Source organism: Vulpes vulpes, chromosome 13 (assembly GCF_048418805.1).
Source record: "Vulpes vulpes isolate BD-2025 chromosome 13, VulVul3, whole genome shotgun sequence".
Classification (NCBI taxonomy): domain Eukaryota; kingdom Metazoa; phylum Chordata; class Mammalia; order Carnivora; family Canidae; genus Vulpes; species Vulpes vulpes.
This window is the reverse complement of record NC_132792.1, coordinates 101,961,663-102,085,940: the sequence shown is the minus strand read 5'-3', so window position 1 is coordinate 102,085,940 and position 124,278 is coordinate 101,961,663. Positions and strand designations below refer to the sequence as shown.

Here is a 124,278-nt window from a genome sequence, read left to right as displayed (position 1 = left end):
GCTAGCTAGGTTTCCAGGAGCCAAAATTTAAATGTGAGTCTGACTAATGATTCCATCCTGAACATTTCTCTTCGAATGGCTCTCAATATCAGTAATGCAATGGAAAAAAAAAAGTTTTTTACTTCTTAGTTCTAAAAGAAAATTATGCTTCCTGTGAATCTAAGTTGCTCATTGAAATGTAAATTTTAATCGTCAGCTGGTAAATTTCTGTGGGTAGGAGGATGACAAAACATAGTCTTTCTTACTTCAGAGGAATTCTCTCTGCACCAGAATCTATGGGTTAAGTAGATGAATTGTTTCCATTTGGAATTGCACTAGTTATGCGTATATTGATAATAATCAAGTTTGCATCTCCAGATTGGATGTCTCTTGAATTCCACATCCACATTCCTTACTAATTATTTCCAGTTCTGACTCACAGAAATATCAAACTCTGTATCATCAAAAGCAAATTATTTAGTGCCTTCACAAACGAGCACTTTGCTGCTCTCCTTATCTTTGTTACTACCGGTATCGTCCACTCTTTGTCCAAATATCTATCAAACTGCAATTATCTGGGCATATGAAGAATAGAAAATTAATGCACGCCCAGAGGAAACAGATTTATAAATCAAGTAATTACAACACTTGGGTCAGATTACAGATAACAGAGGCACATGTCAAAGCCTGTATGCACACAGAAGACCTGGAAGTGCTATTCCCTACAGTTAGGGAAGACTCCATGAGCAAGGTGGAAAGAGGTACTCTAGTTAGGGTGGAAATAAGGATTCCCAAAACAACCAAAAGCAAAACAAAACAAACAAAAAACAAGAATGACTGGAGTTCCCAAAAACACAATTTGAAAACCACTGTTACAGAGGATGGATTGGAAGGCTTGTAGAGCTGGAAGACCAATGAAGGTGGTCCACATGAGAGATGAGGAATCAAATACAGTAATTAACCTGAAGACTGATGGATGTGAGTATGAGGCAGAGACACTGTCTAGGATGACTCCCTGGTTTCTTTCTTGAGTAAGTGGGAGGATCATGAAACCATTGACTACAAGGAAGAGAAAAGCAAAGTGGTTTTTGTTATGGAAAGACAATGGCTTTGGTTTGAGACATTTTAAACTTTAAGTATCTGTGGGAATTCCAAGGAGGTATGTCCTGTCTCAAAGTTGGAAAGGACATAATTAATGCTCCCCACCTCCACCTCCCACCTTTTATTACTTAATATCCAGGTTATCCATCCCTAAATATTGGGTGTTCATTTAGGGCAGGGGCCACTTTTTAAATTAGCTTTCTATCTAAGTAACTAGTGGTGCAAATATTTTTTTTTTATCTGTACAAATATTCAAAACTTCTTGTCTTTCTTCTGCTCATCCAGGACCGCTTAAGCATTTCCCCCTTAACACCTCTTTCTTGCCTCCTTTCCAGTACCCTTTCACCCTCTACACTCTAGGATTTGTTGTGAAAATCAAGCCAACCAGCAACATGCTAGTGAGGATTACTATTGAGTGAAGTAAGATGAATGTGAGAAAGAAGGTTGTGAATTATGTCTCAAGAAATGTGTTATAAAAAAAGAAAGAAAAAAAGAAGAGCTCAAAGAATGAGGAGGTAGTTTATTTTAATTTATGGTGATAGTTGTTGAGAAGTAGAAAAAAAGAAAAAGTTATATTCAAATTTTCAGAGAGCAGCTAGAAACTGAACATAGAACATTGAGAAGGAAGAGAAAAATTTTAAAGATGGTTGCAGCATAATAAGAATACCTATTGAGAAGGCTAGAGAAGTTCTTGAGCAGGTTTGTGTCTGACCATGTTCCCATTTGGCTGAGGCTGGACCTGATGTGGGTGGCTAGGAGTGCTGGTACAGTCACTGGCCAGACAAATGTTGGGGGGATGATGGCATTTGTTTTTGGTTTTGCTCTTCAGTTTTATTGAGGTATAACTGGCAAATAAAATTTATATATACAATGTGATTTACTATACATATACTTTAATTACCAGAATCAGGTTAATTGACAAATCCATCAATTTTTAGAGGCACCTTGTTTGGTTTTATAGGTATGGTAAGAATACTTTAAGGTCTACCTGCTTAGCAAATTGCAAATACACAATACAGTGTTATTAACTATCATCACTAGGCTGTACATTAGATCTCCAAGCCTTATTCATTTCATAACTGAAGGCTTGTACCCTTTGACTGGCATCTCCATCTCTCCCCTACCTCGTAGCCCCTGATAGTCACACTTTAATCATCATCAGGATAGTTATCTATATCTATAGCTCTATCTACCTATCTATCTATTCATCTAGCTATCTCTATATCTACCCAATATTTACTAGTTGGCTTCCCCAAAACTGATTAGATGAAAAACTCAACCATAGTTAAATACATTAATTCCTGCTGTTACTGTCTCTGGAGCAAGCTCCATAGAGTTGTTTATATGGAATGCAGCTTTGTTGCAAACCAATGCTTGTAGTTAAGAATCCCAGGACTTGTTATTTTTTATTTGACCCTCATGTTTCTGACCACTATGTTCATTAATGTTTTTCATATGCTTTCTGCAACTGGAAATTACATAAATCTCTCATGCCTACATTATCAGTTGTGTTGAAGGATAATAGCCTCTATATAGAATGACTTCTCAGATGCCTGAGTGTAAATTTAAGGTTTGCTTATAGCTGATATTTTACATATGTTTATCTCAAAGTAACATCATAATTTTTTAATAATTAGTCAATGGATTACAGGTCATTTGATAGCATATTATATTTGTTCAACCAATATTTACCAAGGGCCCACATTGTGACAGGCACAGCTGTAGCAACTGAAAGTGGAGAGCACTATAAAACCTCATGAAAATGCCATTCTAATAGACAGAAATAGACCAAGAAAGCAAAATAAGTAAAATATGAGAGACAGATGGTAGGACGGAGTGGTTTGTGGGAGACCAAAGCTCCCACCTAGACCAGCCAGATAAATTAAAAAGGTATCTGTTTTGAGATATCAGAAAGTTGCAGAATCAACAAGAGCAACAGAAGCTGATTACCAGGGAATGAGGAGTTTATCTTCCATAAGAAAACTTAGCTTTTTCCCCAGGGAGCATTTGAAGCTACTGGACACTAGCTAGCTGCTAAGAACCCAGGCTTTGTCAAAGCAGAAGGCCACTGCATGGGAAGAGAGAAATGGGGAGCTTTTAGCAACTGGGTAGGGCTAGAGTGACAGAGACACTCAAGGGATTGCACATACCTCTGATTTTCCCTTGGGGACATTTGCTGAGTTCTAAACCTACATGGGACAGGAAGCTAACAAAAGCAAAATGCTCTGATAAACCAAAAGTCGTTTCCACCATCTCACAGTGCAGGAGACAAAACCTGCCAGGGGAAGGAGCCACAGTGAACTTACCAGGCTCTTAGTTAAAATACATAGAAAATAATCAGAGGTTTGAATTCCAGTAATGTGAACTGGGAAGGCCTCAAGGAGAAGGGAGCATGAGAGTCAGAAGCTGAAGGAGGTGAGAGAGGGAATAATGTGGCCATCTGAGGGAGGAGTGTTGTGTGTGGAATGTGTAAGGTCCTGTGGACCACTGGCCAAACTCTGGATTTGATCTAAACAAGATGAGAAGCCTCTGAGGAATTTTTTTTTTAATCTTTTACCTTTGCAATCATTGTGGAGGAGTCTGGGTAGAGAAATGTCATGATCTGACCTATTTATCCCCAGTGACAGTCTGGCTGCTGGATTGAAAGCAGACTGAAGTGAGGCATCCTGGAAGCAGAAAGACCAATTAGGTGATTTTTTTTTCCAGTAACCTGGGTGGGAGACAACAGTGATCTGGATGTGGATGGACATGGTGGGAAAAGGGGGATTCTAAGTATGTTTTAAAGGTAGATTTCATAGGATTTATGGAAGGAATGGATTTCGAGTAGAAGAGAAAAAGAGGAAGTCTGTAAGAAGTTTTGATGGAAACAAGTGGAAGGATGCAGTTGCCATTTATTGAAAGAGAAGGGACTGAGCGGTGGGCATCGTCAATGGGGGAGAAGAGGGACTTAGAATTGGAAAGATTAACTTTGCAGTGCCTCTGGACATTTAGGCTAAAATGTCACATGGACAGCTGGAGCTGGGAGTTTCAGGGAAAGGTGGGGTAGAGAGATTTCAGTTTGCCAGTCAGCATGGAGATGGTGTTCCCAGTCAGCAACCTTGGTGAGATCAATGAGGAAGTGAGCAGGGATGGAACCAGAAGGTCAGATCACCGAGTCCTGGGGCACTTGATCATTAGAGATCATGGAGGGGAGGAAGAATCAATCAGTGAGGCACAGAAGGGAAAAGAGAAACAAGTGAACAATGTGTTTCAAAGACAGTGTGCAAACTCTCCGCAATTAAGACAATAATGTGAAGCTGAAAAGTCTCTTAGAGCAACATGAAGTTTCTGCAACTCTTTGTCAAAACACTTTTAGTGAAACAATAGGTGAGAAAATCTGATTAGAAAGAGTGCAAGAGAGAACGAGGAAAGAAATTGAAGACAGTGAACATAAAACATCTTTTCCTAGAGTTCTTTTCTGTAAAAGAAGAGCTGAGAAATGGGGCATGTTAGCTGGATGGAGAGATAGGACTTTGGAAGGTAGGGATTTCTGGTATTTTGGTTGTTGTTGCTGCTGTTTTTGTTTTTATTTTTGTTTAGTTTAGTTTATATAGTGATGGATTAAATTGGTGATGTTGGAGACAAGGAGCAGAACTACGCCAACAAAGCCCTTGAGTAGGTGGGAGGTGATGGGAATGAATGCACAGAGGGGGAAGGTGACCTTAGCTGTGAACAGAGCTAGTTCATCCATAGCACAGAAGAAAAGGCCACGTGGATGGTACAGATGCAGGCAGGTGGTGGGTGTGGGGCAGCTCGCAGAAGTTCTTGACAGTTCCTTTTTTCTCTGTGACATGGAAAACTAAGTCAGAATAAAAAGTGAGAATCGAGGGGGTATCTAGGAGGTTGGAGTAGAGAAAAGGAGGTTTTGAAAAAAAATTGCCAAGGAAAATGGGGGAGTGGGTGGACAAGGCAGGTAGGGTAAGGCTGTGGGCAATATTAACTGCAGCTTAAGACACTGATCACGACCTTAACGTGAAACTCTTGAATTGTGTATGAGTTCATCTTCAGCCACATTCGGTGGTGAGTATGAAGTCGCTGGGAAGCTGGAGAGTTCAATTTAATTGGGTAGTAACTTTGATAAGGGACAATCAGCTTCTGACTTTGTCAGTTCAACAGGTAAAAAGGAATATTTTATGATTTTAACATGGATTCCCTAATTTTTAAAAATATACTTTGCAGGCTTTGAGATTCTCCTATTGTAAAATGCCTGGCCATATCTGCCCATTGTTTTTCTATTGAGGTTTCTGTCATGTTCCCATCGATGTGTGGGAGTTCCTTGCATGTTCTAGACATCACTCCCTTGTTGGTTTTAATCATAATTAATATCTTTCCCATTCTGTCATCGGGAACTTAACTTTATTCATGGTGTCCTTTGTTGAATAGAAAGCCTGACTTTATTGTAATTGAATATATCTTATTTTATTACTATTCTCATATGATACATGTTTTTGGAGTATCATTTCAAAAATCTTTCTCTACCTCTGCATCACATAGATATTCTCCTATATCCATTTTCCATGGATTTTGTGTCTTTGTCACCACAGGAAAGTTTAACCCACCTGGAGGCCACTTTGTATGTGGTATTTAGTAGGGAATCAATTATGTTTTTCTCCAATAACAATTCAGTTTTCCTAATGTCACCACTAAATAATCTCTCCTCTTCTCAATAGTATGTGCTGTCCCCATTTTATCAGATATTAAGTTCCCGGTTATACATTGGTCTCTTTCTGAGTTCTAAGTTAAAATTCATTAGCTTATTTGTTCTTGTGCAAAACAAAACAAAACAACAAAAAACTAGAAATTCTTGATAAGTCCATCTCACATGTTAACAAATATTCTAATACATGTCCATAATATATGAGATCAGATTAGGAACTCTCACCTTGCTAAATTTGATCCAAGACATCATTTTTATAGGCCAATAAATATTAAAAATAGAGAAGGAAAAAACAAAGAACTATTGATCAAAAAAGTGCTCAGGCATTACTCATTTATTCATTCATTTACTCGCTCATTCAAAAATCATTAGGTGTCTATGGGTCAGGATTCATGATGGATAGAGCTGGAGACGGAAGGTTGAGTGAGAAAAAGCAAGTCACTGAAATCATGAAACCGTGGAGTCTTTGATGAGAAACAAACATTAGTCAAATAATGATTCAAACAAACTTAATGTTGTAATTGTGACAAGTACTCTAAATGAGAGTTGCTGTTTAGTGAGGAAGGCTTGACTTCATACAGAGAGTTTGACCTTGTAGAAGAGAGGTAAAATAAAAGGTAATATTTGTAGGATGGACAGGAGGTAACCAGCCTAGAGAGATGGAAGAAAGTTCCAGGTAGAGGAAAGAGCATGTACAAAGCACCTGTGATAGAAAGGGCCTGAGTGCAAAGGTCTGAAAAATGCAGATATGTTTGTGTGTCGATATTTAGGAGTCAGAGCAGAAGGAGCTAGCCAACGAGAGTGTATAAGCAAAGCCAGCAAGGGAAGAGGAAACAGGACACACTGTCAAAGAAGCCAAGAGCAAGTATGCTCCGGGCTAGACTATCTCACAAAGCAGTGCATCTCTTGTCTTTAGGTCCTTTGAGGAAGAGGGTAACAGTTCATAATCCATGAACAGATTTAATACATGATGTTTATATTGGTGATTTTTTCATCTTTGTAGAGTGCTGTATATATATCTTTTTGTACTTAACTTGAGACTAACCTTCTCTTTTCTTTTTACAAAAGAGTCAGCAGGATGTTTATCTCAGATGGTACTTTTTATCCTACTGGGTTATTTTATTTTTCCCTACGTATTTCCCTTGAGCATGGCCCCTGTCTTGCTCACCAGAGCATTCCCAATGCCAAGAACGATGCCTGAGACATAGTAGGTTGTCAATAAATACTTGTCAAATGAGTTAGTAGGGCAAACAAATGAAAGTTTTGCAGTTTTACTGCAAAATTACTTTTGTAATTTTGTTCATAGCACTTCTGGGGGCCATATACAAGTGGCATGTAGTAAAGGTGGAGCAGGTGTCGTGAACCATCTCTGGTCATGTTCAACACAACTGCCTCAAAATTCTTTCACTGCCTTGTTTTTATGGAGGGTCTATTAAGTCAAAAGTACTGTAATAAGAATTGATTTATAATTTATTTCACACTCTAATTAGTTCAAAAATATACTTTGAAATGGCATGGAAATTGAGTTTGATTAGTACACCATGCTTTATTCAGGCCAGTTTTAAAAAGAGAACTTCAAAGAAATATGGGCAGCATTGACAAAATGAAAATTTGATTTACTGGACAAAAAACAACATTTTAAAAACATTTCTCCCATTACATAAAAGGATTCTTTTTAGGAAAAAAATGGTCTAAATTTTCAGAAAGTACACAGCAGCACATTGTGGCATCTCATCTTGGTATTGCATACCTGATCCATTTGGAGCAAAGTCTGGGGGTCATGTTGAGGGGATGGTGGTTGAAGAGTTTGAGTCGGTGAGTGACTTGACCCTGGGGGTTAGCCCTAGATCTGGATCTGAGGTGGGTCCTGGAAGAACAGGAACCAGGGAACTGCGGTAGAGATGAGGTTGGGTGGGGGTACAAGGGGGTTGTAGAGGTAAAGTAGCCCAGGAGGGATACCAAACTAACACTTAGGGAATGCTTAGCACATGCCAGATTTTATTCTAGAGGTCTTTCTTTCTTCCTTTAAAAAAAGTATTTTATTTATTTATTTGAGGCAGAGAGAGAGAGAGAGGGAGCATGAGCAGAGGGGAAGGACAGAGGGAGAAGCAGAGTCCCCACATCAGGATCCCTGCTCAGACTCAATCCCAGGACCCCAGGATCATGACCGGAGCTGAAGGCAAATGCTTAACTGACTGAGCCAGCCCAGCACACTCTGCATGCCTTTCAAGTCCTTTAATTTTGCAACAACTCTGGGAGGTAAATGCTCTAATTTGTACTCATTTTACTGTGGTTATCAGTTGTTTCCCTCTGTACCCACACCTCTAAAGTAACTAGAAATGTCCTTTATTCTTTTTTCTTTTCTTTTCTCAGGAAGTCTGTGATTCCTTTACTCTTTGGGTTCCATTCTGGGCCCTACACCACCCCCAGATAGATTTGCCCTGAGGGTCACCTATGCATGTGGACCCTCCTCCCCAGCTTCCAGTAGCGGGAAGACTGGCAGAAATCATACTACTCAGGAAGAGCTATCTCTATGTTACTCACTTCAGTGAGTAACTGAGATGTTTTGTCACCATTAATGTGCGTACTTGCTGGTTTCTGAAATTAGAAAACTATGAAGCTGGGTGCCCTGGATGTGCCCCCAGGGACCTGGGGTTGCTGTTTGTTCTTCTCTCAAAGGACTACTCTGATTCTGACTTTCCATGTAGAATCTATCAGCATCCATTTCCAGCTAAGCTTTTCAAGAAAGCAGCCACAAGAGGTCTAAGTAGTTTAATTTTACAAGGGGACGCTATAGATAGCAGCCGGTATTACTTTAATGATCTCATCTCTCTGCGACTCCCTTTAGGTTATTTCTGACTTTTGGTCTGGTGCACGCTTTGCTGCTGCACTTTGGGAATCCAGTTCAAGATAGCAGAGTTATCTTCTCAGCCAAAAGACATTCTTTTTCTTTAAAAACATAAAAGATTATTTATTTATTTATTTGAGAAAGAGAGAGACTGTGAGCATAAGCAGCAAGCAGCAGGGAAGAGTAGAGAAAGAAGCTGGGAGCTCAAAGATATGGGGCTGGATCCCAGGACCCTGAGATCATGACTTGAGCAGAAAGCAGAGGCTTAACCAACTGAGCCACTCGGGAACCCTCCAAAAGACCAAAAGACATTCTTAAAAAAAATTCCTCTACACCCATTTCATGGTCTCTTCAAATTTATACCTGTTATTTCAAAATTGTATTATAGAGGAATCCATTTCAGTGACCATATAATCTAATCGAAATCCTTAAATAAATTGGGCCACTCGTTTAAAAAAAAGGTCACAATACACTCCCACCCCCCCCCCCATCACCATTTTAATACCTTCGATTAGGCGCTTGGTGTGAAAGATGAAAATAAGTATCTAAGATGAATTCTTTTCAGATTGCTCTTCCACCCTTTTCTGGAATGAGGAAAAACACAAGCTACCCTCAAGGCATTAGGGGTTGAAAGGTAGGGAAGAGTTTGGAAATGTTCTATTGTCAAGTACTATGATGATAGACTGAGTAGATTTCTAGAACCTGAAACTAGCTTGCTTCTCTATCCTTTGGAAAGCTTCATGATGTCACTAATAGGATGACGTGTGTTTATGAAATCATTGCCGGTCAAACACGAGGGTTAAAAAACATGGAAACAGAAGCGCGTCAACTATAGACTCATGCCGATGACCCAGGCCTATTTTATTAGCCAAAGTTCAATGATATATTTTGTGGCTATGGAAATAACAGAATAGCTCACTATGTGTCATTCATTAATAGAAAAGAGCATGGGACTAATACATAGAATGTAAGCCATGTAGTGCTTGACGTTACTTTTGAGTTTGGCTGTATGTCAGTATTATAATAGTTTTGACTCTGTGAATAATGGTATAGGATGGTACCTGTTTTCAGGAATGGAAATGGTGTGAGTGACATGGTAGGCTTTTCAAACAGGTTTCTCCAAACATCCGAGGGGAGAGGAACCAAATGAAATGGAACCGACAGGTTTCTCCTTTGTGGTCAGGCTTTTCCTGGTTTAAGCCAGTAGTTGAAAAGAGGTGCAGGAAGGTGAGTCACGAGGCCCTGTCATTGTTTTCTGGAGGGCACAAGCATATTGCTTTCATATTTTAGTCATCTAGGCTAAGGACTGCAGAAATTTAAGTAAACCGCAAACCAAACATAAATTGTGTCCCATTCTATTTCTTTTCTCACTGCAAATTCTGGTTTTGGTGGTAGGAAAGGAAGAGTGAAATCTCCAGTAGGTGTTTAGGAGACAGGTACAAGGTCAGGGGGTGGCTTTACCTTGGGACAAGGGAAGGTTTTGGAGTAGAGCCATAGCGCACATTTAGTCAACATCTAGGATCTGGAGGGATGCGTTTTCTGTAGTAGCTTACCCTTGATTTTGTTAATTTTTTTTTTGTAGCCTGGAATCCCTTAGGTAATTAATTAACGTCTTTAACTCATGGTAATTTTCTTGCATCTCTGCTCTATGGGCCATGCAATTTCTAAAACCAAAGAGAGGCGTGCCACGGAAGAAAGCCCTCTCTTCTGAACCGCACCTTGGACGTCTGCGGGACGGGGCTGCCGCTGAGGTCCCCGCTGAGCTCCAGCCGGGAGGCCCCGCGGCCCCGAGCTCGCAGCCGCGGGGCCGAGAGGGCAGCGCGCGGGGCGGGGCGGGGCCGGGAGCGCCCGGGGAGTGAGTCTTGCCACCGTCAGGGCTCCGGCTGGGCAGGGCCGGCGGCCGATCTCCCAGGCGGACACCGGGGCGGGGGAGGGGGTGATGGGGCATATAGGTGGCGACCGCGGCTGAGAACCCTAGCGCGGGTGACTGGGCGGCGGCGACGGCGGTTCCCACCTGCTGCGCTCCTCCAGAAATGAAGACTTGAGAAAAGAGCGAGGAGGGGCCGATCCGTGTCCTTCGGCCGCGCCTGGAGCCCCACCCCCGGCCAGAGGAAAAGCCCCTTGGCTGCGCGGCGGGCGCCTCCGAGAAACCCTCGCAGCCCTCCGCGCTCCGGCCTCGCCGAGCCCGCCCAGCCCGCCCAGCCCGCCGCGGGCGCGTCCGCAGGGGGAGCTCGCCGGGCCCCGCAGGGGGAGCTCGCCGGGCCCCGCAGGGCCCCATGGCGCCAGCCCGCGCCACCCGCTCCGCCAGCGGAGCCCTCCGCGCGCAACTGCTGCTGACCCTCGCGGTGAGTGGCCGCGGCCGCCTGGGGGGCGCGGGGGCGCGGGGGCGCGGGGGCGCGGGGGCGGGCGCGGGGGCGCGGCCGGGGTTCCGGGGCCGCCGCCGGGCTGCTCCCGGGGCGCAGCGGAAACGGGGGCAGGTTGCCAGCACGAGGCGGGCGGCCTGGGCGCCGCGATCCCGGAGGCGGGGAGGAGGGTGTCGGCCGCAGATGTAATCGGCGCGGGCGGCGGGAGACGCAGACGCCAGCCGCAAACGCCCATCCCAGACCGTGGCCTCTGGGTAGGAGCGGGCCGCGCGGCTCGTGGGGCGCCTGCCGTCGGGGGGAGGCGCGGGCGCTCCTGCCCGGGGGAGGCCGGCGCGGAGGCCCCGGCGGGAAGCGCTCGCCTGGGTCCGAGGGAGGGCGGGGGGCGCCCTTCCAGGGGCCGCTCGCAGTGGGGGTGCGCGCGCAGGAGACGGTGCAGGGGCGGGCCCTGGGTGACCCTTCCTGTGGTCCCGTTGTTTGTCGGCCTGTGCGGATGCCTTCATCTTGACCTTTTTTTTTTTTTTTTTAAAAAGATTTTGTTTATTTATTCATGAGAGACACAGAGAGAGAGAGGCAGAGACACAGGCAGAGGGAGAAGCAGGCTCCATGCAGGGAGCCCGACGTGGGACTCGATCCTGGGACCCCAGGATCAGGCTCTGGGCTGAAGGCAGCGCGAAACCGCTGAGCCACCCCGGCTGCCCCACCTTCATCTTTTAGGGAAATGTTCGTCCGGATGTCTTGTGCACAGAGGCATCGAGAGTCTCTTCCTAGGCCCTCTGGCTCTGACTTCTTTCCCATGTTAAGGAACACTGTAGCAGTGACTCCACGCACCCAATCTTCGGAGCGAGAAGGGGTGGTTTTATTTGGGGAGGGACAGTCCCCCTCACTGGCAGAAGAGACTGGGATCTCAGGGCCGGGCCAGGGCAGGGGGAGTGAGGGGGAGGCAGAAGGTAGGGGAATTCAAAGCCGATGGACAGCCCCTGGGAGAGTTTGGGATCAGAGGTTTCCCAGACTGGATTTCCTGAGTCCCCTAGGAAGAGAAAAATTAAATAGACCAGGTGCCAAAGAGTGCTCAACCCGGTGTGACCTTTCCTGTTGAGCCCCAAGTTCTCTGAAGGAGGGGCACCCGGGTGACTCAGGTCCTGATCCCTGGGTCCTGGAGTCAAGTCCCACATCAGGTTCCATGCAGGGAGCTTGCTTCTCCCTCTGCCCTCTGCCTATGTCTCTGTGTCTCTCATGAATAAATAAATAAAATCTTAAAAAAAAAAAAAAAAGTTCCCTGAAGGACAAGGGGACACACCTGAAGAACAGACAGCAGGAAGATTCCTTCTGGGAGTGCTGGAACAGGGGGGAGGAAATACTCACTTCACTTCTCAACTGCTCTTAGTTGACGGTGAATTCTTTAAATTTTTAAGCCCCGAAATTGTCGTTGTTACTATCATTAACGTCTTTCTCTAGGAATCCTATGGACTCAAACCCTTTGTTAAGTTCCCAGGGCACATTGGTATCACAGAAAGCGCCAGGTGCATAGCAATTAATATTTTACCGTTCAGAAAACTAAGAATGGAATAAATAACGGTTGCAAAATATGTAGTCAATGACAAAGAAACAACTTTGGTTAGATCCCTAATAAAATTGCCACTTCTTTTTAAACCACTGGCCATCATTCTTTGAAGGAAAAGGAGTAATTAAGCTTGGACAATAATACGTATGGGCAATAAATAGCATTGCTTCACATATGCTTACGCACAAAACTTTCTCTGTGTGATCTCAGATCCTTTTGAGAAGAAAAACAATAAAGTATATAAATGAAAGGGGATTCTTTCCTCATTCCTTGGTTTATTCCTAATCTATTCCCAATCCTCATTCCTTGGCTTTTCTTAGCTTCAAAGCTGGTTTAGCCAGAAGTGGGATAGATAGAAAAAAGCGCTGGCTCTGGGTACACCCCTTATCCTGCTACATTCTAGCTGGAAGGTGTGGTGTGAGTTCTTCAGGTTGTTCTGGTGTTCGTGTGCATATCTGGGCAAAGTCCTGCCAGCCTCAGACGGTTCTTGTGGTTGGGAGCCTCAAGTATGATAGATGTGTAAAGAGCATTTGAGTAGAAGATATTATTAAATAAGAGTGAACAATTCCTATTCACTGGAGAAACACCCTTTACATTTCCTTCTCTCCGTGTACCCAATTAATCCTTCGCTATTCCACGAATGGGCTTCTCCTGCTTCCTGATATCGTTTTTACCTCACACATGTCTTAACCATTTGAACTCTGGTTTCTACCTAAACACCGAATTAGGCTGCTCGCTTTCTAAGGTCATAGGGATCTCCCTTGCTAATTATAAACCATTCCTTATAGGATTCCACCGTGTAGATTGTGCCTTTATTGAAACTCACTCCCTTTTTTCTTTTGACCTTTCTGTTTCTGACTACTCAGAATGAGAATCTCTATTCTAGGTCCTGTCCTTGAATAGGACTTAGTATAAGTAGTATAAGTAGTATAGGTGCCTTATACTAATAGGACTTAGTATAAGTAGTATAGGTGCCTCCTTATACTGAATTTGTTAGTTGGGATGTCTTCCTCGAACAGTAAGTCTATGTCTACCTAATATGATGTGTGACACAGCAGTTATTATCTTCTCAAACAATGCTGCTTTTCTTGAGTCCTGTATTTCAGTGAATGACACTACCATACACCTTGTTGCTCAGGTAGGAAGTTTGGAAGCTGTTTGTTTTTCCTTCTTCACTGCTCCCCTCCCCCAATCCATCATTAAGTCCCATTAAATCTACATTCAGAGTTACCTTGCGGATATCTCTGCTTCTGTACATCACCTCTGCTATTACTTTTTGCTATTACAAATAATGTCACAGTGAATAAAGTTGTGTGTTGAACCCATACCTCATGCAGAGCACCACAGAAGAAGTCCAAACAGATGAAAGATTTGTATGTAACATATGATACCATACAGATAATAGGAGACATGGTGAATTCCTATTTAAGTTGGAGTCAAGAAGGCCTATCTATGGTTCACATGGCTTAGATTTCAAAAGCCATTTATTAATATCGAGAAAAGCAATTATATTGTTATAATAATTAATGTAAATATATTATTAATAATATAAATCAATTATATTAAGACATATATACACTTGTCCATGGCAAAAAAAACCCAAACCAAACCAAAGTATTAAAAGCAAAGTCAAAGGTAACTCAAATTGGAAAAAGAAATGCAGATCATATTTTAAAAGGCTTATCTACAAGTATATAAAGAGCTCTCATAAATTAAATAGTCCAGCATGAGCATGGATGTGAGAAGGTGCCATAAAGTAATAAAAATGGCCCATAAAAGAAGATCTGTGTCATTTCTGGGCTTCACGTATTCCATTTCTATGTTTGGAACATATAAGCTCTTGGCATGGCTAATATATAGCCCCTCTTCTGGTGACCTCCTCTGGCTCTTAGATGAGGCCAGTTCCCCTGCTATCCTATAGCATCCTGTATCTCTCTCTTAGAGCATTTATCCTCCTTTATTGAAATTACAACTATATCTTATCCTTGAACTCAATGTTTCATGAAGATTGGGTTTATTGCTCTGTGTCTGGTACATAGTAGACATTCAGTAATGTTAGTAAATATTAGTTAAATGCATAAATGAATGGATGTCCGGGATACTGTTCTCTAAAGTATTGACATAATCTGACATTTCTCACCTTCTCTGTCTGCTCTTTTTTTTTTTTTTTTTTTTTGCTCTTTTTATCTTAGTCTAAGTCACCATTCTCCCTCTCTTAGATTTCTTTTTTTCTTTTTTCAAGATTTATTTATTTATTTATTTATTTATTTATTTATTTATTTATTTATGATAGACAGAGAGAGAGAGAGAGAGAGAGAGAGAGAGAGGGAGAGACACAGGCAGAGGGAGAAGCAGGCTCCATGCCGGGAGCCCGATGCGGCATTTGATCCCGGGTCTCCAGGATCGCGCCCTGGGCCAAAGGCAGTTGCCAAACCGCTGCGCCACCCAGGGATCTCCCCTGTCTTAGATTTCTGTTGGAACCTCCCAACTGGTCTTCTTGCTTCTACTCTTGCTTCTCTGTAGTCCATTCTCATGGGGCCACCAGAATGAGTCTTTGTAAATGCTCACCACATTATGCCACTCCATAGCTTCTAAACCTATGGCTGCTTCTCTTTGCACTCAGAATAAAATCTGCACTCCCATTATGGCCTTTTAGATCCCACATAATATGTCCATGATTGTCCCTTTAATATCATCTTGTATCACTCTTCCCTCACTGTGCATTCCTTCCATGACTGCCTTTTTGTTCTTTTAACACACCAGGTAAAATCCTCTTCTGGGGTCTTTGTTCTGGTTTTTCTTCCACCTGGAAGACTTTTCCCTATTTAGTGAACTGGTTTGCTTCCTTATTTCATTCAGGCTTCTGGTTTTCCCTTTATCACCTTTTCTCCCTGCTTTAATGTTTATCTTTTGGCATTATATGACCTTTGTGTATTTATTTTTTTGTCTGTCAGTCAACATAAGGTAGTCTCTGTGAGGTCAAGGACTTTGCTTTGTTCACTGCTGAGCATTGCCTTGCGCCTAGTAAGCAACCAGTAAATGGGGGTTGAATGAATAAGTAGATACATGCTTTCAACCACCTTGTATGGACTCTTCACACATCTCGTTTTATTCCTGTTCTAAGATGATACAGCCAACAAACAAACACTCTTCTCAACTTTTAATTTCCAATTAGGCTCTTCACTGTGTCCATCCATTAATTTCCAAATGACATGTAATCACTTCCTATATAATTTAACTTGGATAATTAAATGTATATTGGCATGTGTCATGGAAATAAAATGTGTCTTAGACGTAAATATTTTAATCCAAATTCTAATTTGTGTTTATAGACTTTGTAAATACAGTGTCAGTGCTAGTCAGCTATCTTGCTTTTGGCCAAAAGCCTTTGCAAAACTATAGAATTGTGAGTCTTTCAGAAGTGTGCATTATACAGTTTTAGAACAGAATTAAATTTCAGTGTGTTCAAATACATATTGTATTGGAATTGGTTGCCATAAATCACTAACTCATTTAAAAAATTTTAAGTGGAATGTTTTATAAAATGACCTTACTGATCATTTATGAGAAGATGTGCCTCCAAAATAAATTCATATTTCAAAGTTATATGCTTGTTTGTATGGGGTCATAGATAAATAATCTCCAAGTTGCTCTGTGATAATGAGTTCATGCTTCTCTGTAAAGCATTGGGTTTTGTTTAAGATATTATTGATTTGGTACCATAGCTCATAGGCAATTGACAATTGAAACACTTTGCTGACTCTGGAAATTTGTTTTTGTTTCTCCTTCCTATTCGCATACCTGTGCTGCCTTCCTGAATTGTTACTGTTCTCTGACACAGGGTGTCATTCGTTCCTGGATATACTCACTAAATTAGTCAGTGAATTTACTATTAATTCTTTTTTACAGAATAAGAAACAAAACCCAAGAGGGTAAGGAATTCCTGGATTTTTTTTTTTAAAGATTTATTTATTTATTCATGAGAGACACACACAGAGAGAGGCAGACACAGGCAGAGGGAGAAGCAGGCTCCTCACAGCGAGCCCGATGTGGGACTCGATCCCAGGACCCCGGGATCACGCCCTGGGCCGAAGGCAGATGCTCAACCACGGAGCCACGGAGGAGTCCCGGAATCCTGGATTTTACATGCTTTGTGAAGGAGGGAGCCATGACCCGGAATCATGCCCTGAGCCAAAGGCAGATGCTCAACCGCTGAGCCACTGAGGCATCCCTTGGTCTATTGTTTTATTCTTTGTTTCCATACAATTTTGTCCTGATTTCTACTACAGTGTTATGTTTTGTTTTTTTAAAGTATTTTATTTATTTATTCATGAGAGACACACAGAGAGGCAGAGACATAGGCAGAGGGAGAAGCAGGCTCCATGCAGGGAGCCTGATGTGGGACTCGATCTGAGATCCCGGAATCATGCCCTGAGCCCAAGGCTCTCGCTCAACCGCTGAGCCACCCAGGCGTTCCCAGTGTTATGTTTTTAAATTTTATTTTTCTCATTGTATAAACTAATTTATAATTACACCAATTTCTAATTTATGTAAACTATATGCACACTAAAAGGATATTTTTTAAATGCATAATATTGATTTGATATTTTAGATCTTAACATTTACCTGTGATGCCTGCAAAAAAGTCATACTACATGTCCCCTCCAAACTAGATGCTGAGAAATTTGTCGGTAGAGGTAAGAAACAGATTAAATGTGTAATAAATCTTACTTGATATGATATTGTAAAATTAATGTAATTTTTAGAAGGATAACTATTGGAATTCATAGTTAAAACTAACATAATACATTATCATTTGTAATACATTTGGTGTCATTTCAATAAAAGGAATATTCCTTTTTTTGAAAAACATGATTATATGAAGTAGATAAAAAGATTTAGTTTGAGTAATAAATAATTATTAATATTTATACTAGATGCAAAGTACGGTATACGTGATAACATTCTTCTATGAAGCTGGGAAATAGTATTGAAACTATTTCTTGAGTTTAAAAGTGTTGTTTTTGGATTTAATCATAAAACATTTTGGCTTCTCACCGATATGTATTTCCACATATAGCTTTATATCATTTTTTTGTGTGTGTGTGCAGAAGAGAGAGAAAGGGAGAGAGAGAGAAAGAGTGCATGCACAAGTGCAGGGGAGGGACAGAGGCAGAGGGAGAGAGTATCCTAGGCAGAGGGCCTTGACACAGGGCTGGACCCTACGACCCTGAGATCATGACCTGAGCTGAAGTCGAGTCCCACATTTAACCAACTGAGCCACCCAGACACCCCTTATCAATTAGTTTTTTCACAAAACTCAAAATGTACAAGGAAAGGGCAGACCAGTGAGAACACAGAATATAATGACTAACAGTAGTTACAAAGAGTTAGCTTAAAAACTACTGATTAAGTCTCTAGATTCCCTTTAAGTTCTCACATGTGTTACTCTATAGTTAATTTCAGTTAATAAAGAAAAACTTTTTTTGGTTTGGTATACATATTCAAAAACTGGACCTTACATGCCTTTATTTCAGGACAAATATCTTTTTTTTTTTTAAAGGGTGTAAAGTAGGTATTAGAAGTGATGTATGTGTTTATGCACAGTTTAATTAACCATATAGTTTCATATGTGCTTTTAAAAATGCAACTTTTACAAGAATCAGTGTAATGAATTTTAAGTTTTTGCCCCCCCCCCCAAAATGCATAGATCACTGTTAATACCATATATTGTTTTGTTTTTCCTTACAAATGATTGCTGTGTGTATTTTCTACAGTTAACCTGAAGGAGTGCTTTCAGTCTGCAAATCTGATTCATTCGAGTGATCCTGATTTCCAAATTTTAGAAGATGGTTCAGTCTATACAACAAATGCTGTTTTGTCTTCAGAGGAGAGAAGTTTTAGCATATTACTTTCCAACACTGAGAACCAAGAAGAAAAGAAAATACTTGTTCTTTTACAGCATCAAACTAAGGTATGCCACACTATAGGAATGAAGTATAATGAATTGTTTTCTGCAGCTGTAGCATTACCAGGGAAGATGTGGAATCAGAGAAGATGTGGGATAGCTCAGCTTGGTGAAGAATGGAAACCATCATGAACTTTAAAAGTGTTCAAATGATGGAAAGTCACCACATCAGTTATTCTAGGTTGTAATTCCTTTTCATTTGGGACATGAATGGAGAAATGGGGATGCTGCAGCATGAGAACTTGAGATCAGGTACAAAGACACATTGCTTGATCTTTCCTTTCAAAACACAAGTTTTGAAACTCTATCTCTAGAGGTCTTCTGTGTCTCGGACAGCATAATTTGTAGTCTTAAACAGTAAATGGCTGTGTTAGTTTGAGGTCAAGACCTCACACATGCTTCCTGTATTCTGGTACTAGAGATCCAGATGACTTCTGTTCAACCATTGGCCATTATTCACTGCAGCAGCTTGAGAGTTATCACCCTTTTTTTTCTCCTCATTCTGACACAGATCTCTCTTTTGGCCTGTGGCTCTTCCTAGCTGCTGGTGAGTGGAAGGTGCATATGCTGGATTTAGAAGGTCATTCAACTGTATATTCCTTTCTCTTGCATCTCTCTCCTCCCATGGTTTTGCATGTATGCAGTATGGCAGCAGTAACATTGGTTTTGTTTTGTTTTGTTTTTAAAATTTGCTTCTAGGCTTCCAATTCCATCTCTTTTTCTTCCATATTTGTACCAAGTTATTTTCTCAAGAGGATTGATGTAATAACAGTTAAGACAGTTATTATTTTTTTGTTACCTTTTTGCAGTGTTGATATTTAGTTTGGTTTTCAAGCACGACCATGGTCTTACACCTTCCCAGTTAATCCTCATGAGAGATGTGTCAGAATTCCAACGTTTGTGAATAAAGTAATCATTGACTTTATTTTTTTTTCCTGTGTTCTAAATTGAGGTACTAAAGAAAAGACATTCTAAAGAAAAAGTTCTAAGACGTGCCAAGAGAAGATGGGCTCCTATTCCTTGTTCAATGCAAGAGAATTCTTTGGGTCCTTTCCCACTTTTTCTTCAACAGGTACAATTTACTATACTTTCACTGTGAAAGTCAATGATTTCCTTTTTTTTTAAATTTGGACAATGAATATGCAGTTATTTTAAAAACAGTTGCATATGAATACATCAGTATGTGTATTATATGTTTCAATAAATGGATATAAATATATATTTTTATACTAGCATACAGTTTTTTGTAGTTTAGTCATGCAAAGACCATTTATGAAATTGTAAAACCCATCTAGCACTCTCAAACACATGGTTCCTTAATGAATTTTCATGTTAGCAAGCGTGTTGCCTGGACATAGTCTAGCAACCCCCATATTCCATAATAGATGAAATTGCTGACACAAAGACAAATGCCATGAAGGGGAAAAGACACATACATCCTTTCTATTGTTTTTCCTCAAGTCCAATACTTAAATCATACTGGATCCATATTTTCTCTCTCTTTTAACTTTTAGTAGCAACCTCAGCAAATCTTGCCTTCTTCCAATATCCACAGTCACTACCATTCAATCTTTGACTTAGGTTTCTTTTTTTTCTCAGTTCTTGAAATTTGAGAGAGAACTCTTCTTTATTTCCTACCAACAAATTTAATGTAGCTGAGAGAAGAGCATATTAAATTTGGGAAAGAAATAATTTGAAAATAATTGTTAGTCATCCTGACATACAGTTAAGATCTTACTAAGAGGATCAAAAGAACGAGGGGAAATACTGGCTTTTACCAGAATATAACACTTACCAGGATATTATGTCATTTCTATTCTCACTCATATCCATTTCCACCCCTTCTTTCACTTCAGCTTCTATAGTAAAAAAGATGCTGACAAATAGCAGAAACTAATTAAGGAAGGCATTTCCCATGTTTTTGTCCTGTAGACAGTAATTTAAACCGAGTGTCTCAGATGTTATGTATAATAAAAACTCAAGCTTAAAAAATTGACAAAAGGGTAATTTTTCACGCTCAGAATACTTTTTCTCTGACAGTTAAAGTCTTAAATGTTTGGTCCACATAGGATCCATTTAGCCTTTAAAGCATTTCTCAGTTATTCTGGAAAACTAAGACACTACTACATTGTTGTCCTCATGCCTTGCTCTTGAAATTTCTCAGTTATGAGTCTTCCTTATTTTATTGCTATTTCTTACTCATACATGATAATATAGGGGACAGTTACTTATTGCAACAAACATGGCGACGTGATTGGAGAAATATATATAGATGAAAGTTTTGCTGAAATAAAAATTTGTCTCTTATGCATATAATATCTACTTTTTAGATTCAATCTGACACCGCACAAAACTACACTATATTCTATTCCATAAGAGGACCTGGGGTGGACCGAGAACCTAAGAATTTATTTTATGTAGAGAGAGATACTGGAAATCTGTTTTGTACTCGTCCTGTAGATCGTGAGGAATATGAATCCTTTGAGGTAAAGTCTGAAGTTTACATATTGCATTAATGATTATTAAGCTTGGCTATTTAATCTCTCATTCTCAATTTATTTACCTTTTTCTATTCTCTGAGCTTGTTGTCTATGCTCTGGTTACATCTGATAGCACAAATTTGAAACAAAAAGAAATACCATTAGATTCTTAGATTGATCTTGGTATGGTAATGTTACTTTTTAAAAAAGATTTTATTTATTTATTTATTTATTTTAGAGAGAAAGAGAGAGAGAGAGAGAGATCCTGAGTAGGGAGGGGGAGCAGAGGGAGAGGGAAAGAATCTCATACAGACTCCACACTGAGCACAGTGTCCTACACAAGACTCAATCTCACAACCTCACAACCTCACAACCCTGAGATCATGACCTGAGCTGAAACCAAGAGTCAGATGCTAACCAACTGAGTCACTGAGGCACCCCTAGAATTGAACATTTAGTTTAGAATTGCTACAAGATGGCCTTCTAAGTACTTGAGATATTCTACTTTCTCTGAGAACTGTTATGAGAAAAATTGGAATTGAAATTCATATTATAAAATTAAGAGAAAGAAATTGCATTCCACGCGAAATTTATAGCTGTGCATTTATTCTATTTCTGACTTTCCCTTTTTTTTTAAAATTTTTATTTACTTATGATAGTCACAGAGAGAGAGAGAGGCAGAGACATAGGCAGAGGGAGAAGCAGGCTCCATGCGCCGGGAGCCCGATGTGGGATTCAATCCCGGGTCTCCAGGATCGCGCTCTGGGCCAAAGGCAGGCGCCAAACCGCTGCGCCACCCTGATTTTCCCTTTTTAAATTAAAAAACCCTCTGACTTTCCCTTTTTAAATTAAAAAATCCTCATGAAGAGAATTATCTAAATATAACTACCAATATGCATAAAATTCTACTTACTAAGAATAGTAAGATAATATAGTAAGTAATAAGATAATATTCTAGTTAACTGTACCTGGGGAGTTTGGAGTTCTAAGAGTCCAAAGTTAACAAAGATCCAGAAAGTGATATTGAAAATCTATGCACAAAAAAAAAAAAAAAAATCTATGCACCTGAAACTTTAAAACAAAACAAAATAATAGAGAAATGGAAAGATTTCAGGCTCACGCGTTGGAAGAACAAATATTGTTAAAATGTCTATACTATGCAAAGCAATCTATAGATTTAATGCAGTCACTATCAAAACACCAGCAGCATTTTTCACAGAACTAGAACAAACAGTCCAAAAATTTTTATAGAACAACAAAAGACCTTGAATAGTTAAAGCAGTCTTGAAAAAGAAAAAAAAAACCCAGATTTCAAGTTATATTACAATGCTGTACTAATCGGGGCACCTGGCTGCCTCATTTGGTGAAACATGTGACTTGATATCAGGGTTGTGAGGTTAAGCTGATGCTGGGTGTAGAGATTACTTAAAAAAATCTTTAAAAATAAACAAAGTTATACTAATCAGAACAATATAGTATTGGCATAAAAATAGAGACATATCTGGAGATCCCTGGGTAGCTCAGCGGTTTGGCGCCTGCCTTCGGCCCAGGGGGTGATTCTGGAGTCCCGGGATCAAGTTCCACATCGGGCTCCTGCATGGAGCCTGCTTTTCCCTCTGCCTGTGTCTCTGCCTCTTGCTCTCTCTGTGTCTCTCATGAATAAATGGATGAAATCTTAAAAAGAAAATAGAGACGTATCAATGGAATAGGATAGAAAACCCAAGAAATAAACCCAAACCTACAATTATATGGTCAATTAATCTTCAATAAAGGAAGAATGAATATACAATAGGGAAAAGTCTCTTCAACAAGTGGTGTTGGGAAAACTGGCCAGCTACCTGCAAAAGAATGCAAAAACATGAGAAGAATGAAATTGGAACACTTTCTTATACAATATACAAAGATAAACTCAAAATGGATTACATGTGAGACCTGAAACCATAAAAATCCAAGAACACACAGGCAATAATTTCTCTGATATTGGCCATAGCAACTTTTTTCTAGATATATCTCCTGAGGCAAAGGAAATAAAAGCAAAAACAAACTATTGGAATTACATCAAAATGAAAAGCTTCTACACAATGAAGAAAACAATTAACAAAACCAAAAGGCAACCTATTGAATGGGAGAAGATATTTGTAAATGACATAGATGATAAAGAGTTAGTATCTAAAATACATAAAGAACTTATAAAACTCAACACTCAAAAAACAAATAACCCAATTAAAAATGGACAAAAGGTAGGAACAGATATTTCTCCAAAGAAGACATACAGATGGCCAACAAACACATGAAAAGATGCTCAACATTGCTCATCATCAGGGAAATACAAATCAAAACCACAATAAGATATCACTCTACACCTGTCAGTATGGCTAGAATCAAAACACAGGAAACAACAACTGTTGGTGAGGATGTGGAGAAAAAAGAACCTTCTTCCATTTTTTTAATTAAATATTTTATTTTATATATTTATTTGAGAGAGACAGAGAGAGCGAGCATGTGTTGGGGGAGGGCAGAAGGAGAAGGAGAAGGAGAGGCAGATTACCTTCTGGGCAGGGAGCCCTACACAGGGCTCAATCTCGGGACCCTGAAATCATGATCTGAGCTGAAGTCAAATACTTGACTGATTAAGCTAACTAGGCACATTGAACCTTTTTGCATTTATGATGAGGATGCAGACTGGTGCAGCCACCAAAGGAAACAGTATGGGGATTCCTCAAAAAGTTAAAAATAGAACTATCCACAATCCAGTAATCACACTACTTGGTATCTACCTCAAAAATACAAAAACACTAATTCAAAAGGACACAAGCTCCCCTATGTTTATAGCAGCATTATTTACAAATTATGGAAGCAACTCCGTGTCCAATGATAGATAAGTGAATAAAGAAGAGTGGTATATATATATATATATATATATATATATATATATATATAGTATAAATATATATGGTATAAATATATATATATATTTGCAATGAATTATCATTCAATCATAAGAAAGAATGAAATCTTGCCATTGCAATGACATGATGACATGGATGGAGCTAGAGAATATAATGCTGAATGAAATAAGTTAGTCAGAGAAAGACGAATACCATATAATTTCACTTACTTGGAATTTAAGAAACAAAACAAAAACAGGGATGCCTGGGTGGCCAGTGGTTGAGCGTCTGCCTTTGGCGCAGGGCATGATCCTGGAGTTCCGGGATCGAGTCCCACATTGGGCTCCCTGCATGAAGCCTGCTCCTCCCTCTGCCTGTGTCTCTGCCACTCTCTCTGTGTCTCTCATGAATAAATAAATAAAATATTTAAACAAATAAGAAACAAAACAAGCATGCAAAGGGAAAAATAAAAGAGAGGCAAATCAAGAAACAGACTTAACTAGAGAATAAACTGATGGTTACAGGTGGGTGGGAGGTGAAATAAGTAATGGAGATTAGGAGGGCACTTGTGATGAGCACTGGGTGTTTGTATGGAAGTGTTGAATCACTATAATCCACCTGAAATTGATATAACACTATGTTAACAATGGAGTTAAAATAAGAAATTTAATAAAACAAAGCAAAAAACCCACAAAATAATCTTTAAGACTGTTCTGGGAAAATAATAATAAAAGCTTTAACACTCATCAACAGTACAGCACTAGTAAAGAAACCAAAATTACCTATGTTATTATATTAGATAAACTTAAACAAAATGCTATCGTACACCATGAGATTAACTACCTCCTGTGACATTAAGGTTATGTCCACATCCCCAGACAATAACAAATGGTGAAACTCAGACTGCAATGCTGAACAGTCTCCAAATTAAAGCCAAAGGAAATTGGAACCATATTTTGATTTTGCTTTTTTTCCTTATTTAACTCTTCACAGCTAATTGCCTTTGCCACAACTCCAGACGGATACACTCCAGAACTTCCACTGCCACTGGTAATCAGAATTGAGGATGAAAATGACAACTACCCAATTTTTACAGAAAAAACTTATGTTTTTACAATTTCTGAAAATTGCAGAGTTGGTGCGTATCTACCTTAACAATGTGTGCAAGTTAGTGTTTTAATTCATAAGTTGAATTTCACTTTGGCTATTGGGAGGAAGCATATCCTGCTGGCAAGAACAAGGGACTTGCCAATCAGGGCTGCTGTGGGTGGAATTTGTTCTGCCTTTCACTAGCTGTGTTCTGTAAGACTGGTCAAGTTTCCTGGTCTTGACAAGCCTTATTTCCTTATCTGTAAAATGGGTTATTGATATGCAAGATTGTTATGAAGACTGATGACACATCATAAACCTGAAATGCCAAGCTTAGTGCCCGAAAACTAGAGAAATTACTTGATACATGTTATTTTGCCTTTCTGTGTGAGATAAATACTTTTAAGAGCACACACTCTGAAAAGAATGTCTTTGTGCAATTGAAGTCTTAGCCTTGAAGAGATCTATTGATATTCTGTACTGGTTAAGTGATTGACAATATTCTGAGCATTATCATAAAGATCATTGAAAATAATACAAATGTTTTCTTAAGCTTATGTCAATGGACCATAACAGCTGGAAGTCAGAATGCCATTTTTGAGTCTCCCAGAAAGATCTAACTAAATTAAGAGTTTTGGACAAATTTTTGATCATTTGATCAAATTAAGGGCAGACCTACAAATAGCAAAAGGGTAAAGAGTAGTTAGAATTCTTTTGTCTAGAGATACAAAGGCAATGGAGGGATATTATCAACATTTATAAAAATCATACATTAAATACAATAAATACAGATATGGTCCCCAAATTCAATAATGTTACAATGCTGGGATAATTTTTAAAAATAATACTTCATATAGAAGTCTGCAGATGGCCCAAAAGCTTTTTGAGGTAAATGGAAAGGAGTGAAATAAAAGGAGAGTTGGAAAGGTAAAAGTTTTGGAAATTGAAAAGGATTTTTCCCATATGTAGGTTCTACGGTGGGACAGGTGTGTGCAACTGACAAAGATGAACCTGACACGATGCACACACGTCTCAAATACTCCATCATCGAGCAGTTGCCAGCGTATCCCACACTATTTTCCATGCATCCAACTACAGGCGTGATCACCACGTCCTCATCTCAGCTAGACAGAGAGGTAACATAAATATTAGCAGCCAAAACCTGATTATCACATCGCCATTTAATCATATCTGTATATCTCTGTAGAGCACCTGTGGATTTGTTTGTGAAAAGCATGTTGTAAATCCAATTTTAGAAAAGTTATATTTTAAGTATGCCGATGGAGGTCATTAATTTTGCAATGTGCCAATTTTGAACTGCTAATTTGTTCTCTCTTGAAATATGTATGTTTTACAAAGTCAAGTTTCCCAATATTAACATTTTTATAGTATAGTAGTAAAAACAAGAAACATCAAATGGGAAAAGTGAAACTTTTGAAAATGTGCAGAAATTTGTTATTTACAGATAACAATGTTTCTTTTGTTTTGCCTGTGTCATCCCTTCCCCAACAATCTCATCTATATTCTTCCCCTTATATATTTGATTAAAAGTAAATTTATTTCCCTTTTATCGCTAGTTTACCATTTTCAACTGACTATTTGAAATCCTTATTTGGATGTTTCACAGGTACCAAAGTTGCAACTCATGTAAAATCGAACTCTTTTTTTCCTTCTAAACATGTTTTCTCCTTGCTATGTTTTCTAGTTAAAAAGACATTAATACATTCTTTTCTTGTTGATAATTTTTATATTGACACCTTGAATTTGCATTCTCAAAATTGTATTTGATGATTCCTCTTGTTCCCTCAATCAGATCACTTACTTCCAAAATTGTCTTTGTTTATATTCTGTCCATTTCCACTGTAACTATCCTAATGTAGTGAGTCATTCACATGGTTATTTAACTTTTGCCTCTTCACCAAGCATTTATTCATCTGAATTCTTATAGCAGTTTATCTGGCCTACTTATTACATTTATAATCCTTAAACTATAGTAATACATGTTTGTCAGGTATTTCCTTGATTCCTAAAACTTCATACCAGATTCATTTCATTTTCCTCTCCTTTATCCTCATGGATTAGAGTAGTGGTCCTCAAATTTTCTGGTCTCAGGACCTTTTACAATCTTATGGAAGATTCCAAAGATCTTTTGTTTATGTGAGTTAATATTTATTGATATTTACTCCATTAGCATTTAAAGCTGACACAAGTTTAAAATATTTCTTTATTCACCCATTTTAAAAATCATAAATATATTACATGCTATCATAAATAACATTTTTATTAAAAAATTACATTTTCCAAAACAGTAAATAATTTACTGATAAGACTGAAGCTATAATGCATTTTTCCAAGTATCTTTAATACCTGACTTAATATAAGACTGGTGGAATCTCTTATCTCTTTCTGTATTCAGTTTGTTATAATATGTAGCTTTAGCTAAAATATATAAAGAAAACCCAACATGATATGAAGTTATAAGAGAAAGGAGTATTTTTTTTTTTTTTTTATTCATAAGAGACATAGAGAGGCAGAGGCAGAGGGAGAAGCAGACTCCCTGCAGGGAGCCTGATTCAGGACTCCATCCCAGGACTCTGGGATCATGACCTGAGCCAAAGGCAGGCACTCAACCATTGGGCCACCCAGGCACCCCAAAAGAGGAGTATTTTAATAGTAATTTCACATCATTGTGGCTACTCTTTTGATACTACACCAAAACTTGACAAGTTTTGTTTTGTAAATGCTAGTTTCATAAATGTGTCTTTTGCAGTGGGCATTCTGAAGCCTGTTGTCAATGAGCTTTCATAATTTGTTACATTAAAATCCATGGGTCTATCTTGTACTCTGGGTCGACAATTTACCCATGTATGATTTTGTAACATCATGTGTTGACCATTTGGAAAATAGTTTCACTGAGTTATGTGGATCTTCCATATATTGACACATTCCATTAAGCAATATAGGAAAAAAGTCACCTTCTCACCTCTATTGATACTACAATGGCTGATAAAATTTTTCAAGAAGTCTCATTTTTGTTTGAAACTCCATTTTATCATTGGCAACAAATAGTTTTTTTTCCTTGAAGTGACAGATTCACTTTATGTGTAACAGAATGTCTTCCAGGGCAGCCTGGGTGGCTCAGCAGTTGAGTGCCTGCCTTTGGCCCAGGGCATGATCCTGGAGCCCTGGGATTGAGTCCCACATTGGGCTCCCTGCATAGAGCCTGCTTCTCTCTCTCTGCCTATGTCTCTGCCTCTCTCTGTGTATGTGTCTCTCATGAATAAATAAAATCTTTAAAAAAAATGTCTTCCAAATACACTAGTCTGAATAATGATAGATGTCTTTTATGTAAAAGTGGTATTTTATGGAATAAGAACCCCAAAACAATGGCTAGTTCAGCTCATAAATAATCACACAAGTACCTCCCTTGAGAAGAACATCATGCTATGTTATGTAGCAGAACTGCTTTATTCATACCTCCCATTTCTTCCCTAGACTAATGGGTTGAAATTTAATAAAATTTAGTAAAATTATAATTTTTTACTGCATCTACAAGGACATTTCTAAGTGAAATTTTATTTTATTTTATTATAATTGTATTTTATTTATAAATTCATTTATTTTTACTGTATGTGCCAGTGAAGAATACAGTATCATTTGCAGAATAAATGAATGAATGAATTGCTCTGTATTATAGCTCCAGGAGCTATACAGATTCTTCATAGAATTTATGTGCTTAGGAAAAGCAGAATATAGACCAAGTCCTCTTTTATTATCAAATCTTGAATATCCCTTTCTAATAAGTCAGTTGAAAACATTGGACTAATGAAGGAATCTTGCGGTGTTTTTACTTAAGAGTGCTCTGGAGACACATACTGATGCCAGGATTCCAGCTTTCATCTCTTCACTTCAATCCCTTAAGCGCTTTAAGTGTCACAATTTTTCTTCCATCTGAAGATCTTGCAAGTGCATATTTATGTCCCAAACTTCATTTCTTTTGCTTTTTTATCAGCCAGTTGATTATTTTGAGTAAATCTTAATTAAACAAAATATGTATTTTCTCCTAAAGTATACTAGCATGAGTTTTTAAATGAGGCCAGTATTTTTCAACTCTGCAGATGTGATTATGAGAGAAGAGTAAATCAGGAAAATTATGTGTCAAAAGCATAGAGATAGAGAAATTTTAGTTTTATTTTAGGTAAGACATAAGGGAAAAGAAAGTTTAAGAAGTGATGAAATTAAGAGAAAGGTAAACATTCTTGGTAGAAGGGTAGGATGGTTTTTTACATATTATTTTGTCCTTTGAAAAGAGATGAATTATATAGGAAAGGTATTAGCATCATCATTTTATAGAAGAGAAAATCTAGCTTAAAAAGACTTTTCCAACTGCCAGAAAGATTACATTTGTTATTTTTAGAGTTAGGAAAAGAACCCAAAGCTTCTAAATTCATCCAGAGGGCTTTATTATTAGAGTTGCTTTTAATCCTTTCATGCTTTACTTAGGATAAATGAAACCATTATGAGGAGAAACTATTTTTTTTTCATTAGCAATGAGACTTCCACAATTCCTGATGAATATAAAACCCTAAGAACCAGATTACGTTTTCCATAGAGAGAAAAGAAATTACAGTTCCAGATCTTTCTATAAATGTAAATATTTAAAATCTGCCCTTTTTATGAGAGAGTATTTTACCTCATTATTAAAAGACTGGTATGAGAGTCACTGCTATGTAGTTTTCAACATGAGAATGTATTTTGGATAGGAAATAAAGATTTTGATTAACTGCTAGGCACTTTAAAATGTGCTCATTTACTCACCAGAAAGAGTAAAACCAAAACCAATTTTTCTATATTCTATATAGAGTAGCACTTTAAATTTGAAAAACTAATCTATTTTCATAAATTAATAGAAAATGACTAGTGTGAGGAAATTATTCTTTTGCCAGTACCTAAAAACTATGAAATTTAATGGTGTACTTCTTACATTTTTAATGCAAGAAAAATTACAGAGTGTAAATTAAGATTTCATTTATAATGTTGCTTTCACTCAGTAATGAAATTCTTTCTTTTCAGCTAATTGATAAATACCAGTTGAAAATAAAAGTACAAGATATGGATGGTCAATATTTCGGTTTGCAGACAACTTCAATTTGCATCATTAATATTGATGATGTAAATGACAACTTGCCAACATTTACCCGTACTTCTGTAAGTACATGATAGTAATAAAAGAAAAATGTATGACCCAGTGTTAACTGTTAAACATTCATAACTCCATCCACATCCCATGATTTCAAATGCAGTATCCCCAACCACGTGACAGTTACAATCATGTAAACATAGGCCTTGGAAATTAGAAAAACTGAGTTTGTTTCCCAGAGTGTTCTATTTGTAATAGTTACTAATTAAGGCTCTTTTGTTGTTTTTATTATTTCAGTATGTGGCATCAGTGGAAGAAAATACTGTTGATGTCGAAATCCTCCGTGTTACTGTTGAGGATAAGGATTTAATGAATACTGCGAATTGGAGAGCTAATTATACCATTTTAAAGGGTAATGAAAATGAGAATTTTAAAATAGTAACAGACCCGAAAACCAATGAAGGAATTCTGTGTGTGGTTAAGGTAAGAATAAATTAGTAAATTAGTTCTTTGTATCTTATAATCTCATAGATAAGCATAATAGAGCTTAATAAAAAAAAGGGAATTCTGGTAAATAGAGAAATAAAATAGATATACAGGTAAATATAAATGCTATGTTCTCCATATCTATATTGAGATGAGTATATTCAAATTGGAGAACCTTTTATAAGCTAATGGTATTTAAGATAATATTATATATGTATGTGTGTCCAATAGTATCTACTTTGAAACCAACATCTCTTAATAATTAAAAAATGGGCATAGCTTTGATGCCCATGGGACACTGCCAAATTTCTGTAGCCCATTCTTTCTGTAGCTGGGTCAGGGTGCCTCCACTTATTTATTGAATTTTCCAAATGGTGAGTTATTCCTGGTGAGACCCAGAGGGGCAACATTTGTAGATCTGTTCATCTATACCTAGCATACATTACAGCCTTAGCTTCTCGGTTGAGAATGGGAATCCTCAACCATTCAAAGATGCAAATATTTGTAAAACCTCCTTCTAATACTATTCTGCAACATCTCAGAAGATCTCATTGCTAATTTAGGAGCCAGTTAGCCCCTAAAGCCACCTGAGCTCCTTTTGCTTTGGACACAGTCATAGGCTTATTTCTGCTAAATCTTTGACTAGGGATCCCTGGGTGGTGCAGCGGTTTGGCGCCTGCCTTTGGCCCAGGGCGTGATCCTGGAGACCCGGGATCGAGTCCCACATCGGGTTCCCGGTGCGTGGAGCCTGCTTCTCCCTCTGCCTGTGTCTCTGCTTCTCTCTCTCTCTGTGACTATCATAAATAAATTAAAAATAAAATAAATCTTTAACTAGAACATGATTCTATCCTGGGTTCATGCAGTTTCCCTTTTGTACCTATTCACAAAGAACATGAATTAAAAATGACAAATTCTTTTTCTTGTAAGAAATTGTAATGATGAAAATTAACTGCAGTTTGTGGGTTCATTTCTCTGTTTCAGAACAGCAAAGAAATATCCTTTGAATCCTATCTCTTTCCTCACCTAACTCCTGCCCTAACCCTTCATATCCTAAGAAACAATTTTATCTCTGTGAGGTCCAAGACCTCACAGGATTTCTGTCTTGCAGGAAATGCCTATTACCTATTCTCATTACAACTACATATCAGGCAAGATAAAATAAAAACCTTCCATTAAATTTGGTACTGCCAGTTCTTCAAAAAGTAACTGAGATGGAAGAGCTGAAAAAGGAGAGTGTAATGTCCATAAGCTTTCTATTTTTCCTCTCTGAAAAACATTTGATAAAATTTGGCCTACATTTTCTACTCCAAACCAGGTGCAAATAATTTTATTCATTTCAGAAGGATAGGATAAGCTGTCCCAAAATGAATGTATAGTAGATAACTTTTGGTTAGGGTATGTAGTGTGTGAAGTTATCTCTCAAGGGTTAACCTTGAAACACCTTTTTATTAAATAGTTTTTTAATTCATTATCAGGACCTCTGACATAACTGGCAGTTGAGGAACAGTTTTGGTTTGGTTTGGTTTGGTTTGGTTTTTCTGGTTCCACCCAAATCCTGAATCAGTTGGATTCCCCTCCTCCAATCACCTCTGCGTTTCTGGGTATATATTTAATATTCTCCTGACTATTCTCAAGATTAGTTATGCATGCCAGTTAGCATTGCCAAATATTAGCTGTCTTGAGTTCATTTTCCACACAAATTTTTTTTTCCTGTAGCCCCTGAATTATGAAGAAAGACAACAGGTGGACCTACAGATTGTTGTAGTTAATGAAGCTCCATACTCGAAAGAGGCTAGCTTACGATCTACCATGAGCACAGCAACAGTTACTGTTAATGTAAAAAATCAAGATGAGGGCCCTGAGTGTAGCCCTCGAGTACAAACCATTGAAATTAAAGAAAATGTGCCAGTGGGGACAGAGAATAAAGGATACAAAGCGTATGACCCCGAAACAAGAAGTAGCAGTGGCATAAGGTATCCTGTTTTGGTTAACTCCAAATTTACCATGTTTTTAAAATTCATAATTTGATGCCAAAATTATAATTGGGCCTATGATACAGTTGTTATTTTACTTCATTATTAACAGGTACAGGAGATTAAGTGATCCAAAAGACTGGGTCAGAATAAATGAAAACACAGGAATTGTTACAATTTCCAAAAACCTGGATCGAGAGGCAGAGATGATCAGAGGTGGTATATATAATATTACAATTCTTGCATCAGACAAAGGTAAGAACTTTGTTTCTAAGCCAGCTACATCAGTTTCCCCCTACTTTCATCCTCAGTTCTTAAGCCAACCACATTGATTTTAAGTCAGCTGCATGTATTCTCGAAATATATTTCTCCCTGGAAGACATGGAGCAATTGAAAGGTTTGATGTAGTTTATTAACACATGGATATTTCCTAATTACACCCTCAGTTTTATGTAATTATAAAATTTAGTAATAGAAATACTGGAAACCTTAATTTATTAAAAGTAAACAATCATTGAAAAGTGAGACAGTTACTCTAGTAAAATTAGCTTCAATTTATCTAGTCGTATCTTTTAAAATACTCACTTTGGCAGGAGAGTTCGTTGCAGGGAGCACATACTTATTGCCCCATAGCGCATTCCTAGAAAACTGTTTTTGTCTTTTTACAGGGAACTATCAGTGTACGTGGAGGTTAGAATTCTGATTAAGAACATTATATAAAAATAATCATAGTCATAGTCATGATTAACAGTACCTTATAAAATTAAACACTGTGAATCCATAAAACCATATAAAGTGTAAAATGTTCTATGAGTGCTACAAAATGGAGAGAAATGTGAACACAGTGATTATGAGATCCATATGAGTTACATTTGGCCTTTGTGCATCCGTAAACTAAATATGTTGACTACAGTAAACATCAGTTATTACACTATAGCTTACAGCATTAGAGTCTAGAAGTGATTTTGGAAGATGTTTTAGGTATTTCAGTTCTCTCTAAAGTGAGAAATGGTTTATATCCATTGACTGAATTGGTAAGGTTGTGATTATTATTAATTCAACTCTGATTCATTAAAGACTGTCCCTTAAGGCCTCAGCTTCCTTTATCCCTTTGTCAGGACATGCTTTTTGGTCAAAGGCAGATGAAAATCAAATCTGTTCTTGTTACATTTTCTTTTCTAAGATTTATTTATTTATGATAGACATAGAGAGAGAGAGAGAGAGAGAGAGAGAGAGAGAGAGAGGCAGAGACACAGGAGGAGGGAGAAGCAGGCTTCATGCCGGGAGCCTGATGTAGGACTCGATCCCGGGACTCCAGGATCGCGCCCTGGGCCAAAGGCAGGTGCCAAACCGCTGAGCCACCCAGGGATCCCATCTTCTTACGTTTTTAACAGCACATGACAAATAGCTTGTTGTTAGGTCAGATAAAATTACTGTCTGGAATTAGAGATTTGGGATATAATTTTATTCTATATTTTCCTTTGTTGCAGAGGAAATAAAATAATTGAGAGATCAAATATTTGTATGGAGTTTAGATGAGCTAATCATCATTGTAAAATGGAATAAATATGTCATGGGACCTTGTTTTTATCTTTTCTAAAATCTATACTGGCTAATTTCATTTGGACCCTCCCTACTGCTCTTAATGAAAGATGCTGTCTTGTGAGCACTGAATTCGGGCCTATTCTCACTCTCCATCCTCCGCTTTTCTGCAGCACTTGCTTCCTCTTTCTAAAACTCTTTTGCAAGGTTTGTGTGTGTACAGGTTTCCACGCTTTCCTCTCTCGTCCCTGTGCTTTCTGGTAGTACTTTCCACTCACCTGAGCAGAACGATTTCTTCAGCTTTGGGTTCAGTTTCTCTCTTCTTCTCAGTATCTTCTCAAATTAAACTCTCTTGGCAGTGTCACTCAGATATCTCTTCTATATAACTCAGTTTTAGGTGTCTGTGTTGTTGTGTTATTCCTGCTTTGGAGAGCAGGAGTGTGCTTTCAAAATATTTGAAACATTGAGTAGGAGTATACAGCCACAAAAAATCATGAAACCATGGGTAGTTCATTCTCCATGACTTTGTATTCAGAATTAGTAATTACTCACATAGAATCGCATTAATATTAGAGAGTGAGCATGGCATGCATACACTCCAGTGAATAAGAGTGTGATTTATTTAACTAACATGAGAAACAGAGCCGTGAAACTGAATTTGATGCCTAAGAGCTTTGGTTTAAATATTGTACACCAATACTAATCACAACGTGCCAAAAAAAAAAAATAGAGTGTATTGCACAACTCTAAACGTTTAATGGAAGGGAAGTTCAGGCATTTAGCACAACGGTAGAAGAGCAGACATCGTGGAGGTCAGTTTTTAAAGACAATGCAATTAACCGGATTTAGTCAGTGAGCCATGTGCTTTCAACTCTGTGGGTGGACTCCAATGGGAAGAGATGTTCAGGATGTTCCACAACCCCGGTTTTCAGAGAGATCAAGAAAACAGTGTGTAGTCTGAGAACAAGAGATTTTGAGAGGTGAAATTGTTTTGCCCTATGAAAAGTATGCCAGCTGGAGAAAATACACATCCCCCTGCTCATCTCTCTTCTTTTAAATGGTCCAAAGCAAGAGATGGTTGTGTTTTTCTTACATCTCATTTCTTCTGGTTCCCTTTTCTTCTTGCTGGTCTGTGTCTTTTACTAAGTTCTTCAGATGGTGTGGTGTGGGTGATAAACCCTATGCATCTTATTCTGGAAAATATTGTAACATCATTCTCATGCTTGATTTGAGCATTTGACTTGACATAAAGCTTTGAGCTAAGTTTGTTTGTTTGTTTGTTTGTTTGTTTTTTTCCCTCAGCACTGCTCAGGTTGTCCTCCATTATCTTCTGGTATCTCCTGCCACTGAGGTTTATTCTACTGCCAATCTTGTGATTGCCCATTTGTAGGTGATATGTCTAGGCACCGTTTTTGGCTCTCTAGGTTGTCTTCTATAGCTTTTTTTTTCTTCTATAGTTTTAATACAATCTTTATGATGTGAGTTTATTTGTGTGTAGGTAGCACTGCAGTCAGAATATATTAAAAAAAAATCCATCCTTCTCTTTAATTCTGGGATATTCTCAGCAATTATCTCTTTGAAGAGTGCTTCCCTGCCATTCTATTTATCCTCTTCTTCTAGAGTCCCTATTAGAGGAATGTTGCTGTCTTACTGTTACTGGAATTTAAGCTATAATTTCATTGTTGTCTACACAGGTACCATTTTGTTATGTCTTTGGAGATACTAAATATACAGGTTTCAGAAATGCCTTGCAGAGAGAGAATTCATCTTCTGATGGGTGATTTTGTTGGTTTTCCTTTTAGCATTGATCTTGCTCATTCTGGAATTTCCATCTGCAGGCTTCTGTTCTCTAGGAGGCGTTCGGTTTGCTTTCTGGTTTTATTCATTCCTCTCTCTCACTTCACCCCATGCAGTCTTTTTTTTTTTTAAGATTTTATTTATTTATTCATGAGAGACACACACAGAGAGAGGCAGAGACACAGGCAGAGGGAGAAGCAGGCTCCATGCAGGGAGCCTGACATGGAACTCCGTCCTGGGTCTCCAGGATCAGGCTGAAGGCGGTGCTAAACCGCTGAGTCTCCCGGGCTGCCCAACGTCATGCAGTCTTATTGTTGCCTCCACCTTGTCCTTTTCTGTGGCCCACATTTCAGAACCAGTTCTCCTGTCCATCAGTGACACTATGAGTATCACAGATCCTGTTGTCTTGGTTGAGGTTGTGACTGCAGGGCTGCGCCTGGGGTGTCCGCTTTCCTAGGCTGGCAGCTTCACATAAGACACAGCCCCAGCCAGCAGCAGCAAGTCCGTTTATCCTCTTGTCCATCCTTGATGTCTCAAGGCCTCCTGATTAAGCAAAAAGAAGCAGCAATTTAGAGACAAAAGTCCAGGATTTGTGTTCAGCTTCAGACTTCACCGCTGTGTGAGTGATTTATGGCCTGGACCCATGTCTGATTCATCTTTGAATCCCCTAGATTTTCTAGTATGGTGCCCAGTACAAAGTAGTTATTAAGTAAATTCTTATTAAATATATAGACAGATGCTCTCCTTAGGCTACAGCCATTGTGATTAGTTTGGTTTACAAGTGATTTTCCACTTCTGGAGTCTTTTCACCCTTCAAACATTTCTTCTTTTTTTTTTAAAATATTTTATTTATTTATTCATGAGAGACACACAGAGAGGCAGAGACACAGGCAAGGGGAGAAGCAGGCTCCGATCCCAGGACTCTAGGATCACGACCTGAGCCAAAGGCAGATGCTCACCACGGAGCCACCCAGGGGCTCCACTTCAGATGTTTCTGTGTACTATTTTGTTCTCATCTTCCATATCCGTATCTTCTACCTTTCAGTTCCCCTGCTCCAAAGCCTTATGCACTTTCTGTATGCATATGAAATTCCAGGTTCCTAGGTTGGTGTTCAGGGACTCTTGGCTCTTCTCTGCCATGTCACTTCTAACCACTCTGCCTTCCCCTTCATTATGTCTAGAACATGGATGTGTACCTTGGGATTTTCCACCTTCTCAGATTTCTCTGTGCTTTTAAAGTACCAGAAGTGCCCTTGTTCACATTTTCTCCTTTCAAAAATCAGTCAAAAATCAACCTCCATAAAAGTTTCCATGTCTGTTGCAACTATTTAGTGAATGAAGGACAAATCTTTTTTTAATAATATATTTATTTTTTATTGGTGTTCAATTTGCCAACATACAGAATAACACCCAGTGCTCATCCCGTCAAGTGCCCCCCTCAGTGCCCGTCACCCATTCACCCCCACCCCCCACCCTCCTCCCCTTCCACCACCCCTAGTTCGTTTCCCAGAGTTAGGAGTCTTCATGAAGGACAAATCTAATAGCAGTTATGTCAAACAGCACAACCTATTGAAAGTGATCATTTTTTTTTTTAACATTCCTTAAGGGAGTAGCCTGTGACTGTCTTTGTCACTGCCATTTCTAGGTTACAAGTGCCACATTCATTTTTAAAACTATTTTTTCAATGTATAACTTCCCAGTGAAAAATCAGAACATTAAAAATAATTATATTATTATGTCCAATATTTCAGATGGGAGAACATGCACTGGGACACTGGGAATTATACTTGAAGATGTGAACGATAATGGCCCATCAATACCAAAACACACAGTGGTAATCTGCAAAACCGTCTTGTCACCATCTGCGGACATTGTTGCTATAGACCCTGATGAGCCTATCAATGGCCCACCCTTTGACTTCAGATTGGAGAATATTCCTGATTCAGACATAGAAAGAACATGGAGATTAACAAAAATTAACGGTATGTAAATATCATTAATACCAATTTAGCTCTTAGTCTGTACTTCTGACTTTAACCATGAGAGGAACTATGGTGACAAGAATGGCAAAAATGGAGGGGCCCCCTATCCATTTAGCTGCACCACTCCCTCCATCAGCTGTAAACTCTTTAGTGTCTTCCACATGTCCTGACTGTCCTACACACTGGCCCTGAAGTCCTGGTCCCCCAGCACTCCAGCGTTCACAACTTTCAGATCTGCTGTAAACTGAGGGGGTTTGCCTTTAAAGTGTCCTTGAAAAAAAAAAAAAAAAAAAAAAAGTGTCCTTGAATGCGAATTTTAACCCCAGGCTTCCGATGAATATTCCTCCATTTTCTCTGAAGACAAATTAGAAAACTAAATTGCAAGCCAGGGGAAGAGGAACGGGAAGGGAGAAGAAAATCGAGGATGCATAGAAGCCACGGTGACAAGTTACGGCCCCATGTCCCAAATCCTGCTCTGTGAATGGATAACATTTTCAGTATTTTTAACAATATTCTGGTGTGTGTGTATGTAAGGTTATCAACTTTCTTGAGAAGAACTAACCTTATTTTTAGATTTCCTGCTTTCTACTGATTGGGTAGTCATAACATCATTTCTTTTTAGATCATATGAAATAAGTTATTTATTTATTTATTTATTTATTTATTTATTTATGTATGTATGTATTTAGTGTTCCTACTTCATACAGTAAAACATTGGTAAGATTATGTTGGTCAAAACTTTGTGACTTTAAAGTTCTACTCATCTGTGAAATAACACAAAAGTCTGGGAAACATCAAGTTAAGAATAATGAATCCTAAAGAGGCTTTGAAGTCAAGATAGGCTATGTTAAATGCCGGCTCCACTGTTTATTAGTGATATAAATATTACCGTGCTATTTATTCTCTTTGGGCCTTAATTTACTCATCTGTAAAATGGGATTATTTGGGGGAGTAAACAAGATAATTAATGCATCAGCCCATGACACATTATGCATCATAAATTTTGGTTTTGTTAGTCTTATTTTTTACACATAGACTTACCAACTTAACCATGCTTTCTTTTAAAATGGACTTATTCACTGATTTCTTTGCCCGAACCCCCAAATTTATATTTAGAGCTTCAAACACCCTAAAAATAAATGGGACTGTCACACTAGGCCAGTTAAGTGAGGAGAGATTATTCTTAGGCTTTGGCATGCAGCATTTATATTCAGAATAGTATTATATCTTTGGATCTGTACCCAAGACTGAATTAGAGATTGACCTGGATATTTTCTATCCTTGACCAAGAAAAATAAATACATCAAAACTAAAAACTAGACAGTTGGTTTCAGGGTCTTATAGAATGATGAGATGGTACAGCAGCAGGATAATTCATGTCTGCCAGTATGTTCAAGGTCAGCCATGTTCTGAGTTGTCAGAATCAGGCTGACAGTAAGCCACAACTGTTTTTTATGTTTGTTTGGCACAATATATGAAAACAAAGTAAGGGGAAACATCCAGAATTGCAGACTATTACCCTGAGATGAGCCATGTATAAAAGAAAATTGCACTGAAGGCAAATATTTTCAAAGATGTGGTAAAGACCAGTGTCTTTTTTTTTCTTCTGAAGATTTTATTTATTTATTTATGAGAGACACAGAGAGGGTGGCAAAGACATAGGCAGAGAGAGAAGCAGACTCCCTGCAGGGAGCCTGATGTGGGACTTGATCCCAGGACTCTAGGACCCTGGGATCATGTCCTGAGCCGAAGGCAGATGCTCAACCACTGAGCCATCCAGGCATCCCAAAACCAATGTCTTAACAAGCCTATTACTTATGATAGAAGGTCTGTTTATGGACAGAAAGATATATTACTATAAAAGCCAAAGGACATTCATGTAAGAGGGAGAAGAGAGAAACTTATATACGTAGTATGTTTACCGTTGCTCTAGATTAGAACTTCCAGTCCACTCATCTTCTCAATCCTGTAGCAATTGTGCCTTCCCATCAGGAAGATACATTTGTTGGGAAATAGGGTAAATATCCTACCACTAGGAGAGATTAGTGACATTCTCTATCACTCCGTTTTATTTTCTTTCAGATACAGCAGCTCGTCTTTTCTATGAGAAGGACCTTCCATTTGGAACATATCGAATATCTGTCAGAGTTGCAGATAGACATGGCCGGTCACTCATCACTCCGTTAAACGTACTTTTATGTGACTGTGTTACTGAAAATGACTGTACGCTTCGCACAGATGCGAGGACCGGTGGCGGAGATGTGAGACTTGGAAAGTGGGCCATCCTTGCAATATTGTTGGGCATAGCATTGCTCTTTTGTAAGTTCCTTCACCAACTCAAATAACAGCCTTTGAAATAACTTTCGAGACACATTCTTAGAATCAGCTCTGCTATCTGTAGCTGTTCATTTGTATATAGTTCTATTTCTATTTAATACAACATATTTATTTTTGTTTTTTAAAAAAGATTTTGTTTATTTGAGAGAGAGAGGGAACATGAGCAGGGCCAGGAAGAGAGAGAAGCAGGTGGGGCTGGGTCCCAGGAGCCAGGATCATGACCTGAGTTAAAGGCAGATGCTTAACTGACTGAGCCACCCAGATGCTTCAACACAACACATTTAATTTATACACTGAAAGTACTGTTCTAGTGTTATCTCAGCATAGACGTAAAATTTAGTGCAGAAATACGGCATTTAGCACGTCTTTGTGGCATACCTTGTTAGGGCAAACTTTCCTGTTGTGTGCTACTTCTCCACAAGCCATCATATTTATGTTTTCTGGAAAATCATCTTTGTATTAGTCATCCTGAATTACAACTCCACATTGTTTTATGATAAACTGAAATAACTTCTTTCATCCTCCAGGTATCCTATTTACCTTAGTCTGTGGCGGTACTGGAGCAGCTAAACAGCCCAAAGTATTTCCTGATGATTTAGCCCAGCAGAACCTCATTGTGTCAAATACAGAAGCTCCAGGAGATGACAAAATAGTAAGTAGTTTGTTCTTTTTAAAATAAATACAAAGGACAAACTTGGTTTAATCAATTCTTTTCTAAGAGAAGTCCTTTTGATCAGGTGACTTAGAATATGTAAAATTTCATCAGCCCTATGGAATTGATAAAATGACCTTGATTCTCATGGTGGTGTGTGGCCTTTCAATGTGGTCATATAGTGTTCCTTAATAGTAAAAATCCTTTAGCACATCGTTATTATTTCTACTTAAAGTGTTTCATGATTTCAACTTTAAATCCAGTCTTTTTTAAATATTGAAACTGCTGTTTGTGCTGTAAAAATATTTCATTTAATTATTCACAGGTCATCAGCATAATTATTTTATTTTATTTTTTTTTTCTGGCAGCAGCAATAAAATGACTGCAAGCTTTGATCAGTGTGGGAAGAACTTTAATGGAGTCTTCCTGGTTCTAATATGGTTAGAAAGAAGCCTGAGGTCAAATATATGAAACAGCATTGCTAGCAAGTGACTACAGAGCTCCAACTTTGATTTCTAGCCTACTACCTGGATGAGGAACATGTAAATTTTTTACAAAAATCATAATGATAAGAACAGGAAAGATTTAGAAAGCAAAAGTGACATTTAAAAATAAAAGTGTTGACATTTAATAAAGTATTGGAAAAAAACACCTTAGACTTTCCTACAAAAGCACAGCATAAAAAATTAGTGACCAGAACGTTGGTGTTCTTATTTTCCCTGCTGATTTATTTGTATTTATTGAGATCACAAGGGTTTAATACTGAAGCTAAGATTTTTTTTTTTTTTTTATGATAGTCACACAGAGAGAGAGAGGCACAGACACAGGCAGAGGTAGAAGCAGGCTCCATGCACCAGGAGCCCGACGTGGGATTCGATCCCAGGTCTCCAGGATCGCGCCCTGGGCCAAAGGCAGGCGCCAAACCGCTGCGCCACCCAGGGATCCCCTGAAGCTAAGATTTTTATGGCAACTCTTTTTCCTGTATTTTTTGTTCTAGTCAAGGGAAACGAGATTAGACACTGAAGAAGAATACTCATCATTTCTGTTTCTGCTCTAGTCAGGTGAAGGAGTGAATTTAAAACAAACAGAGTAAATATACGTGAGGCATTGATACTGGAATCCTCATTTTGAGCCTTGAGATTTTGGAAGGATTTAACAAACAACAATGTACAGTATTCTAAGAAATATTTAAAGAAGGAATATATATTCAGCTTTCTGATTTGTTTCAAGGTTTAGACCACTTGATATCTGCAGTTTGCAGATGCATTGGATACTGCATCAAGTCCTGGGTGAGACTCAGGATTGTGAAGAGAGCAAGATTTAGTTCTTGCTCTCAGAGAGCCTACTTTCTAACACAAAAATGTATGACATTATCTGCATGTTATTGTTGTTCGTCTTACAATTTGTACACAAATTGTTTTCATTTCAGTGTTCCACGGATGGCTTCACAACCCATACTGTGGGCAGTTCGGCTCAGGGAGTGTGTGGCACCATGGGATCAGGAGTGAAAAATGGAGGGCAGGAGAGCATTGAAATGGTCAAAGGTGGACATCAGACCCTGGAATCATGCCGGGGGACTGGGCATCATCACACCCTGGATTCCTGTAGGGGAGGACATGTGGAGGTGGACACCTGCAGATACACCTACTCCGAATGGCATAATTTCACTCAGCCCCGCCTTGGTGAAGTGAGTTTGAGTTTCCCTGAGTGTCCTACGAATTTATTTTCATTTCTCTTCAACTTTCTAAACCACTACAATTTAGTGGCCTGACCTTTATTTTCCATTAAATATTAAATCTATTAATTGGAAAATTGTTTTTCCTTAATTTCAATTTAGTAATGCTCAGATATTAAGTGGGTATTTATTTTTCCTCTTATTTTGTTTGGTGTTTAATTCTTACGAAATAGTGTTAGATATTTATTTATTTATGTATTGGACATGAAATGTCATATTTATTTGGTATAAGAACAATTGAAAAGAATCTTTATCCCAGTTTATATGTTTTTATTTTTAAAATATAGAAACTATCTGTGGGATGATACTTAAATTATTTTTTTCCATGACTTTGTATTACTATTTCCCACATGACAAATCATATCACAGAAACCAGAAATGTGGTACGAGGCAATTAAAGCCTTATGGTCACTAAGCCTATCTGGAAAGATCTGGGCCCATATCAACTTGGGTTCAGTTTAATGGGTGCATTTCACTTTAGACATGATTTTGAAAGGGAAACTAATGATTACTTAATATGAATCCTTGTATACTTGTTGCTGCGTGTGAGTTTTTAGAAGCATGCTGTATAGTGAATTTAGAGATGATTTATGATATAGACCAATCATGTGCATTTTTTATATGTAGGAATCCATTAGAGGACACACTCTGATTAAAAATTAAACAATGAAAGGTAAATCAAAGCAATTATTTTTATGTTAGTAAGTTTTGGTGTTTAAAATAATAATAATAAAATATATTGTGTTTCTCCCCTGGCAGAAGGTGCAACTGTGTAATCAAGATGACAAGCATAAGCATGCTCAAGACTATGTCCTTACATATAACTATGAAGGAAAAGGATCCGTGGCTGGTTCTATAGGTTGTTGCAGTGAACGACAAGAAGAAGATGGGCTTGAATTTTTGGATCATTTGGAACCCAAATTTAGGACACTAGCAGAAGCATGCATCAAGAGATGAGTGTATTCTGATAAATCTACAAAACCCAGTGACTTTATCTCCTTCCAACCACTACTTTTTTCATTACCAGCCAGATTAAAAAAAAAAATACAAGATGTCATGTTTTGGGTTTTCCCCTCTTTATTTTGATGGGATCTCTTTAGCCAAATGCATGTTTACAAGATAATGCTATAAATATGTATCCAAATTTCCCAAGTTTTACAAAGCTATTTATTAGTGTCTTCCACCCAAGGAGACCTACAGATAGGAAAATTAAGGAAGTCTGCATTATTGTTTACATTTGAGTCTAATGATAATAACCACTTTATAGTGCAATAAAATGTAATGAATTCAAGTGTATGTCATACACTACTTAAAGTATAACCTAATAGAAAATTGTCAAGAACTTGCTTTAATATTATCTTCACTTACCTAATTAATCGTGTGGTGCTTGAAAACTGCCATTCTCCTAAACATTATAAAATGTATATTGCATTCTTGATAATGTTTTCTTCTTACAACATTACCTTTCTTTTTAATGCAAAGAGAGAGTCCCAGGCAGGCATTAACTATTAATACAATTCCATTTGGTAGAGTTTAGTTTCTATGTTTTATTCTATATAAAATCCTGCACTGAGTCTATGTTTCTCTCTTAACCACTCTTGTCAGCAAAATTTAAGTTTAAAAACTGCTAGAATGTATTTTTACTTCTGCATGGTTTTGGTCTTTGATACCTCTCTCTCTCTCTCTCTCTCTCTCTCTCTCTCTGTCTCTCTTTCTCTCTCTCTCTCTATATATATGTGTGTGTGTGTGTGTGTGTACACTTCTCTCTCTCTCTCTCTCTCTCACTATCTTTCTCTTCTCTTTATTTTTTAAATTTCTACCTGGGTTGGAGAGTCTAGTATTTTATTTTATTTTATTTTATTTTGAGTCTAGTATTTTAAAAAGCCATCTCTCTTCTCTTCTAAAGTGAGTGATTCTGTTTGTGTTTTATGTAAGTGTAGTATTCTCTGTTTATCGGAGTAATATTATAATGTTGACGTTGTTTCAGATATCTTGGTCATTGCTTTATTATTTCCTCAATAAAAGAACTTTAACTTTGCCATTGAAGATGTAAAAATAAGTCATGCTTTTATTAGATGCAATATTCTATGTTAACAAAAGGGTATTTAAAATTGGCATATGTGGTTAGTATATAATAGCATATTTACAGTTTATATCTTCAATGCAAGGGTATAGTTTTTAAATGAGAAATAATGATGATTTTGAAATAAGCTTTGAGGTACAGGGATTGTGAAAGTTCTCCAGGAATAAGTATTTTACAGCTTCTTAGATGAAATGCCTAGTCATATCTATCAGAGTTTTTTGTTTCATATTTTAAGATTACAGTTTTTAACAAATGTAGAATGGGCCAATCTATTTATATTTTGAAACAATAAGACAAAATTAAACTTAACAGCCAACCAAATTTCAGACCATGTTTCACAGCTGATTTCAGCTAATGAATTTTTTATGTATACTAACTGCATGGACATTTTAAATGTATTTCTGATAGTTACAATTGTTAATAATGTGCCTATCTAAAATTCACAAGTTTGGCTTGTAACAATTATTTTTAAAGGTTAACATTGGGTAATTATTCCATTATCAATTTATCTTTTTAATAGTTTTATTACTGTTCGGTCAAAATACTATTTCTCAAAGTTTTAAATAAATCATGTCCACAATGTGTGTATTACTAGCTATGAGAAAGTAAATCAAGTAGTTTTAAAATATTAGTGTGAGTTTGTTAATCATGTGTCTGCTATGACCTTATAAGATTGCATTTGTTTTACTTTGAGAAATGAGTCTGTTCTTTAGAATCGTGTTCTACATTTTTTAGAATTTTAGAGTTTGATGTGGAGAGATCACTGGTCCATTGTTATCACCAAATGTATATAATTTTGCTATTCTAAAGGTTGTGATGCTACGGGATATTGGTTACATAGTTTCTCTGTGTCTGTGTGGTTTTTTTCAAAATTTCATCATAAAATGGGGGATAGTAATATAATTCCTTTCCTAGGGTGACTGTAAGACATTTGAATAAAAAATAGCTTTTAAGCATGAAATTCATATAGAGTGGTCCACCTAAAAGGCACTCCTATAATACTAAATGATTAAAATATGTCACATGTACATCCTGATTCATATTAACAAAAATCAACTAAAATAGGATAATTGAAAGTTGTTTTGCTTTACTTTAGAATGTCTGTTAATTTGAGAATATGTCTCTTCATATGATTACCTCATGACAGGGTCTTATAGATCCAGTGGTTCAGATCATATATTGCAAAGATTTCTGAAGCATCTGAGAAGGATTGCTTAATTTGAAATACTATGAAACTATTTAGTTTAAATTGGATGGAAAGGAGAACATCTACTTCTTAAAATGGGCACGAATTCTAAAACCCTATAAAACATATATTCTTAAGACTCTTCCTGTCATGCCCTTTCTGGGCTTCACTTCTAGCTAGAGAGATTCCTTGTCTCTGAGACAAGCAGTTGCTTGCCAGGGAATTTAAGGCAGTTGGCAGTCACCATAGTAACCCTAAAAGTACAAAGACTCCAGAGAGTGCCTTGATGCGAATCCCAACTCCACCCTTACTAATTGTGGGATTTGAGTAGTCACTTAACTTTGAGTCTAGTTTCCTCTACTAATGATCTATATTTGAAAGGATTGTAGAAGTCTATTTTATAGTTTTGTTGTCAGAGTTAAAAGAGTTAATTCACGGAAAGAATTGGTGCAGAAGGAGCACTCAATATACATTAGCTGCTATTATTATCATAAGAGAAGAAAATGCCTTAGTTGGGATAATCATAGCTTCAGTCTCAAGTTGCATTGTGCCTTACAGCTGACATTTTGCCATCATATTCCCATTCATCTTTCCCAGAAGCGTGACTTGTATTTTACCTGTGATGGCCTTTGGGAACTTCATGGCTCATAATTGTTTCTAGATCTCTCATTCTTGGTATTCAGAAAGCTACATCTTATCCATAGACCACAAATCAGTGTGATAGGTCTTGAGACTTAAATAAAAAACAGATAAAATTTCTAGTAATCAGATTTTGCCTCCTTGAGAGATTTCCCCTAAGAAATGGGAAGGGCTACTTCAACAGGTGGAAGGCAACAGAGCTATATTGTTAGTTCAATTTAGTCTATATTTGGGTTATCCCTGAAATCATTTTCTGCTTTATTTTTTGGATCCCCTATCTTAAAGATATTTTTTTATCTTGTTCCTGATCGTGTTGTGCAGAATCTGACTTTGACTATAGGTCTCCCTTTTAGTCTCCATCTCCAGCTTTTCTTGGGTTCCACATTGAAGTCTTGACACCAGACTTTGCCCTGGTCAACCCCTTAGGCAGCAACGCACTGGAAATCCAATATTTTTTGTGTGTGTGTCTACAGCCATCATACTTATAACTGCCTTGAATAATTGAAGCTCCAAGACCCCCATGCAGACATCATAAAATTCAATTCCTTTTTTATCTTGTTTGCATAGCACATTCTGTTTGTTGCCCCAACTGCTGAACTTTCTGAGAATTTTAAATACAAGTTTATTTATTCATTCATTTATATATGGTCATTTAATGCCTTCCCAGTACAGCCATCTGAGGCCTTTGTAACACAGATTGTGCTGGTATGACAAGGTACAAGATGGTACTCTTCCCACCCACACACTTTACTGCAAGACGTGGTACAATGTAGTTTTGAGTGGTTGTGAATATGGAATGGTCCAATGCTTGTAAAACACATCACATGATACTTGGCACATGGTAAGTGCTCAATACAAATAAAAAAAATTCCAGATGATGCAAAAGAACTTTACTATTCTAGTGAGTCAAGTTGTTTCCATTACTCCCAAGTCCAGTGTTCATGAGCATGAGTACCCTACCTTTATTGTCCTCCATTCCTCTTCATATGTTTCTTCCACAGTATCCTTGCTCAGATCCTCAGCATCCCTCAGCTCCAACAGTGGTTGTACCTCCAAACTCTTCCCTCTTCCATCCTTTCACCTGTTGCCAAAGAACAAATATGATCATGGCATTCTCCTGCATAGGGCCTTCTGTGATTTTAGAGGATAAATTTGAAATGCAAATCACACTCAAATACCAATCTTCCCTTGCCCCCCACACGCATACTCTGTCTTGTGCCTTGCTCATAATAAGGCCTGCTTTTGCAGTGTCTACTCATTATCCACTTCTTTCTTGAAAAAAATATGACTTTTTAAAAGATTTAGTTCAAAAACCATCTCTTCTAGCTACATGACATTTATGTGTCTAGGGCACATTGCTCTAGACACAAAATTTTACAAAATTTTCACTTATAGGTGTATAGTCATGTGTGTATATGCATGCATAAGTGCATGTGCGTGTGTGTGTGTGTGTGTGTTCTTTTCATATGGGAAGCTTATTGAAGACAAGGAAAAGTGTTCCCATTTGTATGCACATCAAACTCTGGTCCATCGGTACATTCTGGTGAGTCAAATTGTATTGCCCACATCACAAAGGAAAAAAGAGGAAGATTACAAATTAAGTTATTTGATTCCTAGCAAACTAATAGTCCCTTGACATAAATTTTCTATTTGAGATGTGATGTATATTAGATTCTGCATTGAATTCTTTTTTCACCATTGGGACATTGAATACATAGACCATCAAACATTCACATTCACTACTTAAAAAGTGAAATGGTGAGGTTTTGGAATGCCTTCTGCTTCTCCCTTGCGGTGGTGGGAGTGGCAAATTCTGGTTCAGGTTAGTTAATTCCTTCCTACGTCCAACAATTGCATGACCTCAGAACCAGCTACACGACACTGAAATATAGCCCTTGATTGTTCTTGTTCATCTTCACCACTGTATGCTCAGCATATAAAACAGTAGACGTATTATACGTTTGTTATATGAATGAATGAATTAATTCATGTAGATACCTGACTGAGATTAGACAGCAGCTTTGCCTAAGGAACCATTTATCTCCAAGGCACTTAGCTGGCTCAGTCAGTAGAGTATGTGACTCTTGGTCTGGGGGTCATGAGTTCAAGCCCCATATTGGGGGTAGAGTTTACTTGATTAAAAAAAAATTTTTTTTAAGCCATTTCTTCCTCAATGTGAAACTCATTGACCAATATGTAAATCTTTTTTTTTTTTTTTTTTTTTTTTTTTTTTTTTTTACCATCTTCTCATTACAACATATTCTAACACTAGTGAAAATAAATTTTGTTAAGGGGCTAACCACCCCGCCCCACTGGGGAAAAGCAACAAAGAGCCATTCATATTTTAGAAATGATTATTATGGGTTTGCCAAAACCAAGTTAATTATCTATAAACTTGAAAGTCAGGCCTAGACTCTGGAAGTATCTTGAGAAACCAGAAGACATGAAAAGTGATGCAGATCTCAAGAGCTTCCTGGGAGTTAGAGCAGGACAACATTCTGTAACAGGACACCACGGTGCTCAAGTGCACCACCAGAAGGAAACTGAGGGGAAAGGAAAAGACACATGTAGCCATGAGTTTGGGAGGCAGTGACTCTATCTATTGCAGTGTGAGCTGATAATGTGGCCTGAAGATAACACAAGACAGAAATGCCTGCCCTGTTGTTTTAAGGAATGGACCCAATCAGTGAAGGGTGGGCTAGACTTAGTAAATAACAAGTCAGCTATGCTTCTGTTTTTTTGGCTTTTAGGAATCATTCATATGCCTTTTTATTTCCTCTGTCCCGGGTCTTGGTTTCAGTCTAAGAACTGAAATCTTAAAATGTGAGATCTTGTTTTTCCTTCCTGGGTGGGTCCTCTGTCCTCATCCCCTGCCCATTACTACCCCAACAGCTACAGAACAGCTTAAGTCACTTTTCCTCAACTTTTTACAAGAGAGCAAATCAATGCATTACCCAGCTGCATTTTAAATTAAACACACAGCATAGAGTCTTCATGTCAAACAAAACAACATAGTGCTGACAAAATAGGAAATGAAAAGGAAACTAGTGCTTTGCATATGGCTAGTGTAGTAAGCAGAACATTTTGAGCTTATGAAAAACATTTTGAGCTTTTATGAAAAAAAGACCCACATCTTATTTTATAGAGGACCATGACTGTGTCATGGCTTTGGGACATACTCCTTACTTTCAAACCCATTTGGTATGTTTTAAGTTCCAGGTATATATGAGACTAAGGAGAATCTCAGTGGTGGCCCTCTGTTGGTAGCAACAGTGCAAAGGAAGTCAAGGGCTATTTTTTTTGCCACTGTTTAGCTCCTTTGTGACTGTACCCTCATGCTCCAACAGGAAATCTGGGCATACCTAAGAGTTTAAAACTGTGGAGTTTCTACTAGCTGCCTTTTTTTTTTTTTTTTTTTTTAGTTCTTATGTTAGGATGCAGGAAAGAGGACAGAACAGAACAGAATATTGTTTCTTTTGCAGTTGACAAGGATTAGAACAAGTTTGCTGAAATAGGTGCACAGATTGTCTCCATCCAATCACCTGTGGTGTCTGTCAAAATAAAGGTCCCCTATGAAATCAGAATCACAAGGATGACAGGGAAGAAGGATAAAAGCCTTCATTTCTCAGTAAGTTTTCTAGGCCACTTTTATTTATATCCTCTGAAATTTGAGAACCATTGATGGGGATTTATTGACTGGGTCTATGTGATGGTTTAGAGGTTATGACACTTAAGCATTTTCAGCTTCCTTCTTCACATAAGATGCGTTAAACAAGATGATAGAACTGTACTAATTAGTACAGATTAGTACTAGATTAGTAAAATATACACTTAGATTAGTAAATACAGATTAGTAAAATTCTACACTTTCAGTAAAGGAACCATTTCAGAATGTACTCTCTACTCCATGGCTCTTACTTACCACACAGAGGTGAACCAGAGACACAATCATAAGAAAGTATCATGGGACCAGTACAGTTAGTGAAGAATAAATAGAAGTTAACTAATTTTGCTACATAAATGTGGCTAGCCAATAAGATGCATCCAAATTATATTGCATATATTCCAAAAACAAATTGGGATTGGCAAATCTCCAGAGACAAATAGGACCAGAGAGGCCAATAACATATGCTTCTGATGACCTGTCCATGAGGTGGCAGCTATTTGGCAGTGCTAAGCTGTTGTGTGGAAGGCATGTCAGGTAGGGTGACAGGTAATGTTTATAGGGTGACTATCATGGCTGAGACGTTCAAAGGGGCCTATGAAACAGGAAAGGAACATGAGGGAAGAGTCAAGAGTTTTCAGTTAAAGGAGTGTTTCCATGGACAGGCCAATCGTAAAATTTCTAAGAACCAGAAACGTGAGGGAACTCATAGGGAATGAGAAGTGCAGAAAGCCAGAAGTGGAGGGCAAGGGATGGGTGTCAACATACAAGCTTCGATGCAAAATTACCAGTCAAATCAGATAAAAAGAACTTATCCTAAGGAAGTAAGATAATGGTGCAAAGATCCTATATGCATGCAAGGATGTTTATCTCAGTGAAATTAAGTACATGGATAATTGGAAATAAACCAGATGCTCCATGACAGGAAAGTAAATGAACTATAATATGTTATTGTGATACATACCACAATCGAGTATAATGTATACAATGTTCATGGATACTGACTTCATAGTCTGCAAGACATGAATTCAAATTGTAGTTTTGGTCTCACTAAGTGGGTAAGCTTGGAAAGTCATAGAAGTCTCAGATTCCTAACTCACAAAAATGGAAACAAAATAGGAATAAATGAGGAAATAGATATAAAGATCCTATCTTAGTGCTTGACTCCTGAATATATCAATAAATGGTAGCTACTGCTATTTTTATGATAATGATGATAAGGGAATATCATGCAATCATTTTATTTTGAAGACTATTTAGTTAAATAAGAATAGGCATAAAATATAGTGCTGGTGAGAAAAATAGAGTAATTCTCCAGATCAGTATAATCTCAAATTCATTTAAATATCAGACTGTATGTAATATAACTAAAATATTGAGCAGTAATCCCTGGATGATGAGAATATTTCTTCATGATATGTTTCTGTGTTTCCATTTTACAATGAATATTATTATTTATAAAATCAGGGGAAATTAATAGAATGAAATGAAGAGAAAAAAAAGCTCATAGGCTTCAGGAGTTTTGGAGATTTGCCAACCTGTGAAGAAAACCCTTAAATCTAAGCCTTACTAATGTTAAGCCTATTATGAACATACTATATTCACAGTAAATGACTGAATTGAAGCAAGAAAATAAATCTATCATTACATTATAATAATTATATTTTAATGTTTCATTTTACAAGATTTTAAAAATAAACATCAGTTAATTTAAATTCCTTTTTTGCATAATGCATATAGAAATCATAATAAGATCATTTTAAAAACCTTCTACATAATAAAATATTTCTAAAGCTCTATATGATTCATTACACATAAGGCTTCAGAAAATAAGCTATAGGAAAATAAAAGGATTTGGATATTTTCCTAGAAACCCGAACAGGATTTAACTTGCACATACAGTTTTGTTTTCTCCAGTTTTAATTGAACATAGCATTTCTTCCAAGAATGATAATAACTTAAACCCTGCCAAAACATTTTAGGTTTAAGCAAGCAAGAAAGAAAACAACACTATTGCTTTCAACCATTTTGGTTTTGATTAACTGGCTCATTTACCTCTATAACATTTATCTAAGAGAAAAAAATAGAAGTCTAAAATTCTGGGGTTTTAGCTCAACCTTCTTATCTTCCAGTAAGTCATAGAACTCCTTTGGGTATATATGTTTCTTCAATAAAATGAGGAGTTATACTATACTTAATAGCCAATTATAATTGTCTGAGTCTATGTTAAGTATGAGTGAAATGATAATTTGGCATTAGTAAAACTTTGATCGTCAATCGTTTTCCAAGTTGAGGAGATTGTATTTTGAATGTCTGTGGTATGTGGGCTTATATACCAGAGGGAGGACAAGGGTGGTTGGATTAATTTGCTTTTAGCTCCACGCCTACATGAATCTGGTAAGTGGCCCTATTTGCATGTCTTTCGTGGGCAAATACACAGATTTCTGTCTTAAAGCTGGGACTCTTTTGATGCTTTGATTTGTACCATTTGTCTTCACCTGACTGAATTCCTAAGGATGCTCCCTTTTGCTTTCTTAGCCTGAGTGGCTTTAGGAAAGTTGCCATAATATTTTTGGCAATTTATACAAAGTTCATCTTTTGTGATTTAGACAAAGTTCATCTCTTGAGTCTCAGCATTTATGAAAGAAATTTAAAACGGTAATATTCTAACATTTGTTGTTTAGTCATTTTACCATGTTTCCTTTAAAGGAAGTCTTACTAAACCTTGTAAAGTTGACTCTGCTCAGAAAGGAGGAAATGAATGACCTACCAGCTGATCCTTTGATATAATCTAGCGCTCCCTGTGTTAATGCGTAATATTGTAGAAAGAGATGGCCCTATATTCAAAAGTCATCCTATTTGAGATAGGACAGAAGTTACATATATATGCTGCTTGCATTTGAAGATGTTCAATATTGGAACATCACATTCAAATGTTTTAAATGTTTTGAAAAAGTATATTTGAAAACAAGATTCATTTTTTTTACTTAATGGTTCTTTTAACATGCTAATACAATGTTAAGATGAAATTTAACACTATAGATGAACTTTCAATTTTCTTTTATTGCATGATGAGAGCTATGTAATTCCAAAACCAGAAGTATGATACCTTGCCTGAATATCCAGAAAGTTACAAGCAAAATTGAGGGCTCAATGATAGTAATTAACCCACTTCAGTTGTTTTACTGATACCTAATTATTTTTATCTGCTTTGTATAATTTAATTTGATAAAACTTTTTCAAAAGTGGATGGATATAAACTTGAATTAAGCAAACAAAATGCTTATCAACTCTTTTATTCTGATAATATAAACTAGCGAAGAGAGAAGGAAACACTAAAATTCTCACCCTGTCTGTGAAAGTTTTATATTTTAAGTAAAGCAAGTCATTATTCTAATTATTAGTAGGATAAATGAAAGACACCAGACACAAAAGCATACGGTCAGCCTCTAAGATGGCATCCAAAGATCTCTGCTTCCCAGTGTTCATGTCCTGCCATAATCACCTTCTGTTGATTTTAGAGTGTGCATGGTGACTTATAGCCAACAAAATTAGGCAGAAGTGAAAGAATTTTACTTCTGATACTGGATTTCAAAAGACTGTGGTATTCATTTTGGTTACCTCATCTTTCTTGCTTGTTCTCAGGGAAGCCAGGTATCCATGTTATGGACTGCCCTAGAGAGGACCATGTGGCAAGGAACTGATATCTCTGGTTACCAGTCATGAAGGAAAAAAAAAAGAAACAGTCATGAAGGAAAGCCTGCCAAAATTCACATAAGTGCACTAAGAAATACCCGTGGAGACTTGACATGATGGCAATCTCACCTAAACACCCTACAGTCTTTATAAGAGTGCCTGAGCCAGAGAAAGCCATGCCTACATTCTATAGAAACTGTGAGATAACAAGTTCTTGTTTTAAACAACGAAGCTGTGGAATGTTGCAAAAATGATGTCCAACAAATAAAAAATGGTGCAGTAATAGATAGTAATGTGTAATGACAATGCAGTGTGTGATCCCATTTATATGAAATTACAAGGAAGTCAAACTATTCTGTGATTAAAAAAAATAACAGTGGTTGCCTCTGTGTGGGAATGGGTATTGACTTGGGTGAAAGAAATGTTCTATATCTGATCTGAATGATGGTAACACCTATATATATGTATATAAGTGTTATATATATATATATATACATTTATGTATATATCGTATATATATGTACAATATAGTATATATAGTATATACAATATAGTATATATACAATACAATATAGTATATAGTATATATACATATATACAATACAATATAGTATATATATATATATACACAATATAGTATTTGTATATATATTTGTCAAAACTTATTGAAGTGTCCATTTGAGGTCTATAAATTTTACTTCTATACCTCAATAAAGAAAAATAAAAGGGTCCAGGGGCATCATTGCTTGACCAACTGGAGGATGTAAATTGGGACCTACTCAGGTAGTGTAGATCAATCACATAGCTGGATCAAATGCAAGAGAAAAAAATATTTTAAAAAAATTCATTTTTACAAGATAGAGAGGCCAGAGATCCTAAAACTACATAGGACAATTATGTTAAACACATTAACAAAAAATATAAAACTTTACTTAGAATCTCTAAACAGATAGGGCTAAAGTACTCAGGGCAGATTGACTTCATTTTTTGTTTTGTTCACTGTTTTTTTTTTTTTTTTTTAAGTAATCTCTTTGCCCAACATGGGCCACAACCTCACAACCCTGAAATCAAGAGTCACATGCTCTACTGACTAATCCAGTCAGGCACCCTTTGAATTCTTATTATTTTTGAAGTGGTGTTCTTCATTTTACTCATATTGTATTGCTGCCAAAACAATCTCTTTCATTTTGCCTCCGCAATAGTCAAGTACAAAGATTTATTGTGAACTAAAGAACATTGTCCCCATTTGTTCAACATTAAAAAAGGAAATTAAGGGAAAGAATGAACCAGAGGCCTTTGGTCAAACTTGGGGAAAAAGCCCTAGCATATTCCTGGCCAATTGCCATAATACATTCTTCTGTGAATAGATGAATTTGGAAAACTGTCACAGGAGAGCCTGGTAGAGCAAGGCTCAGACCACCTTATCCTCAGGGAATCAATTATATGTTACAACAAAGGAATGGGGCAGAAAGTAAGATGTCCTATGTCTTCCATTATGTCATAAGAATTTGTGTGTGCTTATCACTTTCCAGTATCTCTGGAGAGAGAAAACCTGACTCCCTATTCACTGAGTGAGAAAGGAAAAGCTGAGATTGGGTAACATTGGTGTCCATTATCTTGGAAATGTTACAGAAAGGAAGGTCACAATAAAGGAGAAAAGATGGCATAGCCACATGCATAGTGCTTGTCCCTTCCCAACTTTTTTTTTTTTGTCCACCCATCCTGGATGAGAGGAGTGTGGGAGACAGTGATGTCTAGTTTCTGCCTAGACCTTTGGAACATTACAGCAGTTGAGATCAGATAATTCATCATTAGATGGTTGAGAAGCTGCCCCAGATAATACCCAATTGTTACTTAATGTTCTCTTGAAGAGGAAATAAAGAAGTTCTTATGGAGGCCTCTGAGTTTGGAATCACTTATTCTGACACTAATCAACAATATTTATTACTTTGGGAGCCTGGCAAGGAGATTTTGGCCCAAGATTCTCATTTTAAAGTATTATAGTTAAGATTAGACCTTCCTCTGACCACCATCTGAACAGAACTTGGAACCTGTGAGAAACAGTCACTTTTATTGAACATGTTGAGAACACTAACTACAAAGTTAGTAGAAAGTGGAGGGGGGGTGCTTAGATGGCTGGGTTGGAAGACCATGTGACCCTTCATCTTGGAATCCTGAGTTTAAGCCCCACGTTGGGTGTAGAGCCTACATAAATGAATGAATGAATGAATGAATAAATTAAATAAATAAATAAATAAATAAATAAATAAATAAATAAATTTTAAAAACAAAGTTCGTAGAAAGTGACAACAAAATAGCTTTCCTGGTACCTGACTATATGCCTACTATGAATATTACTAGTTCTTCAGTTTTTGTTTTTGTTCTTGTAAATGTTCAGGTGGGATCCTTGCATTAGAGTTGTTTAGAGGAGTAAGAATCTGGCATAACCTTATGTGCAAGTTAAGACTACAGCTTACCAGTTAGGAAAGTGAGTAGCTTATAACAGTGAAGGACAAACACAAATATGACACTTGAAAAAGTGCAGGAAAAGAACCAATTATTGTTGTGGCATTGGCTAAATAATTTAGTAAACACAAAATAACTTATTGATGGAAAACGTTGCCTAGTGACAGAAAGGCTTGGGAAACTGGGCAGCCTGAAAAGAAAAGACAAATCAAGAATAATAAATTGTGAATAAGTAAAAATAATGAATAGGTAATTGATAATCAATAAAAAGAGTTAATAACAATACATCAATAAAGGTTGAAGTAAATAATTTACTGCCTACAGGGAACTGTTGGGAAAAGCTACTTTTCTAGTCCTGAGCTAGTTGACAGGCATCTGAGCTGGGGGATATGCTGCTTCCCCAAGCTGGTGTTGAGGGACAGTCCTCCTAAACATGTGGGAGAAAAGAAGGCTGATGGGCCAGTGAATCAGAGGATGACGTGGAGATAAATGACACATGGGATCTGGAAGTCAGCCCACTCACACCTGTAAACCTTCATGCTTGAGCAATGGCCTTTGAACAGATAGATGCATACAATGAGCTCCTGGGGACATGAGAATGTCCAGGAGAAACTACAGCCTCGCCCAGTGGGAGGAGATTTCCATTCTGAAAGAGCCTGAAGTGAAGAATTATGGGATAATTCCACAATATTTCACCCTGTGTCAGGGCTTTGTTATACTGCTTTGGGCCGGTTCCTGGGAGAAGTTATCAGCCATACAATGGCATTTTGTTTTCCGTGTAGAAATCACCATTCTCTCCAGTCCAGTGAGAAGTCACTAGAAGACCACTTGCCTGCCTTAAAAAGGCCTGTTTGTAGAAGAAATTTGTAAGGGTGTCTGAAGATTTTAGTGGAAGAAGAGTAAATCCATTATACTAGTTCCTGAATCATTAATTAATAAGGAAAGATTACAAGGAGCCTTTCTGAGCCTGGCACATTCTATTCGGATTGGATGATTGTTATGGTGTTACTTATATTGGATAATTTGGAATTGGGGAAATGTACAAATGTCTGAATTTTGTACGATTGCTGCTGAGATTATAGTGAGAAGCCACACCTCTGTGGACAGGAGTGAGTTTTCTCCTGAAGGGAATGTACAGTCCCTCTGTCAATCACTCGGGGTAGAAATTAATCCTAGAGTGTCAACCAAGGACCTGACAGACGCAACATAGAAAAGAGAAAGTGGACACTTCTTTGCCCTGTAAGGCCAGAGTCATTTTGATCTAGACTTGAGGTTCTCTTAGTTGCCTGGAGCATTTCCATGGGGAGGGAGAGATTGCTGGGAGGTGTACTTGCCAGGGGAAGACAGGAAGGGAGGGAGGCAGACAGGGATTCTGGGATGGCTCTTATCCTGGGCAGCAGTGCAGCATTAGAGGTTCTTCTTCTCCTTCTCTGCCTCCCTCCCCCCTCTCACCCCCTCCTCTTCCTCCTCCTTCTCCTTCTTCAATTTTATAGGTCATTCTTAACTTCAGTTGTCTATTATCCTCAAGTCTCTAGTAGTTTTTTGAAATGACCAAAAAGTCAAGGCTGTTCTCAGTGGTGTTCTGGGAAATTACTGGAGAGCTCTAGTCACACTTTGGAAAGATGATACAGAAAAAGCAGTGTCTTCTCTTGGAACCTGAGTGGCTGTAGCAGAGATGGTTATTCTTGGAGGAAAAAGACCACTTGGTTCCCAAGTATGAGGAGGGAGTCTCTCTGAAAGAGTAAGTGGATAGATGAAGGAGGGCTAATTTCCAAAAATAAAGTCTGCAAGAGCTCCTGGCATTTGAGTACACATTTAACACAGTATCCCTCACAGCTGATCCAACAAGTCATTTGTTCAATTACTGTTTATTACTATGACCATTTATTTTAAGCAACATTCTCAAAGTGCTTCTGAGCTACTGTATCATGCAGAATTGATTTTATGTCTTAAGAAGGACTGTTCAAGATTAATCTTTTACTTGGTTTTAGTTTAAGCTTTTCACCATTTCTCTTTTCCTACTAGCAAGTTCATTCCAAACATCATATAGTGGCCCTGGTTGTATTTTATAGGCATGTTTGAGGAGACCCACAGTGGCTATGTCACCGCCTATGTAAGCCACAGAGGTGAGTAGGTGTGTGAGACCAGCACCTGTTGGCATGGAGTTGTTGCAAGGCAGGCTTCTCAGTGGGCCAGGGGTCAGCTCCCACCTCTTAAGGTCACTACCCTTTCTGTGGCCAGAGATTCCTCCTAAGTACACACAACTCTTCTTAATAATCTTAAATTTGCTTTCTTCTGAAAATTTTAGAATTTACTGAAAATTGTAGAAGATAAAATTTACCAGAATGGATTCTTGAAGTTTTGTATTTCAGCCTAAAATCACTTCCCTTTTTGATTCTTTATTATTCCTGCTCTTACCCTTCAAACTAAGAAAGTAACAAGGGAAAATAATACATTTCTTTTCCATTTTTGTACATTATCCTTTTAGGAGTGGCTTCCAACTGTTTTGGTAGTTTGGGAAATGGGGTATTAAAATAAAGACATTTCAGAATCACTCTTTATGCTTCATGATGTCTCATGATGACTTAAAGTTAACTTCATTATAGAAGATCCAGTTCTCACTATATTCAAACCGAAGCTCGTATTTTAAATAGATTTTCAACAAACTCATTTTATATTATAATTTACATAGGAAAAATAAAAGCAATTTTAATTTATCCTCAAGTCACATCTATGTTTTAATTATAACTGCCTACAATGATTCTTCCAATCTATAAAAATATATTTTTCATTAGAACTTAGTCTAATCTACTCATGATGGACAAGCACATGTTAGAGCAAAACAGGACTCCAGTTATAAAGTACTCTTATTGCACCTCAAATTTTCCACATAAATTGAAAACATCCCCAATATGCTTTCTTGCAGTATTTCTGGAAGAGACGCCTATGACTTTTATTTTGTAGAAGCTAAAAATGGAAGCTCAGAGTAACTGTTCCATAGTCAGGAGGCTTAGCAATCTCCTCAATTACACAGTATAGCTGAAACAACCAGTTAATAGCTATCTTATGGTTTTAGTCGTTTGGATGACAGTAAAAAACCGGTTAGATTCATTCTAGACGACAAAATCAAAATCATTGAAAAGTAGGGCTACTTAGAATAAAGAAAAACATTTCAAAGACTTTTATTCTGTATGAATTAAGGGAAAGCTATAGGAAGACACAACAGATTACAGATGAAGTTAACCAGTTCATTCACTCACCAAAAATGATGATTCCATACTTGTAGTTAGTAACCATTTTGCAGATTGTGTTCTTCATCTTTTCCAGGATGAGATTCAACTCCTCAGCCTGGTTTGTTTTAAGCCTATCTTTCTAACCTAATTCCCAGTCATAGGACTTCTTCTGAAATCCAGGGGTTCTGAAAAAACTCCCTTTTGGTTTCCATGTTGGAGAAAGCAGTTTAGAAGGGCTCTCTAGTGCTTCAACATGCTCCTGCCCTCTCCTTTTCTCTGTTGATTCTTATCTCAAGCATTAGTTCTCAGTTCTGGAGGCTGAAGGTCCAAAAGTAAAGTGCTGGCCTATTTGATTTCTTTTTTTTTTTTTTTTTCCTATTTGATTTTTAATGAGAACTCTCTGGTTTGTAGACAGCCACCTTCTCACTGTGTCACACATAGAGAGAGATAGAGAGAGACAGAGAGATAGAGACGGAGATGGAGAGAGATAGAAAGAGAGAAAGGGAGCTCTTCTCATAGGGACACTAATTCCAATGGATCGGGGCCCCACCATCAGAACCTTGTTAATGTTACTTCCTTATAGGCTCTATCTCGAAATGCAGTCATACAGAGGTTAGATCTTCAACACATGAATTTTGAAGGGACACAGTTCAATCCATGGCATCATCTACATTACAGGAAAGCCATGATTCATGTGTTTCTAAAGGCTGGCTGGGGCCAGAGGAATCTCTCATAGACCTTCCCTGAGATCTTGGGTGGGGTGAAAATGACTGAAGCGGAGAGAAGTTTGGAGACCTTTCTCTGAGACAGAGGCCTCTCTGTCAAACAGAGGCTTCCAGAAGTGAGACAGGATTTCTGATGTGTGCCCTGGATGCCTCAGAGATGGGACTGGATGCTGGAGTAACTGTCTAAATCCTAAGAGCCTATGAGTTTCAGGGAAGCCCCAGACTTCAGTCCACAAGCCTACTGGGAAGACCAGAGCCGGATGAATGAAGGTGGTGGCATTTTCCATGATTAATCTGGACTCTGAGGATTCTGACGTTGGAACTTGGTACATCAACTTTGAGGAGCAGCAACACATCTAAGAAGTTCTTTCTGAATCTTCTAAGGCTGAATCCGCAAGGGGCTTCAAGAACATAAAATTTCATCTAGAGATAAATAAAGCAACGTGCCTAGGTGTTATACGTGACCTCTCTATTAAAACATTTACCATTTTGGGCTAGGATGCTTGCCTTTCCTCTCTTCTAGAATTTGGGTTACTCTGGGCAGGAACTGGGTTTTCTATATTCTCTTCCTCTAGCCCTTCACTCAATGCCTGACCCATCTTGAGCCCTGATACATGTTTGTTGAGTGATATTGCATTGCAAGCCTCATTTTAGAACAGAGGGTTCCTGTGATACTTTCCTTTTACTGCAAACTGAAAAATGGCACCTTAGTATAATTACCACATAATCACTAAATCAAATATTTACATATAAGCACAAATTCATTCTTAGAAGGTTCGTGTAAGGTCACAAAATTGGCAATAAAGCAAGTTCTGGGGGCCCCTGGGTGGCTCAGTGGTTCAACGGCTGCCTTCAGCTCAGGTCCTGATCCCCGGGGTGCTGGGACCAAGACTCACATCAGGCTCCCCACAGGGAGCCTAACCTGCCTCTCTCTCATTCTCTCTCTCTCTCTGTTGCTCATGAATATATATATATATATATATATATATTTTTTTTTTTTTTTTAAATCTTTTTCTTTAAAGAAGGCTCTGAATGCAATCACTCGAATTTTAGGTACTTAACACGGTCAGATATCAGAGTTTCTTCTACTTGGTTTTAATTTCTGGTCTACCACATGCCAGTTTATTCGCGCCACTTGGGATGCCCCCCAACTCCCCCCCGCCCCCCCGCCCTTGTTTATCTTCCCAGGGTAGTCCAATTCGGAAAGAGTATGTAAATGCTGTATTAACCAGGAGGCACTGCCCGGCATTGGATGCGGCGCTCAAGGGAGGATCCGGTGATCGGATCGCAGAAGCGTTCCCGACCCCCGGGGCGCCCGGGATTCGGGTCCCGCAGCGGGACTGCGCGCGGGCCGACCTGGGCGGCCGAGGCGCGCGGAGGGCGGGGCGGGGCGGGGCGGGGCGGGGCGGGGCGCGGCGCCGCGGGCAGGCGGGGGGCGTGGGAAAGCCGGCGGGCCGGGAGGGGGAGGGGGAGGGGGCGGGGGCCGGGACCGCTTTCCCGGGAGCCAGCGCTCGGCGCGGCCGCCGGGGAGCGGAGGGCAGGCTCGGGCAGCTCCCCGGCTCCCCGCGTGATAAAACTTGGGCAATAAGCAGGAGGGGCGGCTCGGCGTCTCCCGGGTCCAATCCGGTCCGGGGAGCGCACACGCTGCCGGGCAGGCGAGCGTGACAGAGGCCCAGGGAGACTTAAAGAGGAGTCGCCGCACCCCGTGGGCTCCCGCCTCCCGCCTCCCGCCTCCCGCCTCCCGCGCGGCGCCCCGATGGCCACGGCCGGGCCCCGGGTCCCCGGGCGCGGAGCGCTGCGCGCGCTGCTGCTGAGCGTCGCGGTGAGTGGGAGCCCGCGGGGCGGACCCACAGCTGGGGGCCGCGGCTCCGCTCAGTCCTGCCGGGCGGGACGAGCCACGTTCGGGCCGGGCGGGTGAGGGCGGAAACCAGCCTTGGAGGGACGACTCGGGACGGAGTTTTGCGTTTGGGACGCCGCGTGGGAGTGCTGGAGGCACGGGGCGCCCCGGCGGGGCTGCGCCCTCTGAGCCTCGGCGGGCGCCTGGGGCCAGTGATGGCATCTGGGGCGCGGCGGGGTGGAGGGGGACGAGCGGTACCGGGGCAGGTATTTCGGGATCCCCGAGGGAGCAAAACAGACGTGAGATGAGGTTCTAGAGGCTGCTCCCCAGGGTCGCCTGGGATGGGGACCTTACTTAGTGCGTGGAGGGGCTGGAGCGGTGCCCCCGGGTCCCCGCGTGGAATTAGCTCCGAAAACCGGCCTCCAGATTCTGCCTCTGCTGAAGGTTATGCGGAGCCCCCCGCGCGAGCCTCCTGGCCCCGGGGCGACGTGGGCCTCGAGCACGAGGGCGTGCGGAGGCTGGATCGGGCTGGGGTTGGGGTTACTGGTGTGATGCGGGGAGGGGGCTGCAGGGTGGGGCACCCTGTGGGTGGAGGGGGGAAAGCCGTGGGTTTGGGGGTAGATTGTCCGGCCCCGGGAAGGACCACGCGAGCCCGGGGCCCAGCTGCCGGTCTTCTGGGCCCGGGGAACCCGCGATTCAGGATGAGATTCTCCTGGAGAGGCGATTGGGGACAGTTCTCCGAGAATTTGGGAGACATTCGGCGAAAAATCCGGAACTCTGATGGCGCGATTAGGCGCGGAGCTTCAGACTACAGCAGGGCTGCTCTCGGGAAGAGGAGAGGAGCGCAGACCGCGTGCGCGCAGCCAGGCATGGGCGGGGGTCGGCCGGGGCCGGACCCAGCGGACCCAAGTCGGGAGGAGGTTGGCTCTGGCCGCTCGGGTTCCTGCTCCTCCTCTGCCCCAGCAGGGCAGGGCGAGCCGATCAAGACTTTGTCTTGCCCTTGAATCAGCGAGTTACACGTATTGGGTGGGTATTTATGGGCGGCGAATTGTACAGATGAGCGCGGTGATCTGCAAGGCAGCTGCTCCAATGCAGCTGATGAAACGACTCTTGACTAGTGGGAACTGCCCTCAGAGTGTGCCCTTTTGTGATGAATTTGGAAGAGTTTCCAGTTTTTATGTTTAAAAGCATGGCTTTCCTGTTTTGTGTTGTCTCTGCGAAAGAAGGGATTGGGGAATGGGGAGAAGAAACTGCAGAGGGCCTGTGTTCCCAAGATTTCCTGTGCATTCGCTGGAGGGGAGGGTGTGGAATTCAAGGAGCTGTCTGGGGGACAGGGATGCTGGTGCAGGTGTTAGGGTGTGGCAAGGCAAGAAAGTGCGTGTCATATTTGACATATTCATTTAGGATTATTTTAAAAAGGAATTGCCTAAAGGTTAGACCAACTGGGATATCTGGAGACTTGAGTACTGGAGAGTGTACGTAGAATAATTACTTTCATCCAAAATCCCCAGTCTACAAATACCTTCAGTTTTCTGCCTCCATAGACCTCTATTGACCATCTTCTGTTTGCATTTCCTTTCGACTCATAGGGCCCTCGGCTTTCTCAGCATAGTATTAATGGCATAACACTTTAGAGACACTTTTCTCATTTTATAGATACTTTCATGGATCTCTGAAAAACAATTCCTTGTTTGAAGTGAGACCTCTTCAAAGCAGGTCTTTAACACAAAATTGAGGCTTTTAACAGGTTAGCCTTCCCATTTGGATGTCCCATAAGCTGAGGAATCTTCTCATTTGTACCCTCCTCCTGTATCTCCTGCATCCCTTTAAGAACTCTCTATCCTTACACTCTAAACTACTGCTACAAAATAAATTCCTAATGACCGCTCCCACCATACACACAAGAAGAAAAAAAAAAAATGGAAGAAAAAAAGAAGAAGAGTGGGGCCAGGACTAGAAAATAAACATGTCAGACCATCCCACAACAGTTGAAAATACTGAATATCTCTTAAAATGTTTCTCCTCTGAATGTAACAAAAATTGAAATGAATTTCCATTAGCTCAGTTGTTCAGCTGTCCTGCCACATTACAGATACCGAGTTCCTTTCAAATGTGCGTCTAATTGTGTTCACTGTATCAAATCCACTTTGGGAATTGTTATTTATTATGTATTTTAAATGGTATATTCTTGGGCATAGTGAATCTTTCATTTTGCTAAAAGGACTCTTCAAAAAGAATGAAAAATGTTTTCCTTTCTAGCATAGCATAGTTTTCCCTACCTGCCACCTATGCTGACAAATGGGCATCCTATCTTTTCAGATTTTATAGCATTAATTAACAAGAATAATGTGCCTCCTTTAGCAGACTTCTTTGTTGTTGTTCTTGATAACATTTGACATATTCATCTTCTAAAAATAAGAGTACAAGAATTTCTATTAACTTTTGCATTAGTGACTAAAAGGCTAAGGCCAACAAAGGGAGTAAATGAGAACTAGTTTATTTTAAAACCACGATTCTAAGAGAGTCAGAGTTTTGATATATATTTGATGGGTGCATTGTCACCTAGCTTTTTAAAAGGAAATCGTTGATGTTCATATTGAGATACAGCTAGATCCTGAAACACTTTCTGAATCACTAAATATATGTAAGCCTATGCACATTTTTTGGTCCTATTGTAATCCCCTTGGCAGCTAGCATTCCATATATGGAATCTGTGGTCACCTGCAGTTAATCATGCTTTCTATTTAACTAGAATTCCTGTCTTACAAAGAGGTTAGAAAGAAATTTATTAGTGTGATCTAAGTACTGAGAGTACAGAGAAGTCAATCTTTTGATTTGCCTTTGAGCTGGTAAGAATTTTCAATTCTTTGATTAACACAAAAATCAGCCATTAGCGATTACCTGTGTTATAGGGGTTGTGGGAAGGAAGAAAATGCACCTGAGGAGAAGTGTATAGAAACTTTGAAAATAGTGGTAATGTTTTATTTATTAACTTTGAAGGTGAGCATGTTAGTGTTCATTTTATTACTTTTTAAAACATGCTTATATGCTATATATATAGCCTTTTGTATTTATATCTTACAAAGAACGTTAAAAGAAACAAGCAACACAGAGGATCAACAAACCAAAAGCTATTCTTTGAAACAATACATAAACTCTGCTGTGGTTGAACAAGTAAAAAATAGAGAAGGCAAAGATAAAGCAATATTAGGAATAAAAGGAGGCATAGTCAGAGAGAGGACAGATGTTTTAGATAAATAGTTAATTTAAATGTGTTATTTCAATTAATTTGAACAGACATAATGAGAAATTTCCTGCAAAAAAGAAATTACTAACTGACTCAAGGAGATATACAAAACCTAAATAGACTCAAAACCGTTAAAGATATTGAACTGAAAGTTAAATATCTTGAAACACAGACACCTTCATATCCATCAAGCTCAGTACTGTGATAGGTAAATTCTTCCATAATTATATGGAACAGATAATCTCTACCGTATATAAATTGTTTCCAAGAACAGAAAAAAGTAGAATTGTCTTTAACATTTTATAGGGATTGTATGATACTGAAAAGTAGTAGCCTGATTTCACTTATGGACATATATTTGAAATAATAAAGTAAATAGCAAACCAAACCAATAGTGTATTTAAAAAGCTATCATGTCCATGTAAGATTTGTCTCAGTAATGGGAAGATGGTTTCATATTACAAAATCTATTACTGATTTTTTTGTTTTTTGTTTATTTTTGAGAGAGAGAGAGACCAATCATGTGTGTGTGTGCATGTATGAGTGGGAGGAGGGGTAGAGAGGGAGAGAGAGAATCCTAAGCAGGTTACATGCCCAGCATAGAGCCCAGTGCATCTTGATGTCGCCACCCTGAGATCATGAGCTGAGTGGAAAACGAGTCAGTCACTTAACTGACTGATCCACCAGGTGCCTTAGAAAACCATTGTTGTATTTTAACGTAACATATTCAGAGAGAAAAACTATGTTTCAAAAAAGTGAGAAACTATATTAATTGCTATAAAATATTCTTAGCAGACTGGGAATGTAAGGGAATGAACTTTTTTTTTTAACACATTAAAGTATGCCTAACAAAAATTAATTAACGAAAAAAGACAGGAAGAAAGAATGGAAAAGAAAAGAGGAAAGGGAAGGAAGGATAGAAGGAAGGAAGTCATAATGAATAGTGAAATGGTAAAAGCATTATCTTTAATGTTAGAAAAAAATCCACAATGCCCATTATAGCTGTTCCTATTCAGTATTCTACTGGAGGTCCTGATAAGCATATATATCAGATAAAATATGTAATAGTAATAATGAAAGAGGTTAAGGATTTAAAGAAAGAAATCTGATTTCCATCTTGCCAGCTATAGGATTGGCTACATGGGAGATCCTACACTATCTTGACAGACTACTGGAATTAGTAAAAGTAAACAAGTTTCCTGGATAAAAAACATAGAAAGATTTTTTATGGAATTAGCTGATCATAAGAATTTTTTTAAAGAGTAGGAGGCTAACAAAAGCAAACATAATTTAAAGGATATAATAGGGATTGGGGTCACCATAAAAAACACTTAAGTTTATAATAAAGCTATATTAATGAAAACTATATAGATAGTTGATGTAGAGATAAACATATATATTGATGAAATAATTCAGAGGGTACAGAAAAAGATTCTGTAATTGATGTCTATGCATATGATGTATGCAGCATTATTATTGAGTTAAGAACGAAAGAATTGCTCAGTGATGGTTCTAGATAGTTGTCTACCATATGGCAAAAGAGAAGATTAGATATCTACAGTGCATCACACTCTTGATGAGTAAAAGATTAAACTGTTGGAAGTAACTTTAAAAAATTTTAAAGAAAATACTAGATAATATGTTTATGACAGGGTAGGGGGGAGATATTAATACAAAAAGTGTAAGCAAGGAGAAGTGTTTAATGAAATTGACTACTTAAAAAAACTAAAGGAGGGGTGCTGGGTGTCTCAGTGGGTTGAGTGTCCAACTCTTGGTTTTGGCACAGATGATGATCTCATGGGTTTTGAGCTCAAGCTTCCAGTTGCGCTCAGTGGGACTCAGCAGGGAGGTGGGGATAGAGGGGCACCTCTATCTGCTTGTGTCTGCTTGAAGATTCTCTCCCTCTACCGCTCTTGTGCTCTCTCTCTTTCTCAAATAAATAAATAAAATCTTAAAAAAACCTGAAGGAAATACTTAATAAATTAGACTACCTTAAAAGTGAAGCACTGTTTATCAGAAAGATACCACTAAAAGAATAAAAAAGCAACCTACATATCCTACAAGTAAAGTGTAATAAAGATAGACGAATAATACATGAAATGATTAAATGAGAGGAATGGATAATTTACAGAAGGTAAAAGGCAAATTAACACAAGAAATTATAATCTCACTAGAAATTAAAAAAATGCACATTAAATTGATACCTATAGAATGGGCAAAAATTAGAAAAGCCAAGTATAATTAATTGTAGTGGAGGATGTGAGAAATAGAAGGGTCTAATATTCTGGGGGATAGTAATATAAATTGATGTTAGTGATTTGGACAGCAATTTGGCAATAGTTAATGGAATTGTAGTAATATATTTCTATCTTAATATTCTGTACCTGCAAAGCTGTTTATTGCAGTGTCATTTGTAATAGAGAAAATGGAAAATAAGAATACAATCTAAATGACTATCATAGGGGAATGAGCAAAATAAACTGTGGTATAGTCACAGAAAAATCTTAAATACATTGTTGAGTGAGTATTCATTGTTGAGTGAACACATTCATTGTTGAGTGAAAAATGCAAGTTGCAAAAGGATGCATTAAGACACTTACCCCCTTATATTTTATAAGCACATACATATATAATAATAAGTACAAAAACTGACAGAGGAAGTATAAATGCCAAATTCGAAAAAACTCTTCCTTAAGAGAGAGAAATGGAAATGGAGTAGAACATAGACATATGTGTACATTTTAATTTAAAAAATGAAGCAAAAAGGCACCTGGATGGCTCTGTTGGAAGAGCATGAAACATTTGATCTCGGTCATGAGTTTGAGTCCCATGTTGGATGTAGAGTTTACTAAAAACAACAAACAAAAACAAAAACAAAAATGAAGCAAAAATTGCAAAATATTAATTAAAAAATCTAAATAAATACATGCATATTTATTATAGTATGTTCTATTTGACTTAAATATTTCATATTTAACTTCAAATTCCTTTTTTTTAAAGATTTTATTTTATTTATTCATGAGAGACACAGAGAGAAGAGAGGCAGAGACATAGGCAGAGGGAGAAGCAGGCTTCCCATGGGGAGCCGGATGCGGGACTCAATCCCAGGATCCCGGGATCATGACCTGAGCCTAAGGCAGACGCTCAACCACTGAGCTACCCAGGCGTCCCTCAAATACTTTTTAAAGAGTTGTGATTAAAATATATTGAACATGGCTTTCTTTTGATAGTCTGAAATACCAACTATAGAGTTCACACATAGTTGGATCAATAGGTGCATTATTAAATAAAACCATTTTTCACCTATGGTGACAACTATATTCTTAGGGATAATATTCAATTGAGCATTTTTAATATGGTTGAGTTATTTTTAACAGCATGTAAATTACTGCTTTATTTTCCCAGCAATCTGATTATGACTCTGTGAAGGTGACTTTTTTGTTATATTTAAATTAAATGACACTGTTATATGTTGAATCTATTTTTGAGTTGTTTTCCTTAACTAATTCAAGCAGGAATAAGATAGATCTTACATTGCAGTAACATTTAGAGCACATATTAGTAAATATTTGGTTATGCGTATGTATATGCATATATATTTACAGTTTGTTACCACCATGACTTAAAGTCTTTTAATTTTGAAAAGGAATTTGTTTTATATTTGATTATATCAGAAATGAAATACTTTGTAGTTATTATCCAATTTTGTCTTGCTGAAATTATGCAAATTTGTAAATTTGAAAGTGCTTCTCACTGCCAATTTGTAGAGGTGGGCGTGCAAAGAATACTTTTTATATCAATGACAATGTAATCCATTTTTTAAAACTGTTTTTGATGCTATACTTTATATTCCAAAGGACTTACCTGTATTGTAAACAGTTTAATAGCTTTTCACAAATTTACAAACTGTGCAATCTTTACCACAATCTAATTTTAGAATATTTCTATCACCTTAAAAAGAAACTTCATGCTCATGTGCAGTCACTTGCCAGTCCTACCCCAGCGCTATGCAACTACTCTAGTCTGTTTCCATATATTTGCTTTTTTTGGACATTTAGTATAAACAAAATCATACAATATGTACTCCTTTGTGTCATTTCTTTCAATGAGCATGTTTTTAAGGTTTATTTGTGTTGTAGCATTGCATCAGTTCCTTTTCTCTTTTTATGGCTAAATAATATTGCATTTGAATGTGCACATTCTGTCTATCTATTTGTATTTTTACAGATAGCCCCATGCATTGTTTTCACTCTTTTGCTACTGTAAATAATGTTACTGTGAATATTCATGTCCTAGTTTTTGTGTAGATATAGGTTTTCATTTCCTGTGAGTAGTAGTGAAATTTCTGGATTATATGTTAATTATGTGATTAGCTTTTTACGAAACTGTCCAACTATGTTCCAGATTTGCTGCACCATTTTATGTTTCCACTAGTAGTGCATGAAGGTTCCAGTTTTCTTACATCCTTGGCAACACTTGTTATTTTTCTATCTTGTTTATTTTGGCCATCCTAGTGGGTATCTCATTGTGATTTAAGTTTGCATGACTATAGTGCCTAATGATGTTTGGCATCTTTTCATCCACTTATTGACTATTTATGTATTTTCTTTGGATAACATCTATTCAAATCCTTTGCCCGCTTTTTTTCCGGTGTTTGTCTTTTTATTATTGAGTTTTAAATGTTTTTAAATTTTTTTGGTAGAAGTCCTTATTATGTGATTAGAAAATATTTTCTCTCATTCTGTAGGTTGTAATTTCATTTTCTGTATGGTATTTTTTAAAGAGCAAAAGTTTTAAATTTGATTAGTAAGTTCTATTAATTTTTCTTTCATCATTTATGCTTTTGGTGTTAGAAGACATCATTGCCTGACCCAAGATCATAAAGATTTATTCTACAGTTTTCCTATAAATAGTTTTAGTTCCTTAGGTCTGTGATCCACTTTGAATTAATCTTATATAATATGAGGTATGAGGTATGAGGTAAGGGTACAAATTCATTTTTTATTGAGGATATTTAATTGTCTCAGCACCCTTGAAAAGACTATTTATTTCTCTTGGAACTTTCTGAAGTCTGCTCAAAATTGGCTAGCCACAAATGTAAAGGCTAATTTATGGGATTTCAGTCCTATATATGTTTATCCTTATGCCAGTACCACTCTGTCTTGATTGTTATATCTTTGGTAAATTTTGAAATTGGGAAATGTAAGTCCTACAACTTTGTTGCTTTTCAAGTTTATGTGGGTCTTTAGGTCCCTTGCATTTCTATAAGGATTAGTTTTTAATTTCTGAGAAAAAGCTTTTTGGGATTTTAATAGAGATTACATTGACTCTGGTGAATTTTGGAAATTTATCTTCTGATCCATGAAGATGGTACATCTATTATGAATGGAAATAGTTGCTTACTTTTGTTTTCAGATTTTTTTTTTTTTTATTGCTGGTATATAGAGATGCAGTTGGCTTTTGTATGTTGATTTTGTATCTTGGAACCTTACTGAATTCGTTTATTTTTGATAGTTCTCATAGTGGATTCCTTCAGATTTTCTATGTACAAGATCAAATCATCTACAAATAGAGACTCTTGCTCCTTCCTTCCCAATCTAGAAGCCTTTAGTTTGTGTGTGCGCATGTGCAATTGCCCTGTCTAGAAAGCCCCCGTATAATGTTGAGTTGAACTGGTGAGAGAGGGCATCATTGTTTTGTTCCTGATGTCCAAGGAAAGCATTCAGTCTTTCTCCATTAAGTATGATGTTGCTTGTAAGTTTTCCATAGATGCCCTTTATCATGTTGACCAAGTTCCTTTCTATTCCTAGTTTGTTGACGGCTTTTAATTGTAAATAGAGGTTAGATTTTGTTAATTGCTTGCATCTATTGAGATAATCATGTGTTTTGTTCATTATTATTTTTTTAAAAACCACTTTATTGAAGTGGTTTACTGTATGTATTGACATACAAAAAGCTGTACATATTTAACATATACAACTTGATGAGTATGAGTAAGTATACATCTGTGAAATCATCACCACAATCTATGACAAATCTATCCATCATGTCTAAAAGTTTCCTTTCATCCTTTTTATTTGTTATTTGTATTATTTTCTTATGATAAGAGCACCTAACATAAGATCTACCCTGTTAGCAAAAATTTTAAGTATATAATATAGTATTGTTAACTATAGGCAGTATGCTACATAGATCTCTAGGACTTATTTTTCTTGTTTATCTTTATTTTATACTATATTAATGTGACTTTTTTTTTTTTTAATTCTAGGTCTTCAGTTTTGCTTGTGATGCCTGCAAAAAGGTGATATTTAATGTACCTTCCAAGCTAGAGGCAGACAAAATAGTTGGCAGAGGTGAGAAATTTCAAAATAAGTGTTTTTAAAACAGAAGTTTAGTTTACTTATGCAGAAGAGTGCATGTTATCCAATTTTTGCCTTTTGGTTTTACCCTTAATCTATTTATTCTTAAATACAATTCAAGATACTTTTAAATTCTATCCTGTTCTTTATAAGTCCATTGAATCCTGCTCCAAATGTTCTAATCTACATTTTTGTAGTTGTTTATGTTTTAATAGCTTAAGGATTACATAAAGAGTTACATGTAGGGGGCACCTGGGTGGTTCAGGTCGTGATCCTGGGGTCCTGAGATCTAGCCCCACGTTGGTCTCTGTGCCTGCTGTAGAATCTGCTTGGGATTCCCTCTCTTCCTCTGCTCCTCCCTCCACTCACGCATGCTGTAAATAAGTAATTAAGTAAGTAAGTAAGTAAATAAATAAATAAATAAATAAATAAATAAAATCTATAAAAAAAAGTAAAATGTAGAACATAACCCTTTCATTATCCTAGTATTCTAAGCATTAGAGAAGTAGAGATAAGTTGCTGAGAAAATCAGCAGGTTTTGTTTGCTTTTTTTTTTTTTTTTTTTATCAATACTAATGCTCCATTGAGGAATGTCACAAGATGAGCCATTCCATTCAAAACTGAACTTAATCAACCATTTCAACATGGAGAAATTAGAGAACTTTATAAACTTTCCCAACAGCTGGGAAACTCTACCTGGGTGGACTTTACATGTGATGTAGGGAATGTTAGAGGAAAGCATCTTGTTTTGTTTTATTTAAAAGGATATAGCTTATCCCAGACATACCAAATTCACCTTTTCAGCAAAGTGTCCCATTTTCTGGTTAAATGTCTCATTTGATTTTTATTAAGCAAAGGTCACTTTAATTCCTATGGGAAGGAAGAAAAAAGAGGATGTAAAAAAGAGGACAGGGAGAGGCCAAGAGGTTCACATTATGCTAAACATGGGAAGATGAGAGAAATATGTCATCATTCCTAAAGATGTTCACTTCTTTTTGATCCAATGTTTCCATCTGTGACAGATTGGGATTAAAGTGACAAGGCTTTACATGGGTAACCATAATCCCTTGAGAGGTTATTAAGTGAGCATTCATGTATCAGTTTGGTTGTTGTTAAAACTGAATGTTGAAGAATGAGATGAATTTGATACTCTTGATAGGAGTTTTGAACTGCTTAAATTGATATTTATGTTGTATTATTTTTACTAGGGAAAACTCCAGGGAGAGAAGACACACTCTAGAGTTTGAGTGAGGGGTCCTGGAAGGTCAGGAATAGGAACACACAGAACTGTGGCTGGAAGGGGAGCTGATGACTGGCAGGAGGCCTGTAACAGAAAAGTGCCAGTGGGAAGATTTCAGTGATAGACTTTTCTTATTGGACTATTTGCCAAATTCATACCCTCTGTTCCTCTTTGGGCTCATGTCTGTAACTTCTGGTTGAGTCTTAAATGACTCAGACTATAGTGTTAAGGAAAACTACTCTGTTTGTTTATTCAGCTGTGCGTGGGGGGTAGCACAGCTTTGTCATGATTGCAACACACATGCCTCTGTGATAGGGACATCATTTTCATTAACTTTTAGAAGCATATAAAGGTATAAAAACACCTTACTCAATACATGTATAAAGTCAAGAATTATTTTTTAACTGAAAGACAATTATCATTTATTTATTTATTACTTTATTTTATTTTTATTTTTTTTTTAATTTTTGTTTATAGTATAGATAGTCACAGAGAGAGAGAGAGAGAGAGAGAGAGGCAGAGACATAGGCAGAGGGAGAAGCAGGCTCCATGCACCGGGAGCCCGACGTGGGATTCGATCCCGGGTCTCCAGGATTGTGCCCTGGGCCAAAGGCAGGCGCCAAACTGCTGCGCCACCCAGGGATCCCTATTTTATTATTTTTTAAAGATTTTATTATTTATTCATGAGAAACAGAGCAGAGACATAGGCAGAGGGAGAAGCAGGCTCCCCACAGGGAGCTCAATGTGGGACTCGATCCCAGGACCCTGGAATCACACCCTGAGCCAAAGGCAGATGCTCTCAACCACTGAGCTACTCAGATGTCCCAGTTAATCATTTTTTTTATACATGTAAAGAAATGGGTTCAGATATTTGGTGAACGCAGAGGACTTGGTTTATTTTATTCTACTTCATGATTTTGAAGAAAATGTATACATTGTTTTCACACTTCTTTTTTCTTTTTTGCTTCTGTTTCTACTTTACTGCTTGGAAACTTTTGCTTGCAGTGAATTTGAAAGAGTGCCTCAGGTCTGCAGACCTCATCCAGTCGGGTGACCCTGATTTCAGAGTTCTAGATGATGGATCAGTCTACACAGCTAGCCCTGTGGTGTTGTCTGATGAGAAAAGATCCTTCACCATATGGCTTTCTGACACTAAGACACAGACAAAGAAAGAGATTAAGGTGCTCCTGGAACATCAGAAGAAGGTATTCAAAATACAGTGATATTTCTAGGCATGTTTTTCTTTTCATTTAAATACTTAAAAGAAAAGATTTTATTTATTTATTCATGAGAGACACACAGAGAGAGGCAGAGACATAGGCAGAGGGAGAAGCAGGCTCCATGCGGGAACGCAATGTGGGACTCGATCCTGGGACCCCAGATCACTACCTGAGCTAAAGGCAGACGCTCAACCACTGAACCATCCAGGTGCCCCTCATTTTAAATACTTTCATTAGAAATTGCCAAGAGGACAGAGGGATAAATCAGTTTTTATCCTCTTCTTTTTCCTCCCGTTCAGTTTGCTTTCCCTTCCTCCCTCTGTCTCCCACTTCTCCCCCACCAACACTGGCTAAACATTGGCTTTGGGTTTTGCTTTGTTAAATCTAAATGGCACCTTCTTTGGGTCTTCAACCCCCCCGAGTCTAACTAATTGCTTTTGTGTGTCATTGTCAGTTTAGTTACCCCTCTTTTATAAGCATTTGGATTTTTAAAATTTGTGCAAACAATTTATCTATTGTTATGTCAGGGCATGAATTGATTGATCCCTTTTTTGCTTATAGCCCCAGTAATACCTAACTCAAGTCAGTAGGTATATGTTAATGTTAAGAACAGGGTTTCCGGTGCATAAGAGGTTGATTTCAAGTGTCACAGTGACTGTGATGTTAAAATCCTGAAGTGTGGATAAGTATGAATGAACGTATATTTGGCATAGTATTGGCTGTCATTCATGGCAGTTCTAGATTCTACATTTTGAGTCCATAAGGAATGCCATTGTGAAAGTAGTCACAAAAATGATTAAAGATTTAGGCTGGATTACAATGAATGGATGCTAAATGAATTCATGACAAAATTAATTTAAATGACTATTTAGCCCATTAATAAATATTCAAGAAAATTATTTATTGATTAATTGTCAGGAAATAAAGCGGTTTTCTTGCAACACCATGAAATAAGATGGAAATCACTGAAAAGTCCAATGGGACTTTTTGTGGGAATGGAAGTGTTCTGTAACCTGCACTACCTGATATGATAGCCTAATATTAATGGTTAATGAGCACTAGACATGCGGCTACTACAAACGAAGGGTGGCACTTTATATTTTATTTAATTATAATCATTTTAAGTTTAAATAGTCACATATGTCTAGAGCTACCATGTTGGAGAGCACAGATGGGAGTGTTAAGGGAATGAAGAACACGCCTTTTCTTGCTCTGGTTCTCCTGAGAGCATGAGGTTTTAGTAGAAAGAACGGGCTGTCTTTAGAATGTTCTAAAGAGGACTTGTTCCCTATCTCTATGAAGGAAAGAAGAAAAACAGTGCAGTGATGATTTCCCTCACCTGAAATTTTGGTCAGGTTAGAATGGTATACAAAATGAAATTCGTCAGTATGAAACCTTTAAAATGTGACTACATTCTTTCTTCCCCATCTAATCAAAAAGACCTTATTATTTGGCCTGTAGCTTCAGTGTGGAAACTCTCCAGATTGAGCCTCCAGGGAGGCATGAGCTTTATGGATTGTCTACTTCTTTTCAAATAAAGTCGGCTGGGATGCTTTTATTTATTTAATTTTCTTTCTCTAAATTCAGGTGCTGAGGAAAAGACATACTAAAGAAGCAGTTCTCAGGCGTTCCAAGAGGAGATGGGCTCCTATTCCCTGCTCAATGCTAGAGAATTCATTGGGCCCATTCCCATTATTTCTTCAACAAGTAAGTTTTACAGTCTTTCTTTTGATTAGGTGTGTTTTAATTCCTAGATTTTGTTTTTGTCCAGGTTTCATAACTCTTTAGACATTTAAAAAGAAAGAGATTTGATTTAAGATATTCAGGAAGTATAATAAAAGTGAGTAAAATGAGAAAATCACTAAAAAACTACTAATAATAATGAGAAGGACTGCAGCCATTAAATTATCTTTATGACTTTATTCATTCATTTAGCAGCTGGCTATTGAGCACCTACTATGTCCCATCAGAGGCACTGCTCAAAGTACAACACTAGAAATAAATTTAGCCATACCCTGGCTCTCATGTACATCATCAGCCTAGTAAGGAAGACAGAAGTAGGCACACGGTTCTGATACTGAGTGATAGGTGCTGTATTAGAGATGATTTGGGTGATCTGAGAATTCATGGGATCAGCACCAAGTTCTGGGATGAAGTGTGGTACAAATCAAGAAAAGACTTTGAGGAGGAAACATCTGAGCTAGGACCTAAAGGATGGCGAAGTGTTGTTCATGTAGATAATTGTAGAAGAAGAAGAGGGAGGTACAGAGGTGAAGGCGAACACCTTAGCAGCCCCCTGGGTAGCTCAGTCCTCCTGGGTATGATGGGGTTGGGGCAGGGAGATGAGGCACAAGAGGCAAGTAGAGGTCAAACCATAACGGGCCAAGTGTGTCCTGTCAGAGAATTTAACTGTTTCCTAAAACAAGGAGAAATTTTTAACCAGGTCAGGTTTACTTTGCATAAAGATCTAAATGGAACATAGACACTGAAAGCAGTTGTTAAGGTAGGGCTCTGGTTGCTTGCTTGCCTTTTTCTATCACTGTACTTGAGGTTTCATTCCAGTGGTGTGACCTGACCCCTTCTTGTTAATGTTTTTAACTATCCTTTCAGTTTCTTTCATACTTCAGTGGTATATCTTTTTTCTTCTTTTCAAATTTTGTACTTTAACCACTCTGGAGGCATATTAAGAAACGATTCCCGGTTACCGGAGTTGTACGGATCATAACTAATTTTAGCCTGTGCCTTGCTAAGCCAGTCACTATATCTCAGTCCTTACTTCCTTGACATGTGTACATATGACATAGCTGACCCTTCCCTCCTTCTCCCAATACCTTTCTTCACTTGCCTTGTAAGACACCACTCACCTAGTTTTCTGCTTACCTCACTGGCCACTCTTAGGCTGTTTTGCTGGTTCTTCCTCATTGCTATGTGCCTACCCCCTCCAAACTTTGGACAGAGTTCTGGGCTCAGCCCATGAATCTTGTCTCTTGTTTATTTATATTCACTCTAGTGGTAATTGCATCCAGTCTCATAGCTTTAAGTACTGTTGTCTGTTGGAGACTTAAGACCTCATATTTCTGGGACAGACTTCCTAATTAATATTTCTACTTGGAAACTTAATGGACATTTCAAACTTGACATACACAGCACCAAAAGTTTGGATTTTTTCTTAAACACATCCTCCTGTCCCAGTTAATGACACCTCCATTCTTTCAGTTGTGGAGTATTAGAGTTTGTTAGGTAAGGTTTTGCTTGTGGAGAACATACTTCTAAGTAGTTAACAGATGGAGATTTATTACAGTGTATAAGTAGTTTACAGAATTGTTGGAGGTACTGAAGAAACAAACTTTAGTTGAACTTTCAAGAGTGAATCCAGGCTACACTGCAGAATCCATAACCAAGGGACATGTTTTCTCCATGATGGGGTAGCCACTAATTCATTAGTAACCAAAGTGCCACTGAGTGGCTTAAGCATGACAAGAGATTTATTTATGTTCTGTGAAAGTAGGAGCTGGTAAAGAGATTCTAATTTGAAAAATCACCAAGGACCTAGACTTCTTTCTTTTTTAGCTTAGCCATCTCTGCAGGTTTAAGATGGCTCATTGTTGTGTCCAAATGGAGGAACACATTCCTTCACTTTCCAGGGTACAGTCTAGATCTTGCATATATAATTTTTGCTCATATCCCATTGACCCAGTCTTTTCATGTGCCATACCTAATTGTAAAGGAACCTGAGAAATGTCTTTCTTTTGGGCAATCATGCACTCAGCTATAAATTCTAATACAAAGGAACATGGGAAGAGTAGATATTAGGAGATACTCGCACTCTCTGACATAATGTCATCTTCATAGCACACATCCAGCCCATCAGCAAATCCTGCTGGCTGTACCTTCAAATTATATCCAGAATCTAAGCATTTCTCACCACCTCTACTGCTGCCATGAATTCTTGCAGTAACTAATGGTCTTCCTTCTGCATTTTTGCTTACCCATCCACCCATTTTTAGTCTTAACAAAACACCAAGTATTATCATTTTAAAATATCAGTTACATATTTTACTCTGGTCTCAATTTTCCAATGGATTCCCACCTGACTACAGGGAATAGTCAACACCATTGGAATCACTTATATGATGCGGCCTCATCTCCTACTTCTTGCCTGCTAGCTTTCTCTGCTCCAACCACAGTGGCCTCTTTACTGCTCCTTGAACACTCCAGGCAAAACTTTGTTTCCTCGGCCAGGAAGAGTCTTCCTTGTTTATTCTTCTGTGTCATTCTTTTAATTTTTGCCAGTTTTCCTCCCTAAGGAACATTCAAATTAGTATTTCCTTTACCAGTATATGAGAGTCCCACATGGCATGGCTCCTGCTAACAATGGGTATTATTGTTCTTTTGTATCTTTGCCAAATCTCTAGATGGGAAATTATGGTTTATTGTTTTTAATTACATTTCCTTTGGTTACTCTTTCTGTTGAACATTATTTTCTTTAAATCTGAGCAGTTTAAAAAAATCTTTTGCCAAATGCTCCTTATTGTTTTGGGTGTTGATGAAGTGATAAATGTGATTGTAATTTTACTAAAGGCTCTTTAGTAAAATTAAAAAAAAGTAAAAACTATAAATGCATAAGCTACATTTTTTAAAAAATAGCATTTTAACAGATTTTAACTTAAAATTTTTACATATATATTCTTTTCCTTTTAGGTTCAATCTGATGCAGCACAGAACTATACTATCTTCTACTCAATAAGTGGGCGTGGAGTTGACCAAGAACCTTTAAATTTATTCTTCATAGAAAGAGACACTGGAAATCTGTATTGTACCCGGCCTGTGGACCGTGAAGAATATGATGTTTTTGATGTAGGAGCTTTATTGATATACATGATTTTAAATGATTAAGCTATGTTTCTTTTGCTACTCCATGGACTCTTTCCTATATTCTTACATTCTTTTCTTAGACTCAAAGGAAATGGATTGTGCTATTTTGGAATATTTGGTCTGCTCTTTATCTTAACTTCTGTTAGATATGCCTAAAATGAAGCAGAGAGGTTTATTTGCATTTGTATGTAAATTCTAGTACATTTCCAAGAGTTGGTTTTGTTTATGAGGTACTTTCTCTCCCTGGTCATGCTATATTTTTTTCCAGGATGTAGCCACCATTGATTAGATGGGTCTTCTTCCCTCTTCTGCTCTGGGTTTTTTCTTTAATTTTTGTTGTTTTTGTTGTTGTTCTTCCTTCCATTTGTGTGATCCTCTGATCATTTCTGAGAACTAAATAAGGAAACAAAAGTGGGAGACCAAACCCAAACAAGGTCAATAAGCCAGCCTTCTGATATGGATAAGCTAGCTTATGGTCAATGAGGAATAACTCAGTTTTCAGTGTAATATGGTAGATTCTCTGGGGTCATGTGGTCATCCCAGTGGTACAGGGGGGTGATGTTTCTCCATAAGAAAGAGGGATTCTCTTCTTAGAAGAAGGAAGAAATGCTGGTCAGCAAATATGACTGATGTTTACCACATGACATTTCATTGATTTTGAGTGGAAAATTTTCAACTTGGTGTTGTAATCACATGCTGAATAGAAGTACATTCTGTTTGCCATTACATTGCCCTTTGATTAATTGGAAATGCAGAAACTGGTAAACGTGTTTTGTTAGAAAAATCTCTTACAAATATGTGATCTATGAGGTAAAACAATTAAAAGGGCTTGTTAGTTACAGGATGGAGAATTATGGCTCCAAGTAGATGATGTAGTAGGGATCTTTCCAATTGCAGTGAGTTTAATTGTTCTCCCCAATATAGCTTTCTGATTATGGAGAGAATAAGGACTATAATCTGAGTCTAATGGACAGAGTTGTCTCTGACTTTACTGTACTCTGGAGTTTTATTTGAAGTGTAGCCATTTCTACCAAATGCTGGATGCCTCTTACTGCGTTTTCAGTGTTTTTCAATTTGATGCTTTGATGATTAAAAATAATTGAATAGAAATTTTAAGTGGTCAATTACTGAAAAGATTTTCAAAGAAGGTAGCAGATGAAACACAGAGTTCCCTCTTGCTAAAATCTAATATCAGTCAACTACCGGTCTTGCTTTTTCCTGTTTTCCAGTTGATTGCTTATGCCTCAACTGCAGATGGGTATTCAGCAGACTTACCTCTTCCACTGCCCATCAGAGTGGAGGATGAAAATGACAACCACCCTATTTTCACAGAAGCTATTTATAATTTTGAAGTTCCAGAAAGTAGCAAACTTGGTAAGACCATTTTTTTAAATTGAACTTTTTTGCATGTATTTTCCTTTTTTTTGTTATTTGTATTTTTTCTTCTAGGAAATGTATATTCATTTCCTTTGTTTTCACTTTCCTTGGTGTTTATCTTGCTCTTAACTGTTTTTTTTAAATCTACTTAAAAATGCTTTTTACATATTAAGGACACTAACCTATTGTCACACTGCAAATATTTTCACAGTGTATTGTCACTTTTCAGTTTTCTTAAAGCTACTTTTTGAGGTAAAGAAGCTCAGGACTTCCATTTAGTTAAATCTATCCTTACTAGACTCATAGTGGTCTTTTCCTTTCATACTTTATGGTAAGGAAACTTTCAAAAATAAAGTGTCTTATGTTAAGTATGTTTGTGTACATTTTTTGAGACATTGGATTTTTTTATGCCCAAGACCAGATTGTCCTGATGATATTGAACCAGTCAGTATCTATTTACCAGAATACACTTATCCTATCATGTCCAAACAGAGTATAACCTACAGATTATTACAGGAATTTGGTGTTGTCAATATGATACCAATTAATTATACAAGCAGGTAACAGTTTTTCAAGCTTTGAATTATATTTAGTTTATATACTTTATCATTTTGTGGGTTTGTCACTGTTCTCATCTCTTAGAGAGGACAGAATAGAATTACAGGATACAGAATAGAATTATAATAAAATTAAAATCAATACTGATATTTTTATTAGGTTTTCTTTAGAGAGGTGTTAAACAACATTACTGAAAATATAATTTTTTTAAAGCTCTTATTTGTATTATTTTTTTTCTTAAAACTACCACTTTACTGCTTCCAATTTAGAATGAATACAGGGATAAATTTAGAAACACATCACACTTGTTCAGACACTTGGAAAACCAAGTGTTCAGGTTAGTTGGCCCTTAAAATGGTGGCATACATGATGTCTTCTGAGACTTAAAAAAATGGAAAATAACCATTCACATAAAGTTGAAAGAATGTGAACTCATTCATAAAGGATGGTTTTGGTCACTTGCCTATTAAAGTTTCTAGTAGTTACTTAGATCTTCACTAGATTTTAATATCTGCTATTCCCCTTTATATTTGACATTGATGATTTGATGTGAGAGATGTTAGCCTCTTTATTACTCATATGGTACAATTAAAAAAATAAAAGTTGTGCATTTGGAGTTTAAGAAACCTAGTTTTTGATTTGGGGTCTGTTATTAATTCACTGTGGGAAATGGTGGCAGTCCCTTTGAGTTCCCTGGCCTGTAAAAGGAGTTAATTGCATTAGATGACCTATAATATTTTTAGCTTCACAGCGACTATGACTCTTGTACAACTTTTCTTTTTTTCAAAGAGAGATCATTGGTTTTAAAGTCTTTCTTGAGGATTCTGTTCTCTGTGATCATGACAGACAATAATCCAGGGCAAATACTTTGATGCCCTGACTAACCGGAGGCACTGGAAGCATCCCATGTAAGAAGGTTCAGACCAGTTTGGGCTGTGATACTCTGGACTACTAGGTGTGCTTGAATTTGCCATAACTCACACACAGAAGTTTGGACAAAGGGTGTTCAACTAACATTTAAGTATAGTACTCATAAAAGGTTCTGAAGTCAAGATTTTAGGAAGATTTTCTGTGATAAGTAAAGCAGTTCTTATCCAGAGAATTAAAATAATGTTTGTGTCCTGTTGGTAAAATTTCAGAAAGAAGATACTCTGCCTTACAAAGATCGGTAACTTTTTTTATGCGAACATAGATGAATATCATTTGTTTTCTTACCATTACATGATTACTTCATGTTTTCATATTGATCCACTGCAAAAATCTTGTCATTACTTATAAATATCTAATTGGACATTCTCTCTTTCTTTTTATATATATGTGTATATATATATTCATTTATTTAGACACATACATATATACATATATTAAAGACACGTTATGGTGAAAAATTATTTAAAACTAATATTTTCTTGCATTAATTGGTTTTTATTTCCTTTAAATACAGTATTTCAACAAATATATGTATTGTAATTATTCTTGATTGCCATTTAAATAAGTTTTTAGGATTTACTATCAAACATTTTTTTAAAGATTTATTTATTTATTTGTTTATTTATTTGACAGAGATAGAGAGAGAGAGAGAGAGAGAGAGAGAGAGTGCTTACATGAGCAGGGAGGGGCAGAGGGAGAGGGAGAAGCAGGCTCCCTGCTAAGCAGGGAGCCTGACAAAGGGCTCCATCCCAGGACCCTAGGATTAGGACCTAAGCTGAAGGCAGATGCTTAGCCAACTAAGCCACCCAGGTGCCCCAGTATCAGACGTTCTTAACAGTGAGCAAAGTAAAGGTGTACCTTGATTCCCAGCATCATAGTGTTTTAAATTATAAATTTGAAGTCTTCTTCATTGATGCTATCTAAAGATGGAACACCTCCGAGAAGAAATAACATTTAAAATTATATTGCCACTGTCATTGTTCAAATTTGAAAAATAGGGGTGCCTGGGAGGCTCAGTGGTTGAGTGTGTCTACCTTTGGCTCAGATTGTTACCCTGAGGTTCTGGGATCAAGTCTCACATCAGGCTCTCTGCAGGGAGCCTACTTCTCTCTCTGCCTATGTCTCTGCTTCTCTGTATGTGTCTCTCATGAATAAATAAATAAAATCTTTTAAAATTTGTAAAATGTAATACTCCTAAATGTATTTTGCACTTCTGGAAATTAAAGACTCTTTTTTCTTTTTTTAAACATGTAGGTACTACAGTGGGAGTGGTTTGTGCCACAGACAGAGATGAACCGGACACGATGCATACACGCCTGAAGTACAGCATTTTGGAGCAGACCCCTAGATCCCCTGGGCTCTTCTCTGTGCATCCCAGCACAGGTGTCATCACCACAGTCACTCATTATTTGGACAGAGAGGTAGCTTTCCATTCCATAGAACATCATTTTTCCGGGAGCTGAGACCCATACCCCATTTACTGTAGTTTGCTCTCCTTTAGTCTTAGGCATTTCTATTTTACTTTATTTTATTTAGGTGTAAGACAATAAGACTTCTGGTAATATTACCTATTGTTTTTTTTAAAAAATTTAATTTATTTTTTATTTTATTATCATTTTTTTAAAGATTGGTGTTTAGAAGGAATGGGAACAATATATATTTCTTATGAAAGTTGCTATTGTTAAATATTATTCTATTGTTACATGTGGCTAGTTGATTCCAGTTCAGTGAAGGCTTCAGTTCTCATGTGGGACAATTAATTTCCTTGTTTCAGAGTTCAGATCATACACTGATCCCTATTTAGTTATTGATACGTGTTTTTTATCAGGAATGAATGAGTTGATGAATTATTATGAAATCTATAATACTGTTTGGATGATAGTACTAGAATATTGTCAGGTATATAGCACTTTATGTTCAAATTCTTTATGCATAATTGTATTTGGTCTATATAATTTCCTCGTTTGACTAGATGGGTATTCCATCCAATCTATAGAGGACAAACACGACAGAAAGATTGATTGACTCACCTAAGTCAAATTAATGCACTGAATCTCCTAATTTTTGTTATTGTTGCTCTTTTTTGTCAGCCTATGTTTAACTCAGAGCCCTGAACTATTGATTGAGGCAGATTAATCAATTTCATGTGTACAAAATAGCTCTTTTAGAACACCTCAGTGGTTCCCACTGCAACTAGAATAACACAAATAAAGGGATCAATATGACTTGGAGAAATAATGTACAGAAGAAATCCGTGGAATTTGATGCCAAAGAAAAGGAAAGGATGATGAGAACCCATAAAAAGGGATAAAAATTTGTACAAAGGTTTTATTTGTCATTTTTTTTATTTGTTTGTGTGGTCAGGATATTTTAGGTGAGAAAACACATGATGGTAATAATAAATGGGAGAGATTGAGGGAGGGCCTGTATGAGTGTGTTTTTGTATATGTGCAATAGGTAGAGTATGTAGTTAATCAAATGAAAACAAGCATTTTCCCTCATTTTTTACACACTGACAAATGAGGCTTAGAAAATAAATACTTTGAGAATACACAACTTGTACAGATTTGTGGTCAGACCCACGTCTCTTTTCCTTTTTTTTTTTTTTTTTAAGATTTTATTCCTTTTATTCATGAGAGACGCAGAGAGAGAGGGGCAGAGACACAAGCAGAGGGAGAAGCTCCCCATCTGCATGGGGAACACGATATGGGACTTGATCCCAGGATTCCAGGATCATGCCCTGAGCAGAAGGCAGATGCTCAACCACTGAGCCACTCAGGTGTCCCCATGTCTGTTTTCCTGATCAAAAAAAGTCAACAGGATTTTTCAAGGAAAAACCACAAAGTGTGTTGTGGGGACAACACAGGAAATAAATGAACAAGGGAGATAAAAAAGCAAAACAAAACACTCAGTGTATTTAGAGGAAGAGAAAGAAAGATATCAGTGAGTGAGCCTAAAAGAGGAGCATTTCAGGGTGGGAATATTTGTTGCCAATGTGGAAGGAGGATGGGGAAAATGAACGCTGGAGGAAGAAATAGGAAGTTGAAAATGGAGAAAAGTAAAAAAAGCAAAAACAAAAGGAGTGGCTTAAAAAATAGAAGAGAAGGGCAACACAGGTAATTGTGTCATAACATAATGAGTTCATTTCATCATCACTCTACCATTTGCAAAAACTCTCTTCACTGAAGTCAATAGTGACCTTTTAATTGCCAGATTCACCTGTTGCCTGAAGCCTCTGTCTATTGTTGGCACTTAACTAAAACTCATCTCTTCCTTGGTTCTGTTCCTGTTTCTTTGGTCTTTCTTTTTTTGTGTCATTTCCTAGTCTTACTTCCCCATGCTTGAAATGCTGCTGTTCTTAAATCTTCAGCTCTCCTCATCCTTTAACCTCTTCTAGATAATGTGATTCCTGCTGTAATTTCAACCACCATCTACATACTAATGACCCCCAGATTGGTATTTCTGGCTATGAACTCTCTTGTAGTATGGGGCCAAACATCCAAGTGCCTTCTGAACCTTTCTCCTTAGATTTGCCATGGGCACATACAATCCAGTATATCCTAAACACAAGTCATTCCTTTTGGCCCTGCTTCCTAATTTTGCTAGTGTTCACTTCCTCAGAGAACTGGCTTTCCTTCTGCATTTGCTGCAATGATTGATAATACATCCTCTGCCTATTCAAATAGGATGGCTAAGCATCATTCTCAGCTCTGTCTTTTCTCTTAAATTTTATATAGAATCTACCATCATATCTTATTAAATGTTAACGCCCAGGGAACTTGTCTGTTACCCTTTCTCTGTGTCCTCATGGCCATTGTGTCAGATTTGCATCAACTGTCTCACACCATTTCAAGAGTTCTTTAACTGATTTCTTTGACTTTCAGCTCAGTTTACTGCAAATTATGGTAAATCTTCTTTAAGAAACTTCTTTTTAACACTTAGATGTTCTTATTTTCTGCCCCCCCCATGACTCCCATAAAACTTTTCCTTATTACCTGCTACTTAACATATAAATCTAAATTCTTAGTATGGCCCTTTGTAATTTAACCTCTGTTTACCTTTTTGGCTTCTCCCTGTCTACCAAATTCTTAAAATAGTATGCAAATATAGAATCAAATAAAAGCATGGATACACATAAATAGAAGAGGGTACAATTGAAATTTCATTTGTGGAGATCCCTGGGTGGCTCAGCGGTTGAGCGCCTGCCATTGGCTCAGGGCGTGATCCTGGAGTCAAGGATCGAGTCTCGCATCAGGCTCCCTGCATGGAGCCTGCTTCTCCCTCTGCCTGTGTCTCTGCTTCTCTCTCTCTCTCTCTGTGTGCCTTTCATGAATAGATAAATAAAATCTTAAAAAAATTCATTTGTGAGTCAAAGCAAATGTTTTTGAAACTAATTAAATACTTGTTTTGTTTTCAGACTGTAGATAAGTACTCACTGATAATGAAAGTACAAGACATGGATGGTCAGAATTTTGGATTGGTGGGTACATCAACTTGCATCATAACGGTAAAAGATTCAAATGACAACGCACCTACTTTCAAACAAAATACTGTAAGTGCACAGTTTCAAAATCTATCTCTTGTTAACCAGGATTGGTTATTTAATATGAATTAATAAAATACATCCCATACTTTGAGGTATGTATGTTTATTTTATAAATAAAATTAAATGGCTGACATTGAAATTTCTTTTACTTATTCATTGTAGTATTTATATTTTCTCCTTCTTGTGAAAGACAAACAACATTTGCCCTCATTTATAATGAAGTTCTTTCATTTCAAAGATAACCCTTAATGAGACAGTACTTGTGATTTATGGCTTTAAAATAAACTAGATAAAAAGTGTAAGAACCAATACTCTTGGAGTGGAAAAAATATTTTACTTTCTTTGTAGAAGTTCTCTTTATAAAGTAAGTTTTTAATGAGTTCTTTCTGTTTCAGTATGAAGCATCAGTAGAGGAAAATGCGTACAATGTGGAGATCTTACGAATACCTATAGAAGATAAGGATTTAATTAACACTGCCAATTGGAGAGCCAATTTTACCATTTTGAAGGGCAATGAAAATGAACATTTCAAAATCAGCACAGACAAAGAGACTAATGAAGGTGTCTTGTATGTTGTAAAGGTACAGTGATAATGAATAATTGACAACTTGGCAGGCTAACAAGTTCTGTTCACCTAATGGTTTAATCAACTAAATAGTTTCAGATCAAAGACTCCACAAATTGGAATAGAGCTTTGTTTAGTCCAACTGTTCCTATCTAATGCAGTCTTTCTTCTATAATTTTGCTGCCAGTCATTAGTCACCTAGCTTATGCTTGAACATTCTTAGTTCTAAGGATCTCTATATCTCCATTGGCAGCTGATTCCATATTTGGAGAGCTCTCATTCTTACAAGTCCTTATTTCTACCGTGCCCAGATTATTCTCCATATATATATTCCCCCCAAATTATTCTCCATATATATATTCCATGGCTGGATTCTGCCTTTAATGGTCTAGGTTCCATCGCTAATGGAAGAACTAGAATTCATTTGAAAAGATTGCTATTTTCATTTGAAACTTATCTTCTCTACGATAAATATTCCTAATTCCTTTATTCCTTGCATGACATAATTTAGAAGCCCATAATCTTCTCTCTCTTTCTCTCTCTCTCTTTCTCTGGAATATATGCCTGGTTGTATCTGATCTTTTATAGGTGATAATTGAGGGTGAAATATAGTGTTATATCAGACAGCACTGAAGGAGCTGACTCTTTATCCCGTATATATATTTTTGGTTGCATTGTTTTATTCTAGGGTCCAGGTTATGAGGGCAGAAAAGGCCCTATTTGGGAAGGACCCTTGGTTTTACTACATAACCTAGAATAAGAAAGGAAATGTCCTATGGACAGGTGAAGCAGTCATCCATTGAATAAAGGAAGTTTTTCTGCCAACAACAATGTGGAGACTTTGATACATAAATATCTAGTTATAATTATTTGCTCTGTAAAAATTTCCAGAGATTACATAATAAGACTTAGCAAGTTCTACTTGGATGTGAATAGTCAAATGTATTTGTTCCAAATTACTCTCAACATTAAACTTCTATTTCAGTTTTCTCTAATATGATATGCTCAAATTGAATACTAAAACCAACTACTTAAGAAAAATGAAACTTTTAACTGATAATAGTAGGAAAAGAAATAAGCAGATGATACTGATCATTGTTCCTCTTCATTGGTACACCTCAATCCAGTCTTATTTGGACTCTCCAGAAAGCAGAACCCAAGACAAGTACCTCAATGAAAGGAATTATTTAGGAAGTGGATTCCAGGAAGCCAGAGTAAAAATGGAAAAGTAAGACAGGAAAGAATGAAAAGCCAATCAAGTCTGCATTATTGACCTAGTCCCCTCTGGTGTTCAGTCATACAATAAACCACGTAGAATGTACTTCAGAATTATCTCCTCCAAAAGTGGTATCTGGAACATTTATCCATCAACTCCATTGATAACCCATGCCTCATTGGTGGAAGGCTGCCTTTAGGGAACCTCAGTGCTTCCTGCACTTCTGGGCTTGGCTGTGTCTGCTAGGGGGAGAGCACTCTGGCTTTGGAGAGACTTTTTTTTTTTTTTTTTTTTAATTTTTATTGGTGTTCAAATTTACCAACATACAGAAAAACACCCAGTGCTCATCCCGTCAAGTGTCCGCCTCAGTGCCCGTCACCCATTCCCCTCCAACACCCACCCTCCTCCCCTTCCACCACCCCTAGTTCGTTTCCCAGAGTTAGGAGTCTTTATGTTCTGTCTCCCTTTCTGATATTTCCCAACATTTCTTTTCCCTTCCTTTATATTCCCTTTCACTATTATTTATATTCCCCAAATGAATGAGAACATACACTGTTTGTCCTTCTCCGATTGACTTATTTCACTCAGCATAATACCCTCCAGTTCCATCCACGTTGAAGCAAATGGTGGGTATTTGTCGTTTCTAATTGCTGAGTAATATTGTGAAGAGCTGAATCTTTGTGTGCTTGAGATGTGAGTCTATCAGCATAAATGGGGGAGTGTCCACCACAGCTGCAGCTGAAGTTGGGTACGCTAAAGGTCTGTGGTGTATAATTCTTATGAAAAGTGCTGCTATGCATCAATTTGCAAAGTTAGGCATACCTATGTAGTCAGGCATCAATTTTGATGTGTTTGGCAACAGATACTCTGTAAAAGATTTCTCCTGGACACCTCTTTTGCCCCCCTCACCGCCATCTTAACTTCTTTCTAGAAGGAAGTCAAAGGAGTAGTTTGAATTCTAAGATGGAAAGATTATGCCAACTGCAGTAGCTCAAGTCAAAGACCCAAGCTCAGACCTTTTAGAGTGTTCTGTATCTGCTGCTTGATTAGAAGACTAATCCTCACTTCTCTCTCATTCAAGTCCATTATTAAAGTCCTATTATTATTATTTTTAAATCTCAGTGATTTCATCTTGCTTTGGAAGGCAAAATTTAAGTAACACTGGGAATTAAATTTTTTGAGTTTTTTTAAAGCAATACAAAATGAATTTTAATAAACTTTCTCAAAAGAATATATTCTAAAAAAATGTAGTACATTCCATTTTTTCATATTCAGAGTGGATTTTTTTCCCCTCAAAGAATGTTGATCACATTAAGAAAAATGTTTCCAAATATTTTCAGAAATTATAGCCTAGGGGATCCCTGGGTGGCGCAGCGGTTCGGCGCCTGCCTTTGGCCCAGGGCGCGATCCTGGAGACCCGGGATCGAATCCCACATCGGGCTCCCGGTGCATGGAGCCTGCTTCTCCCTCTGCCTGTGTCTCTGCCTCTCTCTCTCTCTCTGTGACTATCATAAAAAAAAAAAAAAGAAATTATAGCCTATAATATCCTAGAATATTTCCCACTCTGGGTGACTAATAAACATGTTTTATTTTTATTATTATTTTTTAAAGATTTTATTTATTTATTTATTCATGAGAGACACAGAGAGAAGAGAGAGAGGCAGAGGCACAGGCAGAGAGAGAAGCAGGCCCCATGCAGGGAACCCGACTTGGGACTCGATCCTGGGTCTCCAGGATCAGGCCTTGGGCCAAAGGCGGTGCTAAACCGCTGAGCCACCCGGGCTGCCCCCCCCAATCTGTTTGTTTTATTTTTGATGAATAACTTCTGGTTACCATCTCAGGATTCCCCAGTAGGGAGAGCAATTATATGGTGATACTTTACTTTTTTGTCTTTGGTTCAGCTTAAGTTAATTTCACATATGAAGAATAAAGAAAATCCCCACCATAAAATTTATGTACATTTATTCCCATTATCTTTAAACAGAAGATAGTTGCACTTATATTTTATAATTACATCCTAGTTCTTATATCTAGGAAATGTTTTCAGAATTTTAAAAGCAATTATCAAGTACTGATCACCTTTCATGTCAAGGGAATGACATAAGTACCTTATGTAGTTTATAACTAATTGTTGCATCCTCTTTAGGATAAGATATTATTATTATCTCCATTTTACAACTTATAAAGATACTTATAATTTTCTTCTTTTGCACAATTCCTATTAAGTTTTTATATTGGTATTTGACTTGGCTTATAAAAATAATTTATTTTGTTTCTTTTCCCACATTCTGAAATTGTAAACAAAACAAAAAATGCTAGATTCAAAAGATTTATTTTTAACCTTTCTAACAACCCTGTGGTTGTTCCTCTCATTCTTCCCATTTCCAGATGAGGAGGCTAAGTCGAAAGAAGTGAAGTCACCTGCCCCAGTTCACATAGATAGGAAGTGATAGAACCAAGATGGCAATTCAGACATTCCTGAAGCAGAACCCTTCCTCACAACCACTGTACTGCTCTTCCAGCTGGAGACTCTTGGGTCACATTCCCTTTCTCCTCTTTTCCATATGTGGGTTACTTAGCTTGATAAAACCATGACTTGCACAAGGGGGTCTTTTTTTAAAAACTTGAATTAATTTCTATTTCTATGTATTTATTTCTTAAGTTATCTCCTTCCTCTCTTCATCTCTCCTTTTAGCTCCTCTCAGAATTTTACCTTCTCTCTTTCTTTGAGCCATTCATAATAGTCTCTACCGTGTTGGTCAATAAAATGTGCGTTTTCCATGGTATACTTTCCTTTCTATATTTTATGCAAACCCTTAGAAAACTTGAATTCATCACATAGCTCCTTTGGTAGCCACACTGGTCTTTAAAGATATCTTAATCCTTTTCCGTGCTCACACTCCTTAATGGACTCATGATACTATATCTCAGCTTGATAATAGCTAGGTATGGGGAAAGGTTTAAAGTAAAATTTTTACTCATCTGTTTTCATTTCGTTCAATGGTCAGCCAATGATGATTTTGATAAGCAGAAAGAGAATCAAGGAAAAAAATGCTTCCAATTTGCAGTACAGTGTGAAATAATGTCTTTATGGGTTTTGCTTGATTTGTTGTCTGAAAATCAATTATAATCAAAGGATTCACTTAAATATTTTTGGAGGCTGATGAATCATTTAAGTAGAATTGTGTAGCAGGGGGATTATAGTGCAGTGGTTGAGGAAATGGACATAGTCAATAGGAAGTAGTAAGTCAAACAAAATTGGATTCATTTGGAATTAGATGCCCCTCAGGCTGGTCCTTCAGTGCTATAAGACAGGGCCGTAAAAACACTGTTATCTTTTTGCATTATCTCCAGATTCAGAATAATTTTCCTCAGTAAGAATGAACTATAGAAATATTTTAGGAATTGTTTTCTACAACTCCATAAAACCACCTGCAGAAACTTTCAGATCACTCTTGCTAAAGGCTTAGTGAAGAATCCCCTCTCTCTTTAGCAAAGGGTTGAAGTCAGTACTGATTGAAAAGGAAGAGAGAACTCATGCAGCACTGTTTTTATTTAAAGAAGGCCCCCCCCCCAAAAAAAAGAAGGTCCCTTGCTATTTGAAATGCCAAAATGCCAAATGTATTTTACACTGATACTGTTATACATGTGCTTCTTTAAAAAGCCACTGAATTATGAAGAAAACCATCAGGTGATTCTGGAAATTGGAGTAGGCAACGAAGCTCCATTTACCAGAGATGTCGCACTCAGAATGACAACCATGAATAGAGCCTTGGTGACAGTTCACGTGAGAGATCAGGATGAAGGACCTGAATGCAGCCCTGCAGCCCAGTACATACGGATTACAGAAAATGCAGCAGTGGGGTCAAAGATCAATGGCTATAAGGCATATGACCCTGAAACTAAAAGTAGCAACCACTTAAGGTACGATGAAGTCTGTAACCACATACAGATAATGTATTTGTGATAGTTGAGATAGTAATTTATTTTTATACATTTTGTATCGCTAAAGACTTTTCATTTTATATTAATAGGTACAAAAAATTGAATGATCCTAAAGGATGGATCACCATTGATGAGATTTCAGGGTCGATCATAACTTCCAAAATCCTGGACCGGGAGGCCATGGCTCCCAGAAATGACTTATATAATATTACAGTCCTGGCAATAGACCAAGGTAAAAAGAAAAAAAACATTTTTTTAAGTTTTAATATGATATTTTAGAAAGGAATTGGAAAATAAACTGCATTTATTATTGTGCAGAATTTTTATGATAAGTATTTGGAATTGTTAGGAATTATTTTGGAGGCTACCTATTTCTCTTGATTGTCTAACAAGGTGAACTTTCACAGCAACAAGAAGCCATGTCATATTTATCTTTATATCTGCAGTATGGGGGAACGTCAAATGCCTATAGATGCCTGTGTTAGAGGACAAAGATGAAACTTAAGTTTGGGATCAGATGAAATGTTCTCACCAGGCTCTTCTACATCTCTTTATTCCACTTAAAATAGAATCTTTAAATAACTCAGCTGATTATTAGGGCAAAGTGGTCCTTTCCTTGAATTCTGTTCCTTAAAACAACACAGGGGTTCTACTCAGGCTTCATATTATTATTAGAATAATTCATGATTAGAATAATAATAATTAATTTGGGGCACTTAAAAAATCATTTTGTAGATGTGACTTAGACACACTGAATCAGAATCCTGGATTGGGGACTTGAGCATCATATATTTTGAAAATCTCCCTAAGTGTATGTATCATACCCCTAAATACTCCCTAAATATGTATCGGGATTGGAATAACTCTTTGTAGCCTCTTTACTGCTCATTAACATCTGCACCAGAAGGAACTCCCCCAAAATACAGAGCTTGAAATTCACACATTGATTTTTATTATTTGATAATAATCCTGGCGTAAGGTTTATTGGGTTTATTGGCAGTTGTAGCTGATATTGTCCATGACGGTACTCATTTTAGATGATCTGCAGGTTTCACGTATCCTTCTACATTCTTACATCCTATTTTCTGTAATAATCAGCTTATTTAAGAAAACATATATCTTATGTAGAATGTAGTTAATTTTATTGGAAAACTGTAAGAGAATGCAAAAAACTATGCTAAGCTTTTTTTCCTTCTTTCATAGATGGTAAATCATGTACTGGAACACTTGTTGTTAGCATTGAAGATATGAATGATAATCCACCAGAAGTACTTCAAAGTTATGTAACAGTTTGCAAACCCAAGATGAAGTATACAGACATTTCAGCTGTTGATCCTGATGAACCTATCCATGGTGCTCCATTTTATTTCAGCTTGGCAAACACTTCTCCAGAAACGAACAAAATATGGACCCTCACCAAAGTTAATGGTATTTATTTAAAGATTTCCTTCTTTCTTTCTTTCTTTCTTTCTTTCTTTCTTTCTTTCTTTCTTTCGAGAGAGCTGAGAGGGAAAGAGCACATGTGTGTGTAGATGAGGGGAGGGTCAGAGGGAGAGAATCTTTAAGCAGATTCCCCACTGAGCACAGAGCCCTCACATAGAGCTGGATCTCACGACCCGTGAGATCATGACATGAGCTGAAACCAAGAGTCGGATACTTAACTGAGCCACCCAGGCACACTGAAGTATTTAATAAAAAGTAATGCTTTACATGCTCTAAAATAACTGAGAGTAGATTTTGTTGTTTAGTGTAATAGTCTCATTAATATATTTTAGAAGACTAACTCAGTCTTTTACAAATACTGTATGTGGTCTGTGTTATTTATTGCATAAAAAATGAAAAAAATTTTTATTAAGGCAAACTTCCATTTACAACAAAGACAAAGCTTTGTTAAAATATTGGGCAGCTTATCATTAAGATAAATTGTTTTTGGTGTATTTTTTTTTTTAAGAGAAAGAGGATGGGGTAGGGGTAGAGGGAAGGAGAGAATCTTAAGCAGACTCCATGCCCAGTGTGTAGCCCAACATGGAGTTCAATGTGGGCCTCTCATGACCCTGAGATCATGACCTGAGCTAAAATCCAGAGTCCAATGTAATTCACTGAGCCACCCAGGTTCCCCTGATGTATTTTTATTTTATTTATTTTTTATTTTTTATATTTTTGTTTATTTATGATAGTCACACACAGAGAGAGAGAGAGAGAGAGAGAGAGAGAGGCAGAGACATAGGCAGAGGGAGAAGCAGGCTCCATGCACCAGGAGCCTGACGTGGGATTCGATCCTGGGTCTCCAGGATCGCGCCCTGGGCCAAAGGCAGGCGCTAAACCACTGCGCCACCCAGGGATCCCCCCCTGATGTATTTTTAAAGTGACTCCAGTGAGGTGAGGGGAGAACAGAGATGGACAGTTTAAATTTTAGTATAAATTTTAGTTTAAATTTTAGTATAAGCAAACTGGAAATGAGGAATCTGGCTGTATGAGACAAGGACTCAATAGTATTCTGGAAGGAAACATATTGGGGTATGGACAGGGGTGTAGCATTGGAGCAATCAGGACAGCCTCCTATGATAGTGGTTTCTGGGGGAATAGAATATTCTATATTTTAGCCACCATTCACTCCTGTTTTGTTACTGTATTATGCTCTTTCATGTAAGTGGAATTTTGTGTATGCTGACCCTTCTGCTCTGAATACTTTTCCCATTTCATAGTTCGATACTAATTCATGATACTTGGGGAGCACCTGCCATCTATCATGCATTGTTCTAACCCTGGGTATGTATGTAGAGATTAACAAGACAGACATGACTGCAGCTCGGTTGCTCACGTCAATGAAGCCCTTTTCAAAATAGAAGGAGTAGCACCATGACCTTTTCTACCTTTATTATGGCTTCTTTCATGTTGTATTATCATCTGTTTACCTTTCTCCTCCAATATATGAGTTTCTCAGTATATTTGTGATTCTTCTGTGTATTTCCAGCACATAGCCTAGAGCTTAGTTGATACTAACTGCTTAGTAAGTGTTTGTTTAATCAATAATTGATTAGTATATTTGCACAAAGAAGGAAAATTCTAAAGGAATAAGTAAACTGGTGCTGTTAGAGTTCAGGTTTTAGCAGAACTGCTGAGAGATTGGGTGGGACAATGGGTGGAGTTTGGGGATGCAGGGCCTATCTATGACTGAAGAGACTGACTTATATTCAGTAGGTGACAGCAGGTGTGCACTGGGAGTGTGCCAGTAAGGGATGCTGTGCCCAGATTTGTGTCTTAACAAGGTGACACTGGTGACAGGATCGAGGAGGGCAAGAGTTGAGTGGCAGGGTTATCAGAGGCTGCTGCACTTGTATGAACAAACAAGATGTGACCAGAGCTGAGCATGTCTTGAGGGAAGAGAGAAATTTGAAGGATTTTACCTTAACCACAATATGATCTGGGAGGGTTCCGTCTAAACCTTAGTAGTAATCCACATTCCTCCAGGGAGCTTTGCATTTGAAGTGCAGCCAAAAGTCTGAAGTTCTCATCAGTTGTAACAGTACATTTAAGAAAGGCTTAAAAGTTACAGATGACTTCCAGGATATGCATTGTGCTACTTTGTCATTTCACTTACTGCAAAACTCAGAAGGCTGTAATTGGCATTAAAAGTGGGCAGAGCTTTTGGTCAGTTGATAATCAAGTCATTAAAATAGGTATCAAGACTACTGGGGAAATATAGTTGATAAAAATGTTTTTTTATGATACAGATACATTTGTTTTTATGTGAACCTTATACCTAGCCTGGGTGACATTAATTAGCTTTCTGGTATTGAGATCACTTCTGTAGGGAAGGCAGAATAACAAAGGGTCTATTGTATTTTGAAAATTTACTTTATATGTAAAGATAATGGGGGGATCCCTGGATGGCTCAGCAGTTTAGCACCTGCCTTCAGCCCAGGGTGTGATCCTGGACTCCCGGAATCGAGTCCCACGTCGGGCTCCCTGCATGGAGCTTGCTTCTCCCTCTGCCTATGTCTCTGCCTCTCTCTGTGTGTGTCTCTCATGAATAAATAAATAAAATTGTTAAAAAAAAAAAGATAACGGACAGATACCAGAAAGTAAATAGATAAGAGAAGGTCAACTTAAGACATACTTTGTGCCTAACAATTGGCATTAATTCTTTATGAATACCAAAAACTGGTACTGTAGAAAAATGCTTGAAGTGCATGTCAGGGGCCAATCTAGCATCATTGGTTTACAGATAAGGGAAAAGTAAAGGAATGTTAAATATTACTGAAATGCTACTGGGTCACTCCGATGTCAAATTATGTCTTTAATCCTTTTGTGCAAAAAGTTACAATGGACAACACATACATGGTAGTGTTCTTGCTGAAAAGGTTGTAGGCAGTTGTCCATTTTTATTCATTTTCATGTGGCAGGTGGTTCCTTGAGAATAATATGTTTAGAAGCAAGTGTGGCAAAACAAATGGTAAGAGAGAAATACATGTCCATTAAAGATATAATTCTTTCATTTTCTTTCAGATACAGCTGCCCGTCTTTCATATTGGAAAAATGCTGAATTTCAGGAATATAGTGTTCCTATTACTGTAAAGGATAGAGAAGGTCAATCTACAACAAAAATCCTGACAGTTAATCTGTGTGATTGTACTCATCCAAGTCAATGTCGGGCAGCTCGAAGGAGTGCAGGAGTAATACTCGGAAAATGGGCGATCCTAGCAATACTGCTGGGTATAGCATTACTATTTTGTAAGTCCTTTTACTTACTGAAAGTTAAAATGGATCATAAATATGTGAGTGCAGGAAAAGTTCTTTAAAAAGTAATCTTGTCCAACTATCCATCAGGAGTGTCCTCTTTATAAATTGCTTTTGTGTTACCTGAGTTCTGATGGAATATTTTTGGGGAGAGGGAGAAGCTAGAGCCTTTTTGAGATATGATTTCATACTTGGACAGAGCTGTTTAAAATTCCTTAGACCGTACCAAATCTGTCAATAAATAGTTTTCATTTCTTGGTCCTGGTACTACCCCTATTAGGGCTAAATAAAACAATCAAAACTTTTGCAATATAAAAGTCCACTATGAGCCACTGTGACCTCTTCTCGCCATTCAGCCCAGGGCTTCTGGGAATCACCCAGATCACAGCAATATCCCATCTTGCGTGTATCTTGTCTGTTTTGAATTCTTTTAACCCTCTCCTTGCCAGTTGTGTAGTTCCCAATGGCACCATATTTTTCCCTCCATTTCCATCCACTCCTACAGTCTAGATGACCAATGGTTTCTTTGTTCTGTGATAGCCCTAGGGTTAAGAGCAAGACTCTGGAACCAAATTATCTGGATTTGTAACCCTGCTCTACCATTTGCAACCCATGCACCCTGGGACGAGTTACTTAATGGTGCTTCAGTTTCCTCAGCTATAAGAGGGAATAATTGGAGTAGCCTACGTTAGGGGGCAGCACTGAGCATTAATTGCTTTAACGCATGTGAAGAGCTTAGAATAGTACAGTGTTCAATATTTTTCTGCAAGTCAACAAAATAAATATGCCACTATATGCCAGAAACTGGCTAGGTGTTGGGAGTCATCAGAGAACAAAACAGACAAAACCAAATGCAAACAGTGTGCCTTGTGACAGTGAACTAATAAATAAATGAAATGCCGTGGAGGGAAAAATAGAGCAAAAGAATTAGGAGCTGTAGTGCTGTGGAGCACGTGTGAGTGAGTATGAGGGATCAGTGCAAGTGACAGCAGCTGTCTGCGGATGGTTTGGTCAGGGCTAACTGACAAGGCTGTCTGACGATTTGGGGGAAGGGTGAAAGAGTCAGCCAAGTACAGTACTTGGGGGAAAGGTTTTCATTCAGAGGAGAAAATCAGCTCGAAGGCTCTTAGGTGAAAGGGAGGCTGGAGAAGTCAAGGCATGACAGGGATGCCAGTGTGGCTGGACTGGAGTGGATCAGGAGAGTGGGGTTGGACATGGAACCAGAAAGGTAACAAGGGACCACATAGAGGAGGCGGGGATTGGCACCCTTTTTCTGTCAAGCGCTAGTTAGTATATATTTTATATTTTGCAGACACTGTGATTTCACTTGTAACCAATGAAATCTACCCTTCTAGTAGGAAAGTAGCCATAGAAAACATTTCAGTGATGGGCATGGCTGGGCTCCGGTAGAATGTTATGGAGGCTAAAATTTGAATGTCGTACTATTTTCACATGCACTGAACTTCTATTCTTTTGATTTTAAAAACCATAATTCATGAATGATACAAAAACATGTGGTGGGCTGGATTTGGGGCTGTAGTTTGGCCACCCTTGATAGAGGGGCTGGTAGGACATTGTGAGAACTGTCGTTATTATTACTGCTAATTTAATTATCACATATTTAAACCTCCCACAGGTATGCTGAATTTTCTTTTTAGAAAGAAAATTTTGAATAGACAAAATACAGAGTAGTTTTTTTTTTTTTTTTTTTTTTTTTTTTTTACATATGTTATTTCATTTACAGAGTAGTTTTAATGAAGATACTTGGAGATAAATCTGTTCTGGGGAGAAAAGTCTGTCATGTTTTCATATAGGCAAATCAGTGTTTTGGGAATCAGTAAATCTCTTTAAAGTCTCTGTCTTAAATAAATGTCATTGAATTTTTTGAAAATGTATGACTTAACTTACAATTGTAAATATTTTAAAATTACGGATTGAATTCAAACTCTTAAAAAGAGCTATAATAAAAATATATATATAATTCAGATTTGAAAGTCTAAGCTAAGTCACAGCCTATTAATTTAGAAAGGCCAAGGTAATTCACAAGACCATGTTTACTGGCTTGGTTTTCCTCCTGTGTAGCTGAGGTAATAAAAAAATAAGAGATGATTATTTTGTTAAACTTTTTTTTCAATGCAGCTGTATTGCTAACTTTGGTATGTGGAGTTGTTGGTGCCAAAAAAAGAAAAGGTTTTCCTGAAGATTTAGCACAGCAAAACTTAATTATATCAAACACAGAAGCTCCTGGAGATGATAAGGTGGTAAGTAATTTTTTAAAATGAGTATTTATCTCTGAGTATCTCCCTTAATTTCTTGTACTGATTCTCATGAAGTTATTTTTTAATTTAGAAGTTAATATTTATATTTTTAGTTTGGTCAGATTTTATAGGCATAAGTATTTTATCTGTCAATATTCAAATATTTATGTAGGTGGCATTTATTGAACTTCTTAAATCAGATGCGTTGTTTTCATTCTTATTCTTCCACTCTCTAGTGTTATGATTTAAAACTTGCTCTTTGATGTGAAATTATTATAATACCAATTTTCTAGCTGTTCTCCACAATGTACATTTCCAGATATTATTTGTTTTTCTGACTCTTGACCACTGATAATAGGAAAAAAAAACCTTACTAAAAGTTTTCAAGATCAACTAAGAAAATACCAAAGAGATACATATTTTTAATAAAAGTATGTGGGGGGAGGATAGATTCCTTGGAAGATTATTGCCACTTTCTTTCCATATAGATTTCTTGAGACTGCTGAGGTGTTTTGTACTAGGCTTCTTGTCTGGGGAGATGTATATTTAAAAAGTTCTTACAAGGCATGTTCTTCCCTCAAAAAGATTTCAAAGTATTGATGAGAAATGGAATCTATTTTTATGGGAAAAATAAGTAGGAACATGCCAGTAAACCATTAGCACCAATATGATAGAAAACTGTTGTCTTTCAAAGGTGCTTGTGATACTTAAGTGCATTCGTGTTGTCTGGATCAACTGGAAAGGCTTGGTGAAAGCCTTGGTAACTTAAAGAATAGGAAGGGTTTCAAAGTAGAAAGATGGTGGGAATAGCTATAGAGGTGGAAAACAGCCTTAAGAATAAAAAAAAGGAGATGACAAAGTTTAGGGATTCTTCAACAAATAGTAAAGAAATTGATTTGAAATGGAAGAAATGCTGTTTTGCAGTAGAAGCTTGAAACTCGTTAGGCATTTGGAAGAGAGGAGTAGGAGATGGGGCTGTTGTTAAGGACTTGGGATTTATTCTCTTGGTAAGGAAGAGCAGGTGATGGTTTTTCTGCACAGAAGTGGCATAATGGGAGCAGTGTGATGCTGAGTCAGTAGGATGATCAGTGAGAAGAGGAAGATATTAGGGATAGGAAAGAGAAAGGATTAGAATCTTTCAATAGTTGAAGCAGGAGGTAACTCTACGAGAATGGATAATGGTCACTGGAAAATTAAAATAAGGATAATAAATATTTTAAATGTGTAAATGATAAGGTTGTTAGCTTTTGAGTAACAAAATAAAAAATGAAGTCAAAGCAACAGAGGCCATAACCAAGGACAAGGACTTTATATTAAGCCTTTCAAGCCTTTTCTGTATCTCTGTGTTGGGATACCTTTCTTAAGGACTTTGCCTCTTTCACCTCCTCCCACCATCACGTAAAATCATAGCCCACTATGCTTGACATGCCTCCATGTGGAACCTTGTAATTATTTCTCCATTCAGAAAATACATTGAGTCCCTTGATAGTCTTTAACTCCTAGTAAATTCTTATCTTATACCTGAGAAGGGAATGATGGAGATATTTGTAATACTTGTTCTTTGCCATTTGATACTAGAGCTGCTGGCATTAATTGGTAATTTCACCATAACATACTCAGACCTACCTTTGCCTGTTCTCTGTTAGGAACACTTTTCAAAATTCTCAGAATTATTAATTTATACTGCAGTTTGATTTAGGTATATTTTTACAAAATGTAACAGAATTTCATAGTGAATATGTAAGCTCATTTTTGTACAGTGAGTACAGGTGATGACTTTAGTTCTGGACTTAAGTTGAAGTCAAAGGGGTTCAGAAGAGGTTAGGCGCTGGTTGAAAAGTCAGGACTAGAGAAGTTAAATCTGGAAATCATGGGTGTGGAAAAGGAGTATATGATACCCTGTGAGAATGCACATGGTGACAGGAAGGAACAGAAAATAGAATGTGAAACATGGCATTGTGGGCTAGGCCTTGGTTTTAGTTTAGTTTGAATTCTGGTATTAGCTTGCATGATCTCTGAGCATGTATGTATAATGACAAAAACTATACCATCAAGGAGATTTGATAATCAGGATTATTTTTTTTTTCTTTTGTTAATAGAATTTCACTGTAGGAGCAATCCAAGCAAAAAATATGGGGTAGCAGTGCCACCAAATGGCTACTTTCAGTTCTCTTCTCTGGTATAATTTTCTAAGGCAGTGAGACATTATGTATGACATCTATAGGGACATTTCAGATTCTGAAATATCCAAAACTCCAGATCATCTGAAATTGAAAATCTTCCAGTTTAGTTAGAGGTTCTGCATATTAAATAGAAGAAAAGCAAATTGGTAAGAAGATGGCACAATGGAGCCTGATTTTATTGGACGTCTTGTCTGAAAGTAATAGTTTATAATTAGAATTGACATGCTTGAGGTTACCGCTCTAACTAGACTTCCCACCTACAGCCCAGAGTTCCATATAAGGTTCCGGCCTTCGTCGATGCTTAGCCAAGTCTTTTTATCTTCAAACATTCCCTTGACTCTGTTCTCCTCTAGTTCCCTTCTTATCTCTTTTTCTTTGAAACAGCTTTTTGAGAGATTATACTTGATTTGTCCATGGCATTACTTCCTGTTCATTCAGCACTTCTTGGAAATTCTTTTGACAGAGGTTACCAATGGCCACCTTTTTACTTGAATCTAATAGGTGGATTACTTTATTTGAACCAGTTCTTAAACTACTTTGATGTTTTCTCCTTACGCTAATCCTCTCTGCATGACTTCAGAGTTGTGCCTCTTGGGTTCCTCTGTTCTCTCAATAGCTATTTCAGATCAGTTCTGTCCTCTAATTCACTTATCCACCCTTAAAACATGTTTTGTTTTGTTTTGTTTTGTTTTGTTTTCCTTGTGGTTCTATTCTTTTTAAAAAAAATTTTTTTTATTAGAGTTCAATTTGCCAACATACCGCATAACACCCAGTGTTCATCCTGCCAAGTGCCCCCCTCAGTGCCCATCACCCAGTTACCCCAACCCCCTGCCGACCTCCCCTTCTACTACCCCTTGTTCGTTTCCCAGAGTTAGGAGTCTCTCATGTTTTGTCACCCTTTCTGATATTTTCACTCATTTTCTCTCATTTCCCTTTATTCCCTTTCACTAATTTTTATATTCCCCAAATGAATGAGACCATATAATGTTTGTCCTTTTCTGATTGACTTACTTCACTCAGCATAATACCCTCCAGGTCCATCCACATTGAAGCAAATGGTGGGTATTTGTCGTTTCTAATGGCTGAGTAATATTCCATTGTATACATAGACCACAGCTTCTTTATCCATTCATCTTTCGATGGACCGGGGCTCCTTCCACAGTTTGGCTATTGTGGACATTGCTGCTATAAACATCAGGGTGCAGGTGTCCCGGTGTTTCACTGCATCTGTATCTATCCCCAGCAGTGCAATTGCTGGGTCGTAGGGCAGATCTATTTTTAACTCTTTGAGGAACCTCCAGTTCACATTCCCACCAACAGTGTAAGAGGGTTCCCCTTTCTCCACATCCTCTCCAACATTTGTGATTTCCTGTCTTGTTAATTTTCCCCATTCTCACTGATGTGAAGTGGTATCTCATTGTGGTTTTGTTTGTGTTTCCCTGATGGCAAGTGATGCAGAGCATTTTCTCATGTGCGTGTTGGCCATGTCTATGTCTTCCTCTGTGAGATTTCTGTTCATGTCTTTTGCCCATTTCATGATTGTAGTTCTATTCTTAGCCTTCTTTTTGTTTAGTCTACCATTTTCTCTGGGAGTTATAATTTCTTCCCATGGCTTCAACTACCTCCTAAATGGTGATGACTTCCAGTATTATAGCTCCAGCTCAGCTCCCCCACCCGAACTCCAGGCTCACATATTCATCATTACTGATTCATCAATTCATATCCATGTACTTATTTTGGGCATCCATAGGTTTCTCAAATTTCTTAAAGTAATTATGTTTAAAACTGAATTGTTCACCCTCCTCTCACCCATGAGTGCATCCTTCATCACTACATGGTATAGTGATTTATACCATCTGTCTAGTTGCACAAGCAAGCAGAGCACTCAGTAATAATTCCTGACTCTTCCCTTTGCTGTTTCATCCATCTCACCACCAGTAAACTTTGTATGGGATCCAACTACTTTGAATCATCATTGCTTCTACTTTGGCTTAGGTCCTTATCATGTTTCACCTAGTGAAACCTCTCTGGTATCCATGATATTCAACTTGTCTTCTTATTAGTCTTTTACATTATTGCCCAGAATTATTGTAAAAAATATGTCCCTTACCTGTTATTAAAATCCTTCTTTGAGTCCCCATGATCTTCAGGATAGTCTAAATTTTTGCATGGCATATGGATCTTTATGTTCTCTGGCCTTTTGTGACCTCTCCACTTTCTCTCTCACTGTGAACTCTATGTGGTAGCCATTCTCAACAGGTTGAAAGTTGAAGGCCCCCAAAGTACTCCATTGCCTTTACGTGTAGGCCTTCCTGCAGGTAGTGCTTTCTTTTTCCCATTTCTCAAGTAGGAGTCCAGAAGTCCCTCAGTGTAGTATTTTCTAGTCTTCTCCACTTATTCTCTCTGGGCTTGGATTTTTTTTTAAAGATTTTATTTATTTATTCATGAGATACCAGAGAGAGAGAGAGAGAGAGGCAGAGACACAGGCAGAGGGAGAACCAGGCTCCATGCAGGGAGCCCAATGTGGGACTCAATCCTGGATCTCCAGGATCACACCCTGAGCTGAAGGTAGCACTAAACTGCTGAGCCACCTGGGCTGCCCAGGGCTTGGATTTTAAGGCTCTTCTTCTGTGTTCCTATAGCACTCTGTGTGTGTGTGTGTGTGTGTGTGTGTGTGTGTGTGTGTGTATTTGAAGTAATTATCTGTTTTTCTGCCTCATTGGAATAAGAACTTCTTGGAGCCACTGAGGTATCATGTCCATCTTTGCATCCTACACTGGGTACATAATTAGAAAACAAAAATGTCTGTTAATGAATGGATGAATCAATAAAAGGCTAAATGAACATCCTCTCTCCCTTGTCTTCTTACAATTTTATTTGGAATCTGTTTCCTCAATACAAATGGTCTTATTTTATTTCATTTCAGTGTTCTGCCAATGGGTTTATGACCCAGACAGTCAACAACTCTGGCCAAGGCTTTTGCGGTACTATGGGATCAGGAGTGAAAAATGGAGGTCAGGAGACCATTGAAATGGTGAAAGGTGGACACCAGACACTGGAATCTTGCCGGGGAACCGGGCATCATCACACCCTGGATTCCTGCAGAGGAGGACCCACAGAGGTGGACAACTGCAGATACACCTACTCCGAGTGGCATAGTTTCACTCAGCCCCGTCTTGGTGAAGTGAGTTTTCCTGAATGTTTTGCATCTGCAGTTTAAATGAACAATAGGAAATTGAAGTTGACATAGAGTTTCCACAGATGTTTTTGCATATTTTTCAATGTGTCCTTTCTCTTCCACTCTCTGGTCATTCCCTGCATGGCCCCCACCAACTGTGCTTCGATGTTGTCACATTGTTTAACATAAGAGAGATCTAATCCCATCTGTCCCATTTCTTTTAATTTCTAAAATCTCATGAGAATTGGAAATTTCTAATATCACCACTAAAGTTGCATGCTGTTTATAGATGTTGTTTACCTCCTGAACTATTTTAATATAGAGAAATGTGAAAAAAAATCTCATTCCCTCTAATCACAAAACTCCCCCAATCAAATCTGCATTTCTCTCTGAAAACAAAACGTCCGTACACAATTCTAGGGGGTATGTTAAGTAATATGAGTTATAGGAACTATACTTAATGTAAAAAGCACTATTCAAATATAAAGTGTTTTTATTCAGGGGAAAGCAAGGATATAAAAGAAAAGAGGGATTAAATCATGGATTTTGTCCTGGCAACACATCAAAATCCCCTGGGGAGCTTTTAAATGCTCCACCTTGAAAGATTTGCATTTAATTGGTTTGGCTTTTTATTATTATTATTATTTTTAAAGCTCCTCAGGTGATGTACATGTACCACCTGGGTAGAGAAAGCACTGGATTAAATATTCTATCTGGGACTAAGTTTTCTTTTTATCAGAGTGTACTGATACTATTGTAACACCTACAGTGGACCAGAACCCTTAATCCTTTAATGGACTGAAGATAGCATCATTCTGTGCTGCAGCTGTGGCTTATCACATGTCCATAGCATTTTTTTCCCCATCAAATTCAAGTGTTCATCTCTTTTCTAAAAGTTTCTATTCAATATTCATGTAAGGTCAGGTTGGGAAATAGTGGAGCCTAAGAAGTGCTCTTAAGGGTGTCTTTTAATGTGCACAGCAGGTAATGGGATATGAGGCTGGAATGGTTGTGAAGAAAGGCACTTGGTAACATAAGCCAAAGAAAGAAAAACTGTAGTTAGGGAGGGAGTGAGGAGGAAGGAGCCGAAGGAGTTTGATAGGTTGGCAGAGAGGTGGGTAGCAGCCAGTGAGGATGGCTGTAGCTGAATGCTTGTCCACTCCATTCCCAAGCCTGGTTTTTGCAACGTGGGTGATGTTGATTCTTTGTAACTTCACTGAAATGCTTTGTGCATCTCTCTACTTTTGTCACGTTTGGGCTGTCTTGGAAACTTGATTCTGAAGCCAATGTGGTAATTCTTGCCTACTTTATTAATTGCACGTTTATTGAATATTTACTATGTGCTGGGCAAAATAAGAGTATTCTATTTCATCCATATTGTGAGATAGTCACTGTGTATATTCCTGTTTTAGACATAAGGAGAGTTAGAAGTAAGACTTCAAGATGTGTAGTAACTTGCCCAAAGTCATATACATAGTGATTAAGCAGAGATATGACTCAGAGTCAGGACTGTTCAAATATCCAGAATCAAATTCTTAACTGCCTGCCATGCATACTGTCACCATTTTGTGGGTTAGCCTCACCTCTCGGTACAAAATTTAGATTAAGCATTTAATGGTAATTTAAATGTACTTAAATATAACATTTGTATATATGTAATTTTTAAAATTTATATTGATTACTAGAAATGTAAAATATACTGACTTTGTGGTACGGTTGTGATATCAACCAATCATGTGCATTTTTTGTATGTAGGACTCCATTAGAGGACACACTGGTTAGAAATTAAACATAAAAGGTAAATAAAAAAATAAATTTTATGTTCATATGTTTAAGAGTGTTTAAAACAATAATCGAATCCTTTTTTTTTATTTTATAGAAATTGCATCTGTGTAACCAGAATGAAGACCACGTGCCATCTCAAGATTATGTCCTTACATATAACTATGAAGGAAGAGGATCTCCAGCTGGTTCTGTGGGTTGCTGCAGTGAAAAACAGGAAGAAGATGGCCTTGACTTTTTAAATAATTTGGGAGCCAAATTTACTACATTAGCAGAGACATGCACAAAGAGATAATGTTAAAGTGCTACAATTAGACATGTATTTGCCAAACATTCTGGAGGTTTCCAAAAGCAAAGGGATATTGTAAAGTTCAATTTCAATTTCTAATATATATAAAGATACATATAGATATATTTCTAATATATCTATACATTAGAAAAAAATATATAACTTTCTAAATTTTGGATTGTACTATTTACCAAGTTGTATTTTTATAGCAATTTGTTGCTAATGTTTTCCAAGGAATTTGAAATGTTAAAATGTCTCTTGTCTTCTTTACTGCCAAGTAAATAGACAGCTAGCAGATCTCATGCTGTAGCATTTGAATTAAGGTCTATAAAGGACCTGCCATTCTTCATAGACACTTTACCAATAAATGTGTTAGGTTAATATTAGTCCAATGATAGCTAAGCTGTACTTGATTGAATATAGAATAGCTATGTGGGCTAGAAATTCTGTTCTTTTTCCAGATTTAGATTTAAGTCGAATAGGATTATATCAAACATTTTGTTAAATTATATCACATTTTTTAGCTCTTTAAAGAATCAGTACCACCAAGTTGGTAGTTCCAGAGAGTACTAGAATTTCATTTTCCTTCTGGCTAGCAACTAGATCATGAAGAGCAGGTCTATCTACTTGACTGCCCCAATAAGGTCTTAAAAAATATGATGTTAGACTACACTGTAATCATATTTTTAAGGAAAAATGCCAAAGACCTATTGAGATTGTAATCACAAGTCTTAACATCTTTTTCCCTGAGATTCAGGACTACTATTGGTAATGTGCAGTGCTGAACATTATGCTGAGAAAAAGTTGTTTTTCTTCTTTTTAATATCGTACTTTCATGTTTTTATTTGCAAGTTTAGCACATCTGGCTTTTTATTTTCTCTCAATAGTAGTTATTTGCAATTAGAATATGTTCTCCTTAGACGGAGTATGCCGTGCCACACATTCTGAAGAAACAGACCTTGTCATAGTTATGCGTAGCAGTGAGGGCTGAGTGTGCATTTCCTTTCACTATCATTTTCACATAAATTGCTCCTTATTAAAGCAGATAAATATTTTAAAATGCTATAAACAATCAAAAGAACCCCTCGGAGCATTTTAATATCTTTCAAACTGTTGCTTAAAATTTTGTGCTGCTCAGATTTGTTCATGTGATAGAGCCCCTGCAAAGGACTTGCAAAAAAACCCTAAAGAGAGGGTGTTTAAACTTAAAATAATTAACACCTAATCTTATGCAGAATCTCATATCACATTGTTGTATACTCACTTCATGCGTTAGTTTAAAAAATAGAGAAGAAATATTATGTATCACCAATTGAAGAAAATTTTGGAAGAGAAACAAAGCTAAATTAACTTAAAAATTTTGCAGCTGTGACGAATTGTGACATTGCCACTACATGGGCTAACTCACACAGTGAGCCTCACAGTCAAATAAAGAATGGGGGACAATGTTCAATATGAATATAGGCTTACCTGACTTTTTCTTTCTCTTTATATATATATATATATATATATATATATATATATATATAGAGAGAGAGAGAGAGAGAGAGAGAGAGAGAGAGAGAGAGTGGTATCCCCTGCTTTTCAAAAGTTTGTGTTTCACAAAGACCTACATTAGCAACTGTTTTTGCTAACCTAATGATACCTGAAGAAGATTTACACTTATATGAATAAAGGCAAAAAGTGAAAATAGCATTTAGGGCTTGTCTTGCAGTGAGCCTTAGGGAGGCAGCGTGCACCCGGAGCAGAGAGCCGCCTTGCCAAGCGCCTTCCCCAGGAACTGTACTGTTTCTCAGCATCCATTGCCAGGGCTTTGAATGACGTCTGCAAGCGTCTGTGCTTGATCTCCATTTATTTTGTGCATCCCTTAGTAAAATGTGTCCTAAGGTATCAGAAAAGCTGAAGAATGGTTAATTTTTGGATCTGACAACACTAAAAAGATTTCCATATAAATGAATGGTGATTGCTTCTTTGCTCTCTGCCATTTTGGCTTAGAAAGTTTTCACAGAAATGCTATAAGGGTAAACACACACACACACATGCACACAAATAAATAAATATATATTTATATAAAACTATTAGTGCAACGTTTAAAATAAAATGAAAACCAAAGGGGAATCTGATAAAATAAGGTAGATGTGTCCTACAGTAGGAATCCAGGATTTTAAAAAGAGAGCCTCTTAGCCTTTGGTCTGTGCTGCAGAGCTGAGCATATCAGAAGATAGTTCATGTACATTTGCATAATTTCTTTAAAATCGTATACAGCTAATTAACCTTCTCTGGTTTCAGTGGAAAGGAAGGAGGCAAGTAGGTGGAACAGTAGCTTTGCTTTGCAGTTTGGTTCTGCATGCACAAACTGGCAAAAGCTGTTAGAGCTAGGGCTGCCTGACTTCCAGTGGCAAAGTTCCAGAGATGCAGTGCTTTTCTTGGAGCTAATACTGAAAGCTTTTTAAAACCCAATTCTGGAAAAAGGATTCTATCACCATGTTCTTTTTCTCTCTTATCTACCAACATTTTAAAAATTCAGAGCCAAATAGCCATATTCCGCTGGTCAGATTTCAGGGGATAAAGGGAACAGGGTGAGAGCACAAATCTTACTGAAGGGACTGAGAGGGGCATGACCATCCTAAGACTCCTTGCCATTTGCTGTGTTCTAATTTGAGCCTGGAAATTGTAAAATGCCATTTCCCCACTCACTTCCCTGTTTTAAACTGGCATAGTGAATCAAAGACATCTAGCCCTCCCATCAGTCCCCTTTCTTTAACCTCTCTCCCAGTGTTGCCAGTAACACTTAGGTGGCAAATGCTCCAGGCTGTCAATCACCCTATAGTTTGACTTAATTTTTATGCGATTTCTTTCTTACAAGGATTTTTCAAGTTAATAGAAGAAACAGGCATTTTGAATACAGGAAAGAAAAAACTTAGTCATCATTTGAGAACACAGGGAGCTTGGGGAGAGTGCAAGCCCAAGTAGGATATTTGGACAGTCAGCAACATGAAAACCCAGGCCTTGAAGGGCAAGTAGAGAGCCAACAAAGGGACACTGGTAGTAAAGACAACACTGCTACTTAAGTTTTCTTAGGCCAGTCCCTCCCTTTTGCTTCTTTTCTCAGGCCAAAGGCAGCTCCCATTTGAATTTAGGGGAATATCACCAACCCTTTCTCCATACCTCACCTTATTTGGAGTGTGGAATCAAGGGAAGGGCTTGCATGACTGCGTGATGCATCTGCAGGCATTTACAGGATGGGCCCGAACTGGCTGTGCAGAACAATCAAGGCATTCATGGGGAATACTTTCTTCCTTATGCAGTCCTCTGGGCACTGAGATAGAGGGTGTTCAGTTAAGTGTGTATCTAAATTGTTTACCTGATGCCACATTTCCTGTTTTCTAATTTTCCCCCTGAAATCTAGATTTTCAGACCTAGGCTTTTAAAAGGGTGCTTTTCCTTTTAAAGTCTTATGTTTAATGTAAACATTTTTAACATGTGGTATTCTTTCCTTTTATGTGTAAGGGGGAAATTATGTTATTTCAGTGTGAAAATAGCTTTCATTTTTTCCAGTGAATATTCTTGAATTTTTAATGTAAATGTACAGGTTGTTTTTTCATATTTTTATAAGGAAGCAGTTAAATGTCTAAAATGCAGTGAGGTTTGGTTTGCAGCATTTTTAATAGAACTTTAAGTGTGCTATTAAGAGAAGTTACTTTGCTTTTAAAGAAACCTGGCAGGTTAAAATAAGTAAAAAGGGGATGTGTAAAGTAATAGATGCAGATACAGGATGTAATAAAACTGTTAACTCCATATCTTGTCTTTGCTATCTTTAATGATTAAATGATTCCAAGATGAACTGTTATAAAATTGTGCTTAAGACTGGCAGGAAAATAGATCCTTGATAATGTCTTCCTTATATTCCTGGGGAATATTTTAGAGAATGAATCATTACCAAGTTGTCAACATTATCTATATATTAAACTATGTGTGGGGGGATATCACTATTTGGGGCACAGCTTTCCAAATTATATCAAAAATCTGTACCTCTCTCTCTGTCTGATTTTTATTGGGCAAAGAAGTATTGGAAGGTAGTTGCAATTGTAGAGTGTTCCAGAAATAAAATGCTGTCATAGCATTCTTACTTGGAGCAGCATATTCAAGGGGAAACATTAGGAGTTAACAACAACAACAAAAAAAAGGGCAAGAGGTATTCCAGTCTTTGTTCTGTCACTTACAGAATATATGACCTTTTAACTGTGTTCACAACCAAATTATGGTGCTGTGTATTTCACAGTGAATCTTTTCCCTGGGTGTGTGAGTGCTTTCCCACAAAGGTAAGGCTGCTGACCCATTTCAAAATAGACATGTATCAAAAGCTTTACATTGTAATGTAACTTGAACAACAATCTCAATTTCAGGAACTTTTATTGTGATTATTGTTTTTATGTCTAAATATTTGTTTTAAAAATGTTTATTGAAATTTTGTTTCTGATATCAAACAATTCAGAAAATTCCAAGCATTCAGGAGAATTGACTTGATTAAATATTGGCTCATAGCGGTTGAGAAGGGAAACGGTCTAGTCTAGAGTCAGACTGTTTGCGTTTGAATCCTGGCTCGGCCACTTACTATCTGTGTGACTTTAGAAAGGCTACTTATTACCGTTCTTAGTCTGAATCTTTCCATCTTTAAAATTAAATAACAGTACCAATCTCAAGGGATTGTTGGCATGATTAAGTGAGTTACTATATTTATAGCACATAGAATACTGCCTGTACATAGTAAAAGATATGTTTCAGGTATATAGGCAATAAAATCATGTAGTTGAATATACTGTAACATCTAATCTGTCTTTAGGGAAGAGTTTATGCATATATATATATATATATATATATATATATATATATATATAAAAGATCCAAACAGATTCTTTTCAGATAATGGATTATAGTAGATTTGTATTTTGTATTCATTTTCTATGATGAGCAGTGATAACATTTTAAAAATTTTTTAAGGGTTAATCCTGGCTCCAGACAACTTCTTTATGGCTCTTGTATTAGGATTAAGGTTGGCTGCATGGACAGAAAACAAGATGGCCAGTGACTTAAATGAATAGGATCCAGATTAAGTTTGCAGGTCTCGCTATTCCGATTGCTTATTTTGATGCCATCAATTTGAGCCTCAGGATTTTTGTTTCCTCTTTCCTGCTGTTTTCCCTTCAATTATGGTAAAGTTCACATAGCATAAAATTCACCTGCTCAAGCCATTTTAACAATTCGATTTTTAAGTAATCTCTACCCAACGTGGGGCTCAAATATACAACCCTGAGATCAAGAGTCACATTGCTGCAGGGGCCCAGCCAGCCAGGTGCCTCTACTTGAACCATTTGAAAGTGTACAGTTCAGTGACATTCATTCGGAATGCTGTGCAAGCAGAACATTTTTATCCTTCAGTTTCCAAGAAGCAAACCTTTTAAGCTGCCTTTCCCCTTTCCCCACTCCCTTTGCTCTTGGCAACCACTAATCAGCAGGCAGGAGAATGGTGGTTGCCAGGGGCTGGGTGGGGGGACCGGGGAGTCACTGTTCCACATGGATAGTTTGTCATGTACGATGAGGACGCGACGCCGTGCTTATGGTTAACACCGTCCTGGGTGCGCCAACCTTGGTTGAGGGCAGGTCTCAGGTTAAGTGTGTTTCACCACAATGGAAAATAACACCAATAAAAGGAAAATAGTTCCCTTCAAGATAAACTGGTTTTGCAGTGTTCTTTGGGCGTTGCCAGAAGTCCTCGAGGTGGGAGGCGCTGGGTGCCCTTGCCTGCACCTCCCCAGCTCCCAGTGCCTTGCTTCCTTCGCGTGGAGGAGCGTGGAGGACGCGCCCTTAAGCTGTGCTTGAGCGTGAGCAGGTAGAGACACTGGGGCTGCACAGACATGTGGCCAGTGCCAGGCTCTGGCACTGCTGTTGTCCATGTGACTCCAAGAGCAGAAGGATCTTTGGAAGCCAGTTTTGAAAAAAGCCCAACATTGGCAGAAAACCTGCAGCCTATCTCGTCCACAATCGTTCTCTGTCTCCTGTGTACTGTGCAAGCACAGTGGGAGGTTAATCTGCACTGTGATCATTTTGAGCCAGTAGTTCACATCCCTGGAAGCGAACAGATACAATATGATGCCCGCAGACACCTGAATAAATTACTAAACTGTTAAATTCCCACATAATTTGTATTGGGTTCCTTGTTTTCTTTTCAATGTACATTAAGGGAAATATATGCTGCGTGATGTTAGTGTATTTACATTTCATTTATTAAAAGATCGATTTACATTTGAACTTTAATAGATTCACTTCCTGCGTAGAAGTAAACCTGAATCTGTGGAGTTAAAGTGTATACTGGTTATAGAGTTCTGCTGAGACTGGCATTCTGGCTCATAGACTATGCAAGTTTTCTCTGACAGGATGTGACAGGTTCCAAGCTAAAGGGCATTTCACAGAAATTCCTAATTTCAATTTCTCACTGAAATTTGTTTCTTTTTTTTTCTCAATATGGATCATCACAGACAAGTTAAAGCAAATATATAATTATATAAGGTTACTTGGGGAGAGGCAAGTATGGCCTCAAGTATGTTAGGCAAAGGGAGAGCAAAAAGTAGAAAAAAAAAAGTGATGTGAATTTTATTGGAATCAAACCAGGTTAGTCACATTTCTGTTCTGTGATTCTAACTTGGTGAGGCTGGATGCATCTGATCCACCAGGGCAATGTGTCTCAGAGTGAAGCAAAAATACGATTTCTAGTCCAGTTTTCAAAACACTGTATTCTTTACAAGAGGCCCTCACTTCCTCACACCCTCTTGATTCAGAAAGATTATATATCATTTCCGAGGAATTCTGTTATATATGTGTTTACTTAGGCTATAAATTATATCCATGATCACAAAATCAGATGAAGAAAATGTCAATATTTTTTTCATAATTTAATTTGTCTTTGTCTTGACATCCTCAATCACCCCCCCCATTCAGCTGGGTGGCAAAAATGAAATAAAAAAGTAAATTTCTGGGGCACCTGGGTGGCTCAGTGGTTGAGCATCTGCCTTTGGCTCAGGTCATGATTCTAGCATCCTGGGATCGATTCCTGCATCGGGCTCCCTGCAGGGAGCCTGCTTCTCCCTCTGCCTATGTCTCTGCTTTTTTCTCTCTGTCTTTCATGAATAAATAAATAAGATATTTTTTAAAATCTAAATTAAATCAGTCAGATTAAATTTAGGGTTTTCCCTCAGTCTCTAGTCATGGATTATGTCTGAGTTTCAGAGAGTTTATACCACTTATAGTAATTGGGGATCAGAATGCAGGGTTTCTATTCCTGAGATCTTGAGAACCAAGGTGCCCCCCCCCCCAACTTTTTTCACAGTATTTGCTGACTCTTGAAAAACTTGTATGCTCCTCAAGCCCATCTTTCTGACCAGATTTACCAAGTAATCTAAGAATATGAATCAATTCAAATTATTGAATCAGAGTATTATCTCAGCCAATTAGTCTAATTTCGTATCTCCAGTCTACACACCAACACACATACCAAACATATAATAATAGAATAAGACTATTATCTTGATAGATGGGGCTAAGACAACATAAGAACAATGCTTTAAAGAGAAGAACATGAAACAAACCAAAACAGAAAAAACCCACGGATAACACAACAAGAACTTTCAAATTTGAATGGAATTTCTGTTCTAAATAGGTACAAGATTTGTTGGACTTGGCAGGGAAAAGTATTTAACCTGCCAAGTAACCTGGAGAAGCTCCGTAGTCTTTCTGTGCTTCAATTTATTGTCTAAAGCAAGGTTCTTCAGTGAGTTGGCCAGTCAGTGAGTTAATCAGTCGTGGACAATTATTTCTTGGTCACTTAGCACATGATGAGCCTATTTCTTGATGCTGAAGACACAGCAGTGGGGGGTGCTTGGGTGGCTCGATAGGTTAAGCATCCAACTTTTGATTTTGGCTCAGGTCATGATCTCAGGATTATGGGATTGAACCCCACGTTTGGCTCTGCTCTGGGCATGGAGACTTCCTGAGATTCTCTCCCTCTCCCTCTACCCCTCCCACCACTCAAAAGAAAGAAAGAAGAAAGAAAAGAAAGAGAAAGAAAGAAAAAAAGAAAGAGAAGAAAGAAAGAAAGAAAGAAAGAAAGAAAGAAAGAAAGAAAGAAAAAGAAAGAAAGAAAGAAAGAAAGAAAGAAAGAAAGAAAGAAAGAAGAAAGAAAGTTGACTTATTATTGTGTGTGTACTTAATTGGTTCTCCAACTGGATCATACATTTCTTGGGATCAAACACTCATACTGTTTTCTTTAAAGACTAAGTTCTGATCCCAAAGTGTATTAGGTATTCAATAATGGAGTATCACAAGAAAAAGATTGAAAGAAAGGAAGGGAGATAAAGAAGAAAGAAAGAAAGAAAGAAAGAAAGAAAGAAAGAAAGAAAGAAAGAAAGAAAGAAAGAAAAAGATGCAGCAGTGAATAAAATAGCCAAAGTCTGTCTTTTTGCAACAATTGCATCCCAAGAAAGGAGGGAAGGCAGACAATAAATGTACAAATATGTGTATAATGTCATGCTGTAGTAAATGATACTAAGAAAAAACAGAATAAGAGAATTATGGGAGGTTTTTATTTTATTAAGAGTTACAGAAAGTCCTGGTGAGGTGGCATTTGAGCAAAAAACCTGAAGGAAGAGAAGCAAATCATGTTGTCATGAGGGGAGAGAACATTCTGGAGAAAGAAAAAGCTCACACAAAGGCCCTGAAGTAGTACTTTGCTTGGTATATTCGTAGAGCTAGTACAGCTGAACTGGGGAGGAGGAGAGGAAGAATGAGAGGAGGTGAGGCAGGGAGGGCAGTGGGAAGCCCTGTTGCCTAGGGTTCTGTGGTTGTGAGGGTGGTCTGGGACCTTACTTTGTTTTTTTTTGTTTTTTTAAATTTTTATTTATTTATGATAGTCACACACAGAGAGAGAGGCAGAGACACAGGCAGAGGGAGAAGCAGGCTCCATGCACCGGGAGCCCGACGTGGGATTCGATCCCGGGTCTCCAGGATCGCGCCCTGGGCCAAAGGCAGGCGCCAAACCGCTGCGCCACCCAGGGATCCCTGGGACCTTACTTTGAATAAGGGAAGAGCCTGTTAGAGGGCATGAGTTATCACAATCTCTATGCTACAGGTGAAATGAGTTAGTTTGTATAAAAGACTTTCTTTGTCCTCTTCTTCCTCTTTTTCCGCCACCTTGTTCTCTTTTTAAAATTTTCTTTTCTTCTTCAGTTTCTTTTATTCATTTCTTCTTCTCCTCCTATTCCACCACCTTCCCCTCCTTTTCCTTTTTTTCCCACTCCTTTTTGTCTTATAGTTACTGCCTCCCAGAATTAGAACTGAGTTTGCATCCTAGCTTTCCTGCTTGGCAGATTCCCTTGTTTGTGTGTCACAGGGGTGGTGCCCATGTGAGTGACTTTGGAATATTGCAGAGGAGAAATAGATAGGCATGAACTAGCAAGTCTTTTTGAGAACCTAAACAGCTAGTATCAGCATTTGGCCTCTTGTTCTTCTTCTGACAATGGGGATCTGACTTGCCTTCTGACATGTCTTTACAGCTAGGAGCCTGGTTGGATTTCAGATCTGGTGTTTGCCTTCTGGCTAATTTACATTACCCTTGATGTTTTGTCTCCACCTCAAGTCAATCCACTCTGGCTTTGGTGCTTGAAAAATGCCCCTTTAAACAGAGCCTTCCTGTCCTTACTAACCTTACATCATGACATGGGCCCTTTATATTCCACTGTTGATTTCTGTTCATCACTGCAGCAGCAGCTCTGTAATTTTATGTGCTGGTAAGAAGCGTAAAAGATGTAAATATTCATGCTCCCAGGAGCCTACCAAATAAATATATAGAACAGTCTTCTCCATGATTAGACAGATTTTAATCTGCAAAGATCTCAAGGAGATAAAATTTGGCAATATATCTAAATTTATTATAAATTAAAAATCATCTCCATTGTGTTTACTGACATTCCCTTTATATAAGAAGAAATGATACTTGTCAAATTGTTTTATTAGAGAGCAAATTTTCCTTTTGGATTTATTTATATGTCCAAATAATATGTTTTGGATATTTTAGGAAAGCATCAATGTGACTAGTGTATGATCCAATGATTATTAATGCATTTTATCTATTAATGATTACATCAGTGGTACCCAAGCTCACAGTTAATTTGGTTTTCTTTTCTTTTTTTCTTCTTTCTTTAAAATCAAATGGTTTATTTCACACACCGTAAAAGCTCAGTGCAACTCATGTGTGGTGGATAGATATTTGTAAGTGCTTTTTTCCTGTTGCTGCTGCTTATACCAAAGATGAATCAAATAAATGTACTTGAGGTGGTTTCAGTGAGAAAATAATTTATTTTTCATACCTTGCCAACATTAGATGAAAATCCCAGTTTTGGATTATTGGCTATTTTTCTAAAATTATATTTTAAAATTAATGTGGTTAAAAATTCAGGATAGAGATCAATATATTGGTATTATTTAGTGAGTATTATTTTCCACTTAAAAATATGTATAAAAATATGTATATATACATATATAAATATGTATATATTGTCCACTTATACCTCTGTTGGTAAGATGACTTAAAAAAATTTTTTTTCAATATCAGAGAAGTTCTAGAATCCTTGTATTTTGAGTTTTTTCCCCAAGCAGAGTTGTGTATTTCACTAATTTCACTATGACCTTTAAGACAGAGATAATGGACAATGGTACCAAATATATTACTTTATTCTTTATGCGAGGCAGTTTTAACTGGCAGGTCTTTTTCTATTCTTTAATAGCAACACTACACATAAAGTTGGCATAATTTCCAGACTTTGAAATTTCTCAAGAATTTTTGTGAAGTAGTTTTTTGGAAGTGACATACAAACTCTTACATTTCTTGTCAGATTTCACCCTGAGTCTGCTGGTGGCTTTCAATCAGAGGATAGAAGTCTGTTGTGATCCCAGTACCCACCTCATTGGATTGCTCTGCAGATTAACCCAGCCATACATAAACTCTACTTAGCACATTGCCTAGCCTGGAGTGAGCATTCAGTAAATGTGAGCATTTGTTTGGCTATTTAGTATTACCAGGTGCAGGGGCAGAATTGGGCTTGAATTCCCAGCTTCATCACTTATTAGACTCCTTCATCTATGATACTGTGAAGGTCCTCACAGTAAACTGAGTATCTGGACCAACCCTATGAAAAACATATTGAGGGTCGGGATGCCTGGTTGGTGAAGTCAGTTAAGTCAGTTAAGTGTCCTATTCTGAGCTGATTTCAGCTCAGGTCACAATCTCAAGGTTATAAGATCAAGTCCTGCATCAGGCTCCGTGCTCAGCATGGAGTCTGCTTGAGTTTCTCTCTCCCTCTGTCCCTTCTGTGCTCTCTTAAAAACAAAAAATACTTTGAGGGTTATAAACTAACAGGTTACATTTAGAAGCTTAACCTTCATCACTATTTGGCATCATATCCATAGTGGTCCAAGAGCCTAAACAAACAAAAAGCCTATTTGATGATTAATCACCCGAATGGCTTGGCACAAGGGTTAAGATGCTATGTGTTAAATCGTAATGTTATACTCTTCATCATATAGTTTACACCCTGCAGTGATCCTTGATCAAGTTCCTTCTATTAACCTAAAATATCCCTGCCCCTTTCAATGCAATTCATGATGTTTTTTCCACTCTTGGAAGAGTAAATTCCACTAGCATTAGAGAAGACATGATTTATTAAGCCAGCTAGTTGAGGAGCTTCTCTGGAAGAGAGGGCACAGTCACATCCTCAATTGAAGACCCTCTCTATTTCTTCAGCTTCTTGCAGTTATGGGGCATCCATAATCCTGCATTCTTTGCACTTATCTATAAACTAACTCAATGGTAACTACTTACTCCAGATCCTACACAATATTTGAGAACAAGTTCTAAAGCTCTTTTTTTTTGTACCTTAGCATGAGCTCTCGGTTTTTTTTTTGTTTTGTTTTGTTTTTTAGCTCTTACTTTCAAAGAATGCGTTATTATTGGTACTTTCTGAGGTTCTCACCACCCTCACTTTTCAAAACACTACTTCTTTATTCCTCAGGAGATTTCTACTTGATTCCACTAGTCCTAATTCACTGATCCACTGATTTTACTAGTCCAGGTATATATTTTGTTGTCTGAGAATTATTTTTGTATATTCATTTTCTGATGTCATGTAACAAATTACCACAAATTTAGCAGCTTAACACAGCACACATTTGTTTTCTTGAACCCAGGGGGCAGGAGTGTGAGCCCAGCATAGGTAGGTCCTGTGTTTCAGGGTCTCATGAAGTTGTAATCAAGATATTAGCTGAGTGATGGGCTCTTCTGGAGGCTTACTATGGAAGAATCACTTCCAAGCTCCTTCAGGTGTTTGGCGGAATTCATTTCCTTGTAGCTGTAGAATTGAGGGTCTTCACTTTTGACTCACTACTGTCTTTATAGGTTGCCCTCAGATTCTTTAGGCCATGCAAGTGCTCAAAGCCACTCCATTTCCTTGCCTTGGGGGCTTCCTCCACACAGCTGCTTGCTTGTCTCTCCCTCCAACCTAAGTAGGAGACTTACATAAAACCACCTACTCATGGCAGTGACATGCCATGATCTTTGCCATACTCTATGGGCTAGATGCAAATCACAAGTCTAATCTGCATGCAGAGAGGGGGAACGACACAAAGGCGTAGACACTAGCAAATCACAGGGGGTTACTTCCCGGTCTGTCACCACATCCTGTCTCCTGGTCTCATTGAAGATGGAGCTTTAAGGTTTTATGTCTATTCTGCTTTGTTTTCAGTATTTCTTACTGCTGTCTTATGAATTTCGAAAGGAAAGGTAGAAAACCACTGACAGATCTTTATGTTTATGGAGGTGAGTGGGGGATGGGCTAGATGGTTGATGAGTATTAAGGAGGGCACTTGTTATGATGAACACTGGGGCTTATATATAAGTGATGAATCATTAAATTCTGCTCTTGAAGCCAAAATTAGACTATATGCTAACTAGGATTTAAATGAAAATATGAAAAAAAGAAAAAATAATCAAGTCAAAATAAAGATGCATTGACACAATTAAAAAACAGATCTCTTACGTTTATACTGAAAGCCCATTGATATTACTCAGCCATTAGAAACAACAAATACCCACCATTTGCTTCAATGTGGTTGGAACTGGAGGGTATTATGCTGAGCGAAGTAAGTCAATTGGAGAAGGACAAACATTTTATGGTCTCATTCATACAGGGAATATAAAAGGTAGTAAAAGGGATTAAAGGGAAAGGAGAGAAAATGAATGGGAAAAATCAGAGAGGGAGACAGAACATGAGAGACTCCTAACTCTGGGAAAGGAACAAGAGGTAGTGGAAAGGGAGGTGGGTGGGGGGATGGGGTGACTGGGTAATGGGCACTGAGGGGGGCAGTTAATGGGATGAGCATTGGGTGCTATATTATATGTTGGCATATCGAGCTCTAGGAAAAAAAATATACAAAAAAAAAAAAAAACCCAAAAGCCCGTTGCTAGAACTTTTAATGATTTATTGAGGGATACAATTTCTTTAGCCATATTTCTATAGGCTATATTTTGGGTATGTAACATCTTACATCTATGTACCAAACACATGGCATTTTTCTGTTGTAGCTGTTCTGTCTAGATGCAACTAAGATTATAATTTGCATCCATCATGTTTAGGATGATTGGGAAGAGGGAAGGAAGGAAGAAAACTAGTATCATTGAGTACATGTTGAATAGCTTAGAATTTAATTCAGACATGTTGTTATATTTATTTTCTAGTTGAAGAAGCCTGAGGTCAGAGGTTAAGGAACTGACCCCGAGCCAGAGAAATAGTTGAGGAAGAGCATGGGACTGGAGTAGCTCAAGTTCAAACCTCCATCTCTCTCCCTAGGATGCTTCTTCAGTTTCTACCCAGTTTTTCGTTCCTAAGTGGTTACGATGCTGTAAGTCATACTGGAAACTTCTCAGATTAGTACAGTCAGCATTTCATTATTTGACATTGTTCAAAAATGGGGTATTCTACTGCTTCTCAGAATTGGAAAACATGCACATCCTGAGGTTGCCATAGCTGGCTTTTTGTGAATGTCATTTAGGTCCATATGGGTAACCAAGTTGTTCAAATATTGTATTTTCTTTCCACATATTTTGTCTGCCCACTCTATCACGTGTCTGTACTGGGGGAGGTAAGGATGTTAAAACCTCCTACTGTCATTATGGATTTGTCTTTTTCATGTCTTTGATGGTTTCATATGAATTTGGAATTTTTATATCTTCCTGTTGAATTGATCATTTGGCCATTATGAAATGTTTCTTTTTATCTTTGTAATATTTTTCTGCCTAAAATTCTAATTTGTGTAGTAGCAATGTAGCTATACCAGCTTTCTTTTGCTAAGTGTATGGCATTTCTCCTTTATTTTCATCACATCTGTGTCTCTATTTAAAGTGTATTTCTTACATATAACATGTAGTTTGATCTCATATTAAATGAAAATTCTTATATTTTAATAGGAGTGTTTAATTCATTCACATTTAATACAATCAAATATTTTATAATTGAGTTTTAGTCTACCATTTTGCTGTTTGTTTTCTCTTTATCCTGTCTGTTGTTTGTTACCTTATTCCTTTTCCATGATTTCATTTTAATTAATTCAGTTTTAAGTTTTTAAAATATTTTATTGGATTTGATTTTGTGAGAGAGAGAAAGAGTGCATGCGTAGAGGGTGGGGAGCAGAGGGAGAGGGAGAGAGACAGACTCCAAGCAGGCTCCACCTCAGTGTGGAGCCAGAAATGGGGCTTGATCTCTTGACCCTGAGATCATGACCTGAGATGAAATCAAGAGTCAGACACTCAACCAACTGAGCCACACAGCACTCCTAATTAATTCAGTTTTTAAACATTGTTTCATTATGGGGCACCTGGGTGACTCAGTAGTTGAATGTCTGATTTTGGCTCAAATATATATATTTGTTTGTTTATATAGCTTTTTGATAAGAAATTAACTATCATACAGTTCATGCATTTGTAATGTGCAATTAATTGAATAGTTTTCTCTATAGTCAATGTTGTGCAATCACCATTACAATCAACTTAAATAAATTTTCATCACCCCCAAACAAACCTCATATCCATTAGTTATAAATCTCCAGTACCTCTGGCCTTATGCACTAGCCTACTATTCTACAGATTTGCCTATTCTGCACATTTTATTTCAATGGAACCATATAATACATGGTCCTTTGTAACTAGTTTCTTCAACTTAGTATAATATTTTAAAGGTTTATCAAGATTGTAGTAGGTATCATTACTTCATTCCTTTTATGGCTGAAAACACCCCACTGTCTGGATATACACATTTTGTTCTTTCATTCATCAGCTGATGGACATTATGATTTTTTTCCCATTTTTTGGCTGTTATGGATAATGCTTCCATGAATATGTATGTACAAATTTCTGTGTGGATATGTTTTCATTTCTCTTGGGTATATAGCTAGGAGTGAAATTACTGAATCACATGGTAATTCTATGTTTAAGTTTTCAAGAAACAGTTAAAATGTTTTCCAAAGCAGCTGTACCATTTTACATTCCCACAAACGGTGGGTGAGAGCTGTGCTTTCTCCACATCCTTAGTAATGTTTATTATCTGTCTCATTGTAGCCATCTTAGAGGATGTGAAATCATATCTCATTGTGGTTTTTATTTGTCTAATAATGTTAAGCATCTAATTCATGTGTTTATTGTCCATTTGTATATCTTCCTTGGAGACATATCTCCACATATCTTCACATCCCTTGTTCATTTTTAAAGTAAGTTTTCTTTTTATTATTGAGTTCGAAGTATTCTTTACATATTCTGGATATACATCATAAATGGAATTTGCAAGTATTTTCTTTCATTTTATGGATAGCCTTTTAACTTTCTTGATACAGTTCTTTTTTGTTTTTTATTTCTTCAAAGATTTTGTTTTCTTAAGCAATCTGTTCACCCATTATGGGGTTTGAACTCACAACCCCAAGATCAAGAGTCACATGCTCTACTGACTGAGCCAGTCAGGCAGGCATCCCTGATAGTGTTCTTTGAAATACAAACATTTTTAGTTTTGATGACGTACAATTTATCTATTTTTTATGTTGTAGCTTATAGTTTTGGTCTTATTTTTAAGTACTCATTGCCAAATCACAAAGTCACAAAGATTTTTTTCTATATTTTTTTCTAAGCATTTTATAGTTTTAACTCTACATTTAGGTTTTTGATCAATCTATTATATGTCTTTGCCCATAATCTAGATATCATGGGTGGATACTCACTTTGTAGCTTTTATGAGGAGTGTTTGCCACTTTTTCATGCCTACATTCCCAGTTACAGGAGACAGAGACTAACAAGTCAGTTATACAGATATCCTGCAGCCTTATTAGCATAGACATACACAATCATGTCCAAGGATTAGGGTATCTGAGAACTGGGCTATTGCTGCCCAAGACCAGGGAAGTGGTGGGTGAGGGAAAATAAAAATATAAAACTTCCCTGCCATTTTGGAATTTGTTCTCTCTTGACTGGGGGTTTGCTAGGTAGCAATCTTTTTGTTTCCAGAGCTCTTACAAAATTGATTTAGGTAGCTATGGGTTGTTTTATCAATGTTTTCTGTGAGAAGGAGAATTAGGACCATCTTAATCTGCCATTTTGCTGATGTTGGATTCTGTAAGGGTTTTTAGCTACCCAAATAATTCCAGTTTTTTTTTTCATGTTTCTCCCTATTTTCTGGCATTTCATATGTGGAAAGATGAGCTTGGGAATAAAAACAAAATCAAAGGATGTATGGTTTATTGTGCAAAAGAATAGCTTTTTCTCTATGTGCTAAAAGTAAAATACTAAGTCCTAATGATTCAGGTGCAATGATAGCATTTTTCCACAGAAATTATTTATAAAATGTTTTCTGATTTGTGTAATATTTATGTAAAACATCTTATGATGCTGCATGTGATTTTCCCGTAGAGTTGGTAAGTATCTTTATATTTCAAATGCTTTAATATGAACTTCATATATTGCTTACATTTTATTTCAAGTCATAACATTATTTGCTTTCAATTTACTATTTATTTCTGTATTTATGAGAGAGAAAGCATGAGTGGGAGGGACCAAGGAAGAGGGAGGGACAAAATCTCAAGCACACTCCCTCCTGAGCATGGAGCCCAACACTGAGCTCAATATTAGGACCGAGTCATATCCTTAAGCAACTGAGCCACCCAGGTGCCTCATTTTTGCTTTCAATTTAAAAGAAGGAATAATTACTTCTCTCTTTTTTCTTTGAAAAAGATTTTTATTTATTTATTTATTTATTTATTTATTTATTTATTTGAGATTGAGAGAGAAAGCACGTGCACATGAGTGGGGGGGAGGACAGAAGGCAACAGAGAGAGTGAATCCTTAAGCAGACTCCCCGAAGAGTTGGAGCCCAGCTTAGAGGCTTGATCGTAGGACCCCAAGATCAGGACCTGAGCTGAAATCAAGAGTCGGACGCTCAACCAACTGAGTCACCCAGGTGCCCCTATTTCTCTTTTTTAAAATA

At 37.7% G+C, this 124,278-nt stretch overlaps 2 protein-coding genes across 11 annotated transcripts; both read left to right on the top strand.

Annotated features, from left to right (window-relative positions):
* The first annotated feature begins 10,474 nt into the window (after positions 1–10,474).
* DSC2 (desmocollin 2) lies at positions 10,475–47,410 on the top strand. 9 transcript variants are annotated; one of them, XM_072732115.1, is made up of 17 exons: positions 10,475–10,969; positions 17,161–17,245; positions 18,326–18,522; positions 19,469–19,588; positions 20,847–21,002; positions 24,878–25,022; positions 25,943–26,109; positions 30,047–30,181; positions 30,411–30,596; positions 32,316–32,572; positions 32,685–32,827; positions 37,663–37,893; positions 39,976–40,212; positions 40,758–40,882; positions 42,312–42,569; positions 43,245–43,290; positions 43,377–47,410. In XM_072732115.1, the coding sequence occupies exons 1-16, from the start codon at positions 10,901–10,903 to the stop codon at positions 43,278–43,280; spliced, it is 2,547 nt and encodes an 848-aa protein (XP_072588216.1). In that variant the 5' UTR covers positions 10,475–10,900; the 3' UTR covers positions 43,281–43,290; positions 43,377–47,410. The 9 variants fall into 9 exon arrangements, 8 of the variants coding, with proteins under 8 accessions (XP_072588216.1, XP_072588218.1, XP_072588215.1 ...); XR_011996214.1 differs by having other exon boundaries at positions 10,601–10,969; positions 41,680–42,569; positions 43,377–45,328; XM_072732117.1 differs by having other exon boundaries at positions 10,601–10,969; positions 19,478–19,588.
* Positions 47,411–61,904: 14,494 nt separating this feature from the next.
* On the top strand, positions 61,905–106,906 carry DSC3 (desmocollin 3). Of its 2 annotated transcripts, XM_072732111.1 has the most exons (17): positions 61,920–62,131; positions 71,662–71,746; positions 73,998–74,197; positions 75,800–75,919; positions 78,914–79,069; positions 80,317–80,461; positions 83,207–83,373; positions 86,370–86,504; positions 86,894–87,079; positions 91,944–92,203; positions 92,314–92,456; positions 93,428–93,652; positions 96,734–96,958; positions 99,104–99,225; positions 104,332–104,589; positions 106,339–106,381; positions 106,463–106,549. In XM_072732111.1, exons 1-16 carry the CDS (start codon positions 62,066–62,068, stop codon positions 106,363–106,365), a joined length of 2,520 nt encoding a protein of 839 aa, XP_072588212.1. In that variant the 5' UTR covers positions 61,920–62,065; the 3' UTR covers positions 106,366–106,381; positions 106,463–106,549. The 2 variants fall into 2 exon arrangements, with proteins under 2 accessions (XP_072588213.1, XP_072588212.1); XM_072732112.1 differs by lacking the exon at positions 106,339–106,381 and having other exon boundaries at positions 61,905–62,131; positions 106,463–106,906.
* Positions 106,907–124,278: the final 17,372 nt, after the last annotated feature.

Coding starts and splice junctions, on each gene's coding strand:
- DSC2 (XM_072732113.1), top strand. CDS start 10,901: ATGGCGCCAGCCCGCGCCACCCGCTCCGCCAGCGGAGCCCTCCGCGCG. Junction 19,589..20,846: donor TCCCACTTTTTCTTCAACAG/GTACAATTTACT, acceptor TCTACTTTTTAG/ATTCAATCTGACACCGCACA. Junction 40,883..42,311: donor CTCCAGGAGATGACAAAATA/GTAAGTAGTTTG, acceptor TTTTCATTTCAG/TGTTCCACGGATGGCTTCAC.
- DSC3 (XM_072732112.1), top strand. CDS start 62,066: ATGGCCACGGCCGGGCCCCGGGTCCCCGGGCGCGGAGCGCTGCGCGCG. Junction 79,070..80,316: donor AAGAATATGATGTTTTTGAT/GTAGGAGCTTTA, acceptor CCTGTTTTCCAG/TTGATTGCTTATGCCTCAAC. Junction 86,505..86,893: donor CTACTTTCAAACAAAATACT/GTAAGTGCACAG, acceptor TTTCTGTTTCAG/TATGAAGCATCAGTAGAGGA.